The sequence below is a fragment of the Microcebus murinus genome, chromosome 19 (assembly GCF_040939455.1).
Source record: "Microcebus murinus isolate Inina chromosome 19, M.murinus_Inina_mat1.0, whole genome shotgun sequence".
Classification (NCBI taxonomy): domain Eukaryota; kingdom Metazoa; phylum Chordata; class Mammalia; order Primates; family Cheirogaleidae; genus Microcebus; species Microcebus murinus.
Window position 1 is genome coordinate 26535803 of NC_134122.1, and position 144179 is coordinate 26679981.

At 45.1% G+C, this 144179-nt stretch overlaps 2 protein-coding genes and 1 pseudogene across 3 annotated transcripts; 2 read left to right on the top strand and 1 right to left on the bottom strand.

Annotated features, from left to right (window-relative positions):
- The first annotated feature begins 17768 nt into the window (after window positions 1-17768).
- On the top strand, window positions 17769-26671 carry BRI3 (brain protein I3). Of its 2 annotated transcripts, none has more exons than XM_075995289.1 (3): window positions 17769-18065; window positions 18457-18559; window positions 22094-24839. In XM_075995289.1, the coding sequence occupies exons 1-3, from the start codon at window positions 17924-17926 to the stop codon at window positions 22221-22223; spliced, it is 375 nt and encodes a 124-aa protein (XP_075851404.1). In that variant the 5' UTR covers window positions 17769-17923; the 3' UTR covers window positions 22224-24839. The 2 variants fall into 2 exon arrangements, with proteins under 2 accessions (XP_075851404.1, XP_020137235.1); XM_020281646.2 differs by lacking the exon at window positions 22094-24839 and adding an exon at window positions 26278-26671 and having other exon boundaries at window positions 17776-18065.
- A 144-nt stretch (window positions 26672-26815) lies between these two features.
- BAIAP2L1 (BAR/IMD domain containing adaptor protein 2 like 1) lies at window positions 26816-108183 on the bottom strand. Its single transcript, XM_012759172.2, has 14 exons — window positions 107888-108183; window positions 84457-84532; window positions 80023-80109; window positions 51004-51065; window positions 50826-50897; window positions 49350-49487; window positions 48198-48350; window positions 45951-46118; window positions 43297-43444; window positions 41239-41446; window positions 40584-40661; window positions 39130-39307; window positions 28950-28987; window positions 26816-28485 (listed from the first exon to the last, which is right to left on the bottom strand). The coding sequence occupies exons 1-14, from the start codon at window positions 107936-107938 to the stop codon at window positions 28410-28412; spliced, it is 1533 nt and encodes a 510-aa protein (XP_012614626.1). The 5' UTR covers window positions 107939-108183; the 3' UTR covers window positions 26816-28409.
- On the top strand, window positions 54147-54194 carry LOC142862485 (uncharacterized; annotated as a pseudogene).
- Window positions 108184-144179: the final 35996 nt, after the last annotated feature.

A 144179-nucleotide genomic window follows, 5' to 3' on the forward strand; every position in this document is an offset into this window, starting at 1 on the left:
AAAATTGGCCTATCTCTAACAATGCAGAAAAAAGACAAGATGTGCCCTGGAGGGTACAGAGAAGGCTCTGAGGTGATGGTGACACCAGTGTTGAGGATGAGGAGAAGCTTTAGTAAAGTCATTTGCAGAAAAGTGAGAATGAAAAACATTTGCTAAAGCCAGGCAGAGTGATGTGCACCTGTAGTCCCAGCTATTCAGGAGGTGGAGACAGGAGGATGGCTTGGCCAGAAGTTCGAGGCTGTAGTACGTTGTGATCACCCCTGTTATAACCACTGCACTCCAGCCGGGGTGAGATAGTGAGACCCACTTTCTTAAAAAATTTTTTTTCTAAAGTAATATTTCATTCAAATTGTGTTTTGAAGTATGTAAATAGACATCTGTTTTATTTTCATTCTCAAAATTTGAGCCAAAGTTGACCAGATCTTTTGAGGGAGTGTCTCTTGGGGAAAGAGGAGTTCACCCCATATATGGGCAGACCCAGTAGCTGTTATCAGCCTCATCGGTCTTTGTCTACAGAGAGAGAAAGTAGTTTGCCTAAGTTCACACAGCTAGGCAGAATTCTTGGGTGGAAAAGCAAAACTTGGAAGGAAATCCATAGTAATGGGCATTGCGCACCTCATAGAATCAGCAGAAGGCTAGAGAGTCAGGTGCAGCAAACAGGAGTCAAGGGCAGCCAAGAGCCAAAACCACAGCTCAAGTCTTACTCAGCAAACGTGCTCTGGATGTGGCATTGAGGTTGTTGGCCATCACCCTGTAGCCACTGTGTTCCCTGCCCTCTGGACCCTGAATGCTGAGTTTTCAACTGTTTTTCCTTTTTGTTACTCTGTAGATCTGGTCACAGGCTCTGATAGTTGAGACTTTGATAGTTGAGACTCTGATAGTTGCGACGTCAGGTCTGCAGTGAGTAACAAAAAGTCTTTTGCCCATGTCTTAGGGACTAGAGGTTTGAGAGAGCAAGGATTTTGCCTTTTGGGATCCCTGCTCTGAGAAACCACACAAAACACTTCTGACACCAGATGTGTGTTTTTTTCCCCACACCAACCAATTTTCTGACACCTACTGAGTGTCCTACAATTCAATCCAATTCTGTCACTATCTACCTGGAGTTAGTGTCAGATCCCACAAGTTCAGGGTTCAGTCCCACAAGATTGCCCTCACTTCAGATGCCTCCCATACTTCTGACAGATTGGCTATAAATCGGGGGTTCCCACAACCCTAGCCTCGGATTTGAGAATTTCCTAAAATGACTCACGGAAGTCAGGGAAACACTTTATTTATGTTTATTATAAAGGATACAACTTGCCAGGCGCAGTGGCTCACACCTGTAATCCTAGCACTCGGGGAGGGCAAGGCGGGCGCATTGCTGGAGGTCAGGAGTTCGAAACCAGCCTGAGCAAGAGCGAGACCCTGTCTCTACTATAAATAGAAAGAAATTAATTGGCCAACTAATATATATATATAGAAAAAATTAGCCAGGCATGGTGGCACATGCCTGTAGTCCCAGCTACTCGGGAGGCTGAGGCAGAAGGATTGTTTGAGCCCAGGAGTTTGAGGTTGCTGTGAGCTAGGCTGACGCCACGGCACTCACTCTAGCCTGGGCAACAAAGTGAGACTCTGTCTCAAAAAAAAAAGGATAAAAGGATACAACTAAGGGACAACCAGAAACCAGATGGTAGAGATGCACAGGGCGAGGTATGCCGAGAGGGGTGGTGCATGGAGCTTCCATGCCTTCTCTGGGTGCCCCACCCTCCCAGCAGCTCTTCAGATCTCAGGAGTTCTTACAGAGCTTAATCTCCAGCCTCCTCCTCCATTCCAGAGGTCAATGATTGGGTCCAAAAGTTCCAACCTCTCAAATCACTTGGTTTTTCTGGCAGCCAGCCCCCATCCTGAGGCTAAGGTCACCTCATTAGCATAAACTCAGGTTTGATGAATAACAAAAGACACTCCTATTACTTGGGAAATTCCAAAGGTTTGAGGTGCTATATGCCCAGAACTGGGGACACAGATCAAATGTATTTTTTATTATACCTCACCTACCAAGACACCCAGCTTTCCCAAGCAACAGAGGGGAGTTCACATACTTGTCAATCTTAAATAATGAGATTCAGAAAACATGATTAAGTATGGAGTTTGTTCCAGTACTAAGCTTGAGGGTGACCACCTGGGAATACCAACTCCAAACAAATGGAGTCAGCATTCCAAAGTGGAGAAGTTAACATTTCACTTTCATAGGGAAAGATAGAATTTTTAGCAGGAGTATTTCTCCATGCAAGGCTAGTGCTCATGTTACAGCGATTTGATTGGTTATGGGTTGCTGCATTCCAAGAAAGATAATTTACTACTCCAGGAAAAGGGGTAGTGGTATGAGGGCATCTTATCTCTGGCACCCTTTAGTCTTCCTGGTTGTTTATTGGGAAAAAAAGGCAAAAGTTGCAGCTGCATGCCACTGTGACTCAGGCTGTATAGCCACATTCCTCTTAAAGCACAGAATAAAGTTCTAGGAGCTTTAAGTTGGAATTGTTTAATTTCCCATACCGAACAGTTGAAAATCTAGTCATTGTCCCTTAGAGGTAGTGGCAGGACTGGGACTGATGTGTGGGACCACATGGATTTCTGCTGGCCCTACTGTCTTGTTTTGTACCTGGGCTGAGATGGGTGAACACCAGACACCAGGGCAATGTTCACACCCCCCTGCACGGTTGCTGGCAGCAGATCCCTCAACTTGCTCACAGAAATCTCACCTTGTTGTGCCAGAGTGGGAGTATTAGGTAGACAGCAAGGGATCTCTCCAGTCCTTCCTGGGGACAAAGGTGGGCACCCTGAGCAATTGCCATACCTGGGGGAGGAGGCAACACCCTACCAATCTACCAATCAGAACTTAATGTGCCAAGTGCAAAAAGAATGCAGAGGATTCCCTTGCCTGCAAGCAGCACAGGTACAATAGGGTCTGGAAGGTGACCTAGATCAACCCAAGGCTAATTATCATGTCATAAGCTTAAATCCCCCAAATGGGCTTTCAGAGAGGCTCATGGGAGTTCCGCATGCATAGGAAGACTCAGGTTATATAACCCCCAACTGTCCATCAGAATGGTTCAGTGGTGATGGAACCATGAGGAGGGCCCAGCCTAGACGTTGTAAGTGAAGACGCCGGACTATAACCAAGACCCTTTTATTAAGACAGGGGGTCCATTTATTTTCTGTGATGAATGTATCTTGCTCTTACTCAGTGAACCTATATCTTGCACTTGCTCTGTAAACCTATCTTATCCTTCTTCAATAAACTTCATTTCATGCTTGTCTTGATTTTGGTGTTTGGTGTATCTGGTCATTCTTTGGCCAAGAGCACACCAAGAACCAAGAACAGACAACCACCTGACAGGAGGCTACAGGAAGGAACCTCCTGCGGTCACTTCACACAAGAATAAATCACGACAGCCTCTCTTCAGTGACTTTCGTACCAGGGCTGGTGCACAAAGAGAAATACTCTGTGAGCTCCTGTCCTAAAAGAGCTCATGGTCTAATCTGTTTAAAACAAACAAGCCCATCAGCGGTATCTGACTGCTACCTTTACTGGAATGTCCTTAGTGTAAAATTTCTGAATTTCTCTTTCTGTCCCCCAATAACACACACATTGTATTTCTAAGTATGTTTTAGGGATGAAGTGCTGCATGTGAGATATCTTTCCCCAATTGATATTTTACAGTTATTTTTACTCCTTTCTCCTCTAAATGATTGTTAATGGAAAAAAAAAAAAAACTTTGTAAAATAATTTAAAGAGGTTTATTATGCGCCAAATATGAGCGGCTGTGGCCCAAGGAAGCACAGTCTCAGAGGTCGAAAGAAAGTGGTCTCAAGGCAGTGAGGTTACAGTTTGATTGTACACATTTTAGGGAGGCAGGAATTACAGGTAAAATCATAAATCAATAACATGGAAGGTATATATTTGCTTGGCCCAAAAAGGCAGGACATCTCTAATTGGGGGCTTATAGGTTATAGGTGGATTCAGGGATTCTTTAATTTGTAATTGGTTAAAGGAGTAAAGTTTTGTCTAAAAGCTTGGGAGTCAGTAGAAAGTAATATTTTAAGATAAGTCTGCAAATCATAGAGCAAGCCACAATATACTGACTCAACATGATCTGTTAAGCAGATTGATTGATGGCCTACAGAAGTGACTTTGCCTTTGCCTTGCAGGGCCTTAGGGCCTGTTTATAATTTATTTATTTTGAGACAGAGTCTCGTTCTGTTGCCCAGGCTAGAGTGCCATGGCGTCAGCCTAGCTCATAGCAACCTCAAACTCCTGGGCTTGAGCAATCCTCCTGCCTCAGCCTCCTGAGTAGCTGGGACTACAGGTGCTCACCACCACGCCTGGCTAAGTTTTTGTTTCTATTTTTAGTCGGCTGGCTAGTTTTTTCTATTTCTAGTAGAGACAGCATGTCACTCTTGCTTAGGCTGATCTCGAACTCCTGCCCTCAAGTGATCCTCCTGCCTTGACCTCCCGAGTAGCTGGAACTACAGGCACAGGCCATCACACCTGGCTAATTTTTTCTATTTTTAGTAGAGACAGGGTCACACTCTTGCTCAGGCTGGTCTCCAACTCCTGCGCTCAAGCCATCCTCCCTCCTGAGCCTCCCAGAGTGCTAGAATTACAAGCATGAGCCACTGTACCCGGCCCTGTTTATAATTTAGTATCAGACCACAAAGAGGATGTTTTGTCACTCTTATGATCTCTAGTTTAATATTAATGCTGGTCATTTGTTGTGTCCAAACTCTAAAAGAGAAGGGCTATAATGAGTTGTGTTTGACCTCCCTGCCCTGCACAGCTGAGAACTCAGTTTTAAGGTTTTTGTGGTTTCCTGCTTGACAGTCCCTTCAGTTGGGGCTGGGGGAGTTGTTAGGATTTTACTTTTTTGTTTACATCAGGGGTCCTCAAACTTTTTAAACAGGGGGCCAGTTCACTGCCCCTCAGACCGTTGGAGGGCCAGCCTATAGTTTGTTTTTTTTTTTTTTTTTTTTTTTTTTTTTTTTTTGAGACAGAGTCTCACTTTGTTGCCCAGGCTAGAGTGAGTGCCGTGGCGTTAGCCTAGCTCACAGCAACCTCAATCTCCTGGGCTTGAGTGATCCTTCTGCCTCAGCCTCCCGAGTAGCTGGGACTACAGGCATGCGCCACCATGCCCGGCTAATTTTTTATATATATATCAGTTGGCCAATTAATTTCTTTCTATTTATAGTAGAGACGGGGTCTCGCTCTTGCTCAGGCTGGTTTTGAACTCCTGACCTTGAGCAATCCGCCCGCCTCGGCCTCCCAAGAGCTAGGATTACAGGCGTGAGCCACAGCGCCCGGCCAGTTTATTTGTTTTTGTTTTTGAGACAGAGTCTCGCTTTGTTGCCCAGGCTAGAGTGAGTGCCATAGCGTCAGCCTAGCTCACAGCAACCTCAAACTCCTGGGCTCAAACAATCCTTCTGCCTCAGCCTCCCGAGTAGCTGGGACTACAGGCATGCGCCACCATGCCTGGCTAATTTTTTCTATATATATTAGTTGGCCAATTAATTTCTTTCTATTTTTAGTAGAGACGGGGTCTCGCTCTTGCTCAGGCTGGTTTCAAACTCCTGACCTCAAGCAATCCACCTGCCTCAGCCTCCCAGAGTGCTAGGATTATAGGCGTGAGCCACTACGCCTGGTTCGGCTCGGACTATAGTTTAAAAAAAAACTATGAACAAATTCCTATGCACACTGCACATATCTTATTTTGAAGTAAAAAAACAAACGGGCAAAAACACCTGCATGTGGCTCATAGGCCGTAGTTTGAGGATGCCTGGTTTACATGATAAGGATCATCAGTTATAGGAAGCTTTAGGAATGTGAATTTTGGATAGTTGGACCAGCTACTTCATTGTCTAGCACAGTTCTTTAGGTATTGCAAGTGCTCAACAAGTGCTGGTGAATGGTCAGAGATGAGCAGGTTAGTAGTGGAAGTGATGTGGAGAAATGAGAGAGAAAGAAGAAAGATAGAATTTGACATAGGCATGGAGAGGCTTCCATAAGCAGCCAAAAATAAATATGTCTGCTGATCTAAAGGAAGTTAAATTAAGGAAAATATAGGCCAGGAATGGGGGCTCATACTTGTAATTCCAGCACTCTGGGAAGCTGAGGCCTTAGATTGCTTGAGGGCAGGAGTTGAAGACCAGCCTGAACAAGAACCAGACTCCATGTCTTTTTTTAAAAATAAATAAATACATAGAAAATTTAGCTGGGTGTTGCAGCACATGCCTGTAGCTATTTGGGAGGCCAAGGCAGGAGGATCACTTGAGCCCAGGAATTTGAAATTGCAGTAAGGTATGATGGTGCCACTGTGCTCTACATAGGATGACAGAGCAAGACTCAAAAAAAGTCAAATATAAAGAAAATTTCTCTGAAAAGCATAAAGAGCCAGGGAAGGGACCAGAGCAGTGTGGGGTCTCTGAGAGAAGCACAAAGCAGGGGGCTAGACTGCCAGGAGGGAAGATGAGCCCCCCAAAAACCACACAGGAGAGGCTTATACCTTTCATCCCACAGAGAAAGGAGGGACTTGCACAACCATGCACGAGCCAGGTGACTGTCTGAACCCAGACTGCTGTCCTCACTTGACCAAGAAGGACCCTGGGATGTAGGGAGGCACGTGGCGGGTGCAGAGGCAGCTGAGGTCTGTCCTTCAGGCAGCCAGCCCCAGAGCCTGTGCTCTTAATCCCCACTCCACTGCCTCTCTGAGCAGGCTTAGGAGTTCCCTGATGAGGTGATATTTTAGCAGAGGCCTGAATGGAGTAAAGGAGACCATAGATCTCTTGGGGAAGAGAGAAGTAGACAGAGGGAACTTGACTAGCAGGAGACCAGTGTGGCTGCAGCCTGGGGAAAATGAGGCTGAGTAAGATGAGCTCAGAGAGCCTTGAAAGGAGGCCTTTGGGGACACAGCAAAGCCATGAGTTCATCATAGAACTCCCAAGAGATGTGCCACTGTGAACTATACTCAAAGGTATTATTATAATAGTTGTAAATGCAGAAGAGTGATGAATGGTAGACTGTTTAATTTTCACTGATTTCATTAAATAAGTATGGCAGACAAACCCTAGGGTGGCCCCAGATCTCTGTCCCCTCTCCTCAAATGTGGGTTGGATGTGACTTCCTTCTAGTCCCAGACTATGGAAAAGATGAAGGGACTTTGTAGATGTAATTAACTCAGATCAGTTGATTTTGAGTTAATCCAAAGGGAGAATACCTTGGATGAGCTTGGTTGAATTCGATAAAAGCCCTTGCAAGAGGGATGTGGCCCTTTCTCAGGCTAGAGACTCTCTGCAGAAGCAAGTGGCTGTGTTGTGAGCAGCCTCTGGAGAGGGCCACAAGGACCTGAGGATGGCCTCCAGCCAACAGTCAGCAAGGAGACAGCCTCAGGAAATGAATTCTGCCAACCTGAATGGGCTTGGCGGCAGAATCTTCCCCACTCACACCTACAGATGAGAATTCAGCCTGTCCCACACCTTGACTGTGGCCTTGTGAGACCCTGAGCAGAAGACCCGGCCGAGCTGTGCCCAGACTCCTATCCCGTAGAAACCATGACATGATAAATGTGCATTGTTTTAAGCTGCTAAATTTGTGATCATTTGTTGTGCAGTATTTTAGTTTATTTGGGCTATAGCAAAATACCTTGGACTGGGTAATTTGTAAATAATAGAAATATATTCCTCGCAGTTCTGGAGGCTGGAAGTCCAATATTTAGGCACTAGCAGATGCAGTGCCTAGTGAAGGCTGGCTGTGCTTCATAGATGGCACCTCCTGCTGCGTCCTCACATGGTGGAAGGAGTGAATAGCTCCTTTGAACTTCTTTTATAAGGGCACTGATCCCATTCATGACGGCTCCATCCTTGTAACTTCGTCACCTCTTAAAGGCCCCACCTCTTGCTACTATCACCATGGTGATTAAGTTAACCTATGGAATCTGGGGGACACAGAATAGCACACAGCATAGAGAGCTAATACGGTTGGAGATTGCTAATATATGGGTATGTCGCTTTTCGTCTGCTTATAAAGTGATACTGTCTGCACATTTCTATCTGTGTAAATCAAAAGAAGAAAACACAACAGATGCAAGGAACAAATCAAATGCCACCCCCCCCCAAACGATAGGAGCTGTCAGCACTAGTGGTGAATCGAGAGAACCAGGAGGAAAAGGACTTGCAGCTAAAGGCCAGGTGAAGAGCAGGCTCGGGAGTGCATTCTAGACACTACGTCACCCACGGATCCTGAAGAGAAGACACGGGCAGAAGATTCAACGCTTCATCTCTTGGTGATGGAATTTCTAGGTGCCCTTGTGATTTTTTAACATGATACTAACGAGGCAAACAAACTTTTCATAATGCTAACAGAGCAAGTCACTCTTTCATAATGACAGGACTATGTTAATCAATCATAATAAAAATCCAAAGATGCGTTATGTAATACTAGCAAGAAAGACTTAAAAAGCATATCATTTCAGGAGGCATCACAAGATTGCAAGAAACTAAAGCCTATGTAAAGGATGTGGGCTTTAGAGAGTATGAGCTTTATTGATGCAGCGAATGAAATTTACTTATGAAAAGCAACTTGGTTGGATGACCAGTGGCCTAGTTTGAATTGCCTTGGGAAGAGCAATCTAGATTCAGCCCTGGCCTCAAATCAACTCATCTATAGGCATTTAGCTCAGCTGGTTAGAGATGTCATCTTTTTTCTTTAGGGCCTGTAACCTTGGAAAAATAGCAAAATATAACTGTAACCCTAGAAAAGCATTTTTTTTTAAGTAAAGGAAATAATGAAGATGTTAGTTAATTCCGTGATGTTGGTATGTAGAGTAAGAAATTGGTTTTGTAATCATTACATTAGTATATGCCTTGCTTGCTATCTGAGGTGTCTGCAGTAGTCATGTGAATCAGCCACACATTAATAACTGGAGGCCAAATTATTTAAGAGAATTAATTTAAACCCAAAAAGGGGTTTTAAAAATTTGGTTCATTAAACATCAGTTTAATAATAAATTGAATATTAAAGTACAGGAGAGTGGATGTCTTCTCTGTGCCAGATACTCCTGGGATAGTCAGGAACCTAAGCAGCATAGGAAAGAGGACAAAGGTCCCCAAATCTGTGCGAAGGTCCCGGCCTTCCAAGGAGCAGGGTCATAGATTGTAATAAGGTGGGAGACAGAGATCACAGGCATCTCTGTGGAGGTGCACAGGTCTCCAAGTGAAAAAGCAAACTGCAGAACACAGTGTGTGATCCTGTGTGGGGAAAAAGTCAACCTATGTAAATTACATAGACATGTAACTAATGGAAAAAGATAAAGAGGTCTACTCTAAACCTGCGGTCCCCAAGCCCCAGGCTGCAGACTGGTACTAGCCCGTGGCCTGTTAGGAACTGGGCGGCACAGCAGGAGGTGAGTGGTGGGCAAGCGAAAGAAGCTTCATCTGTATGTACAGCCGCTCCCAGTGCTCGCATCACCGCATAAGCTCCACCTCCTGTCAGATCAGCGGCGGCATTAGATTCTCACAGGAGCTTGAACCCTATCACACACTGCGCACGGCAGGGATCCAGCTGTGGCTCCTTATGAGACTAATGCCTGATGATCTGAGGTGGAGCTGAGGCGGTGATGCCAGCACTGGGGAGGGGCTGCAAATACATACACATTGTCACTAGCAGAGAGGTTGGACTGCACAATAAATGTAATGTGCTTGAATCGCCCTAAAACCATTCCCTGCCCCCAGTCCATGGAAAAAGTATCTTCCATGAAACTGGCCCCTGGTGCCAATGGGGACTGCTGCTCTAAACCATTCTCCATGATACCTGTGGGAAGGAGGGGGGAAAGAGGGTGGGGTCTGTCATGTGTCACCTTACGTGAATGTGTGGTGTGCAGGTGCCCTGTGCAAGGTCCCCAGGCAGCACCTGGCAGTCAGAGGCAATAACCACACAATGTGGATTGACGCTTGCTCAGTGCCAAGGACTGCCTCACAAGAATCCTATGAAGCAGCAGGTGCGATTATCACCCCCTTTTACAGATGAGGAAACTGAGTCACAGATGGACTCCTAGTTAGTAGGTTGAGGAAATGGGAGAATTTAACCCAGGCAACCAGACTGGGAGCCTGTGTGCTTAATCAGAAGGCTACATGAAAACCCTCCATCCCCGACTTCCCAACTCTCTGGCTGGGGAGGAGAACATGTCTGGAAACACACCGGAGAAACAGCGTTCCTGTGAAGTGGCACTTAGCAGTGTGCGCTATGGGAGTGACCCGGAATTCAGAGGAGGAAGGAGAAACCAGCTTGTGTGGCTGGTGCTCCTTGCAGGGGCGCTGCGGGACACAGTAATCACAAAAGACTCGCTGAGGGTCCAGTCTCACCCTGGGGGCTGTGGAGAGCCACCGAAGGTTTCTAAGCGGGGACAGCTGGTGGCTCGACTGAACACAGTCACTCTTCCAGGGGTGGGGTGCGAAGTGTCCAGAGACGGGAGGCTTATAGGTGACGGGCTAGGGCCAGTGGTCATGAGATGGAAATGGAAGGTTGTGCAGCCCTTAAAAGAAAGTCTGCACCGTTACACCTCAGTAAGGCTGTTTCCAAAAATACAAAATACAAAAGCCTATGGGTCCTAGTTCCTATGTGCAGGAATTTAGGAGAGTATGTTTCCACAGAAAGGCGGTTCTGAGAAACTGAAGAGGGCTATGAGTTGCGCTATTGTCGTCATTTTAGTACCAAAGACCAAAAATTATCTGACAACATCCAGTTTCCTTATTGGAATGATGGCAACTTCGGGGAACAGCTCAGACTGGAAAGCAGCCCCCCTAGGCAGTGTGGGTGTGCTGTGAAATTGGAAAGGATTCCACGGTTCACCTGTTACAGTATTTCACCCGCAGCAGCCAGGAATAAGCATTGGGTTTGTCCCCAGCTTGGGGACACTTGTCCCCAGTGGACACAGGACATGCCCTGGACAGCGTGGACCTGCTGGGCTCCTTCTAGGGGCCCCGGGCTACCTGGATCCTGACATCAGCTTCACACACAGCCTTGGGTGCACCCTTCTCCTGGCAGAGGTGTGTAAGTACATGTCCCTTTTTTCTAAATCCTGCCTTGGAAATGCAAGAAGGAATCTGTCCCAGGACACTAAGGAAAATGACCCACCAAAACAAACCAATGAACGATGGTCCTCTTTGAAGGGACTTGTTTTGTGGAGTTGAGGGGCCACTCTTGCCTGCTCACAGGTGAGGCCACCTTCCCATCTTACTGGTCCCTGCTGACATAGGGCCTCAAGGAAAAGCCTGAAACTGGGCTGTTGTCATTGGTGCCTTGTCACATTTTGTCTTCACGTGGCTTGTTCTACTCTCCACGTCTTATAAGTCATGAGTTTTTAATTTTTATTTTTTATCAAGGGTGCCCCAGCAGAGGTATTAAATGGGCTTTTCCCCAAACCATCCCAGCTCCGAGAGGTGACATTTGGCAGGCGGCACCATGAGCCCCTTCCCAGTGGTGGGACTCCAGGCTCAGAACCTGAGAACCTTGGCGGTGGGCAGGATTGTGAGGCTGCATTCTGTCCCAGTGGGGCCTGGCTCTGCCTGGTTCCTCCCGGGCCTCCCCACACCCTCGATGGCTCCTGCCTCGTGGCCTTCTCTTTGGTTGCTCCTTCATGTTGGTCACTGCCCTGTCAGTCACTGCTCGGCTTCTGCTGGAGTGTAAGGGGGCTTTCCCCAGCCCTCTTGCCAGGCTCCCTCCCACTGCTCCTCAGCGTCTCACTGAGACCAGCCATGGCCACCACGGTGCAGGAAGAAGGTAGGAGCCCCGGATGGGGTCAGGCAGGCAGGGGAATGGGCCAGGCCAGAGCCGAGCATGGAGGGCCTTGTGGGAAGGAGAAGGGATGGGGGTTGGGGCCTCCTGCAGCAGAGGCATCGGGAGGCTCCGGTGGTTTCTTGCCTCGGTCCCCTCACCACGCAGCCTGGCTGCTGCTTGCAGACCCCATCCCAATGCTGTCCCCCAAGCCCACTTGTTTCACAAAGCCAGGGCTCCATGACAACCCCATCTCAAAGCCTCAGTGTCTTCTACTTCACTCTGTGGCTTGAGGGAGAACTGCGTTCTGGGCATTGCTGGCGAAACAGAATAATGGCTAAGAGAAGGCCAAGATCATTACAGGCCCTGCAAGGCTCCCATATGAATCACCATTTGGGGCTGGTCCCAGAAGTCCATTACTGACCAAAGGAAGTCACCTCCCCATCTCAATTTGGGAGTGGTCACTTGTCTGTCTCCCCCCTACCAAAGGAGATGGATGCCCAGTTGTGGCCAAACTCAGTGCTCTGGTAACTGGTGACAAATTCGCTTCACATTCCACTTGGTTGCTCTTTACCATCATATATGAAGCAAAGGCTAAAGATTTTGAAGGGAAAGACCTTCTGTAAACCTGAGTAACTTTCGCTGTCATCTGACAGAGTAGACAAGTCGTGGAGGTGCATCACCTCCCCTGAATGATGCTCTGTAGTCAGAAAAGCCACCCATGAGATCCCAAGAGGATCATCAAAATCAGCATCTTCCCCACCATCTGGGCTCTCGTGATTTTTTAAAAACCAGAAACGGCCTTCTGGAATGATCCAGGCACATTTCTAGCCTGAAGTGAGGGGTGCACTTTATTGACAGAGCCAGGGCTCCGTTCTGGAGGTGGGAGGACCTAAGTTTGAATCCCTCCCTTTCTAGCCCAGTGATCCTGGGCACATGAGTGCACTTAAACATTTATTGAGCACCTACTATGTTCTAGGCACTGTGGAAACAGAGATAAGATACTATCCCGGCCTACATGGGGTTCAGGGGAGCCAGGTTCTTTCCTCATCTGTAAGTTGGTATGGTGACATCTGTCTATTGGGGCTCTGAGATTAAATGTGATGATAGGATATGAAAGTATGAACACCACATGGTGTCCAACACAAAACAGGAGAGAGAAATGCTACTGGCTTCTCCCTTGAAGTTCCATTTAGAAAAGGTGGCTATGTCATTTTGGAAGGTGGTGAGGTAAAAATGCCCCCATAGAAGAGACATCATTATAATTCTGAAAGGATGATTGAAGTCTGCAGTTTCTTTCTTTCTTTCTTTTTTTTTTTTTTTTTTTGAGACAGAGTCTCACTCTGTTGCCCTGGGTAGAGTGAGTGCCATGGCGTCAGCCTAGCTCAAACTCCTCAAACTCCTGGGCTCAAGCGATCCTACTGCCTTAGCCTCCTAAGTAGCTGGAACTACAGGCATGCACCACCATGCCCAGCTAATTTTTTCTATATAATTTTTAGTTGGCCAATTAATTTCTTTCTATTTTTAGTAGAGACAGGGTCTCGCTCTTGCTCAGGCTGGTTTCGAAAACTCCTGACCTTGAGTGATCCTCCCGCCTCGGCCTCCCAGAGAGCTAGGATTACAAGTGTGAGCTACCTCGCCCAGTCTGCAGTTTTAAGAAAGCCTGGCTCACAGACGTTAAGTGACTTGCTCAAGTCTCATGGGGAGTACGTAGAACAATCTGGATGAGAACCAGTCCTTCTTCCAGCCACAACCTACTTCCCTCAACACCCAAATTTGGCCAAAGTGTTCTTGGATGCCCTCTGCTGCCAATCAAAAAATCTTGGAAAAGCAACCCTGTTCTGTTCTTCTGAATGTGGCAGAAATAAAAGGTGTTCGATGAATTTTGCACATGTTGCCACAAACGTGTTGACATTCACGTCTTAGCCTAGTAGTCTAGATACAGCAGTACATCGAGTAAGACTGCAACTGCTTTTCAGGGGGTTTGAGTGCAGCAGCTTAGAAAGTTAGCCAGAAACCTGCAATTCAGAATTTGCTCTTTGTTCTTGTGAGGATTGCTTGAAAACGTGAACCACAAAGGGATGCTTTGTATGTTTCATGGTATAAGTGTGTTCTAGCTACAGTGAGGACAACCCCCCTTCAAGAATGATGGGTGTAAAATAGATTTGAATATATATTAATAGATATGTAACTTGTGATATGATTTATCATGTGACTCAGCAAGACAAAGTTTTGTCGGTGTCATGTAAGAACTTCTGTGCTTAATTTATAAAATATTTAGAAATATTTGCCTAGTAGAATTGTAAGGCTTGCCCACAGGCTTACCATAAAATGTAAACCTTAAAAGTGTTTATCTAAGGTAAACGCTTAGCAAATATTAGCAAATATTTGGCAAGGGCCTTCCCTGAGCCAGGCACTTGTAATTGGTTACAGCCTTGGATTTTGAAATTGTGTTTTCTTCCTTTTTTTTTTTTTTTTTTGTCCTTTTCTGGTCACAGTCCGAACCATGTGAGATACTGGCTTTTTGTCTGTGCCCCAGAGCTCACGTGATATGTTATCAGCACTTCTTAAGAGCATGCAAGAAAGGGCATGACCCTTGTTTTAGTTTCTTCTGGTACATCTGGGAGAGTGACTGTCACTGTCTGGGGGGCAATGGCACCTCCTGGCCCTCACGCAGGGGCCAGCACATCCGCTGTCCTACCAGATCCCCAGCTGATTGCCCCCAGCAGAAAACATTTACACACAGCAGTTAAAAGCAAAATAGTATTTATTCGTTTTTATGGAAGTGGCAATACTAAAAAAATGTTTAATGTCTGTGTGATATAAAAGTGGGTAAAGGGAAGAACTTCAGCGATCTGAAAAATATGCATATTTGTATATTCCAAGTCTTCAGCAGGAATGTGTTTCTGTTAAAACCAGCAAGCAGTGGTGTGCTTGGTGTGGAGGCAGGGTGCTGTGATCTTAGGACCACGTGGTGGATCTGGTGTAGGAAGATCTACCACTACTGACTGGGAGACCTTGGAAACATTACAGCAGCTCTCTGTGCCTTGGTTTCTCCATCAAGCAACCAGGGGATGTTAATGCCTACCTTCGCAGACAGTCCTGAGGATGAATGGAGATGCAAAGCATGTAAAGGGCTGTGCACAATGCCTGGGAGATCCGAGTGGATCAGTACATAGTAGCTGAGATTATTACTGGCCTCACTTTAAAGTTGGTGGGAGGTGGAGGCAGAGGTAGAAGGATCGCTTAAGGCCAGGAGTTCAAGACCAGCCTGGGCAGACGGTGAGACCCTGTCTCAAAAAATAAAAGGTTGGTATCACTAACCTCCAGTCCGTCCACTGAGTTGTCTGGCAATCGGATTGTGATTCTCTAAGAACCTGTTCAAGCCCCTGTTCTCCCGGGTGACTTCCACAAATGCCCTTCCCCTCCTCAACCCCCACCACCCCACCCTCTCTGCCATCCTCGGCTTAGCTGCTGACCTTGCTTCCTAGTTCATAAGGGAAAAAGCAGCTACCAGAAGAAACACCAAGGCATCCACCTGCCTACCTGCCCCACCCACTCCAGTTCCTGCAGGTGGTCCACCCGCAACCGAGCAGGGGCTGCCCCGCTGTGCACCAGCGAGACCCCACCCCCTCTCAGAGACCCCATCTACTCTCCACTGCAGTGTTCTGCCCCCTCCATTTACAGACAGGCTGATCCTTCCCCACCTCAGACAACAAGCAAGAGCTGTGCCTCCTGTCTCCCTGTGCTTCACTCTGACCTCCCTCCAGTCTCCCCTTCTCCTCGGGCCCGCCCTGAAGGCTGATGCAAGATCTTGAACCACTTTGGCTGGCCTGCCTCCTCCTCCCCATCACACTCACCACTTCTAACCCCTGTCCCGCCCCGTCAGAATACCGGCGCCACAGCAGGACGCCTTCAGTTTTGGTCCCAGCTGCATCTATGCAGGCGGAGTAGGTGCACCATGAATGCTGAGCGCGTGAGCAGCTGCCAGCCACCCAGAGGGTCTCAGACCTTTCAGTAGGAGGATGATGCTTCATGGAACACTTTCATGGATACTCCCCCCGCTTTTGTTAGGTGTCTCTTTGGGATATGCATGCAGCTCGAGTCCACGTGTGCAAACTCAACCTCCTGGTCCTTTCAGGGCGGCTTCTCCTGCTCATGCCCAGGTGTTGGCACCACTATCTGTGTCACCTGAGCCTGAAACCTGAGGTCCTACGCCTTCCAGCTCCTTATCTCCTCATCCACCAGGAGGCTGCCAAGTCTTAAGGGCTCTTACCCTCTCTCACACCTTCCTTTCCTCTCGTCTCCTCCCTGATTCGCAGCCTGCCGTCTACCCCATATGCTGCTGCCAAAGACATTTTCTACTGTGCAAATCTGATGCACACAGTCCCCTGCTCACACCCTATGCACTTCCCCAGTAAGCTCGGACAGGTGCCACGCAGGCTCCAATGTCGGCCCCATCTACCCTGGTCAGGCCTACCTTTGCCTCCTGGAGACCCGTCCAGGGCTCTGGTCACATCAAGTGACATGCCAAGTGACAAGTCCTGGCATACACCTGGCTGCCATGCACTCTTTGGGATCTTAGTTCGCTCTGCCTGGAATGCTGTAGTCCTTGAGTTCCCCTCACCACCAGCCTCCAAGCCAGGCTGTGATTGAGGAACTCTCTGAGTGCCCAGGGTCACCACCACCCCGTGTGACCCCTCTAACCCCAACTATCTGGTTGCTCCTTCTGCGTCCCTGTCATCATCATCTTTGCCTCCCCCTCAGGGCTTGCACACACTTGGAGCCTGGGATAGCAGGTCCATCCTCCGTGTGCTGCATAAATGAAGGGCTGGGACCCGCTTTGTGTCTGAAAGCAGCACTGGTCAAAGCCACATCGGGACATCCCAAAGCCACACCCCAACATTCACAGCCTTGGAGTTCCAAACAAGGGGCGCTGCTGGGGGGAAAATAGTTACTGGAAGAGAAGGTGCCAGAGGCTGTGGATTTTGTGAGGTTTATCAGGGAACTAGTAGGGCTGTGAGGAAGGGAAATCTGTCAACTTGTGTTGGGTCTGACAGGAAAGGATAACAAGGGGCAGCTGCTGCTCTCATCACTGTGCAAAGTGAGGAGAAGGTGTGGGGACGGGGACTAGTACAGAGATACAAGGTAGATGGGAAGGGGCTGGGAAGAGCTCAACTTGTAAAGAAATACGATGTTCTCTCATTAAAATTAAAATAAGGCAGGGCCTTAGAGGAGCTGCATCAAAATGCAGGTCAGAGACGTTACTGTTTTCTGGAAAAGTGCAGGGGTGCTGCACATGGAGGGGATCTAAGCGTCCCAATCTTTCAGGAGTCTGACGACCCTACTAAGCACCAGGGTGGAAACGCCGCAGAGCGCAGCGGCCTCGGGCCAGGGCAATACCCACCCGGGCCAGGCGCAGGCTCGACCCAGGGCGATAAGCACCTGGCAGAGCTGCTGCGGCGTCAGGGCCCCCAAGGACAGGCAGCAGGTGCCCACTATTTAGGGTTTTGGCCCAAACTGGGGAGTTTTTCGTAATCAGTGGCCACAGCCCTGTAAATTACCTAATTGGTCAAAAGAGAAAACGGAGGGAACGCGCCGCAGCTGAGCAGGCCCCGGGGCGCCCGGGCTCCACCTGCGGCCCTGGCCTCACCGCCTCGCCCCGCCCAGGCCCCGCCCCGTGGGTGGGTTCCGGCCCTGGAGCCCGGCCGTACAGGGGTCTCCGCCCTCCGAGGTCCGGGGATCCGCGGGCCCCAAAGGGCAGGACTCTAGGGGGCATCTTCGGGCCGCCATGGGAGTGGGGCCTCCTCGCCCGGGGTGACGCGAGGGACGCGGAGGCCAAGCTGGGACAACCGAGTGGCTGCGGGAGGGCGCGGCCCCTTTAAGACGCCCCGCCAGCCCCGCCCCCGCGCTCCGCCCCCCCGCCGCGAGCCGCCCACGTGACCCGGGTCTTGTGACTGGCGGGGGAGGGCGGGGGAGCCCGCGGCGCGTGCCCGCCCGCCCCGCCCGGCGCCGCCTCAGAGGGGCCCGAGCCGCCCGGTGCGCCGCCTCCCGCCGCCGCGTCCCCGCCGGGCCGAGCGAGCCGAGCCGGGCCGGAGCGGCGGGCGCGGCCGGGCCGCCATGGACCACAAGCCCCTGCTGCAGGAGCGGCCGCCCGCCTATAGCCTGGAGGCCGGCCAGGGCGACTACGCGTGCGGCCCGCACGGCTACGGCGCCATCCCCACCGCGCCCCCGCCGCCGCCCTACCCCTACCTCGTCACAGGTGGGCCCGGCCGCGGCCGCGGGGGGGGCGCCGTCCCGCCGTCCGCTCCGAGGGGCGGGCCCGGGCCCGGGGCCGGGCGGGGAAGCGGGGCCGGGGCTGGGCTGGGAGGCCGGCCGGGGCCCGCCCGCGAGCTGCCCGCCTGGAGCCCGCCGAGTCCGGGGCCGGCCCAGGCGGGTCTTGTGCTCCGGAGGGCCGCGCCCTTGCTCTGGGCGAACTTTGTGTTACGAAGCGCAGTTGCCACATTAGCGCCCAGCACAGCCGTGGCGGGAGCTTAGTGGAGACAGCGCTGTCCTGGTTGGGGCAGGGACCAGGGTGGGTGGGGGTGGGCAGGAGAAGTCTTCCTCACAGTCCGATCTCACTCCCTGTTCCTGTCGTGCCTTCCCGCCCACAGGTTTACCCACCCACCACCCCAGGGTCTACAACATCCACAGTCGAGCTGTCACCCGTTACCCTGCCAACTCCATCGTCGTGGTTGGAGGCTGTCCGGTCTGCAGGTGAGTCCGAAGTTGGGGGCTGGCCCTGGGAGCCACTGAGAGCACACGTATCTCGGCCTTACAGGGGCTGCTAGGGGGACTGGGGCGGTCTTGACGTGAAAGAGGTGGACACGCTGCTGGTCACCCTTGGCTCTGAACACATCTTGTGGGGCAAAAGGGGTGGGTGCCCTTTCCCGGGGAGTTGAGTGCATTTTGGGTCATTGCACCCCAAGTGGGATGTAGAAATGGTAACAGTCACAGTGCCTTTCCTCCCTTGTTCTGGGACCTGCAAGGAATCAGGTTTCTTTTTCTTGTTCCAATTTCCGCAAATTTACCCTGCAATTGATTCTTTAAGGTGGTGGAAGGTTTCGTTTTCCTGGAAGGGGCATTTCGTAGCTCACCAGCAGGAAAGACCTGAGTAGGGTGGCCTGTGTGTTTAAGAGCCGGGGCAGCGACAGCTGTAAGGGCTTCCCTATCCAAAGCAAGGCCGAAACTCCTCTCCAGGAGCTGGACCAAGACGGAAGCCCCATGGTTCTTTGTTCCGGGCAGGAGGAGTGATTTTTTCATATCCTCAAACTGGAGCCTACAGAAACTTTCTGATGACTCTTCTTATGGGGCCTCCCCGGGTGCAGCTAGATGCTGGTTTTGTGTATGTCTTGAGGATTCCAATTCAGATAAGACTTGGTTCCTGTCCCTGGCAGATGGGGGTGCTTTGTTTAGAAAGTGAGGGCAGAGTTGGCAGGGACAGGATTTTCGGCCTGTGTCTGGGAGGAGGCAGTTGGAGCCTCTGAGATGGAATTAAGAAACCCTGGTTTGGACTCGGCCTCAATTTCCAAAGTGTCACTGAGGCCCAGAGTGGAGTCATAGGGAAGTTAATGGTTTCAGAGCCATAGGGGCAACTGCCCAGGAAGGGGGAGGGCACCACAGAGGTGGGAGCAAGAGGCCAGGGCCCTAGAGCTGTCCTGGTGCCTGGCGCAGATGGCTGTGGCTGCAGGAGCCCTGGAGGCTACGTGCCTTCCTAGCGACCCCGTGGCAAACCCAAACCGGGCGTCTATTCTGATGCAGCTGGGCAGTGCCCAGTGGAAATGTGGGCCTTTGAGGGTCAGGGGTCGGCAGGGACACAGCTCTCTCCAGGAGCTGCGCTGCAGTGTCAGAGCAGTTGGGTTTGAAGGCACGTGGAGTGGACTTGGTGGAGCAGGGTGTCTGCCTGTGGTTTCAGCATTCACCATGCCCCGGTGTGGTCCCTGGCCTGCCCGAGGAGCTACAGGGACCGCTGGGCCTGTTTCCCCACGTGGGACATGGTGTGGGGTGGGAGTCCCTGAACTTGGGGGTTGGGAGTCCAGCAGCAGGGCTGTGGCGCTTCCAGGCCGTGGTCACAGTTGCTGTTGGGGTAGGGGGCACTTTCTCCAGTACTCCTTTTTTCCCTGGGTTGGGAACTGTGTCATTTGGGAGGCCAGTGGCTTCAGCTAACCAGGTCTGCGCCCCAGTCATGCGGAACCTGGCACAGGGTCAGGCTGGGTTCTGCTTTTCTGGGAGAGTCTTGGGCCTGGGGCGGGCTGGGGCGGAGGCTTCTTTCTTTTTATGCTTGGGTCACTGTCCTGTCCTTTCTGTCCCTGGGGAGTGGCAGCAGGCAGGGAGAGGCTGCACAAGTTTGAGGGGTCCTCAGTCTTTTAAGTTAGGACCAGCCAGAGAGAGCACACTCTGAGCTGGGGGTGGGAGGAATGGCAGGTAGTGAGGGGCCCTCCCAGCCCTTTGGCCCTGCCCTCTACCCGCAGTGCCCTCACGGTGCCCTGGCTGCTGGAGAGCAGCCCTGGCTCCCCGAGGCCTTTCTGTGCCTTAGCAGCAGTGTTGGGCAGGGGAGTAGGCGCTTTGCTGCCGCTGGGGTGGGGGCCGTGGTCTCCAGGCCACTTCTCTGGGGGGAGTACAGATGTTTCTCTGGACACAATCAAGTCTGGCCATGCTCTGGTGTCTTGGGGCTAGAAGACAGGATACTGCTCACGTGACCTCACTTCCTCCCTTCCCAGATCAGCCCGCCAGGCTCTGTCCCCTTCCCTCCCTGGTGGCTTGGCAGGAATTTGCCCAAGTCACACGTCTGTTATTCTCTCTGAGTAAGGCTTGGCATAAGAGGCCTGTGTCGCTTGTCACTTTGCCATCCTGTCTGAGCCTTCCCTCAAGCAGCGTGACTCCATTTTCCTTTTTTAGCCATGTACGAGAAAGCATTGCTTTCTGCCCCACAGATTCTCCCATTCCTCATTTCATGCCGGCTCTGCCCAGGGCGCTGCGTTGGCCAGTGGGGTGCCCACCCAGATCCGGGGCTTCTCTGAGGCTGGGTCCTCTCCTGCCGAGTGAGGCCGGTCACCCCTTCCCGGGTGGGGGCCGCCCCAGGTGCAGGGCGAGATGGCAGCACTGGGCGGCTCAGGTCCAAGGCGGAGTGAGCAGCGAGCGCAGGGCCTGCCTGCTGGGCTCCCTGTGAATACTGGCTGGTTGTCATCGGGCGCTTAGTTTTGGGGGTGACCAGAGAGGTAGGAAGTCCAGGCAGCAGGGGGTCTTGGAATCAGAAGAAAGTTGAAGCAACAGGTATGAAGGGCAGAGGCTGCCCAGAGGTACACAGTGTCAGGATGGAGAATTGGGGGCAGAGGCTGGCTGCTGTGGGGTGCTCAGAGTGACACGGAGTGGAGTCTGTGGAGGGCACTGGAGAAGAGGGAGCCTGTGACAGAGTCCTGGGCTTTTGGTGATGATGGCTGGTGGAGGGCTGCTCCCTCATGCCACCTGTGACTGGGAAGCCAGAGCCTAGCCTTGGTTGGGGACCTGGGTGGGGAAGTCGGCTTGGATGGACCCTGCCCTTGTCCACGGTCCCCTGGGCTCTCGCTGTCCTGAGACTGTCCTGGCATGAGGGGCTGGCTGGGCATGGTGCGTAGACTTGGGGCCCAGGGCCAAGCCTGGGGGATCTGCGCTGAGCCTCAGCAGGCCTGTGCTACCTCCCTGGCCCCTGGCTGCAGGTAGGGGTGGCACTGGCAGGGGTTGGGACAGGCCAGGTCTCTTAGAAGACCACCAGGCACCTGCCCTAGGAGGTCCTAGTGAACTCTCCCTAAATGAGGCAGCTCCCCTGCCTCCATGGGGGTCCTTTTTGGAGTGGAGACCCTGGGACAGCCAAAGGCTGGTTGGGGCTATCTCACCCTGTCCTGAGCCTTGGCTTTGGGCCTGCAGGCCTCAGAGGAAGTTCTCTGTTGTCCCTTTTCCTGAGGAGGCTTGTCTTCCCAGTGAGGGGTGGTCTGGGGGTTGCTCCTGGGGCTGGATGGTGCCTGAGGCCACCCTGGACTCAGGAGAAATGATTAATTGGGGGTGAGAGGGGAGGCTGCTGGGTGGGGTCCTGTCCCACAGCAGCGGTGCCCATGGCTGGGGCGCCCATCTGGACTCAGATCCCAGCCACTCCCAGCCGTGTGGCCCTGGACAAGGCCCTGGGCTCAGGCCTCCGTGGCACCTCAGTGAGGACAGTTCTTTGAGGACCATTCCTTTCTGGGTACCCAGGCAGCTCACAGCTCTCTCCCCTCCCAGCCTCCTCTGTCACTGGTGGGGTGGAGCCGGTGTGGCTGGGTCTGACTGTCCCAGGGCCCAGCTCCGGGCCTACGTCAGCGAGGTGAGTAGCCACTTTGACTGCAGAGCTAGAGTCTGGTTAACCAATTAGTTCCCTAATTTCGCCAGCTCCCGCCCCTTCCCCCACCATGGCCTCTTGCGCAAGAATGAGGGAGGGACTGGGCACAGGTCTGAGCCCATGGATGGAGGAGTTAGAGGGAGAGAAGGTGAGGCTGCGGTACAGCTGTTGCCAGGGCAGGGTCCCCCCTTCAGTGGGCGCCAGGGGATGGGGCCGCTCTGCAGCTTGTGGGTTTTGCCAGATTAGGACTGGCCTGGAGGGTGGCTTGTGTTTCTTGATTTAGAAGAAGTTGGGTTTTAAAAAACTAAATTATGCCAACATTCTCTATGAGGTCTGGGGCAACACGGTGGTTAAGACATTAATATTTCTGGAGCAAGGCATGAATATTCACGTTCAGCAGGTTAAATGAAGACTATAAATAGCCACACATCAGTTCAGGTCACATGTTGCCGCCAGGTGAGTTTGCTACAAACTGACAGAAAGTGCTGCTTTCAGAGCCTTTTGGCATTTGGAATTGTGGGGAGGGGGTGTGGAATCCAGGGGGTCAGACCTGAAGCTTTCTGAATCCAGAGCTGCTGGGACAGGTCTCTCCTCTCTTCCTTGGGCTCTGTGAAGCCCGTTCAGAGTATTCGGGGTCAGGTTATTCCCTGGGGCCTAGGATGCTCTTGGGTCGCAGACTTCTGTTGCTGGCAGACGCCTGAGCCTCATGGGGCAACTGGATGCCCCTGCCTCGTGGGTCTGGCTGCAGGGAAACATTCTTGCTTTTCCCAAAGACCTGGTGGCCTTGGCCCTCTTTTTGAGTGGAGCGAGGGTGGCCCTGGGTAAGGGTCAAGGGAGGCTGCCTGGGGAGGGCATCAGACCCCGGGCTGGGACTGTGGGCTCAGCAGAGGGTGTCCCGAGCTGCCCAGCTCTGCTCTGGCTAGAGGCAGCGGACAGAAAACACTGCAGGCTTGAAGGCCGAGGGTGGGAGCCTGTCTAGTGCCTGGGAGGCGAGGCCAGCCCAGCTCTGCTTGTCTTTCTAAGTTCTCAGAGGCTGGGCTGTCTGCGGCTCTGGGTCTCTGCCCAGGTAGTGTGGGGCCCTGGCCTCGTGGCAGGGAGCACCCAGAGAGTGACCAGCCTTCCTGGGCTTCCTCCACCTTGACAGTGGAGAAGGGTTTGTGGTCTGGAAGAAAAATTGAGGAGGAATGGGGAGGGGTGCTGCTGCCTTCGACGCTTGACCCCAGAGGACATCGGCACCCTGCAGATGAGACAGGTTCTGCGGGCAACACCAGGGAAGCCCTACCCCTGCCCCATGGCACCCGGATGTCTCTGGCAGGGCCCTTCCAGGTCATCTGATCGGGCCTTCTGGGCATCTCCTGAGCCTTTGAGCAGGCAGGTGGGCTCTGCTCCCAGCTCTGCCTCTCACCAGCTGTCCTGAGGGAGCAGCCTGGGCAGGCACTCATGTAGTCACTGTCTTTGGGCCCTGTTGGTCCTGGAGGCCCCTGGCTTCGTGGCAGGATGGAGGGATGTCGGTCGGGCAGGCATGCTGGGGAACCCTGCGCAGGGCAGGCTTATCCGGAACGTTTTCTCAGCTGGTTCACTTTTGCCCTTTGCTTTTTTATGGTACATTTTCTAATTGGAAATATAAACTGGTGTTATTTCTTGGGATTTCAGCTATAGGTAGAACATTAGTGCAGATGCCAGGAAGGAACAGGAAGGTGAAGCCCAAAAATGGTCGAAGGCCACCTGGCCTCCCTTCAGCTGCCCTATAAGTTCTCAGCCCAGGACAGCCTGTCATGGCCATCTGTGTGCAGGGACACAGCTGGTGGCTCAAGGCCTTCCTGAGGCTCCCCCACTTCCCACTGGGCAGCGTGGCCTTGGGTGTGCTCTCAGCTGGGTCTCCTGGCAGCCTGCACCCTGGGCAGGGAAGGCCCTGAAGCTGGGGCAGGGCATGCTGGGATGGGCACAGCAGGGTGGAAGCATCCTGCAGGAGCAGCTGTAGGTAGGGCCGAGCAGCTGCAGGGTGGTAGCCTGACGACCTTGTGCTGGTTAGGAAGGGCACACTTTGCCGGATCACCGTTCCCTTGGAGCAGGGCTTCCCTGTGTGCCCCACGGTCCAGCCAGTCAGCATTCACACAGAACTGGCAGCGGGCTGGGGAACATCACTGCAAAGGACTGCAGGACTTCTCAGAGCCTCCATGAACCAGTGTACATAGCAACTCTTCAGGAGGGGGAAGAAGTTTCCCAAAATTGACCAAAGAATCCCCCTCTTTCCTGCAGAGCTTATCAGGGGACTAGAGTCTCAGGACAAGCTCCTTGGGCAATGCTGTAGAACTCCTGGCCATCTTAGATAGGTTTAAGGCAGCTCCGTCCTGCGTGGGTTGGAGGGAGGCAGGCAGGCATCGAGTTTGACTTTTTCTTTAAGCAATTGAAAGCCAGACTTTCGAACATCCTGATTTTTTTTCCACGATCCAAGAGAAGCAGGGAGGGGTCTGGGTCTCATTTCTGGGCAGGAGCAGCTTGTGGTGCTCCACAAGGCTGTGGGCGCAGGCTGCAGTCTTGCCCAGCGGGGTGTTGGCAGCTGCTGCCCTCACATGACAGGGACACTAGCAGCTGCCACTGTGGCGATGTGGGTTTGGGGAAGCCCTCAGTATTGGGTGCATCGCTATCCTTGGTCTTTGTTTTTTTTTTTTTTTTTTCTTTTTTTTTTTTTTTTTTTTTGAGACAGAGTCTCACTTTGTTGTCCAGGCTAGAGTGAGTGCCGTGGCGTCACCCTAGCTCACAGCAACCTCAAACTCCTGGGCTCGAGTGATCCTTCTGCCTCAGCCTCCCGAGTAGCTGGGACTACAGGCATGCGCCACTATGCCCGGCTAATTTTTTATATATATATATATATATCAGTTGGCCAATCAATTTCTTTCTATTTATAGTAGAGACGGGGTCTCGCTCTTGCTCAGGCTGGTTTTGAACTCCTGACCTTGAGCAATCCACCCGCCTCGGCCTCCCAAGAGCTAGGATTACAGGCGTGAGCCACCGCGCCCGGCCTATCCTTGGTCTTTGGTAAGCTGTGTGCTTCCTCCCCACACAAGGGGGTGGAAGGAGCTGCAGTGGTGTTCAGGCCGTTGTGGGCATAAAGGGTGGTCAGCAGCACTTAAGGCGACAGGCATGGGGCAGGAGTGGGTGCTGGAGAAGGAAGCGGCTTAGAAGCATCCAGGGTGCTGGGTTGAGGGCACGAGATGGGGTCCTCGCTGAGTGCGTGTGTGGATCCTGCCTCTGCCTGCCGGCTCCACTCATTCTCCCCCTTCCCCCTCTGGACCAGCTCCCGCTGCCTCCTGGAGATACCCCACCCCATTTTGTTTCTTGCCCCTCATTTGCCCCCACCCCACTGCTGTGGCCTGGGGAGGAGTTTGCTCAAACCTGTCAGGAGTGAAGCTTGAACTTTCCAGAAGTAGCCTGCTGAGCTGAGCACATGGTGTCTGACTTCCCACCTTTGGGGCCTCTGAAAATGACCCTTGACTCCGATGACTTCAGGTCACGAAACCTGTGCTCACCGGCATAGGATTTGGGGGAGGTCTCAGACTCTACATTATGCACGTTGAAGGTGAACATACATGGAACTTTTCGGAGGAAGCAGCTTTGAGATTACATTGCTCAAGTGTCCTTCAAGACTGTGTGGATGCAGCTGATTCCAGTTGTTCACAAATTACCACCCCCCAACCACCAAAGAAACAATAGAAACTAAACAACCCCCCCCATCTCACTATATCACCTTTTCTGGAATTTTCCCCTTAGGGGACAGAAAAATCTAAAACTTTGCAGCATTGAAAAGAACCCCTAAAATTGTTTTTTTGGGTCCTGTCTTCAGAGATGTAAGACTTGATAGATTGTTCCTTTGAGAGAGAAAAACGTGTGGGAACTTCTGGCAGCGGACAGATCTTGCCTCTCAACAGAGTTTTCTTTTTCCCCCTTTTCTTTGAATTTATATGTAGTAATAACTAAGGGCTGGTGGCCGTTCCCTCCATGAACAGGGCCGAGGGAGGGCGCTCCCAGGTGGGAGAGGTCAGGGGTCTGCCCAGCCCTAACCCGCTGCCCCATCTTGCTCTCGCAGGGTCGGGGTGCTGGAGGACGGCTTCACCTTCCTGGGCATCTTCTTGGCCATCATCTTGTTTCCCTTCGGCTTCATCTGCTGTTTTGCCTTGAGGAAGCGAAGATGCCCCAACTGTGGAGCAACCTTTAGTTAAAGGGAACAACACACCGGCTTTCCTACACCCAGATGTCTTTTTCTAATGTAAATGTTGTGTACAATAGTTTTATTTGATTAAGCTTCAGGACTGTTTTGTAAAGCAAGGCGGGATAGAGGTAGCACGTGCCAGTGTGGAAGGCAGCGCTGCTGCTCCGAGGTTCATGACAACTCGGTGAAGCACTGCTTTTATTTTTTGCAGTCTTCAATTTGAGAAAGGTGAGAAATAATGTTTTCAATAAATGAGATTCATACCACTGTTTACATGGTTCTGTATTTTCCATGGTTGCAACCTGCCCCCTAAAGACCAGTGTGCCATTGCCAGTCTCCATGTGACTCAGTTCATGGCCAGCCTCCATCATCTTGTGTTTTTCTCAACAGGCAGTTACAGCTCAAGAAAATGTGCTCAGTTTTAAATTTTTATTAAAATTAAGCATAATACCTTGGCATTACAGAGCATGTGCCGGGGGGACAAGGCCAGCCTTCCCTCCCATGGGAGGTGAGCAACCCTGTGGTGGACCCCAGAGCTGGGTGACCCAGGGGTCAGCAGATGGCATCTAATAATCCCAGGCCCTGTTCTACCTCTAACAAAGCCAGAAAAATGCCCAGAAGTGGAGCTTTAAAGGCCAGGGTGTATCCCTGCCATGCTCCCCAGCCCTGCCCATCCTGAAAAGGGGAAAGGGTTGTGGGCCGAGTTCTTTCTGGCAACAGCACCTGCATGACCAGACCTGGTGGTGGGTGTTAACATGGTCCTTTGCCAGCAGCCCTTCATGGGATCACCTAGTTTGTCCTCCCGGGAGAGGCAGACTGCCACACTGCTTGACTCAGCTGGGAGAAGCCTGAAATGCTACCCACATGCACTGGTTTACCTGCATTTGACTGGGACAAATTTCAGGCAGATAAGAAAATGGTACATTTATGGTGAGACCAAAGGAGCTATGACAAGCAACCGTTCTAGCACTCCCAGCAAACGGGGTGAATTTTAACCTAGACTCCCCAGGCAGCCAGGGCAGGCCTGATGCTGTACCAGAGGCCCAGGTTCTGGGCATGTAGTAAGGCTGCTGGGTTGAAAGACCGGCCCCCGTCCAGCCACCAGAGGTCACCCTGGCTTTATAAGCACCCTTTTCGAGTCAGTACCTGATTCAGACATGGAAAAACTGGGACCCCCAGGAATCTTCCTAGTGAATTAGTGATGGATGGAGCTTTGGTCAACTAGCTTAGTGGGAGCACCTGGGGCGCCTCAAACTTGCAAGTTTCAGATGTGCCTGGCAGCGTGAGACACCACCTGGCCTGCAGCAAATCCAGTCAGTCACTCCTCACTACCAAGTTCAGTAGCTTTTGGAGATTCATGAATGCTGAATATGGCTGTGATAAGGGCAGGCGAATGTCTCAGCACTCTACGGCTCTGTCGAAATCGGGGAAGGGGTGGGAATTTCTCCATCTTGTGCAGCTCTACATTTGATTAAACAAATTTAAAATTAAGTTAAAAAATTATATATTTTCATAATTTATATTGCTTACAGTTATGATTTGCATGCTAAGATGCAAATTTATACAATGTTTCCTTTAGATAAACATCATAATGCTACTTAAGAGCACATGCTTTATAAAGTAAAACCAGTCTCATTCGAGTTCCGGTGCAGAAAACCAGCCGTGAAAGCACACTATCCCTTATTCTGGCTGTTAAGAAAAAAATTCATAGGCTAATAAAAAGGGTACAGTAAGGATTGGAACTAAATTGTTTCTTGAACAGAACAGGAAGAAAATATTTTAAATGTTTGAGTTGGTCACTAAACTATTATTTATCTTAGACAGAAATGTGTAAACCCAACTATGTTAAATTGAGAAAATACATTGATTTGCTCAAGTAGAATACATTTAAAATCAGGCACCCTCTGGTGAAGCTTTGGGAGTCACAGCACACATCAAACAATATACACCTATCATTTGCAAGTGAGAACTTAACATGAGAGGAACCAGAAGAATCCCCAGCTGTCTTCTCATCGAATGATGGGTGCTGATCGGTCATTGGTCACCGTTGGTCGGAGTTTCACAGTAGCAAAGGGGTTTTCTCCACTGTGGGGCAGAAAAGAAAATCTCTTCAGAAATACTGCTCCAAGACAAGAATTCAATTTTAGAAGTGCTAATATTCACTGGTTTTGGTAGGTAAGGTTGTACTGCTCACCACCTCCCCACTGGGCGTAAACCCTGGCTGTGTGTTCTGAACGTGAGTTGCACTCCAGCTCATTCCCTCCATGCCACTCATAGGACAATCCAGAGTTTCAGACATTGAGAGGAGAGCCCACACCTCTTCAGTCCTGTGTTAGGGAGGGGCCGTGTGGGAGCCAGCAGGGGGCAGGTTGGGGCTGTCCCTCCAGGCTCTACTCCCAGGGTGGTCTCAAAGTAAGCAGGTGGCCACAGTCTGCTTCCTCAGGATCAGCCACCTGGGCTGGGCCCTGAAGGGCCTTCTAGGGGGTGCTCCAGGTCATTCATCCAACGGAGGGCAACTCCGCTCTGAAGAGCATCAGGAAGTCACATACCTGAGGAAGGGCGGCTTCGCAGTCCCGTTGGCATCGTTCTGTGCGAGAGAGAGGAAGTTTAGGGAGGGCTCATGGAATTGGGACACTTTTAATAAGGCCTGGAGGTAAACACATCTAAGGCCTAGGGGGAACTGTTTAAAGCTACTCATGTATAGCTGGGCATGGTGGCTCATGCGTGCAATTCCATGACTTGGGAGGCTGAAGTGCTGGTATCACTTGAGGCCAGGAGTTTGAGACCAGCCTGGACAACATAGCAAGACCCTGTCTTTAAAATAGTTAATTAAAAAAAAAAAAAAAGCTACATACGTGTAAAATTGCCCAGTCATTGTGATTCATTTGAGACAGTCTCAAATTGACTTAGAAGAATAAGTAAAAATAAAGCCTTGTTGGCTTTTGGGGCCAGTGCCCGCTGCTAGAGCCAGGGATCCCATATGAAGTTCAAAAAGCAAGGAAAAGAGAAGATGGAACCCAAGTGCAAAAGCCATCTGTATTCAGGAAGCACTTAAGCCCTCCGGGTACCTGACAAGTTTATCAAGCCCTGCCTGGGTGTCCATCTCCCAGGGACTTGGGGTGAAGGCAGCCACAGGGCTTGGTTTTTTTTTTGGGGGGGGGCCACCTCCTTCCAGCACGCTGCCTCCAAGTGCTAGTTGGGGGCTGGGTGTGTGTACCTTCCCTCCCTCATTCCAAACAGCTTATAGGCTTTAAAAACCTTCCCTGCCGTTATAAGCAATCACAGCCCAAGCACATGGAGCTTGGTCAGACGGCCACCCAGGAGAGGGCAGTATGACACTGTCTGACCAGCCAGTGGCTGGATCACACTGTCCTGACATCCCCAAAGCAGCCCAGGGCTCCCAGTGGGCTCTGGGGCACGCAGATCTCTCTTCTCATTCTGGCTGCCAGCCTGGAGGGTGAAGGCCCCGCCAGGCCTCCCGTGGGACGGCCTCTGGCAGCACCCTGGATGTACAGACTGTCAAGAAAGAAGGTGGGCTAGGGGCACAGAAGCTGTGGCCTCAGACCTGTCCTGCCCTCCCCAGACCCCCTATGGCCAGCACAGTCTGAGGGCAGCTAGGCCTGATTCACGCCTCCTTTTTATCACCGGAGCAAAAAGTGACTGCCCTGCTCAGCACGTCCTAGGGCGGCTTTAAATGGCTGCAAAAGTGATTCTTTCCCACAGGGCACGCTGAGCTTCCTCAGCAGGCCTCAGGATAAGTCATCTCTGGTATAACTTTCATATGTGAGGAACAAGGGCTAATTTATTATTTTTAAAATACACCAGAATGCCTGTTGCTTGTGTGCTCAAAATGCTGGCGTTAACAGATGCCTGCCTAGAGCAGAACGCCTAGAGCCATGGCCCTGGCCCAAGGCCCAGAGGTCAGGAGGAAGTGCAGCCGCGGCCAGGCTGACACAATGCATGCCAGCAGCCTCCTCGCTGCCCCCTGCCGCCACCTCCCACTGGAAACCACCTTCCTTCTGCCTTTCCTTCTCCACCTGGAGTCGCCCCAACTGCCCACACGCAAAACCCCACCCGCCTGTTGAGGGTGCCTCTGGGCCCGACCGGACTTTGGAAGGAGCTCGGCTACCTCTCGGTGAACTGTGACACCCAGGGCTCAGCCCGCCACGCCTGACGGAAACCACCACAGTGAATCCTTGGAAAGAGGGCAAAATGACTCTTAAGACGGCAACCTGAAGCCACTCAGCGTCCCCCTGCCCTCAAGCACAGCCCGGGCCCAGCAATCCCACTCCCAGTAGGACAGGCAGGCGCATGCACGTGGGCACCAAGACGCTGTGGAGACACTCCGGGTACCCTGACACCACAGCCAGACTGGAAATACCCAAATGTCCACCAACAGGAGAACAATAGGTGGTTTCTATCCAGACAGCGGGACACTACATAGGAGCCACCTCACACGGCTGCACAGATGTCCCTAGTGGTCACCCCAGGTGGTCATCTCAGCACAGAGGTCGGGGAATCTGGCCCGGTGGTCTCCTAGGGGCTGGGAATGTTCTGTTTCTTGATCTGCTGCTGGTTATACGGAGTCACCTGGTGAAAATTCCTTGTGCACTTTTCTGTATGTGGTATTCTTTAATAAAACGTTTACTTAAAAAAGGCACAGGACGTGTTCAGGCAGATTTGTCCCTTAACATCTGCGTATTTGTCAGCCATCTGAAACCTCCATGCTCCTGCTGGATCCAAGGTCAACAGGAGCTCCTCTGCCTCCTCGCTCCCACGCATGACAATTTCTAGGCCAGGAAATGCTGTGACTTGGCACTTATGGTGCCTGTAACCTGGTGACCTCCAAAGATCTTAGCAAGACTCACCCAGTGTCCCTGCCTGTTTAAACTGCAGGGCTCCTCCTTAGCCCCCTGCTGTGGCTGCACCTGACTGCTGTCCCTGAGCCCTCCTCCATGCTCCCTCTCCTCTGTGTCCCCTTCCACCGCCAGAGCGGTGCCGGTCCCAGAGTGTACCCAACAAGACAGGACACCACCAAGGCCATGAAACCAGTCATCTGCAGGGGGCTGGGCAGGCACCCCCAAGTGTGAGTGGCCCAGGCAGCGACAGTCTTGGGCCTAGAGAGAGGGATAGCCACTCTGCCGTGACTGTGGCCACGCAGGAACAGAAGTTGGGGGGGCACACCTGTGATTCCTCCCAGCCCCCCCAATCCCCAAATGCCTTGCATGGACCTTAGCTGGCCACTCCCCCTTCCTGACCATATAGATTTTTGTTCAGTGCCCACCACATAGCCATGTGCCTTGAGGGAGACTACTTCACTCCAGCTCACAGGGTGGTCCCAATTGGCTCAGACCACCCAGCACGGCTTGTTGCCCAGCCAGGTGTGTGTGGTGCAGGGGGCAGGCAAGCCACAAGAGGACCCAGTGCAGTCTTGATGCTACCCTCCCCGCCAGGCTTCTGCTGGGCACAGAACATCCCTACAGGACATTTCCCAGCCAGCTGGTGGTTAGTCACTTGCAACAGCAGCCCTGCCCGATCCCTGCCTTCAGTGTTAACCACTCATTCCGGTCCTCATCTGGCTGTGCTTGTCTCCCAGTCACCACCTCTGATCTAGTTCAACCCCTTTATTCTCAAAATGGGGACAATGAAACCAGAACAGGGAAAAACCAACTGCTCAGAGTCACCAGCTCTTTCAGGAAACCAAAGTACCCACGTTGTGATGCTTGCAGGCCTGCACAGGGGCTGCTCTGAGGAGGAGCTCAGTCATGGCACATGCACTTAGAAGTGTGGGCTGCTTTTTAACAGGCAGGCCTGTCTTGTCATTTGGAAAGTTAGGAAGGAACCAACACTTCCTCGGTTGCAACTGTAGTAGAGAACACGTCCTGTGACAAGCACCAGCCTCAGTCCCAGCAAGTGTCCTCTGACCACTTGGGGAGAAGCTCTTCCTCCCAGACCTTCTGAGACGTGCCATCACAAGGGAACCCTGGGAATCTTCCAGGTCCGTGGGCTCGGGCGTTCTACTCTATGGAGGACGGCTCTCAGGGCTGGGTGTTCAGTATACCTATGCCTCAGCGTTCCAGCGTTAAATGACAGTAGCTGTATGTAAAACTACACATAAAAATCTTTGGACAAAAAATGTGAAGATGCTTTTTCAGCTTTCATGGATCCCAATGTTTGGCCCGAGATAGAACACTCTTCCCCAACATCACCAGCTGGTTTAAACATCTCAGTTAAGGAAAGATGATCCAGTCAAGTGTAAGATTTCTGAGATGCACAATTGCAGGACTGTGTCCCCAGCCCTCAAGGGTGCCAGGGCCCCCCGTGACCTCAGCCATGGTACAAGCTTCTTGATCACACTATGGATCAAACTTTTACATGGAACATTATTCCATTTTGTGTGATCTATACCCGACTGTCCAAATAGTAGCCACTAGCCGTATACGGCTTTTAAATTAAAATGATTAAAATTAGAAATCCAATTCCTTCATAGCACTCTCCACTTTTTAAGTGCTTGACTAGCCCCCGTGCTGAGTGGCTGCTCGACTGGGCAGGGCAGTTCCAGAGCACTTCCCTCTGATCCAGCAATTCTCTAGTTTCATTTACTGAAGCACCTCTCGTCCTTCCCTGATCCTGACACACAGATTATTAGGTCCCTGCTTCCTGCTGTAACTGCAAGAGGCTGACAAGGCCAGAAGGCCTATTAAAAAGGGCCATTTCACTGCCCCAGAGTTAGTTAATTTCTCTAGAGCAGTGCCTATTCTGCCCGCCTGCAGTGGGTGGGCTTATTTCCACAGCTGTGCCCCTGGAAGTCCTGACTTGAATCAGTGGTGATAAAATGTCTAGCTTGTCCAACAGAGGAACTGTGTCACCAAAGAATGTATGTTGGTGACACAGTTGTAGTCCCCCCCCCTTTCGCAGCTTGCATAGGATCTTAAAATGACAGCACACAGATGACAATGGTATGTGTCTTATCAAGAGTATTCTGATGAGAAACACTGATAAACTGCTAGTTGAGATTTCTGACCTGGATTTCTCTTTTTTTGAGACAGAGTCTTACTCTGTTGCACAGGCTAGAGTGCCGTGGCATCAGCCTAGCTCACAGCAACCTCAAACTCCTGGGCTCAAGCGATCCTCCTGCCTCAGCCTCCCAAGTAGCTGGGACTACAGGCATGTGCCACCATGCCTGGCTAATTTTTTCTATATATATTTTTTTTAGTTGGCCAATTCATTTCTTTCTATTTTTAATAGAGACGGGGTCTTGCTCTTGCTCAGGCTGGTTTTGAACTCCTGGCCTTCTCCTGACCTTGAGCGATCCTCCTGCCCCGGCCTCCAGAGTGCTGGGATTATAGGTGTGAGCCACCACGCCAGACCAGACCTGGATTTCTCAATCTACTTAGAAAGGTGCTGTCATTTCTCTGCACTCTCCCCTTTTCTCCATTTCACAAGGGCCCTGCAATCCATCTGCCTCCGGGGATGACTAAGTGTAGGCCAACACTCTGGGAGCATCTGAGGATGCGAGGGGCAGGTGTGAAGGCACTAGTCAGAGGGCACCCCTGCCGTTGCAGGCTGGGGCCCAGGCAGAAGCTGGGCAGCAGTGAGGGGGGGCTCGAATAAATGGCTCCCATAAATGCTTTTGATGTGATCTGAGAAAACACTGTGCTCCCGCTGTGTGTACAGGTGGTAGGGTGGGGTGGGAGGTTAAAATATCTATATACCTAAATATTTATATTAATCTATTTCAAAGGAAATAGAATGAAATGGTAACAGTAGTTATCCTGGAAGTGAAATTATAATTAAATTTTAAAAATCCTTTTCTGGCCGGGAGCGGTGGCTCACGCCTGTAATCCTAGCTCTCTGGGAGGCCGAAGCGGGCTGATTGCTCGAGGTCAGGAGTTCGAAACCAGCCTGAGCAAGAGCGAGACCCCGTCTCTACTATAAAATAGAAGGAAATTAATTGGCCAACTAATATATATACAAAAAATTAGCTGGGCATGGTGGCGAATGCCTGTAGTCCCAGCTACTTGGGAGGCTGAGGCAGGAGGATTGCTCGAGCCAGGAGTTTGAGGTTGCTGTGAGCTAGGCTGACGCCACGGCACTCACTCTAGCCTGGGCAACAAAGCGAGACTCTGTCTCAAAAAAAAAAAAATCCTTTTCTATGTTTTCCAAATTTCTACCAAAAAAGAAACCCCCCCAAACCTCTGGGTTATTTTTATAAGCAGAAAAAGTGTTATTTTTAAAAGAAGTATTTTGAATAAGGGTATAATGATTAGATATTTTATAGTTTTTACAAAAAGCCCCTGACCTGGACTTTGCTCTTCAATAAAACTTGTAGCTGTGACCACCAAGTGAATTTTAAAAGGAAACCTCATGTCAGCATTTTTAATACATCTAGCAGATGGTAACATTTGAGGTGGAAATGTAGTTGTCCTACAGTACCCTCAGGGGACTGGTTCCAAGACCTCTGCAGATACCCAAATCCACAGATGCTCAAATCCCTCATATAAAATGTCATAGTATTTGCATAATCTACACACATCCTCCCTTATACTTTAAGTCATCTCTAGATTACTTATAATACTTAATACAGTGTAAATGCTATATATATAGTTGCAATACTGTAGCATTTAGGGACTAACAAGAAGAAAAAGTCTATGTGTTCAGTACAGACTTTTTTTTTTTTTTTTTTTTAAGAGATAGGGTCTTACTCTGTCACTCAGGCTGGAGTGCAGTGGGGTAATCACAGTTCACTACAGCCTCAAATTCCTGGGCTCAAGAGATCCTCCCACCTCGGCCTTGCCAGTATCTGGGACTACAGGTGTGCGCCACCATGCCCATTTAATTAAAAACATTTTTTTTGTAGAGACAGGGTCTCACTATGTTGCCCAGGCTGGTCTTGAGTTCTTGACCTCAAGTGGTTCTCCCGCCTCAGCCTCCCGAGGAGCTGGGACTGCAAAATCACAGGCGCATGCCCCTGCTCCCAGCCAGACCTATTTTTTTCCCACAAATATTTTTCGTCTACAGTTGGTTAAACTAATAATTTAGAACACACAAATAGAAGGCTGACTATATATTAAAACTTACTTTTCTGTTTACTTAAAATGGCATGGGATTGATAAATAAATGAGGTGAATTTAAGAGTCCATCCTTATTTATGTCTGAAGAGTGGGATAATTTATCAATTTGATTATTTTATAGAAGAATTTTAGACAAAATATTCACCAGAAAGCCATTTCTTTTCATGTCTAATATAGTAGTCAAATCATAAAAAATATAAATATCCCCAAAGACAGCTCCTTTTTATGTTAATCATAATCTAAATCAAATGTAAGAAGGAGGTCTCTCAAGTGGCAAGTGCTGTAAAAAACTTGAACTTACCCCCTATGTAATGTATGTAATCATACCTATAAGGGTCATAGGCCTGGATTAGTTAATTCTTCAGAACCTCCAAAACAATTGCATGTTTTTCTAGTACTTAAGTGTATAACTTAATTTCAGGTAAGAATGTTTTTCTTCTTTTTAATGCTGGCATGTTAGAGATCTGAGCTCAAAATTACATAGATTGGAAAATGGCTGTAAAATATGTAAATATGAGTAAAGCAGACCTGCGCTCAGAGGAAAGACAGAACAGTGTGTGTCTCATGTGGCTAACCAGTCAGTCCCTAGCTCTGTCAGTTTTTACTTCTGTAGTAACTCTCGTCACCCTTCCATCCCCACTGAATGGGGACGTTCACCTCCTCTCGTATGGGACCGCACAGCCTCAAAGCCACCTGCAGATCCCACCCAGCATGATGGATACAGGACACAGGGCAGCTCGGACCCTCCAGCTTGGCAGGCTTGGGCCTGGCCTGTCTATCCCGCCATAGACCCCAAGCCCTGAGCTGCACTCAGCCCCTGCAGTGCCCAGGCCTGTGTTTCTGTTGAAGCTCACCCTTCAGGGTGTGGCTGGATACTTTCCTCCCAGCTTCCTCTGAGGCTTCCTGGGGACCCAGGTCGCCCTCCCGTCACCCTCCACTGCATGCATCTTGTTCCACAGCCCTAATACATCCTTCACTCCACTCCACTTCTAGGTTGGTCGTATTCCTACTGTGTCCTGAGGGCCTAACACAGGGCCTGGACCATATAAGTTGGCCATTAAATGCTGAATGGATGGATGCTCATGTGCCGGTCTCATCTTGATCCACAAAGATCCCTCCCACGTGGTGCAGCTGCACGTGCCATTTGCTTGTGTTTATGGCCACTGTCATCTGTTGCCATAGGAATACTGACTGCCATCGGTTATGAACATGGCCTCACTGGATATCAACTCCATACCTGCCTGAAGGGCTCAACCTGATTTCTTATCGGTTTCAGTTACTATTAAGAGTTAATCAGGCCGGGCGTGGTGGCTCACACCTGTAATCTTAGCACTCTGGGAGGCCTAGATGGGTGGATTGCTTGAGGTCAGGAGTTTGAAATCAGCCTGAGCAAGAGCGAGACCCCGTCTCTACTATAAATAGAAAGAAATTAATTGGACAACTAATATATATAGAAAAAAATTAGCCGGGCATGGTGGCGCATGCCAGTAGTCCCAGCTACTCGGGAGACTGAGGCAGGAGGATTGCTTGAGCCCAGGAGTTTGAGGTTGCTGTGAGCTAGGCTGATGCCACGGCACTCACTCTAGCCTGGGCAACAAAGCGAGACTCTGTCTCAAAAAAAAAAAAGAGTTAATCAGCATTCATTATTCTAAGACTCCCAAAATCAATGACAATTGAAATCATTAGAATCCACACAAGGAGAACATCTTCATTAGACATTTGAGGCTTTTAAATGCTCTTATATAAAACACAAAATTAAAGGCTGCTAAAGGAAAGACTGAAAGCTGCCTAGTTTGTGATATAGAAACAGGGCACGTGAGGCAGTGGCGATGGTGTGTGCATGTTTGTGTATGCGGTGGGAGGGAGCTTCGGAGTGTGCAGCTATGCCTGGAGGCAGCCAAGGGACAGGATCGCTGGGAGCCCACCTATGGAGGGGGCAGGCCGAGGGCATGAGCTGAGGCGGGAAGGGCAGTAGGGCGTCCACACGGGCCAGCCTGGTGGTGGAGGCCACAGAGCACCAGGTCACCCCTCCACCAGCCCCAGCCCAGCTCTCCAAGTTAGGGCCTTGGGAGAAGGTGGTGTGCCTAAGGCTCTGCTGCTCAAGGAAGTGGGGAGCCAGTAAGAGGGCCCAGCACTGTTCACAGTCCTCGGATCACTCCGGCCAGGTCTCAGCACTAGTCAACACAGCCTCCTAATACTGACAGACTGTCATGATTCAGCCAACAAAGAGGTATAAAAATAAAGGTAGGCCACATTTAAACTACCAAATGCTAAATAAGGAATAACATGTCATTATTGACTATACTGATATTTAAAACCAGGATGTTTCGATTTATCCAATTTGTACAGTAGGAACTACTGCATCAAGGCTTCCCTCACCAGGCTTTAGCCACAGGGGAAACACACTGAAAACAAAACATGTTTTCATTTTCTAAAACTGGTGACTATCTTGTGTTGGCCAAAGTGTCAGTGTTTTCATTTACAATTCCAGGGCTAACTATGAGGTTCAGGCAAGATTCTTTTACCTTAAAAGGCACTATACAATCTTCATGGAGCAATGGGGCTAGGCAATCACCAACAGCTGCTAATATCACAAAAAGAAAGACAATCTGACCTCCAGATGTGCCTCCAGATGAAAGCAGCCACCTCCACTGATGAAATGCTCTAGCGAAACCAGCCACATAACACAGACTCTGATCAAGGCTTGAGCCCTAACTACCCATTTACCCAAAACGTGACAGGGCAATATACAGTAATGGACACCATGTGGACGCAATCAGCAAACCCAGACTGGGGATACTCTCCAGGACAAACAGCTGGTTCTTCTACAAATAAATTACCAGGAAAGAGAGACAGAAGGGGAGATCTGTTAATAGACTCACAAGACTTATCAACCAATTACAATGCATGGAGCTGATTTGGATCCAGATTCAAACAATTATACTATAAACAATTTTTAAATGAGATAATCGGAAATTGGAATAGTGACTATCTGATGTTTGGGAATTATTATCAGTTTTTAAATATGATATTTAAAATACCATTATCACAATACCAATATCATATATTTAAAAATTGATAATGTCTTTTAGATATTTATGATTGAAATGATATTTACAGGGAAGATCACTCAAATGCAAGACCAGCCTGGGCAATGTAGCAAGACTGTATTTCTACAAAAGAATTAAAAATTAGCTGGGCATGGTGGCACATGCTTGTAGCCCCAACTACTTGGGAGGCTGAGGCAGGAGGATCTCTTGGGCCCTGGAGTTTGAGGCTGCAGTGAGCTATGATCATGCCACTATACTCCAGCCTGGGCAACAGAGGGAGACCCTGTCTCTTAAAGCAAACAAACAAACAAACAAAAACAATAAAATCCAGCAATCTATGGGCTTATTGTATATAAACTGTCATAAAGTAAAAACAAGAGACAGACTGAAGTCAAGGAGGTTAAAGGTTGTGTGACAAAGAAGGGAATTTAGAGGAACAAAGGAGAAGAAAATGCTCTTCCCCTCCTCATCCTGCCCAGACCACCCTCCTGCTAGGGCAGAGCAAGATGGTCAAGGCAGAACAGTAGCCCAGGCCTCTCTAGTTGGGGGGGTGGGGGACGGTGAGTGTGAGTCCAGTACATAGGACATTTTGTGGCATTACTCACAGGAGACGTGATTTCTGGCTTGGACACCGGTGCTTTGAAAGTAGAAATATTTCTGGCAACATCTTTTTTGTCTGCAGCTGCTCCCATGGACAAGCATTCCAAGTAATCGGGTGGGGGGATGACGACATTGCTCTTCTCAGTTAAGTCCACAGTGCTGATGCTTCTCACTGGCGCCAGGCTCAAAACCAAAAATGAGAGAATACAAGTTAGATAAGGTCCCGCCACCTGAATCCCAAACATCCTGAACGTCCCATGGACAAGGACCACAGTAATGGTAGATCACTAATCAAAAAGGGGGAGGCAGGAGAGGATTACAACACACACACTGTACATACATCTACACAAAACACCACAATGTTTCCACTGGTTTTTACGTGCATACTCATACGAAATTCTTTAATGGTACTTAGTTTTCATTTCTTGGCGCAATGACATTTTAGCCATTCTACTAGGGATGAAGATACGTAGAAGGCATCAGGACCTTGAGCACATATAATGGAGGACCTGGGAGGCATTCTTCCTGAACAGCTGTCGGGTTAGGGGCTTTCTGGGAGAGCACTGAGGACCAGGCAGTTTAGGGTAAAGATGACGAGTTCAATGTGGATGTGTCATTTCTGAGGACCCATGGGACAGCCAACTAGAGCCACCTACTACATTTACAAATATTTACATCAAAGCCTGGAAGAGATGTTCCTGGGTTCTGGTCTTGGCTCTGCCAATTCTAGCTGTGTGTCCTTGAGCAAGTTATTCAACCTTTCTATGCCTCAGTTTCACTTTTTAAAGTGGGGTCCTACCCCATAGAGCTGTTGCTGAGAATTAAATGAGCTAGTCAAGTAAAGCACTTTAGACAGTCTCAACGATAACCGTTATTATTAAAATCTGGACTAGGATATGAACTGGGGGTTATTGGTGCAGAGGTGCTAAGGGAAGCCCATGGGTGTAGTTCAAGGAGTAGAGGAGACAACCCAGCACAGACAAAAAGGATGATCCCTGAGGAATGCTGATGTTTAATGGACGGGCAGCAGAGGGGCTACAGGGGGCACTGAAGAGGGAGGCTAGTGAGGCAGAAGGAAGACAGCACTGGTCAAGAAATCAAGGCAAGAAAACATCCCCAGAAAAGGTGTACAACAGCGTTAAGGGCTGCTAAGTAAGATAGGGATAGAAAATATGCATTTTGGATTCAGCAACCAGTAGGTGGTTGGGGTGGGGTGGGAGCGAGAGGGTTCAGAGAGCTGGAGGGGTGGGGAGGAGAGGGTCTGGGTCAGTAGATGGTGAGTAAAGCTCATGGACGACAGAAACCACCATGGGGCCGTAAACTCTATTTCTGACTAGTCCACAAGATCCGAGGTTTGACAGTGGGGCTTGTTGCACATCGAGATTATAATTCTGCTATGCCTGGAAACAGGTTAAAGGTTTTCTATTGCTGAGAGACCTGAGCCAGTTTCACGCAGTACCTTGGCGTGGGCATAGTCACTGTTTCCCTTGCATTTTCTTCCAGCAACTTTGTATATGACGACGGGAACCATCCCCTCCTATAGGTGAAGAGTGAGAAAAAAAAAGACCTTTTTGTGGTATCTGCAGTAGACCAGTGAACGGTAAACACTAAAGAACGTCCTGACGGTAGCTCGGGGGCAGATGGGTCCGTTTTCACCATACAGGGCCACGTGTGGACTGAATGAAATTGTCTTCTTATAAATGAATATCTACTTTGCATATATGCACAAAACAATGTGTATTTCATATATTAAGTTGACTTGGATTCCTTTCATATTGGTTTTATATGTAATATACTTACTTGAAAAATCTACACAGAAAACTGACTCAGTTACACTAAGGCTGTGTACACCATGGTTGACACAATGAGGATGGCATTTATACTATCTATTACACGTGTTAAATCTTAACAAATTATATCTGATACACAGATTCTCCTTGAGAAATCAAAAAAGCCAATTTTTTAAAAAACAAAAGAATATTTAAAACTACTTTCAGAGAGGTGACTTCATATGACCTAATAATCTATTCATGCACTAAATTTACCTGCACATGCGCAGACATACAGAAGATAACCCGAGATTACGTTAGAACTAAAGTATAAACTTTACTTACGCCTTGGAGGCGTCGTGCTCTCCGTAGAGCCAGCCGTCCTTCTCCTCAGGGATGAGGAGCGTGATGATGTCTCCCTGTGCAAAGCTGAGTAAGGTCTTGTTGGTGCCAGCAGTATGTGGGAAAATGGTCTTTACTTTCTGCTTTTTCATCATGTTCAGTCCAGTTGCAACGGAAACTGATCGCTGTAAACTGGCATCTTCTGAAGTATCTGTCAGAGTGAGTGTACCAGTGACAGCGTTTCAAAGAAAGATAATCGATCCACACAAACAAGCAAACCGCAGAAAACCATCTGTTCCCTTCTTGCCCACACACTTCTTCCGCGGAAATTCTAATTGTGCCACAGTTCCTTGCCTCTGTCATTGCCTGGATGGGACAGGGACTGCGACAAAACATAGGCAGCCTATGGCCTGAGGGCTCTGACAGTGCAGAGGAGGGTCCCTGCAGCTGAGGACTCCTTTCCAGACCGAGAGGACAAGCCAGCATGTGCTGGCTCTAACGGTGCTGATTTGAACGGGGACGGCTCTCCTTAGAGAGGCACACTGCTCCAACACCAAAGGCAGGCTGAGGCAGCAGCTCTAACCCAACTGCCAACATCCGCGAAGAAAAGGAGAAAATTGGAAATGCAGATGTTCTTGCCAACCTGGCTGCTTTTCACCCCCACCGCCACAAGATGCAGTGAGGATGGCCTCTGCTTATGGGGCCCTCACTAAGTGCCCGACGACACTCTCAACACTTTACAGCCACCAGCTCACCCAGGCTCCTTCGAAGGAAGGCACTGCTACCATCCACACTGACAGATCACAGCCAGCCAAAGAAGAGAACCAGGAGCCAGGCGGGCACGCCAGCCCCACAGCCACTTCTCATGGAGAAGCATGAAGCTGCCAATTCATGCCTCAATTCAAACACAAGCTGATATTTCCACTCCAGGAAAAAACAAAAAGCAGAATGGAGATTTTTTTCTCTCCCCCGCCCCCCACTAAAATTTTGCCAGGCTAATAATACATCTAGCATATTTAATTTAAAACAATGCAAGATCTTTTTCTGCTTTATTATTGCAAATTCTTAATAGTTATAGTATAAACCTTGCTGTCTCCTTAAGATGCCACTCTCTAGTTACCTCAGCAGTACTGCATCCACCAGCAATTTTCATTTAGCTTTTACCAACAAGAACCAGAGTTATTTGAATGACTGGAGTGTGTACAGTATTATATATTTTAACTTTATATTTTATATAACTCACAGTACTTCCTTCAAAGGCCAATGACTACAGACTATCATCTTCCTCTGCTAAGCTATGCCCATCATTAGGAAAATCTCTCAACTTTTGCCCAACAGCTTCAAATGCTATCATCTGCAGGCTCTCTCCAGCACACAACTCAATTCCCACAACGCTCACACCAAAGGACTCCCCACACTGGCAGCTCAGGGGCCACAGCACAGGTCTTGAGGGTCCTGGGTGCCAAAGACAGTGTGTAGGAAGAGAGGGGACTAACCAATGAAGCAGCCTGAAACATCTGCAAACAATAACTGGTCCTGATCTGCTGAGATATAATCAATAAAGTTAAGAAATTGAAGTAGTTAGAACTTACACCTCCACAAAGCAGAAGGCGCTGTGTTAGAGATGACGAAAAATGCTGATGAGAATCAGACTAAGCCTCTGGGTGAGAATAATAACCATAATTTTGCCACTTGAACTTTTATAGTTTATTAAAAAAAGTTTATTACATTTGCCACAAAATATGGAACACACTGCAAAGCTGTGCACATTTTGTCCCATTTATTTTTAAATATAGTAACTCGCAGTGGCATGTTTGCTCTGTATAAACATCAATTCGTTTATAGAAGTAGTATACACCACAGAAATGTGTCACTTATCAAAATGCCCTATGGTCTAGACCTACGTGTGTTGAGCTTACGCTTCTCCAAGCTAGGGCTGAATGCACGTATTATACATGTTTGTCTTTATCTCACAATACATTTATCCAAAATATTTATTTCACAATGTATTTTTAAAAATTTAAAAAGGTATCTTCAAAGAAATCAAACTAAGTTTCTCACCTGCTGAATTATTTATCCTTTCTGAATTCTGTGCGACTGTTGCTGGGTTATTAAACATATCAATCAAAGGGCTGGTATATGCTCTGCCTGAAGGGGCTGGGGGCATCTTTGGCGAGTGTTTAGAAAAGGTGTCATATTCATTCCCGACCTGTGAAAAATTCGTCATTAGTCTAACATAACATTGAACTGGAATTATACAGATTCCCAGAGCTGGGTTTTTTTTTAATCACATGCTTTAAATTCCATTTTCTTCCCCAAATTCTCTTAGTTGCAGGGCAATGACCCATTTTGAATTATTTCAAGAGTACCACACACTCTTTTTCTTCTCATTTTTACCTTCCCTGTCTTAAAAAAAAGAAAACCAAAAAAATTATTCTCCATTTCTCTGGCAACCACTAATTTACTTTTTGTCTCTATAGGTTTTAAGATCCCTCTTCAGTGCTAACTGGCTATAGAATTCTACATTCAAAATAATTTTTCCAAAGAATTTTGAATGCCCTGCTTCATTAATTTCTAACATCTTGTTTTGCTACCATGAAAACTGCTATCAATCACTTGCTTTTGTAAATAATCTATCTTTTCCCTTTCTGGAAGTTTTTAGAATTTTCTCTTTATCCCTGATATTCTGAAACTTGACTGTCATCTCTCCAGGTGTTGCTCTTTTCCACTCATCTAGGGTCACTCTGGCTGCTGTGTTGAAGACCAGGCAGGAGGCTACTGTGCTAGTCTCTGCAAGGATGATTAGGATAGTGGAGAGGGAGAAAGGCCAGACTTGGGATATGCTTTGAAGGCATAAACGACAGGATATGCCAATGGAACACTGCAGCGTAAGACAGAGGGGGGAGCTGACGTTTCCTATCTACTGGAAAGATGGAGTTGCCACTTACTGGGTAGGGAAGCCTGCTGGGAAAAGCAGGCTTAGTGTGAGAAAACCAGGGGTTTGGTTTTGGACAAGTTGAACTAGAGATTCCCATCAGAAATCAGGTGGTGATGTTGAGTGGGCAGCTGGATCTCTCTCCCATGGTTTGATGGGCCCACCACTCATTTACCCTTTTTATGTTTTGTTTTGATTTTTAAAAATCCTTTTTCTATTTGTGCACTATGTTTTAGGAAGGTTCTTTGGCTCGCTCTTCTAAGTAGTTCCATTCTACCGATGAGCTCATCTATTGGTGTTTTTCTTGGGAGAGGGGGAAGGGAGGGAAAAAATCCAATTATAAAAAACTCTTATTTTAGAAAAATTTCAAACGTGTACAGAAGTAGAATAATATAATAAATTTCCCCGTACTCAATACCCAGCTTTGACAATTATCAATTTATGATTGATCTTGTTTCATGCATACCCTCATCCATCTTCCTGAACCATGCCTAAATTTATTGAAACAAGTCCTATACTTATAATTTTAACTATAAATAATAATCCACTTCTTGATTTGCAAGCTCTCCATCTGATTCTTTGTAGGTGTGATATCCTTTCAACTCTCTCTAGAGGTTTCTCCTCTGCCTACTGACTCTCTTGCTGCTGATATTGTATACCAGTTTTTTATTTTGGAGCCTCTTCATGATGTTGGCTTGCCTCACCTGCTCAGTGATCCCAGGCCAGCCACTTTCACACTTTATGACCGTCCCTCTTCTTACTGTATATGATGGTCTGTGTTTTGCTTGTTCTCATTACTTTTGTTGTCATTTTAAGGCAACGTGGGGAGGGTGAGATGCACTTGCAGGGGGTGCCCTACCTATTCAGTCCAATCACAGTTGTGCCTCGTAAACAAAAGTCTGCCACCTGTGGCTTAGCACAGGCGAGACAAGGGGAAGGGGCTGTCTGGCCCCCCAGCAAGCTACATAAAGAGATGGCCAGTCTCTGTCCCACTTCTTGTATCCATGGACTCTGTGTTCCCTGCTTCCAGGAGCGACTCCACCCTCCGCAGCAGCCTCACCCTGCACAAGCCTGGGGCTGAGGTTTCCTTCTGTTTTGATTCTCCAAACACTGATCCTGCCTCTCTCTCTTTTAGAGATTCCTTCAGTGTTTCTGGTCCATTGATGGCACCTTCTCTTCTTTTCCTGTGGGTAGTCAGCTCAGTTTTAGGGTCTTTACTGTTAATTCAGGGATTTTTAGATGGTCAGAAAGGGTTCCCACGTGTTCAAACTACCTGCTGGATCCAAATCTCCACGTGTGTGTATGTGTGAAGAGTCGAAAGCTCAGGTTGAAAGAACAGCAAACTGCAATGTGTGAATTCACTACCGTGAATACTTTGGTAACTGTTATTTCCTGAAGTGTCTTACATTGTGAAGAATGGCATCAGAGTGTTTCTAATCTATTCTCTGAGACAACTATACTTCCTTCACTGGGAATACACTTACAGGAATAGACTTACAAAGTTGGAATCATTACCATTAAAAACAGTAACAATAAAATTTCCAAAACAAAGATAACAGTGCTAAAAATATTGATAGTATTAAATATTTATACAGCTAATTTCAAATCCAAAGGTAAGGGGATGAAGGTGAGAAAAAGTAGGCCCTAGAAATAAGAAATAGTAAGGAAGGACTTGCGATTTCCACCAGCAAAGGCAGCCTAGGTCCTTGTCAAGTAAACTTGGCCCAAATGAAGTTTGCAAAGACACAACTGAAATCGCAAAGGGATAACCAGTTCCTACCATGTTGCTTCTCTGGATCATGGGTGATGGCTGAGGTGTTCCGGATACTGGCGTAGAAATTGGAGTCTTTATTTCTTCTATCATATTCATGATTTTCTCTGGTACTTTGGTGGCATCACCACAGGTTTCCTGCCACCTGGGCAGTTTGGAATTAAGTAATTCAGCAGACTGTAAATCCAAAAGAAACAACACTAAAGACAAAAGTGCACTGTTTGAAGAGCTGACAAAAATTATACCAAACAGTATCGTTGATAACATATTACTGGCTGACCACAAGAAGTGTGGGAGCTCTGAGTTAAATTCAGCAAGTGGTTTAAGCGTCTATGAGCATCTGCTGTGTCTCATTTGCTGAAAAGGACACAGGCTCTGTCTCTAAAGGAATCCACCTGCTCCCTCAGTGTGAATACAGAACCTAAGACCAACATGGGGATTGTAAATGAGTAAGAACAAGTCCAAAAATGAAAAGGGAAGGGTTGAGCAATCTGTACGAATCCCCACTGTTTTCCAGGCAGCCCCAGAAATGCCAATCATTGCATCCTTCCTCCCACCCTTCTAAAAGCAGCACCTCTGACACAGGTGACAGGCCCGGCAGCCCGATTCACATGTTAGAGAAGCGAATCAGATTCTGTCTTGAGAAGTCTATAGGGGACCGAGGTAGGAGAAGTGTGGTGGGTAGCACTGAGGGATGCCCCCGCCACAGGCCAACAGAGGCTTTGCGGAGCAGAGACACAGACGGGCAAAGACGAGACCCCACAGGCCTGGAAGCCAGGCTGAGGCGGCCCTCCTGCTCCCATGGGCCTGGCTTTCCTCTGGCAACTGGAATCCCACCCAAAGGCTCCCCAAAGCCTATCAGTGAACCCCCTTTCCAGGGCAGCAGTCTGGTTGGAAAAGGGAAGTCAGGGGCCTGTCTTGCAGCCATTTGCATGGCAACCACACTGTTTTTACTCAGGCTCTGTGTTTATGAGGGGTGGCTGAGTGCTGAGGTAAATCCTAGAGGAGGACAAAGTCCCTCCCCCATACCACCCTGTCCTTATCTGTCACCCTGACATGGTGGGACAGTGCCACATGGTGGGCCAATTGCTTGAAGAAACTTCCAGTGTAGAAAGAAGCAGATTTGGTTTGTGTCACTCTACAAAGCCTAATTGGGACCCAAAGTTAAGTCTAAGAAAGACTTTGACAACAACTAGAGCTCTCTGAAAATAGGCCACATTGCTTTATGACATAGTGGGGTGTCGCCATGGGAAAAGAGCCTCAAGATCACTCTGTCCTTCCCCAGCCTATGCCCCTGGTTCACAAGCTAACTTGACAATGCTGAAACCAGTACAGATGCACTGTTGACAAGAGTGATCATCTACTACAGCAATTCTTTCCTTTGCTATAACAATTTTTTAGATCTTAGGTATTTAGGTTAGGTAGCAGAATAACCTTAAAGTTGTAAAAACTTTATAGAATAGATAACATGCACACATACAAGGCCAAGGTTTTCTTCCCCATGAAAAAAAGAAGTTGACTTATATTCAAGCTCTTGCAAAAGCTCCTCATATTATGGAGCACTCCAAATTACTTTATTATGAACAACAAATATTTGACCTCAACCAGTGACAAAAGGTGACACAGGTGATGGTAACACAGGCAGGCCCAATAGAATTCATAATTTTAAAAAAAGAGGAAAGGAAATTTGTGCAATGATTTGTGTGTGGTGCCTAACACCTCACAGGCACACGTGTTGGAAGGAGGGGATGGAGCATTCAGTTGAGGAAGTCTTGGGCGAACACCCTGAAGAGGAGGAAACACTCAACAAAACCCTACTGTCCTAATGGATAGGAAGGGGGCCCTGGGGCTCCCTTCACAACCTGGAGTAGATAAAGGTGGCCTGGGGCTCTCGTGACTCTGGTAGAGAACTGATGCCGAGGACGCAGGAGAGAGAGCCAGAGAGAAGCCTACTTGCAGGTGAGGACAGGAAAAGGTGCCACTTCTCAATTATTAGCATCATTTCATTAAGGATTTAAAATACAGATGTATTACTAGTTAATTAAATATTATAAGTAGATACCTGACCATTTCATCTGCATTTCTATACATTTATATATTCAAGTTGGCCAAAAACCATTTCTTTGGAAACTTTCTCATTGGCAAAACAGGCCTGTTGCTTTCTATTGGGCTAAATGGAAGGTGAAGCGCCTCAAGGGAATTTCAATAGGAAATAAAGTTATTAATATACTCGGTGCAATCTGCCCTCATACCCACCTGTAGGTGATAATAATGGATGTGATTTGCAAAGCTACAGTGTTTGTCAACCAGGAAGCAGAAGCGCCTTTTCTCTTCAAGTAGAGCTTCTTTGCAGCCATCTGCAATGAACTTCTGGATTTCACTCTGGCGAGAAGTAACAGTCTCTATGTACTAAAAACAAACAAATAAATAAATAATTATACAAGTATAACACGGAGTGTCAGACAGCTGCACAGCATAGACATTTTCCTTCTGTCATTTTTACACTTAGTTTATTCTGATAATGGAGCAAATACTAAATGCAGAGACACAAAGACAAATGAAGTTGTAACCTGGACTGAGTAGATTTCATTCTCATTAAGATCCCTGAACCAAGTGCAGAGAGACAGTGCCAAAGGCTTTGCATTCTCACTGGGCGACCTGCACAAAATTACTTTGTACTGTAGGGATGTGACTCTGTTCTACTGGAAGGCACCATGGGCTTCAGAACCGGAAAGTCCCAAGATCAAACCCTAGTTCCAAATGCCGCCATGACTTAAGCTAAGCCTCACTTCCCCCATCTGTACAATGGGGATAGTAGCGCCAGTCACGAGTACCTTAGTCTGGAGAAAAGGCCAATATCTTTGGGAGGCCACTCATTATTAACTCTGGAAAACTCTGCAGCCTTTAGCTCTTACTAAGTCAAATGCTTACCTTTAAAAATTGATACCATAATATTTGCACATATTTATGGGGTACATGTGATATTTTGTTTACATGCATGGAATGTGTAATGATCAAGTCAGGGTACTTAAAATATCCAGCACCTTGGGTATCCTCATTTCTTTGTGTTTGGAACATTTCAAAACCTCTTTTCCAGCTATTTTGAAATAAACAGTTCACTGCAGTCACTCTAACTCTGTACTGAACGTTAGAACTCATTCCTTCCAGTCACACCCACCAGTTTGTACCCATTGACAACCTCTCCTCAGCCCCCACCCCTGCCCAGCCTCTGGTAACCACCATTCTACTCTCCATGTCTATGAGCTCAACTTAAAAATACTTACTTTTAACTTCAGCAGAAGCACAACATGGAGTAGATAAAGTACAGGCTGACTGAGGTAAGCAGGCCTCCCCTTAAACTGGATATGTTACCAACAACGAAAGAAAAAATATCACTGAAAAGTTCACCTCAATTTCTTTGTGTTCATATTTTAGCGCATTTCGTCCTCCTTGGCTTTTCCTTCGGATCTTCTTCAGCTCGGCTTGAGATTTCTCCAAAGAATCTAATTTATTCCTGTGTTCTGCTTGGTATCTTTTTAGAGTTGCCTGTAAGTTAAATGTTGTGCTTATTTTCTGGGGCACCATACAAACTCTCACTCAGTCACTTTTGCTCACACCTGCACTGTGTGTAGCTTACTGGGGCCCAGACACCCTTAAGCCACACCTTACACCATCGTCAGAGGGCCAGGACCTCATGCCCTCAGTTTACACCATCCTCAAAATGGCCAGGACCTCACACCCTTGGTTCACACCATTGTCATGCTGTTCAGGACCTCACACCCTCTATTCAACTTTAATGTCTTGGCTTTGTCTGTTCTAAAGTTTCCGGTTTACATGAGGGGATCTTGACCAGAAGGGCAGCTCTCTGAAGCCAACAATGTCTTTTCTTTCTTTTACTCTTTCTTTCCTCAAAGGTTTTTGGATACTGGGTGGTTAGTAAGTGCTTTGGTGAATAAACAGTATTAAATCACATGTTCCTGGCTGTTTTATGGTTTAGAATTTCAAGAAACAGAATTAATAAGTGCAATTGCTTACAGCTGTTTTAGGTGCTGGGGATAGCAGAGTGTTTAAGAACACAGGATCTGGAGCCTAAAAGACTTCATTGGAATTCTAATCCATGTTTTCCCTATAACCTGTAAAGTGAAGATAATATGGGTATCTATGTTTTGGAGTTTCTATAGGGATAAGAATCAGATAATATGTGTAAAGCACCTGGCATTAAATATACCTCAGCAGGTGTAGGTGGGCCTGCCAGGAGTACACAGAGTGTGTGCATGCATGGGCAGCAGGCCTCATGGGACCACAGGATAATTTCAGGGTAATGCACACCACTTACTGCCACATGGGAGTCTTGGTGAGAAGAAAGTATGTACTCTGTAGCAGCAAGTGAAGATGGCAAGAGCCCTGTGTACTGGGCCCTAGGGCCAGCCTGAAGGATAGCTGTAGAAAACTGCTAGCATGGACAAAACCAGGTGGCAGGCAAGAGACACCATGTAGGATAGGTCCCTGCAGAAAGGACCTGGCAGCCCCAGATGGTGGTCGCCCACACACCACTCACATCCTGAAGTGCTGGTTTGTGAAGCAACAGCTGCAGTAACACAGACACAGATGTCCTGTCACATTTGGGTGTTCTGGAAACAGTGTGATTTCTTGCAATATTTTTTCCTATGCTTTTTAATAAAGATACCAAGTGTTAGCAAAAACTACCCCACTCAGCCAAAGGGACCTTGTGGGTTTCATGCATCCAAGTATGGATCGACACCAAGCCAAAGCTCCACTCCTATTTGCTGCTGCTGAACAAACAGCGGGGGAAAAAAATGCTCCTTGGCCTGAGTGATGATCAGGCGCCCCAGCGCTGGGGGTTGAGGAAAACCACGTACTTACATTCATATACTTCACATCAAGTTCTGTCTTCTTCTCCAGCTCATGTATAATCTCTTTATGGAATTTTTTGAACTGTTAGCAAAAGGAAATAAAACGTTCACCTCCAATTTAAGACTTCAAGCAAAATAAATTAAGAAAAAAAATATACAGTTTGTAAATATAAAACTAGATCACGTACATTTTCATCAAGACTCTCATTGAGTTTCTTGTGGGTACTTGAAATCTCTATGAGAACGTGGCCTGTGAACAAAACCAGATATGTTAGGGGGAAAGCCACTGTACATAGTTTTGTGCCGGGGAAAGGGCAACAGCGCATGGAAACACATGCTGTCCTAGGGGTCTTTAAGCATCACGCCCAAGATACATCATGAACACAACTGGGTCCCCATGGTGGGTTCCTGAGGGACACACAACTGAGAGCAAACTTACTCTACAACATCGATAATCAAAAGAATGCCAACTCTTCAAGTGCACAATGTCCTTTCTATATTTACTTGTTCCCTAAGCCAAATTCTATGTACCTGATTTAATTTTGAAATTCTCTCACCAGAGATTACCTTGGTCATCATAGTAGCTAACCATAGGAACAAATGATTTATTTTTTATCTAATTCCCAGAGTAATCTGATTATCTGTCAGGCACAAGAGATAAAGGCTATTTTTTTTTTTTTCACATATTAGTTCTTGTATAGTTTTGGAAAATATAACCACCAGGGGAAAGTGCAGCAGTGACAGTGTTCTGCTTCTTGTCTCCTGGGGTTACACCAATCTCTGAAACAAGTATAGTCACAAGACAGAAGAGAATGTTCCAGGGCAGAGGAGCCTTACTCCGGAAAGTAGCTATAAGATCACCGTGCAATAAGCACATCTCTCTTGCAGTTAGTTGGCAGAGACAGTGTGCTGTCTCTGCCAACTTATCTGCAAGAACCAAATGGGTATCTTAGGGTCTAATACCTAAGAAATAAGAAAACATATAAGATCATTTGGATCTCCCCCCAACCATGTCAAACAACAACAAAATGTGCTGGTGGATCGTCCTACAGTTCATTGGACAGATAAAAAGGAATTCTTATGGGGAACTGAAAGGCTGTTATGGGGGAAGAATTAAGACTGTGTTAGAATATGCACAGAGAGAAAAAGGAAACAGACTAGACGTGGCCTTGGCTATGACCTCTATACAAATGACTCTATCATGCCCTGTTCTAGAAACATTTTAAGACATCTGACTCTGAAACTACCAGCCTGGGATTCCCCTCATCCCAACTCAGAAATTCAAGCCCCTTATGAAGATGTCCACCTGGATGTCCCATTAGGTACCTCCTATTCACTAACTACCCTGTATTCTCTGATCCCAGCTCCTGGCTACTAGCCAGCCAGTCACCAGCGGTCAACCTCTCACCTGCCTGTCATACTTGACAACAAAGACTCATTCCCTTGTGTGTAGGGTGCCAGCACTTGGGCCACCTAGAGGGCAGAACTCCTTCCTTATCCTGCTTCCTCCAACAACCCTGCCAGCTCCTCCTGAGCTCTGTAATCCCTTCCCTGTCTAGGAGGGAAGGCCCGGGAGATGACATGTGAAGCCAGAAAGACATGTTTACTCAATAATCTGTTCCACTGCCCAACATTCACATTCTGCTTCTATGTTCACAGATGGGCCTCTTAGGAGGTTCTTTCTCTACTCCCAACCCTAATACCTGGTTCAAGCCCTTATTCTCTCTTTTGACTCCCAGCTTGTTCTGGGTCATCTTCCTCACAGGTGCCAGGGATCTTTCCAAAATGCAAGTGTAACATGTCACACACACCCTGCACCCCTCATGAAAAACCAGCTCTTGAGCAAAACATTCAAAGCCCTCCATGAACTGTGCTGCCAAAACCATGGCAGGTCGTGGGGACTGAGAATCTCCTAGAAGTATGACCTTGTAGGGTTATATGTTGTGAGGAGACAGGCATATAGCCTAGTCCCTGAATACCATGTGATCTTGAGATGCTCCAATGGAATAACTTGCTGGATAAACACAAGAGAGAGAGGACAGACCCATCCTCAGTACTCAGGGTTCCGCCCACAAAGTTCGCAAACTTCCCACTCTACATCCTTAATGATGTTGATTTTATTTTCCTAAAACTCAACATGAAGAAACCAGAATTTTTCACAAAAGAAGCCTTCACATGACCAAGAATTTAAGTACATTAATACATCCTTTTATATCCATTTAGTCATTTCAGATAAAATAAATAATCAGAGTTACTTTCACATCTATTTTAAACCCATAAACAATTCCTTATTGGAGATGAAAAATAAAAACAAAACAAAATTAAATTATTACAAAAATCAAGCGCTTTCTTCTTGGCAAAGCAGATCTACTTAAAAAAATAAATGTCTAAAAATAATTTTGCTTAAATCATTCAGTGATTTGGGCTAGAAGCAAGGCATTCACATTTTTTCTCATACTGTTCTCTTTCATGAACTTTATTTCTACAACCTTACATAATGTGGATCCCTGAGAAGGATGCTGCCAAAACCAAAGTGTGTGCTAGGGCGGCCACTCCTGTGGATGCCAACGCCGCTGAACTTGGTGCTCTGGCCTTGCCAGCCCCAGTCCCCCAACACCCCTCGGCACGCTCCATGCTCCTGCCCGTGGTTTCCCTGCAGCAAGGTGGGGAGGCTCAGTGAAACAGCCCATTCACTCTGCGGGCGGAAGGGAACACCTGACCTTGTTATTCTTGTCCCTCACTGTTCGTGGAATTCAAATGCGGGCCTCACAGCAGCAGCCACTGAGTCCTCAGTCATAAAAAGGATTAAAAGACATCTTGGTTGGGATTATGCAAACTGCCAAAAGTGTATCTTGAAACAGAAGATGAAAACAACCTTTATGTGCAATCTGCAGAAGTTTAATCTTAAATAGAGCAAGTGTGACTTTAGGTTTAAAATATTATGCCACAGGCGTTTGTTTACTTAGTCCTATAACCAACCTCCTTTTTCATAAATTATATTTGAGAAGGGAAAAAAAACCCTGAAAGCATTTGAGGGTGGAGTCAAGAAAGCACAGCCCAGATTCAAATGGAGCAGAACTAAGTATGTGCCCTGGCAGGAATCACGCCACTGTGTGTGCACTAAGTCGATCATTTCCTTATTTTCCCCTCTTAGGTTCTGAGCCACTGTTTTGGGAAAACACTCATAGTGATTACTGTATTCTTAAATGGCAATATTGAAATAATCTAGATTAAATATATATATATATATATTTCAAAATCATGAACTCAACATCAGTAAAAGACAATGCCTATCATCAACTTTCCCCCAAAATTCATACAGATAATGGCTAAGTATTATAGATCTTTTAGAGTTTGTCTAGCAGGTTTTGGAACCCCTTCCAAATGGGTAATAGTAGTATCAATATAATTTTGGGTATTATGAACAAATACGTCCAGCATTTTGCACAGTACACTATCAAGACACGCATTTAGCCACAGGCAGTATGGAGTTAAAACAAAATGTTAAATAACAAAATTTAAGGAATATTACTGGTATAAACACATACAAAATTTTCGTTTGAAACGTGGTCATTGGATACTTTCAGCTTGGTAATTCTTCATCAATTCACAGTTTAAATTTTAGAGGAACCAGATGGAGAGCACTGGTGGACTTGAACAGCACAGAATATAGAGGCATAAAGATTCTTTCCATTTATATTTAGTCATGGATAGTAAGAACACATGAACACGGAGCAATGACTGAGTCACACATGACTTCCTACATGTTACAACGTGTGGAATCAGACAATAAAAAATGATAGCGTGGAAGCCAACCCACTACTGGCCTAAAGGTACACTGCACAGATTAAAGTAAAACCAAAAATGCCACTGGACAAAAATGATAGAATTCTGACAATTTTCCAACTATCGGATGTGATGAGGAGAAAACAATGGAAGTAAAAGCAAATGACACACATGGGATATGTTAAATAAACAACTACATACTCTGAAGACCAGAGTCGCCCACACTGAACTAGTGCGGGGGCAGATTAGTAACCATGAACTTGACCAGACTTGAAAGGCCTTGTCAGCATCTCAGAATAGACCTTGATGGCAGCCCTCCTGCAGTCCCTGGGTGCAGTCAGAAGTGAGGTGCTCCTCTGGTCACTACCAACAGTGCACAGCAAGCACTGTGCATGGCAGGGTGAGCATTTCCTTGAACATTTCTCCAAAAGTCTAGCTTCTGACTTAACAAACTAGAGTACTACATTCTAATTAATGTCTTACATGGAGAGAGTAATCATTCTACCATTATGCTAAAAAACGAGTAAATAAATAAATGAGGGGGCATGTCACAAGAGTCAGCTTGAAGGAGCCAGTACTGGCCAAATATGGGACGATTTGAGCACCAAAATTGTTAAGAGCAGTAATAGATTGTAAATCATTAAAAAATCTAGGAATCTGAGTCCATAGAAAACTGATTAGAAAAGAGAGAGAAAGAAGTGGGGTCTAGGGAGGGCTCTTGTTAGAAGCAGAATGCTGAGTACAAATTTGTAAATGAGTAGGTAGTGTCAGAGATGGAAAATCATCACAGTGAAGCCTGGTTTGGGCCAAAACCATTAAGAGATAACTGTGGTCCAAATGTTAATGAGGAACAAGATAGTTTCATAGTCCGAAAGTGTTTCCCCATAGATTGTTTATTATTGTAGCAGCACAGAAAAAAATATTCACCATATAATGTAGAAATCAGACATCTTCACTGAACAACCAAAATTAATGTCACAAAAGGGAGGAAAATGAACGCAGTGTGCACAAATTCGATACTTAGTAGACACAAAATGACTTGGATGGCATTCCAGCCAAGGATATATAACCTGAATCCAATCACGAAGATCTGGCATTTGAAAGTTAAGATTTTTGTGTCCCTGACTACTCATCTCCCTTAGCATTTCTGATACAGGTATGACCCCCACACCAAGTCTTTACTGCAGTATTAAATTTATTTACTTATTTATTTTTAGAACAGAATAAAATGGTTTAATCCTCCTCTCTGGTGGTTAATCCAGTGCTGGTTGATGGAGGTAAGGGAGAGATAAGGAGGTGTGTTGATGGGAGAGATAATATCGATGCTCTCCCTATTTAGATCTCTGGCAACCTCAATCTTAGAAAGTAATAGCCATGGTCAAAGACCTGAAAGTGAGAAGTCTTCTAAAGCCAAACAAAAGTTGCAACCACAAACCCAAACATTTTTTTGTTCTTGCAGAGTAGGGTCCCTTTTAGACACAGAATAAAACGTAATTATATATATATGTCTAGAATTCGCTATCCAAAGGACATTGGTTTTTCATACTGACAGGGCAGAAGCTACTGCTGATCTCTCAGTTACAGAATGCAAGATCTTTAGGAAGACAAACTTGGGAAGAAAATGGAAGGCTGGTATGGAGAAAGAGAAAAGATTAGAAGCATCTTCAGAAACAAGCGGGGTGCTCTGGACCATCATCCTCTGCAGAGAACTCAAGGGACATGAAGACTGGGCAAAGGTCAAAGCATCTACAAGAAGATGCAATGGTACCAGACAGGCTTCTTAGTACCTGTGTACAACTTAACCGGTTTCTGCGCAGTCTCACAGAGCCTTGCTATTCTCGTCTGTGTGGAGAGCTTACTTCACAAGCTAGGGTGTGGGGACTGCTTTCCAGTGCTCAGGAGAGAAATACTGGCTGCTAAGGTGAGTGAGTCCAGACACAAGTAACAAATTAATACAATAAGGCGGGGTGCACATCAACAGAATGGGATCACACATTTCTTGACAAGCCATTTCCTGGATTAGTATCTGTTTTCTGGAAGTAAAATGCACACACTAGGTTGGCCCAGCTTGTGATTAGTCACCATGTTGCTTTCTCCTTTTGTACTGTATACATATATATCTGTATAGTCAGCTCAGCACTCCTCTCATCTCCTTTCTTCTCCCATTCCCAGGGTCCCCAAAGGAAAAACTGTCAATCTACTATTACCTAAGAGAATACACTTACAGAGTATACTCCACTTTCTTCAACCTCATTGCCTTTTACAATATCAAACAGACTATACACCTCAGTTTTAAGTACTGACATTTCTCCTACAGTTTAAACTGTATCTATCAGGATTGATCCACTATAGAATATACACATCTGGCCACTCTGTTAGTTAAAAACCAAGCCGAGTGTGGTGGCATATGCCTGGCGTCCCAGCTATTCAGGTGGCTGAGGAAGGAGGATTGCTTGAGTCCAGGACTTTGAGACCAGCCTGGGTAACACCTTACAACAAGAAAGCTAAACAAACTGAGATGAGCTGAAATGAGAAACAACAACTGTTCCAAGATTCATCAGAGAATTAAGCTAATACGATGAAGATCTGCCCTGAAAACTGGACAGACAGGCTGACACAAAGAATCATAGTTTATTGGGAACAAAAGCCAGTGCTGGAGCCATTACTGGCAGAAACTCTCAAACTATAATGAACCAGATGTTGCAGGCTCAGGGTGGAGGAGCTTAAGAGTTAAAAACTCCAGGTGGCTCAGTCTTGGGAGGTCTCCACACTTTCATGAGTTTCATGTCTAGGAGCCCCACCAAGTTCTCACTGTGAAGATGGGAGAAAATCCCCTGGGAATTGGGGGGTTTGGGTGGGGGTGACCATTTTGAAAAATGCCCAGAGCTTTGTTTGGTTCTAGTTCTGTTCCCTGTAAGGAAGGCTGGGCCTCAGGGAAACTGCTTCAATAAAAAGTCTTATCTGACCTGGAAAAGGGCAATTAGCATACTCTAGCCCCTCAATCTTCATGTCTCAAATAAAGGGAAGAGAAAAAAAAGACTCAGAAACTCTTCTGCAGGTCATATCCCAGGTATGCTTGTCTACCAGAAAACCCTACAAGACAAAAAACAGATTTACAAGTAAGATATTAGAAAGATGCTTCCCTTCCCAATACTCTACCAACAAGTCAACCATCAACGACGCTCCAGAGTAATAATAACTGGATTATAGCCCAGTTAGAAGACACAGGCTGCATTTATTAGAGTTTCCTTGGGAAACCCAAAGACAACAGAAGAGACAAAAACAAGGACTCCAAAGGAAAACTGACGCATCTGACTCAGTTACAGCTACATCCAGCGTTAATGCATCCAAACTCTCATTTAGACAAACATAATCCTCTATTCGCCTTAGTTCCTATCACCCGATACATCATGTCCAGCTTCTAACAACAATAATAATCACAGGCATGCTAAGAAAAACCCAATCTGTACAGACAAAGCATCAGAACCAGCCTCAGATATGGTAGAGTTTTTAAGATTATCAGACTGATTAATATGCTAAGGGCTCTCATGGGAAAAGCAGACAACATGCAAGAAAGATGGGTAACGTAAGCAGAGAGATGGAAACTCTAAGAAAGAATCAAAAGGAAATGCTAGAAATCAAAAACACTGTAACAGAAAAGAAGAATACTTCTGATGGGCCCACCAGGAGATAGGACTCGACCGAGGAAAGAATCAAATCTGAAGACATGTCAGTATAAACTTCCCAAACTGAAATACAAAGATAAAAAAAGAATTTAAAAAATGGAACAGAATATCCCAGAACTGTGGGGCAGTTACAAAAGGTGTAATTACCCATAATGGGATAACCAGGGGGCAGAGAGGAGAAATGAACAGAAAAAATATTTAAAGTAATAATGTCTCCACCTTTAGAACTTAGTTGAAAAAAAGAAAAAAAGATGCTAAACCACAGATCCAGAAAGCTCAGAGAACACAAGACAGGATAAATACTAAAAAATCCATACCTCCATATATCATATGCAAACTCTGGAATACCAGACAAAAGGAAAATCTTGAAAGAAGCCAGAGGAAAAAAATACCTTGCTTACAGAGGGACAATGATAAGAATTACATCAGACTTCACAAACCATGCAAGAAGAGAGTGTAATAAAATATTTAAAGTGTTGAAAGAAAAAACTCATCCACCCAGAATTCTTTATCTAGCCAAGTTATCCTTCCAAAGTAAAAGAGAAATAAAGATGTTCTCAGACAAACAAAAAGTGAAGGAATTTGTTACCAGTAGGTATGACTTGCAAAAAGGGTTATAAGTAGTTTTTCCAAGACAAAAATCACAGGTCAGAACCTTGGATCTATTGTACATAAGGAAGAGTATACAAGAAGAAATAAAGGTAAATAAAACCTTTTATTTTTATTATTTTTAACTGATACAATAGACAACAAACAATAGACAACTGTTTGTTCAAAAAATAGCAACAATATGTAATCCTAGCACTCTGGGAGGCCGATGCGGGAGGATCGCTCGAGGTTAGGAGTTCGAGACCAGCCTGAGCAAGAGCGAGACCCCATCTCTACTATAAACAGAAAGAAATTAATTGGCCAACTAAAAATATATATAGAAAAAATTAGCTGGGAATGCTGGCGCATACCTGTAGTCCCAGCTACTCAGGAGGCTGAGGCAGGAGGATTGTTTGAGCCCAGGAGTTTAAGGTTGCTCTGAGCTAGGCTGATGCCACAGCACTCTAGCCTGGGCAACAGAGCAAGACTCTGTCTCAAAATAAAAAAAAAGAAAGAAAGAAAGTCAATTCAATGGAGAAAGGATAGTTCTTTTAACAAATGGTGAACATTTAACAAATGGTGAACTTGCAAAAAATAAATCTAGACACTGACCTTACATCTTCCACAAAAATCAACTCAAAATGGAACATAGACCTAAGATGCAAAAATATAAAACTTCTAGAATATAACATGGAGAAAATCTGTGTGATCTTTGATTTGGCAATGACACAACACCAAAAGCATAATTCATGAAAAAGAATTGGTAAATTGGACTCTGTTAAAATTAAAAACTTCTGCTCTGCAAAAGACACTATTAAAAGAATTAAAATGCAACATGCATATCTGATAAAGGACTTGTATCCAAAATATGCAAAGAACTCTTAAAACTTCACAATAAAGAAACAAACAAGACCAGGAACGGTGGCTCACGCCTGTAATCCTAGCACTCTGGGAGGCCTAGGCGGGCGGATTGCGCGAGGTTGGGAGTTCAAAACCATCCTGAGCGAGACCCTGTCTCTACTAAAAATAGAAAGAAATTAATTGACCAACTAAAAATATATATACAAAAAATTAGCCGGGCATGGTGGTGCATGCCTGTAGTCCCAGCTACTTGGGAGGCTGAGGCAGAAGGATCGCTTGAGCCCAAGAGTTTGAGGTTGCTGTGAGCTAGGCTGACGCCACGGCACTCACTCTAGCCAGGGCAACAAAAGTGAGACTCTGTCTCAAAAAAAAAGGAAACGAACAACCCAATTAAAATATTTGCAAAAGATCTGATCAGTCACCTCATCAAAAAAGATATACAAATAGCAAATAAGTATATGAAAAGATGCTCAACATCTTTTCAACATCAGATGTCATTAGGAAATTGCAAACTAAAATACCATTATGCAACTGTCAGAATGGCTAGCATCAAAAAAACTGACACCACCAAAAGCTGGTATGTGGAACAACAGGAGTACTCATTTATTGTTGGTAGGAATGCAAAATGGTACACTTTGGAAGACGGTCTGGCAATTTCTTACAAAGGTTAAACAGTCTTATCATACAATCTAGCAATTCCGCTTCTAGGTATTTACCCAAATGACTTGAAATCTTAGGTTCACAAAAAAAGCCCTGTAGATGAATGTTTATAGTAGCTTCATTCGTATTGCCAAAACCTGAGAGCAACCAAGATGCCCTTCAAAAAGTGAATGGGTGGGAGGCTGAGGCAGGAGGATCGCTTGAGCCCAAGAGTTTGAGGTTGCTGTGAGCTAGGCTGATGCCACAGCACTCTAGTCTGGGCAACAGAGCGAGACTGTGTTTCAAAAAAAAAAAAAAAAAAAGTGAATGGGTAAACAAACTGTGGTACATCCACACAATGCAATATTTGCAAAAATAATTTTTAAAAAGGGAGCTATTAAGCTACAAAAAGACATGGAGGAAACCTAAATACATGTTGCTTCTGAAGAGGCTACATCTGACATTCTGGAAAAGGCAAAACTATAGAGACAGTAAAAATATCGGTGGTTGCCAGCGGTTTTGGGGAGGTGGTGGTGGTAGATACACATCATTGTACATTTGTCAAAACTGGCAGAACACAGCAAAGTGTGAACCCAAGTATAAACTATGGACTGTAGTTAATAATAATGTATCGATATTGGTTCATCATTTGTAACAAATGTACCACGCTAATGTAAGATGTTAAAAATAGGGGAAACTGAGTGGGCGAGAGAGGAGTACATGGGAACTCTGTGTAAGATCTGCTCATTTTTCTGTAAACCTTAAAACTGCACTAAAATACAGGCTATTAATTAAAAAATAAAATAGCAACAGTGGCTGTCTGGAAGTAGCAGTGATTAGGAACAAGCGCCCTACTCAGAGGAAAACATAGGCAGTGTCTGAGGGTTCTGAAGTTACATGTGAACAGGACTTGATCCTGATTCTGTTACCTGTGTGCCTCCAGGGCCTGCCTGGCACAAAAGTCTTACACTTAATATACTGAATGAATGAATGAAAGGGTAACTGTCGTGAAAAAGAATGGAAAGAAGTACAGTGATGGCAGGAAAAGAAAACTCTAGAAAAAGCTTGACCCAGTCAAAAGCTGGCATTTGCAATATTTGATTTTATTGCAACACACACATTTATTATAGAAATTCCTACAGGAAAAATGACTTTTGTTGAACTTGAATCCCAACCCACATAGAAACAACTGTTTTTAGATAGAGAGACTCCTGTTGTCCCAGCAGAGACTCTGGGTGCTCTGGGAGTGTGGGCACCTGCCTCCATCAGCATGACCCAGAGCCCCAGCAGAGCTGGGTCTCCATCCTCAGAGTCAGCAGGAACAAATCCCTGCTAACTTTTGTTTCCTTCCTGTCACCAAGGTTTAGTAACACTGAGGGTCAGTCTCAGAGGACCCCAAGCCACAAACTAAGATATTAAAAAAAAGGAAGGGTGTGGTGGGGACATTTTTGCTTACAAAATATTCACTTTACCAAGCCAGAAGCTGTGATACCAGCCTTTCTGAGTTCAGTGCTGGACACCTGGTGACCCAGGTAACAGGGAGTAAGCATCCTAACAAGTATGATGTGCTGACACAAGGCACATGCTAGACACTCAGTGTTAAATCCCTTCCAATTTCCTGACTTCTGGTGAAGAGTGGAAAAGAAAGGGAGAGATGATGGAGAAAGAGGAAGTTGGAATAGATTCTTCATTTTCAAAGTTTGGCACTAAAAGAAAAGTGAAATAATAAGATAGCTAGAGGCCACGTGAGGTGGCTCATGCTTATAATCTCAAGCATTTTGAGAAGCTGAGGTGAGAGGATCACTTGAGGCTGAGCTCGAGAAAAGCCTATATAACTCGACCCTGTTTCTATAAAAAATTTGAAAATTATCTGGGCGTCGTGGCACGCACCTGTAGTCCCAGCTACTCAGGAGGTTGAGGCAGAAGGATCCCCTGAGCCTAGGAGTTTGAGGTTACAGTGAGCTGTGGTCATACCACCATACTCCAGCATGGGTGACAGAGTGAGACCCTGTCTCAAAAAACAAACAAAGAGAGATAGCTAGAGACAGCAACATTAAATATTTTTTTTCTTTTTAAGAAATGGGATAACTAAAAGTTTGAAGGAAAAATAAATGGAAACCAATAAACCCCACATGACTGAATTAATCCTAAATTTATACATAAGAAAATCTTAAAAATAGCAACAAAGAAAATAAAGTACCTAGGAATATATTTAACTAGGGAGGTAAAAGACCTCTACAGGGAGAACTATGGAACACTGACGAACGAAATAGCAGAGGACATAAACAGGTGGAAAAGCATACCATGCTCAATGGGTCGGCAGAGTCGACATTGTTAAAATGTCTATACCCTAAGTGATCTACAGAGTCAATGCAATCCCTATTAAAATACCAACATAATTTTTCACAGATATAAAAAGTAAAATGTTACTATCACTCTTGGCATGGGACTTTAAACCTCACTGGAAACTACTATCATTGGAAAACATTCTGAATATTTTAAAATGACATCTTTTCAGTGAGGCAGGCAGAGAGCAAACACCAGCCGATAATACCAGGAATCTAGTCTTTCAATACCTAAGGTAGTGCCTTCATAGAGATGTCTTCTCTGAAAATTACAACCAAGTATTTGTTAAATGAAGGGGTAGGGAGATTCAGGGCTTAGGTGGCAGTTCTGTCATTAGGATTAATAACTGATTCAGGAAGCAAATTAAATGTTTATTTCTCACTTTACTTTTGATTAGCAATTAAACTAATACAGTCTACGTGCTCTATACAAGTACTGTCAAGTTAAAGCACAGGACCTATAATAAAGAAAAAATATTTCCCAAGTTGGATTTTAATGTGCTATTCTTATTTTAGCTAAAAAGGACAATGTTAATTTATTCAAGTGTATCAATTATATATCACACAGAAATAATTTATCAATTTTGCCTCCGTATACAGATTACAAGTAATTGTTTTCTTTATATCTGAATGTAAAACACAACATTAAAAGATTAAGAGTTTTCTACAAGTTATTATATCAAGTGAGGTAAATTAACATTAATTATTCATCTTCCTTCTTCATCGATTAGTAGATTAAGGATAAAATACCACCATTTTGATGCTAACAATAATGCAAACAGGTGTATTATCAATAATGAATAAAGCTGAAAATTATTCCCTATGATATAACTAATAAACTATAGGCATTGTCATTCAAGGCTTAAAAAATGTTAGATCTGAAATTTTAAACATTTAAAAAATATACTAAAACAGCATTTCAAAACACAAAGATGAGGTTTTCAACTGGCATAAAACACAAGTAGAAAAAGTATTAGAAGATAGTTTTTGTTCACTGAGCAAAACCACCTTAAAAATTTTAAGTGAAGAATTTTTTCCTAAAGAACTAAGGTTTTCTTACTGTTTTATTTTAAAGCAACCACTTTTAGTTGAAAAAACTTAAAAACACAAAATAAAACAGGGCTACTACCTCCAGGTTTCAGAGGATTAGCCATTTATTCCTTTTATCTAAAATGACACCCTCCTGGGTAGATGCTGAATGGTCCTATTATGACGTGACTTTAAAGGATATTCCACAAAATCTAGAATTCATTTTACTATATCCAATACTTACTCCACAGTGACAACTGAAATAGAGAGTTAGAACAGATTAAAAACGCAAACAAACAAGAACAGACAAATTCACCTTTTCATCATTCCAATGTTGTGGCCACCTTCTTCTAGCTTAGAGGGAATGAAGATAAACACCAGCATGCAACTGCGCATGCTCTAAGAGAAAGCAGTCTGAGGTGCTGAGACTTCCCTTTGTGCCAAGCACTGTGCTAACTGCCTCATAGAGATGGTCTCACTTAGTCCTCACACCCCTATGAGGGAGGTACTATTAGCACCCATGATACAGGAGGAAACTGAGGCTTTGAAAGGTTAGATGGTTTTCCCAAGGTTACACATGTACTAAAGGTGGTGGAGGCAGGATTCAAACCCATGTCTGATTCTGAGCCTGCACTCCAACTACTCGGCATCCTCATTCAAATATGCAACGAAAATTACATAGAAATTAGATTTACTCTACTAGTTACCTAAGGCTGGAGTATTGCCCAGGATGTGTGAAACAAATGTCTACTCAACACAAGCCAGCGCATTTTAATTACCCCATGTTAGCGTTGTTTAAGAATGGAACGAGCTTCCTCTGGAGGGCTGGGCAGCATCACAGAGGTGCATGTGCTGGGTCAGGGCTGGCCCGATCCATTTCAGCTCAGAGTGCATGGTTGGTTGCATAGCAGGTAAAGCCAAACAGTGGGACTGACTCCCCAAGGCACCCCATGGAAACCAGACTCCCTACTCCCCGACATCATAGCCCAAACACACACAGAGGCCCTGACACCTGAGTCAAATGGAATGCTTGATGGCTACCTGCTAAATGCACTTGAACTTTTGAAACAAACCAAAACATGCTTTCAGGAAGGCTTACAGCATGCCTGCTGTACAACTCACACTGGACAGAGGCACTTGGAAGAGGGTGGACTGTCTGGCCTGCTTCTGCCACCAAGGGATGGGGAGAACCGGGTGAGCAGGGCCTCTCTGGGGTTCCTTTTCAGCCCTGAACTTGCCAGCTCTGAGCCTTCCTGTGTTCAGAAATGAGCTGGATAGGAAATAACCCCTTCCCAGGACCTGGTGAGAATCCAGTGAGAAAACACAAGCGAAACATCTGACTGCTGTGATCCTTAGTAATGGTCAGTTTCCGGCTGAGTGGAGCCACGGGGTGCTAAGTATTAAGTGTCAATGTTGGGCAAGGCTGCTCTCGTTCACAGGGATATAGAACTACACAGTCACACAATGAACTCCTGACTCACATTTTCAGATGGTGTAATAGGCTTCCTGAACTTTCTCCTTACTTAACATCCACGGCACCAACAAGTCCTGATGTCTTTGATCCCAGTTCAAGCCACCACCCTTCCTCACCTCGACTCACACAGCCTCCCAGCCAATCTCCTTGCTTCTACCCTTCCACATGCAGAAACAAGAAAGAGCCTTTTAAGACATACATCAGATCACATCACTCCAGAGTTTGAAACCTTCAGAGGCTCTACATGACCTGGCCCCACTCTCATGCCTTCTTGCTCTCTTCCTTTCCTCATCCTTAACCACACCTCAACTGCACTGGCTTTTGTGGGTGACAGGTGATGCAAGCCAACCACAACCTCAGGGCCTTTGCACCTGCTGGCCTCCTCTAGAATGGCCTCCCCAGACATCTGCCCCATGGCTCCTTCCCCAGGGCATGTCCCTGACCACCGACCCACACTAGCTCCATCCCAGCCGTCTTCTCCGTCCTTAGTAGCTCTCACCTGATCACCACCTGACTTGTCTGTTCACCACACACTGGAACGTTAGTTCCCTGGCAGCAGTGACTTTTGTTTCATTGATTTATCCCTAGTGACTGGAATGATGCATGCCAGATAGTAGCTGCTCATTTCAATGAGCACACCGTGATTTAAACAGGAAAGAAAAATTACTGAAATCCCCTGATTACTGGATATTTGGTTTTAGGTACTTTTCAGAATACCATTGAATGGCCCACCCAATTAATTAAAAGATAATTTTCTCCAAGAGCCGAGAAGAAACAAGCCCTGTACCCCATCCTAATACTATGGTACTTGTTTTCCTCCCTGCACAGGGCTCCACAGAGGAAAATTTCAAGGAAATGGAGAGAGGCATTGTTTATTAAATAATCAATAAGCTGATTATTTATCAATCAATAATTTATCAATTCAAAGAAAAATGTATGGAATGTTCCATTTAAAAAAGCAGTGCACAAAGTTTATAGCCACATGTTTAAATTATGTAAAAATAGACATTTTAAAATAATAAAGGTAGAAACTGAGTTTGAGGTTTATTAGGTTCATTTTTCAGTAAAGGTATAAATTTTTTAAATACATAAAGTATATTTTAATTCCCATTATAAGATGAAAGCATAATACTAAACTTCCCAGAGGACTCAGAAGCTATTTTAAAATAGTAACATAAAATGGGAAATTGGGCAGGATTGAGTAGAGAATAAAAGTGGGATAAAATTAAAATATTTAGGCCGGGCGAGGTGGCTCACGCCTGTAATCCTAGCTCTCTGGGAGGCTGAGGCGGGCGGATTGCTCAAGGTCAGGAGTTCAAAACCAGCCTGAGCAAGAGCGAGACCCCGTCTCTACTATAAATAGAAAGAAATTAATTGGCCAACTGATATATATATATATAAAAAAAAAATTAGCCGGGCATGGTGGCACATGCCTGTAGTCCCAGCTACTCGGGAGGCTGAGGCAGAAGGATCGCTGGAGCCTAGGAGTTTGAGGTTGCTGTGAGCTAGGCTGACGCCACAGCACTCACTCTAGCCTGGACAACAAAGCGAGACTCTATCTCAAAAAAAAAAAGATTAAAATATTTAATTGTGTATATGGAAGAGAAAAAAAGAGACCTTTGTATGTCACAAATTTCTACTGTTACAAAAATGGAAGGTGCTGACTAACAGCCATGCCTTTTGGTTATAAATGCCTGAGTCATATGTATCAGCTTCAGTGCACTCAGTTATAGGAACAGACTTATCCGGGACTCTAAAAGTCCAGCTTAGTTGTACAGAGCTTGTCATTTAATTTGCCTCTTTAGTCACCTAGTAATTTTTATTTTATCTTTGAACCCATGCTCCTAAAACATTAGTCAGCTTTTAATAACTCAAAACCTTTTAGCCCTAATAATACCGATTCTTATTTTAATTTGAAAGGAGACATACAAACACAGAGTCTGTAGCCTGGCAGACAAAATAACAAGGCTCTATTAAAAAAATTATCTCCTGTAATTCTCTTCATGAGCCCTAAATCTCAGGTGAACAGGTAAAAATTACCCCATTCCCCTCCATCTGTTCCGCCCACCAGAAAATACTGTCCTTTCCATCTGTAGCACTGACCATCCGGATATTACGCATCTCCACAATTTCCTCCCCAACCTCCATATAGATGGGATCATCTCTTCCCATGGTATCCTGTAGCCTTTGCACCCTTTTACTCTTACATTCAGTCCTGTGTTAAAACTGTATGTATGTATTTTCATAATCTCCCTTACTATATTGTATGTGGGGACCAAGTCTTACTAGTACTATAAATGATAGCCATGGTTTCAAGAAAGCCTAGAGAAATCTGACTCATAGGGTTAGAGCCCAATACCCTTATCTGACACACTCATTTAGTCAATCAATACACATTTCTATTGCTCTTCCTTAACTAGTATATATTCACTTCTCACATACTTGATTCACTAAAAGTTTATCACCGAGGTGGGCACGGATGGCACATTTGTGATAACTGCTGCCCCCTCCCCCTCCAGTACCTCCCTACAGCAGACACCTTCCCCCAGCCTCAGAATTATTCTTGAAACATCGTTGCAACACAGCTGTTCCTTTCTAGGTTTTACAGAACTTGTCCTAAGGCCATTTTTTATACTGAACTAAATTCTGGCTTCCTGTATCCTCCCCTCCTTCCCCTGGACTGAAGGAACAATACACAGGAGGTCTAAATCCTTCCCTCACATGCCCCAGCTTCTAGTTTGTAAGGAATATTTTAATGATTTGTTCCCTGCATAGACATTCAACTTTTATGGGGTCTTCCTCAAGAAAAATACAAAATTGCAAATTCAAAGGTAAGTGCCCTCCAAAGTTTTAGAAATGGACTGGAGTACAGATGTCCTAAAGTTGAACACTGTGAGTTCTGTGGTAAATCCACTACCGCAGAATTTGAACTAAACCCCAACTTCACTTCTGACTAATTATATGAACTTAGATAAGATACTTAACCTAAGTTTCCATTGTCTTGTCCATGAAATGAGAATAATACTTCTTACTTCACAGGACTGTTGTGAGAACTAAGTGAGATTCCTGAATTTTGCTTCCATTAGTGCTAACAGAATTTTTTTTTTTCCCCTAGAGACAAGGTCTCACTCTGTCACTTGGGTTAGAGTTCAGCAGCACAATCAATCATAGCTCATCACAACCTCTAACTCCTAGGCTCAAATGATCCTCCTGGCTCAGCTTCCCAAGTTGCTGGGGCTAGATGTGTACCACCACACCCCATTAATTTTTTAAAAATTTTAATTTTTGTAGAGATGGGGTCTATGTTGCCCAGGCTGGTCTCAAACTCCTGGCCACAAGTGATCCTCCTGTTTTGGTCTTCCAAAGTGCTAGGATTATAGGTGTGAGCCACCACACCTGGCCCTAACAAAATTTTTACTGTGTTATGTGTACTGACTGAGTCAGGGCCAGCTAAAGCTCTTTACGGGGTCATGGTGAGGTTATGAGGCGGCACATGTGGGAAGTGCTGTAAGGTACATAGCACACTGTCTAAAAGATCTCTGACCAACCTGGACCCTAATTTAGGTTTTCATATTTCTTCTTATAGGAAAAGTTGGGGAGAATAAGGTAACAGTCAGATAGATGTTCATGGTATAGCTGTTGGGCTGCCTAAGTTTTCCAAAGGGCTAGAAAACATTTGTAAAATAGCTGCAAACCCTACAGGATTCAAAGTAAGGTGTATACAGCTAGTCTTTTGAATTATTATACTGTTTTTAGTATGAACTTATTAGGATATCCTATGTTGGGAACTTTTCTGAAGTGCCATACTTCATTTTTTTTTTGTGGGAGAATACACATAAGTTTGCCAAGTTTAATACATTCACAATGTTATGCAACCATGACCACTATCCAGTATCTCACCACCTGAAAAGAAACCCTGTATCCATTAATCTACCACTCCCCATTCCTGTCCCCCTCTAAATATCAAAATCTGCTTTTGGTATCTGCGGATTTGCTGACTCTGGATACCTCATATAAATGGAATCATACAATAAATGGTCTCTATCTGGCTTCTTTCACTTAGCACGTTTTCAAGGTTTATGCAGGTTGCAGTATGTACTTCATTCTTTCTTATGGCTAAATAATATTCCATTATATGGCCAGGCCACATTTTGTTTTTCCACTTAGTTGCTAGACATTGGGTTGTTTCTACCTTCTGGCTATTATGAATAGTGCTACTCAGAACATACGTGTTCAGGATTGTGTGAGGGCACATGTTTCATTTCTCTTGGGTAGGTATGTAAGGAGTGGAATTGTTGAGTCACATGGTAACTCTACACTTGAATTTTAAGGAACTGGCAGACCTGCTTTCCAATGTGGCTGCTCTGTTTCACATTCCCACCAGCAAAGCATGAGGGTTCCAACTTTACATCTTTGCCAACACTTGTTATTGCCTGTCTTTTTAATTATGGCTGCTCTGTTGGGTGTGATAAGGTTATCTTGTGGTTTTGATTTGTATTTCCCTAATGGCTAATGATGTTGAGCCATCTTTTCTTGTGCTTGTTGGCATCCTTTTAATAATTTTGTTAAGTCATCTGGAACAGGAAAGAGCACCTGAGGAACTACATTTACTCCCAAATGGGTGCAGACCAAAAAACTTACCCCCCCCCCCCCCCCCCCCGCCAGAACTGCCCAGCCTCCACCACGGCACCAGTGTGCACTTGTTGGGAATGTGTCTGGTGTGGTCAAGCCAGGCCCCCCTCACTTCATGACTCTAACTATATCTGTCTTTGGTTTGTCCCTCTCATCTTCTCTCAGTTCTCTCTCAACATGTCACGGGGACTATGCCCTTTCTGTGCATGGTCTTGTGCATCTGTTTCCTGTGCATCTGACTAGAGCTGCTCTTTCTTGGCATATTCAAACACCCTCTCCTCTATTTGTATGTGTGTGATAACTTAGTGTTTTTGTTCCTGACCCAGCACAATGCTGTGAACAGAGTAAGAACTCTACACCTGTTTGTGAGAGAATGAGGATGGCAGTGGTGGCTGAGGCAGAACCCCCAGGTCCTTGGCACCACCCCCTTCACTGGGACAGGCCAGTTGATCTGGCCCGTTGGTATGGCCCTCTGGCCAGCTGTTCTGTGGCTGAGAGTCTGAAAGCAAAAGACACCCACACCTTCCCCATCTTGAGTTGCTAGGACACACAATACTCTTCAAGGAGAAAAATACCAATTTGAATAACTGTGAAAACTGGATTTACACAAGTCTCAGCTACTCGAAAGGCTGAGGCAGTAGGATCATTTGAGCCTAGGAGTTTGAGGTTGCAGTGAGCTATGATTATATATGGACTTGTCTAGGCTGGGCATGGTGGCTCAAGCCTGTAATCCTAGCACTCTGGGAGGCCAAGGCGGGAGGATTGCTCGATCGAGGTCAGGAGTTCGAAACCAGCCTGAATGAGACCTCGTCTCTACTAAAAATAGAAATAAATTAATTGACCAACTAAAAAAATATATACAAAAAGTTAGCTGGGCATGGTGGCGCATGCCTGTAGTCCCAGCTACTCAGGAGGCTGAGGCAGTAGGATCGCTTGAGCCCAAGAGATTGAGGTTGCTGTGAGCTAGGCTGATGCCATGGCACTCACTCTAGCCTGGGCAACAAAGTGAGACTCTGTTTAAAAAAAAAAAAGAAAGAAAAAAGAAAAGAAAAGTCACTTGCAAGGTCTAATTTATCATGTGCATGATTCCAGGAAAAACAATTTTCTCCCAAATCACAAACTGAAATTACACAAGAAAAAAGTTGGAATGGTCATGTTACAAATGCTCCTAAGTAAGTAAAAACTATGGAACTCTGATTATAGCTGAAGAAAACATAACAAAATACAGACTCATACTCACATGTTGTGTCAGTTTGGGACTATATAATGGTTTATTATTTAACACGAGCTTTTATTTTGCTAAGTTGTAATGGGCAGGAAAATCTGGCTGCCATAAAGCAAAGCACATCAGAAAAGCATGTCTTTTGACACACAGAAAATTAAATTGGCAGGCTGGGCCATAAGGCTGGTAGGCTGTGTGGGCTCAAATTAGTCAGCTCAGTGATCTTGGCAAGTTACTGACTTTCTGAACCCCCGTTTCCTCCTCTGTAAGATGGAGATGGTAACAACAGCACTCACCTCATGCTGTCATGGAGATTACTGGAGTTAGTATCTGTAAATGTGCTTAGAATAGTGCCTAGCATACAGCAGATACTGTGTTAAGTAAATAAAATCTCCTATTGGTTCTTTCCAATCGTTGTGGGAAGAATTTTAACCTCTTTCAAGTTAGCCTAACCTATAACTGAAAGATCAAGTGATTTTGGTCAGTAATAACTGCTTTGGCTCAGCTCTGCTTTCTCACCAGCTCTCGTATGAATTCTCTTATTTTATCTAGATCTTAGGAACATATTTGTAGTATTTTTATGAATTAGTAACATTTAAAAAAAATTTCAAGGCCGGGCACGGTGGCTCACGCCTGTAATCCTAGCACTCTAGGAGGCCGAGGCAGGAGGATTGCTCAAGGTTAGGAGTTCAAAACCAGCCTGAGCGAGACCCGGTCTCTACTAAAAATAGAAAGAAATTGGCTAACTAAAAAAATATATATAGAAAAATTAGCCAGGCATGGTGGCGCATGCCGATAGTCCCAGCTACTTGGGAGGCTGAGGCAGGAGGATCACTTGAGCCCAGGAGATTGAAGTTGCTGTGAGCTAGGCTGATGCCACAGAACTCTAAGCCCAGGCAACACAGTGAGACTCTGTGTCAAAAAAAAAAAAACAATTTCAGAATTTGTTTTCTGTTCTCATTTTTAAAACCAAAAACTGTCAGGTTGGATTTTGAGTATCAACAAGACAAATCTATAATAAATACATTTATAAAAAAATTACATGACCTAGAAACAAAACCTATCAATAACAAAAAACCTATGATTTTCTAAGGTTCTCTGATGGTGAGGAGATAAAATCTTCTGTTTTGAGCCAGATTTAAGAAACTGGCCCAAACAATTTAATAAATGATTCAAAATACTGTAATAGTTGACTAAACTGGAACAAAATAACATAACCTAGATTTATGTAATGGGTGAGCTGTAAGGATCTCAAAGTAAATTTATAAACTCCCCAAAGAAAGTCTGTTATTTCTTGAGAAATGAGAACAACCTTTATTTTTCTCCACTTAAAGATGAAAAAACTGATTCATAGGTTCTTTTAAATATTTTGCCAAAACATTTTTCCCTGGCCATTCCTGTTTTCCCTTTGAACCTTCTCAATATTTTCTAAGTTCTAAAAATAAACATTGCTTGATTTAGGAACAAAACTGGAAATTCACTCAAATTTCAGCTTCCTCTTTTAAATGAGTACTGCTGCGTCAGTATACTGCCTTGAACTGAACTGTGTACATGCAATAAAGATTTATGTGTGTGACTACAGGTACACACACTGAGAACCTGTAGAGTGACACAAATTTGACCCTATGACTTATTATTTAATGATTAAACAGTGGAATTAAAACATTTTACCTGCCAAATCCTGACTACAGAGCTCTGGATTTGGTTTTGGTTTGTTTGCTCTTCCCAACAAGACTAAGTGGTTAAGGACTTGAGCTTCTTACACAACTGTGGTTGTTAGGATCATGTTATTAGTGTATGTTAAACCCAGACACTTAGACAGCAGGTGGTGCTTTCTCTTTGGAGAAAAGGAGATCAGATCCCTCACAGGATCACTCACAGTTAAGCAAATGCATGACACTAAAGACCTTCCATGGCCTGTAAAAAGCTAAATTATAAATTTTAAGCCTTGTAGGCCAAACTTCTTGGTTGCAACCACTCAGCTCTGGCACTGCAGCCTGAAAGTAATGTAGATGTAAACAAATGAGCACGGCTGTGTTCCCATAAAACTTTCTTTACAACAGGCACTGATCAGCCCTGAGTAGCTCGCTCATATCTACAATTAAGGTACAACTGTTAAAAGGTGACACTTTAGCAAAATGAATTGGAAAGAAGCTTCAAAATATATGCAATTACTTGAAGATAACTTCAAGTGATTGAGAGCATCTAATATGCTCTCATAGTCATAAAAATGACTAGAATTTGGCATATCCTCAAATCATTAATATTTTTTCTGTTTTAAATATAGTTGAAAAAAAGCAATGACATTTCCCTAATACTCTCTATTACAGGAGAACAGATTCTATTCATAAAGGACCTTTTATTTTCAAGATAAAACTCAAGGAATGAGTTCTTTGATGGAGGTGAAATGTAGGTCTGGCAGATTTATAGATAATTTAAATCTGCCATTATTTCTTAAATGTTACACAATTAGAATAACTTGCAAATTTTACACATGTACATTAAAGTGTTCCTTCCTTATAGGAAGTAAACTATATTTATTTATCAGAGAATCAGAGAGGCTCCACCACCACACCATTGCCTGGCATTTCTCCTTTAATCATTTCTTAGTGACTTAACAATGGCAAAAGTTTTTCACCCTCCATGGATGGAAGAGAGCAATAAACCCAACACGGAAGAGAACAAGAAGAGGACTTAATAAAACCCTTACAGAAAGAATCCTTCATTAGTGACAATCAAGAGACTTCTACAATGAAAAATACAAAGTAGGGATGATAGAAATTAAAGACGTCTCAAATAAATGAAAGGAGATACCATCTTCACAGATTAGAAGACCCAATATTATTAAGATGTCAATTCTCTCTAAATCCATCTATAAACTCAATGTATTCCTAGTCAAAATCAAGAGGTTTTCTTTAGTGAAAATTGACAAGCCGATTCTAAAATATATGTAAGTGCAAAGGTCCCAGAATAGCCAAGGTAATACTGAATAAGAACAAAGTTAGAAGTCAAGATTATATAGTTACGATAATTAAAGCGTGGTATTAGTTCAAGGACAGCGAATAGAGCACCACAGACCAGCAGAGTGTGTACTTGTGGGGCCTCCTTTTCTTCCAGTGATAACGCAGGTGACATGTTACAAAAATGAATAACTGAGCCGGGCGCGGTGGCTCACGCCTGTAATCCTAGCACTCTGGGAGGCTGAGGCGGGCGGATTGCTCAAGGTCAGGAGTTCGAAACCAGCCTGAGCAAGAGCGAGACCCCGTTTCTACTATAAATAGAAAGAAATTAATTGGCCAACTAATATATATATAAAATTAGCCGGGCATGGTGGCGCATGCCTGTAGTCCCAGCTACTCAGGAGGCTGAGGCAGCAGGATTGCTTGAGCCCAGGAGTTTGAGGTTGCTGTGAGCTAGGCTGACGCCACGGCACTCACTCTAGCCTGGGCAACAAGCGAGACTCTGTCTCAAAAAAAAAAAAAAAAAAAAAAAAAAATGAATAACTGAAAGAGCAACTGGCTAACAAAGTAGAAAACGCAACAAAGAAATGAAACGTGATAACACTGAGTCAAACATAAATGGAGTTATGGAAGAAACAGCTGACAGAGATCCTTGACACTGTTGCCCTTTGAAAGATGGATGTACAGCCACAGGAACTGAATGAAGCCAAAACTCAGCATAAAGTGACTGTGATGAAAAGGATGAAGATGTTTCAGAGAAAGTGATGCCAGCAAAAGATATTTCACATTAAAGTAACTCTTGATATTTCACAACATTGAAATCACAAAGGCTAAAACGTTGGAAGCTGATCCCAAACTTAGCAAGGAGTACGACAATTCACTAAAGCTTAGAAAAGATGCTCACTCTGTACTGCAAGTCACACGATAAGGCAGCAAGCAAGCATTGTTGAAATCACTCTTTGTAAGACTTATCCAAATAAAAATGCTTTAATTCTCAATGTTTCTAATGCTTTAAATTACAGTGTACTAATTAAATATTAGTTTTACTATTTTTCCATTTTCCAAAACATTTATAACTGACAATGAGAGAATTTTTAATGTTTTTTGACAAACTTTTTTCTCTTTTTGAGACAAGGTCTCACTCTATCACCTGGGCTAGTGTGGCCTGACATCAGCCTAGCTCACTGCAACCTCAAACTTCTGGGCTCAAGTGATCCTCCCGCCTCAGCCTCCTGAGTAGCTGAGACTACAGGCGTATACTAACACGCCCAGCTAATTTTTCTATTTTTTGTAGAGACAGGGTCTTGCTCTTTCTCAGGCTGGTCTTTTTTTTTTTTTTTTTTTTTTTTTTTAGGCATTCCCAAACATTCTGTAATCAGGCTGGTCTTGAATTCCTGGCCTCAAGCAATTCTCCCACATTGGCCTCCCAGACTATAGGCAGCAGCCACTGCCTCTTGATGTTTTTGACAAACATTTTTAAAAGTAATAGAACAATCATAATTTTCTCTCATTGAGTAAGAACATGATTTTGCATGGTTTCAACTTGCACATTTTTGTGGTTCCATTATTATGCAAAGCAGGAATGCCTATATTTAAAATTAATGCGTTAAATGTACCATTTAAGAAATTATAGAAAAATGTCAATGAAAAAAGCTGGTATTGTTTTTAAGTTCTCAAATATTTGTAAATATGTGAAGTGGCAATAGAAAGGTATATTTCTAGTCACTGATACTTCAAAAGCCACAAGGCACATCATTGCACTTCATCTTCAACCTGCAAGGTGAAGCTATCATCCACTTTAGGTATGACTAATCCACTTATAAAGGTAAGTATTGCCCAAGGTCACACAATAAGTTGACAAAAGCAATGTAATAACAGTAACCTTTACCAAGCAACTCTTAGGTGCCGGGCAGCATACTAGCTGGCAGAGTCTTAGAGGAAAGTAAAATCTGGCCTGACCTCATCGTCCTGGATCATAGGATCTTTTCTGAGCTCCAGCTGGGTGCAGTGAGCCCTGAAGCCCAGGTAGCATTGACGTCTCTACCATCCTTGGAAGGTGACTGCCTCCATAACCCTTGTTCAGTATTGCTTGGCTGCAAAACACGTTACTAGGGACATGTGACCCAATGTGGTCACCTATGGAGGTTATCTCTTACCCGCATGCAGAAAGAGGTGATGGCCAAGTTTACCCTTAGGGCCTACAGCCACCCCAAGGGAACACTGCACCCTGCAACCACCCAGGAAGAAGTCATCCAACAGGCTCCTGAGAATGAAGTGAGGTGACAGATGAAGTACCTGGCACAGTGGACACTTAACAAGATCCGAGTTTCTGTTTGGAAGCACAGCAACACAGAAATTAAGCAATACTTCTAAGAAAACTCCCATATGTTAATTCTCTTTAAGCCTATGATCCTTAACCAATAATGCCTGGTGTTTATGGTCAGAATCCTAGTGAAGCGTCCATTTCCAAGGGACTGGTGACTGCTAATCCCTACACCTGCCAGCCCACTCTGCTGCTAATGATAACTTCTCATCCCCTTCTTGAAAAGATCCCCATTGAGGGGGTCCCATGTTCTTTAGTGACCCCTTCCCAGCTGGCTCTTTCCTGTTCCCTTTGCCTCAGTGAAGAGCAGCACAGTGCAGAGGTGAAGAGCTCAGATTCCAAAGTCAGACCACTCACTAGTTGTGTGACCTAGAGCAAGTACCTTCACCGTGCTGGCCTTATCATAAGAGAGAGAGTACAGGCACCTACAGCCGACTCCCAGGGCTGCATGAGAACTCAGTGAGAAAATGCACACAGTGCTGTGCCCTGGGCCTGCATGTAGCCCTTATGTTTGCTGTTACTGCTACTGTGTAAACATGGGCATCTCAAACCGCTTATGGGGAAAAAGCAGTTTAGGCAATTGTAGGCACACTGTGTAAGAACATACTCATTGCAAGAAAAGACTGAAAAGAAATACAGCAATGATCAAGTGGTCATATGAGGGCGCTGGTTTTCATTTTCTCTGTTCCCCCAACTTTCAACATGAGGCTGTGGGGATTGTGGGTGAGAACAGCCGCTGAGCAGAAGATGCAGGGAGGAAGAAGGGGGAGGAAATAGAGGAGAGAGGCAGAGGCAGGGGAAATGCACGATTTAATGGTTATAAGATACCTAAAGACTTAAAAATTAAACAACAAAAACATAAGGGCAGGGGGAAAAACCAACTACCCTAATGCCCTACTCTTTGTCAGTGTTTAAATTTCTGCTTTCCAAATAGGAACAGACTGGGAAGGATGATTGTGGTCTTTTGGAGAACTAAGTGAAAAAGGACTCAGGAAAAACAACAGTTACACCCACAACCTGGCCTATGTGGCAGAAAAACATTATTCCAATCAGAGACATGCACAAAACTCAGAAGCACCATGTACATCTAAAGCATGGCTAAAGCAAGAAAATTTCTTTAAGTCCTTCCCTTTTATTGAAGGTTTTTTGAAAACAGACCTTTAATACTAGAGATACCTGATGTCAGGACTGTCATCAGGCGATCTCCTAACAGTGATGTCCTTTCCTTCTCTGTATTTCTTGGCTACCATACTGGAGAAGGCTTTCTGGCAGCTGGGTAATAGGAGTGTGATCTAAATTGGGCCATGGGAATTGAGGTGCTGTGTGCTGGGGCTGCTGGGCAAAGGTCATCTCCTTTGTAAAAGAGCACACCTGAGAAGAAATTCCCCTCCCTGCCTTTGGAGACACTGGGAAGAGAGAGGATGTGATGGCTGGACTAACAATGGCAGCTGTCTTGGCACCATGAGGAACTGAGCATGAGGATGAGAAGAGAGAGAGAAGGAACCCGAGTCCTTAGTAATGATTAACTAACTGGGAACCTACTTCTCCTGGCCTTACATGGAATAATAAAACATGCTTACTGATTAAATCACTATTAGTTGGGTATTTTGTTACTTTTGGGCTAAAGCATCCTAAATTATTCACACAGCGATGTGTGAGCCAATATTAGAAGATGTCTAAATGGAATTATCTACTGCTAGAATTCAGAAATGGTGTGCTGTAGCTCTTACTGATAGAGTCCAATCCAAAAATGATTCATGATCTCCACATATGTAATAATACCTCAAGTTTTCTCATATGAAATTTATAAGTTTCATAATGAGGTTATGAATACCAATATCAAAAGGCAGTAACTAGACAAAAAAAAAATCTTAGAAAATGAGAAAAACAAAACAATCTACTTTTGGTCCTTCTTTTTGTCTATGAATTGTCCACTACTCTTCCATATAGGAAATTTAAACAGATAGAGGGTGGTATTTTAGTCTAAACTTTATCAACAACAAAATAAAAGCTAAGTGAGTCAAAGAAGTTAACTTTAGACTTCCAAAAGCATCTCTTCCTGAGATAGTATTTTATCATGAAATTGCTATAAATGAGTAGAAAATCAGTAACTACATGGGATAGTGAATGTGAGTGAAAGGACAACTTGAAACAAAGGTTATAAAATAAAACTTGAAGCAAAAGTTATTTCCTGCTCCCTCTGAATAAAATACATATCCAAATGAAAGAAACTTTACCATCGCAACATATTTTCCTCACTGAAACTGAAGTTCTAAGCCCAAGTGTTTATAACAACATTGTTGCTGTGGAAATAGTTGATTCAACACCATGAACTCACAGCTGAATAAAGTAAGGTGTGGAACAGAAGTCTTATTTAAACAGTGGCAGGACCTATAAAACATTAAAAAGGCAAGCTGCATGCTGGTGAATCAGAGCACCATATGTTTTAATGTGAGGGTCACATATGTTTTTTTTTTCTTTCTGATGCATGACACAAATAGGATGTTTCTTTTTAATTTAGTTCTATTTTTGGAAGCCTATAATCATCTCAACTACTCCCCCCAATAACCTAAGGTTTGCTATCTGCTTCTGTCCACATACGGCAGCCTGTATTTTATTAAATTGATTGACCAGAGTTACTACAGTTCAGTCCTTGCCAGAACACTCAGACGTTATGGCACCCAGCAAGGGCACAAGTCAGGATTTTACTTCTCCATGTAGTCAAGTCTCTTAATTATGGCACACTGACTTATTCATCATAGGGCGTAACTTCTGGTGTATAGTTTCCTTTGTGTCTGCAGCTTTATAAATTCGAGCACAAAGTTGCCAGAGAACATGAGTGAGAATTCAGACCCAGTCTGAGTCAGTTAAGAGTTTCCAACAATCCTGAAAACCCTAGAGATAACCCAGTGTGAAACGGGGTGAACTGTCTGCACCTTCCTGAGATGCTGGCTCCTCCTCTGCTCTCCACTTCCCACTTTTTAACTGGAGACGGCTGCACTTTTCTTTAAATGCACACATACTTTTACTGCTCTTTTCCTTGGGTTTTCTGAACCTTTCAAATTATGATAAACGTTTTTAAGCCAGAAATTTACTCTTTGTACAATAAAACATATTCAAGTTTTTAAAATGAGGGTGACACGTGGGACTATTTAAAAAGCGACCTTTTCTCCTTAGGAGTGAAGTGTCTCTGTAAATAGAAACCCAGGTCCCCTGCCCAGGGCGTGGCTGCCCTCTGCGTCTGCACAGGAGATCGATTCATACCAGCAAAACCGGAAAAATCACAACTGAAGGCAACCGTGGAAGCTGCAAGAGCCAAGAGCAGGACGTAAAGGAGTCGGGTTTTCTACTAGGTGAGTCACAGGAAACACTCCTGCCACAGTCTGGAGGCCCAGCTCCCCCATCGAGAGGGAATGTAGGTCAAACTCCTCTCCTAGGGACTCGACGCAGAAGCCGAAGTTCCTAGGAGAGCAGAGAGGCTGGCACAGAAATTATTCAGCCACAGTCCTTCCCCTTAGCCCTCAGGCACCAGCCTGGCCTGCCTCAGTTTCCACAGACTATGGTCTAGCTCCCTTTCTATTCTGGATTGGGGCACCTCATGTATTCTTATCAGGGTTCATGGGGATGAAGTTGGGTTTACATATTAGGAACCATCAGCTCACCCAGCTCAGTTGACACCGGGGACCCAGTAGCAATCTCACCAATCTTGGCCACTCCATCGTAGTAGGCTTTTCCTGCCAGGATCATAGCTAGACATGGAAGGTGAAACACAAAATCATCACTTAGACAAGGAAAGGAGGAAGCAGGGTTAGGGGGGAGGACCCATCCATGGGAGAGCCTCATAGGATCCTCACCTCAGGCCAGCCCCAAGGAACCGTCAGCAGCTGGTGCAAAAACATCCAGAGAAAGTCCTGCCTATTCCTAAAGCCAGTTTCAGAATGGATGTGTTCCTGACACTGAGGGCTGGGAACACATGCTCTCCAGCAAAAAAATCTTTTCCAAAGTGGTTATTCTATAGCACTACAAGTTTGTAACACATTAGTTAGGAGGACTTGTGTGAGGTAAGGCCTAGGAACCTGGTCCTTCAATGGTATGTTCACTTTTTCTATTGAAAAAGACATTCTGAATCACAGCCAACCAACTTATTATATTTTTTGCTGGGGCGAAAATATATGAATTATCATTCTGAAAACAATAGAATTGCCTGAAAAATAACTGAATGCTTTTCTTTTTTTTTTTTTTCCTTTTTGGCAAAGACAGGAAAATTTTTATTACTATATAAGCTGGGTTCTAATTATCTTAAAAATATTTCTCCCTTCAAACTGATTCTGAAGACTAAATTATAACTACATGCCCTTGACAAATTACTTATCCTTTCTGAAACAAAGGTTGCTCGTCCATGAAATATCCTGAAATGTGAGCAGTGGATAAAAAATAGTAGCTTCTAGTGCCAACTGCTTCTTTCTCTTTGCAAGCTGGGTCTGAGAGGCTTGAAGGTGTACCATAAGCAAACTTTTCAAAAGACCTATTTAGTATGGTTTTGGAGAAAATCATTTATTTTATTTTACTCAAAGATTAATTTCATACATAGGAATCTGTTTCTCCTGGAACTTTGGAGACCAGAGGATTTTGGAGCTAAAAGAACCCTCAGGAATCCCCTCATCCAGTTGCTTCCTTTCGCCTATGGAAAAACCAGAGGCAGCAATGGCTTCTGAAGTGCTGTGTCCCAGTGTATAATGGGTACTGTTCTAACAGGGTGGATTTTAAAAGGCAAGCATAAAAAAAGGTGTGTGTATATGGGGGGTACAGAATTAATTTATGTACAGGTCCAAATAAAGGTACTGGAAGTCAAAAGAGTGGTATTTTTCTGGAAAATTAATCTATTATAGCATTTATTATAGAATTAAAAAATTACAGAAGTTATGGCTTTTACTATATATAGTATGTATATAAGTTTAGGGAATGTAATGCTATACTATACTATTATTTTATAAGGCAAGGAGTAACCTTAAAGTGTAATTATAAAAAGAACGATAGCAATTGGCATTTACATGGACTTTTCAAGCCATTACTTAATCTGGTGACAAGGTTAAGACATGGGTTGGTAATGTTATCGGCTGGGTTCACTAAAGGGTTGGAGATATTATGGGGGCGTGGCCAAGGTCATTGGTGAGTCAGTGGCAGTATACACAGCTCCAGCTAGGGCACTTCACTTCCTTGGTTCTAAATTATGGTGCTTTTTGACTCTTTCCTCTCAGAACTGAAGAAAAAGGGACACCACCTAAAAACAAGGTATATAGCCAATAAACTGTCAAGTTAATATATGTAATATCTTAGTATTAAGATTTTAAATTGTAAAGTTCTGTCTGATAAGCTGAAAAGCAAACTAGTGGGAGAACAGCATGCAGGATTACACAATATTTAAACAAAATTTTTGGTTTGCATCAACACATTAAACTGAAATTTTTCACTAACTGTTGTTGACTTATGTTTAAAACCATGTAACGTTCTCAGTCTTGTAAAATCTTTGCTATTATGATAAATATTTTCATAATTTTACTTCCCTTTGTGAACACATTAAGGTATTTTCTACTGCTTAGTGTTTTAAGAAATGAAGCATTTTAGTTCTATTTCAGTTGTTGGCCAACTACTTCATCAACCTAGGTTAATCTACATACTCCACCTGAAAATTTTTCCTTAAAATATGGTTTCACTGAGTTACTTTTATGCTGAAAAGCCTTCAGGGGCCTCCTGCTGCCCACGTTATAAGCCCTCGAGCTCATAGTAAGTTTTTACAGTAATGGCCTTCTGTGAATCATTCCTCCCAGAATTCCCAGCCTATGGGGTCCCCTACTACACTGACAGGTGGCTTGGCCTTGTGACTTGCTTTGGCCAATGGGCTAACAGCAAGTATGTCTCCCACGGGCTTGTTCTCTTAGGACATCACTGATACGGTGTGAGGATCCAGTCTGGCCTCCTTGAAGGGGAAAGACCCCATAGGGAGATAGTGCACCCAGCCCCCAACCCAGGTCCCAGTTGATCGAAGCTTCAGGAGTGAGCCCCAGGGGTGCAGAGAACTGCTTGCTTTTACAGGAGAAATAATAAGCTATGTTGTCCTAAACCACCAAGTTTGCTATGCAGCAGGAGATGACTGACATTGCATTCCAATGCACATGCTTTCTGACCCCATCCCACCTGTTCCCCACCAGCATCTTACCTGGGCCAGTGTGGACCCCAGGTCTTGGCTTAGTTGCAATAGCAACTAAGCCAAGGCAGGCAGTCTCTGCCTCAGTTTTCTGCCTGAGGCAGAGACTGCCTGCAGAAGCCCAGCATCTGTCAGCTAGCCAGCGCCTGCAGGCTTTCTGCCTGCTCTAGTCCGCACTGACCCCTACTACTCAAATTCCCATAACACTGGTCTATACTTCACTCTCAGCCATTCACATGCTGCCCAGTGTTCTAACCTAACTGTCAACTGCACATCTGGCAGCCTCACTATCCTCCAAATTCTTACCAAGGACTTTACAAATTTATCTGAATTTCTCAATGGCTTCAGCAAAGTACAACCAGATGGCCTGCAGAAACTCCGGGAATACTTTGTAAAGTACAGAATACTCCCCTGGAGGTGTTAAAGTGATAAGAGCCCTTTGGGGAGGAGCCTTGCTGGCAGGAGGGTGAGCTGTGGGCGGCTCACTGACTCACCTTGTAAAACTCTGCCTCAGAGAGGCAGCTCATGCTAGAAAGAAAAGAAAAAGACTGCAGGTCACAGTGATTTACTTCACAAGGACGTCTAAAGCAATGACTTTGTGGCCTTGTGACTAAGTAATCACTGAGGCAGTTAGCAGTGCAAGGCTCTGGCTCTCTGGATGAAGGGGACACAGATGTCACTGATACTGTTGGAGGGGAGAGAGGGAAATCCCAGACCTCTGCGCTTCCTGACACTGAAGCACAGAAAGCATCTGGCAAGAAAGCACAGAGATGCGGAAGAAAGTAAATGAGCAGTTTACTTTTCCAGCGACTACAACAACAGTGCTCCTAATCACCCAAAGTCCACGGTCTGGCCAGCACTCCCTTTCCTGGCGTGTGCTCATGCTGAGGGTGAGGACACAAGTTTGTCTCCAAATATCAACAGGGAGGAACCAAAGGTAGGGTGTGGCAAAAGAGAGACAGAGAGATAAGTAAAAGACACGAAACTTGATCCAAAGCTGCCTTCAAATCTGAAACTGTGGGAAACTAACTTTTCTACTTAAGTTAGTTGGCGGTCTTAGTGAGCCAAGGTAGAGGGTGAAACTGGAGTCTGAGTATTTTGGGGGTGACACCTGCTATACAGGGAGAATTGTCCTGACCATGTTAGAATCTGGTGATTATTAGCAGTTTAAGTTTTTGAGGTGATCGCTAATGCATTATAACAACATTCACTCTTTAATAGGGAAGGAAACACATGTGTAGAGGCATATCAGCTTCCTCCATAGAAACTTCTTCAAACTAGCAACAAAAACCTGAGGCAAACACTAATACTCAAATTCATTTTAAATGAAGCACTTATTTTGAAATGAGAATCTAAGTCCAACCTTTAATTTAGATGCTTTCACATTTAGGCTAAAAACATTATTTCTCATGTTACTATTAAAAGTGATACACCCCCCCAAAAAAAAAAGATTTTAAAAAAGTGATACATCTAAAGAAATTCTTATATATAAATAAAAGGAGACTAATTCCTGTGCTGCAGAATGTTAACATATATGTATTTTAAGTACACATTTTATACATATTTGTTACTGGTTTATAAAGAATTTGGTTAAAAAATAGAAAAAAATGTTTATGGCAATGATATAAAAGAATGAGCTATGTCAAAGTAAAGATGGTTTGATAGTTAAAATACATTACATATATTAGTCTATCATTCAATTGACTCATTGGACATACACTAATATTGTGTACTATCACTGCAAAGTTCTGTGGATTAACTGTAAGTCACTTTGACCATTTAAAGATTTTTAAAAATTCAATATTAAACATTTAAAAATAATTAAAATATTTACTGAATGGCTTTTGTGTGTACTTTATATTTATCAACTTAGAAATGCAGGAAGACTTACCATTAACAGCTTTTTCATAATTTTTTCCTAGGTTTATTAAATTTCGTAGCCCAGGATTGAACTGTTCCATAACATTCTGACAAACAAACAAAATACACAAATTAATAAAATAAGCAGTAGACCAAGTAATCTTTAGATTTTGTCACTGTGTGAGGTAGGATACCTACATATGCTGAACAGTACAGTTCACAGGTAATGAATGCTGATTTAAAAATCACGAAGAACACGTTTCCTTACCTTACCTGGAACAGGAGTGCTTGCTTGTGGCAAGGTGTATGTAACCCTGCCAGTTCTCCAATTGCCCAAGGGACTGCCTAGAACCTACTATAAATGGAACAAGCAAGCAGCAGACATTCAGGTCTCACTACACCACATGGGGACTGTGGGCCCAGAGGCTAACCACACTCTCTTGGGTTTAAGTAGATTGTTAATGGTTGTCATGCTACTATTGAGAAACAGGTGTGCATAATCAGCTATCTGAACTTAATTATACGGGCAATGTTTTGGCTGTTTCAAGAGATTTTGTTTTTACTCTGCCTAATTACTGGGTGGGGCGGGGGGAGATGGGGTGGTTGGTGGCAGCCTAGGACACAGGCCCGCCTGGAACCTCCTTTCTAGGTGGCCACTGGCACTTGTTTCTAGTGATTGGTTTACTCACTAAGGACTCATGGAATAGCTACTGTGTGCCAGGTCTTGTGCACATAGCTAGGATGAGAAGACATGGCTCCCTCTTGGGTTTCATGATGCAGTATCCATGGTTTTCATTTTAAAACGTGTCATTCCTCTATCATTATATCATAAATGTAGAGACAGATGCTATGACATGTATAAGATGTGCAATTAATTAGAATGTTGGTCTAAATGTAAAATACCCTGATATGAAGTACAGACAACACATTACTCCTATAATGCTCTGACTTCATGGCTCAGAACACATGCTGATCATATGCATTTGTTCCACTGATGAAAAATGAGCTTCATGATATTAATCATTCCAAACAGACCAAGTCCCATCCCCTCTCTCCAAATATGTACTGTTTACAGACGACTAGATGATAACAATGGAAAACTACCCAACATTCAAAGGGGCAGCTACTGTACACACGTACCCTTCAGAATAAAAAGGCTCTCCTTTATGAATTATGAGAGAGAACATGATAACTTTTGTTTCTATCAAACAGTGATGAAGGCTTTGACGAACACTTTGATAAAAGCTTACAGTGACAAATAACCCATACCTCAACCTTTCCACACCTGGGGTCTTGCTCCCACGAGCACTTTCAACTAAGCTGTTATTCTTGTATTTACTGCCATAGTTTTGAATATTCTTGATTTCCCAGTTTTAGACAGTAGCTCCAGGCTTCCTACTACCATAGATAAGGACTGAGCTCTCCACACCACCCACTTTCCCTTTCCAATCCTTCCTACATGATTAAATGGCAATTTCCTGATAAATCAGCAGTCAGGGTTTGCTATGGCTTTCTAAATATTTGTCGCTACAATGCAAGCAGTGTACTAAGGATTACGTTTCCTTTCTTGGTAAAGCCTTTTTGTTTTTCCTGGGATTAATAATTGTCTCATCCACCCTTGCTTAGTTTTCTATGTATCTACCTTCAATTTTCCACATGCTTCATCAGATCTAGCAGAGGACTATGAATATTATTTTTCAAGTGAATAAAACTGTCAGCTTATTTTCCACTCCATTTTTTTCTCCAGAATGTCCTCCAAGGACTCTCCGTCCTCTTGCTCAGTCTGGCCTGACTGTTCCCAGTCTGCCACACTGTTGCCCTAGGATGGCCTTTCTGGTGGCCTGTGTCAGAGCTCTCATTAGCTGGATCCACATCTTCCTCTCTCTTCTTTCTCTCTTCCTCCCTCTCCCCCTTCTTTTCTTTCTTTCTTTCTTCTCTCTCTCTTCTTTCTCCTCCCACCCTCCCTCCCTCCCTTTTTCTGAAAGAGTCTCACTCTGTTGCCCTGAGAAGAGTGCCATGGCGTCAGCCTAGCTCACTGTAACCTCCAACATCTGGGCTCAAGCGATCCTCCTGCCTCAGCCTCCTGAGTAGCTGGGAATACAGGTGCACGCCACTGTGCCCGGCTAATTTTTTTCTATTTTTAGTAGAGATGGCGTCTCGCTCTTATGCTGGTCTCGAACTCCTGACCTCAAGTGATCCTCCCACCTCGGCCTCCCAGAGTGCTAAGATTACAGGGGTAAGCCACCATGCCCAGCCACCTTTCTTCCTTTCTTCTTTTGCTGGAGAGCATTCTGCAAAAACATTGTAAGAAATGATGCATGAGAGGTAAATCAGAGTCCTCTTGTGTCTGAAATTACCTTTACCTTGACGTTTGTTATTTTGTTATATTGACAATTGATATTTTACTGCGTAGAGCATAATAGATTGAAACTATTTTCCTTAGAATTTTTAAGATACTGTTCCACTGTCACTGGCATCTAGTTGAGTTGTTGAGAAGTCAGCTATCAGTTCCTGTTTGTGTTTTCTTTTCATAATTATTTCTGGAAGCCTCTTTATCCCTGTGTTCCAAAGTTGCATGTCCCAGTATGAGTATTTTTTCATTTATTTTACTGCACACTCAGTGGGGCCCTATTCATGTGAAAAATTATGTCTTTCAAGTCTGAAAAACATTCCTGTTTTATCTCTCTTCATTCTTTCTGGAACTCTGAGGATTTTACACACCCTGAATTTATTCTCTAATCCTCGTATCTTTTTTCTTTGATATTCCACTTTCTTTTTGTTCCGCATCTCTGACAGATATCTTCAACTTTATGTTCCAATTCTTCTTTTTAAAAATTTTTTTGATATAATTTTTTAAAAAAATTTATTTGTATAAATTTACAGGGTGCATGGGTAATTTTGTCATATTGCTATACTGCACAGTGGTGAAGTTAGAGCTTTTAGTATATCTATTGCTGGAGAAGTATACATTGTACCCATCATATTTAAAATTTTCTTTTTTAAGAGACAGGGTCTTGCTTTGTCACAGAGGCAGTGGTGCAATCACAGCTCACTGTAGCCTTGAACTCCTGAGCTCAAGTGATCCTCCTGCCTCAGCCTTGTGAGTAGCTAGGACTATAGGCATGATGCACCACCACATCTCGCTAATTTTTAAAATTTTTGATACAGATGGGCTCTTGCTATGTTGCCCAGGCTGGTCTTGAACTTCTGGCCTTAAATGATACTCCTGCCTCAGCCTCCCAAAGGTCTGGGATTACAGACGTGAACCACCAAGCATGGCCCCCATTATATTTTTAATTTTTATGAGTGCTTTCAAGTTTCTTGATCACTTATTATTATAAAAGCTTCTTCCTAATCTTGTTTTATGGATGCAATATCTCCTATCTGAATAAATTAATTGTAGTTTTTTGGTGCTTCATTCTAGTTCCCATATTATCTCTGGATTACTTCTCATTGTTTGATATCCCTGTCTTTCATGTTGGAGGCTCTCCTCAAATGTCCCTGATGGTCAGTTCATATCTAGAGCCCTGTGTGCTGGCTGGAAGCTGTGGGTGTGTATACAGGGTAGCTGCTGACTAGGAGGCTTTATTCAGAGTGGCCACAGGACAGCACGGCAGTAACCAGATGCCCCTGAGTTTCTCCAGAGAAGTTTCTAATTTTCTACCACTGGGTGGAGGGGAGAGATGACCATTAGGTGGGCAGCTTCCCCCTTCAAGAAAGGAGCTGGGAATCTACACTTCAGAGATAATTTTCACTGAATTCTTCTGTTTTCAGCTCTGACTTTTACCCCCTCCATGCCTGGCCACTGTTTCCCAGTCCAGAGCTCCCCAGATTCAACATACCCTCAGGCTGAATCTCTGGTCTGCCAAGCAGAGGGAAGTACTGGTAGTGGTGGCTGGGGCTGGAAAGGGAACCCAGGAGTCCAACTGTCTGGCACACTAGACTCCTATTCCAGCTCTGTGTGCCTCCCCCTGTCCCTACCTTCTGTGGACCTGCTCCTCAGCCTTTGGGGCACTACAGATTTACAGTTTTTGTTTTTAATTACTTTGTCATCATTTTAATGTGTTCTCAAAAGGAAGAAAAAAAAAACCACACGAGGTAAATCTGCCATGTCCAACTGGAAGTCTGCTCACTGTGTATGACTGCAGGCAGTCAGCTGCTTTGAGCCTATTCACAACCAGTAGCCAAGAAGCTCCAAAGCCAGCTGACTCCCCCATCGTCCTCTCTGCAAGATGGCAAAGCCTCAGTGCCTGACTACCAGGTACCTGCAGCCACAGCTGCTACTTCTGTCATCTCTTCTCAATTCCTTTGTCTTGGAGTTTAATTTTTTAAGCTTTTTATTTACAAATAGTTTAAGACTCATAAGAAGTTATAAAAATAATACTGGGAGTTCCCATGTATGCCTCATCCAATGGTATCTTCTATAACCATGCAACCTCCTTAGAGCCACACCCTCTCCCACCAGTCCTAACCTCTGAGCTCAATCTATAATTCTGCCATTGCGAGAATGTTATATAAATGGAATCACATAGTATATGACTTTTTGAGATTGGCTTTTTCACTCAACACAATGCCCTTAAACGATATATCCAAGTTATTGGGTGTATCAATAATTGATTCCATGGTATGGATGTATCACAGTTTGTTTATACACTTACTTAAGGAAGAACATTTGGGTTGTTTCCAGTTTTTTGGCTACTCTAAATAAAGCTGATATGAGCAATCACGTTCAGGTTGCTGTGTGAACATAAGTTTTCCTATCTTTAGGATAAATATGTAGGAGATCACCTGCAGTGTCACATGGTAGGTATATGTTTAACTTTACAAGAAACTGCCAGACTTTTTTCCAGAGTGGCTGTACCATTTTACATTCCCATCAGCAACCTAGGAGATTTCAATAATTTTAAAACTCTAATAATTTCATTAGAAAATGGCTGCTTTCTAATAAAGATAGATCTGAAAGATGTCTTTTTATAAATTCTTATAATATTCTTATGAGGCTGAGTGTAGACAGTAAAAACATATAACAGAACTAATATAGAGGTAACCCTGCTCCAAAGCATATAAGCAGTCCCAGAAAGAAGTCCAAATCTGTTCTTTAACATATTCCTTATCCAAATAAGGGGAAAGTATAATTTTATTTCCTGATATAATCCTTGAAATGTACAATATAATTCTCACATTTAAAAATACCAAGAATAAGGAACTAATGAGAACTTTCAAAGTTAACACCAAATACAAATCACCATCCAAATGAGTCTACTAGGGGAAAAAAAAGTTTAAGTAAAACTTGAGACTATAATCAGCTTCAGAGACAACAATACAAGAGTTTTTAAGCTTGAAAAGTTAAATATATATACTTCAATTCTTTATTACTGTATTTAGGTTCCATTACAGAAAATTTTCCCCTAGAAATTTTGACTTCTTTAAACAGTGGAAAATATATTTCTATATTGGCTGTTGGCCATTAATCTAGTTATTTTAGCTGAAGTACATGTTATTTTTAAACCCAGGAACAAAAAAGCAAAGCTGTCTGTATTCTGAAATCTGTGAAATCTGATAGTAGTAGCGGATGCACTTGTGAATTGAACGGGTCCCATGTTTTTGAGTCAAAGTTCAGTGCAGTGGTATGGCTTGTGAAGATGAATTGTTAAACAGCCTATAATTTGAGAGTCATCAGCAGTAATGCACTAATCTGTTTTAAGTTTGGCACTAAGAATTAAGGCTTAAGATACCAAGTGTATCTTAACAAAGTGAATAGGAAAGATATAAATGGGCCAAGAAGCACTATCTTGTTAAAAAAAACAAAAAACAAAAACTTAGTATATATTGACTACTTACTGCCTGGCAAGTGGGATAATTTGCCAAACCGGTTTCTACCAGAATGAGTTTCATTTCCATCCAGAGAGGAATATGAATATCTATAGAAACAAAATAAATTCTAGGCCGATGGACTGGCAATATCACTGTTCTATCTGTGCTGAGTTGTGTATAATGAGGATTGGTTCCACTGCAAAAGCTTAGTAGTGTTGGAAAATTAGTGGTTAGCTATTCTAAATAAAATGTTGGGGAGCAGGCCCCCCGGAACTGTGTATAAATTAACTGTTTATAATTAATAAAGCATGACTTAATTATGACTAGCCAAATAAACTGAGCTGACTTTAAATTTATAAGAATTTATTTCTCTTTAAGTTTGCTTTTCCACTTCTCTACATGACCAAGAACAAATTGTTGATATTTCAGTGACTTGTTTTTCTCAGTTCAAATGTAATTACAGCAGATAAGTTTTAAAAGTGATGCAAACATCTCTAAGTAGATATGGAGTTCTATAACTTGATTTAGGTAATATATGTATCCTTTACATTTTATATATTATTTTATTCTGCACAATCTCATACAATTTAACCCAGCAATGCTACAAATGTTCAAACTAATCAAGGCACATCCTAATGCCATGTGGCAAGAATATCTGTAACAAGGGTTAACTGAGGATACTTCTAGATAGATTTTATTTGTAGAAAATCTTGCTTCCTCCTTCCTTGTTGGAAGCTGCTGTTCCTGGACTAATATCACTGATACTTGATTACCTCCTCTCCCTTTAGGGAAAGTATTAGTAAGCAAATTTGGCAAAGGCACAGCTGCCTGTGGGCTAACAGATGGTCGCAAGAGTTATGCTGTTCACACCCACCATGAATGTGGAGCACAAGCCAAGGAAAATTAGAAAACTGAAATGTTCTTGCATGAAGTATTAAGTTAGATCAGAAATACTCATTCACATATGTAAATATAAACACACAAAAATGCTTCCTGTCAGTCAAATATGAATAATGTTTTGGTTCCCTATGAGTCTGTACTAATCCATCATATTAGCTATCAACTTGCATTATCTATAATTTGTAACATGCCATCACAGTAGCACTGGGCCTGTGATGTGTGGAGAATGTGGCATAAAAAACTCTGGCCTTGATCCTTGGGCAAATCACATCACTGCCTCTCTGAGCCTCTATGATCTCGTCATCTCTGGAATGAGAATAATGATCATTTTGAACTCACAAGGGGTATAAGGGTTAAATGAGATAACCTAACGTCATGGAGCACTTACTATGTGCTCTTCAAATCATCTGACACTCAACACACACTGAACCAATCGTAGTACTTGATGTTGTAACAGAAAAGCTCTAAAATATTGGTTAAGTCTTCAAGGAGATGAACATTCCTGTTTACACAGACACCTCCAGGAACCCCTGCTACCTCTTTGTAATATGAAATAAACGAAAATAACATGAAAATAAATGGCAGCTTTCCTAACTCAGAGCTGCAGTATCAGGATGACAGAGATCATGAATAAAAAAACCTCTAGAGAAGGATGCAGTACAAAGGAAATTTAGGAGATGTTATTATCTGCTTTATTCAGTTGAGAACATTTATTTTACTAATTTTTTTTCCCATTTGAGATACATTTTAACATTTATGGAGTGCCACTATGTTTCTTGCTCTAAGATTTTACCCAGATAGTCTCATTTGATCCTAATGTCTTAGTTTTTATTATCCCCATTTTACAGATAAGACACTGAAGCTTTGAGATGTTAAATTTTAAAACCTTGCTGAAGGGGCCGGTGCGGAGGCTCACGCCTATAATCCTAGCTCTCTGGGAGGCTGGAGCAGATCGTCTGAGCTCAGGAGTTCGAAATCAACCTGAGCAAGAGCGAGACCCCATCTCTACTATAAATAGAAAGAAATTAATTGGCCAACTAATATATATAGAAAAAAAATTAGCCAGGCATGGTGGCACACGCGTGTAGTCCCAGCTACTCGGGAGGCTGAGGCAGGAGGATTGCTTGAGCCCAGGAGTTTGAGGTTGCTGTGAGCTAGGCTGACACCACAGCACTCACTCTAGCCTGGGCAACAAAGTGAGACTCTGTCTCAAAAAAAATAAAACCTTGCTGAAGGTCTCACAGGCAGCAAGGAGTTACTCCCCTCCCCCCCACTCCCACCCTCAACCAGGCCTCAGCAGTTCCTTCAAAGGTATGGTGAAATAAAGCGAGATGAAATACTTTTATGATGTCAGAGCACTATTTTAGTGTGAGAAATGATGGGATTCTCTGCAGTATTTTCCTGTTTAGAGGCTTTCTTGTAATCTTACTCCTGATTTTTGGTGAATGTAATTAATCTTCTAATAGCATTACAATACAGACCAATTCTACCTGGGCAAAGAAATATTTCTGACTCTCCTCCTTTCTTTTCCTTAGGCAAAAAAAAGGAGAAAGAAAAAATCCACAACAACCTGTAATTCCACAAGAATTACTAACAGCTAACACTGTCATATGGCTTCCTTTGCTGAAAAGGCACTAACATACTACAGATAAAACCACAGGATGTCTTAACCACCCCATCTAAGTCTCACATATGCTTTTTTTTTTTTTTTTCCTGAGGAGGAGCCAAAGTTTAAGGCTGCTGTTAACTTTCTGATCCATGTTTTATACTTTTATACATACATATATTTAGTAATGATTGATACAGAATTTTGCTTTGTGATTGGAAATTACATCTTACTCTCTTTTTCTTCAGTGCTATGCTTGTGAGACCTGCCCACCCTGATACAAACTGGCTGAGTTTCTTCCTATTTATAATAACTTCTACATGGTATCCCATTGTGATGGTTAGTTTTAGGTGTCCATGTGGCTAGTTACAGTTCCCAGTTAGTCAATTAAACACTAGGTGTTGCTATGAAGGTATTCCGGAGATATAGTCAACATTTACAATCAGCTGACCTCAAGTAAAAGGGATTATCCTCAAAAAGCTGGGTGGGTGCCATCTAATCAGTTGAAAGGCCTTAATTAAGAACAAACTGAAGTTGCCCTGAGGAAGAAGATATTCCACTTAAGGGCTGCAGCGCAAGCCCCTACATTCACGCAGACAATTTCTTGAAATACATATACATATATATATGTACATATATATCTGTCTATATGTATAGGTATACATGTATACATTTATACCCATTATATAAATAGATTGCATTTTTACCCATCTATTCCCAACTGAATGGCACTTTGATGGCTTACAAGCTTCTGCTACTATCAACTACATGTAAAGGAACTGTATATGCAGGTAAGAATTTACCCAGAAACAGAATTGCTGGGACACAAGGTATGTGACAGATTTTTCAATTTTATTAGACATTGCAAATTTGAAGAAAGTGGCTGTGGCAATTTATACTCCCACAACTACTGCATGAAAGTACTGTTTTACCACATCTTCACTAATACTTAGTATTGTCTTACTTTTTGCCTGTATGATAGGAGAAAAAACAATACCTTTTTAAAAGTACCATAAATTGTTTCCCTTGTCAGCATTAAAAAAGTATTTATGACTGAAAATATCTAAGCAGGGGGAAATAAACAATTAAAGGTAGTTTCCTGGTAGGTTATAATCTAATGGTTTTATCCTCTGTTCTCATGTCTATCAGTGACTTTTGTCCTTTTAACAACAGGGTAGGAAGGGGCACCCAGAGAGTTGAGCTGTAGACTCAACTGGATTTGGGCTGTGGCCACCCTCCCCTGCCCCCAGGCACTGTGCTCCAGGCACACTGGCCTGCAGGCTGCTCTCTGAACAGTCCAAACCCATTCTCACCAGGAACTTTGCACTTGCTCCTCCTCCTACCTGAAGGCTCTAGTTCTGAATACCCTTCCCACAAACCTCTCCTTCCTCCACTTGAATGAATGGTGGCAATTCCAGTCCTCCTCTCCAGGTTTCTCTTTCTATAATGTGCTTATCACTGACTCACATGATATTACCTATCTGTTTATCCTCTGCCTCCTTAGTAGAAACTACATGTAATTAAGGCTAAGGACCTAAATTTAACCATCGCCATACTTCCAGCACCAAGAGCCTTCTGAACCATCCAGTGCCTCACAGCAAACTCAGTAGCAGCAGCTTTTGAAATCTGTACCACATAAGAGATGTCTGTGTTCATGGATGAACCAGCTGCATGCAGTACCCTCAGCTCCATCAGCGCATATGAACACACTGCTACAGACACAATGGCTCAGTGGGCCAGACAGCCACAAAAATCGAGCAGTAGGTAATAGTGCCACTGCTTGCAACTTCATTAGTTCAAGTTATAGCTCTGAGGGTCACAAAAGCCACAGAGCTCTGTCCTCTACCTACTGAGTCATACCAGGCTTACAAAATCTGAAAATGCCAGGGCTTTCCTTGTGAATTTTACTTCTCAATCCTGTGTTTTTCCAAATTGTCATTTAAATTACCTTTTAAATACTAGGCATTAATGTGGCCCCTTAAAAAAACTGGTGAATGGATAAACAAAATGTGGTGTAGCCATGCAATGGACTATTATTCAGCCATAAAAAGAAATAAAGTACTGATACACTCTACAACCTGGATAAACCCCATTAGGATAAATAAAGAAGCCAGTCACAAAAGACCATATATAGTATGACTCCATTTATATGAAATGTCCAGAAAAGACAACTCTATAGAGACAGAAAATATATTAATGTTGCCTGGGGCTGGAAGTGAGAATGAGGAATGACAGCAAGTAGGCACAAAGGATCTTTCTGAGGTGACAGAAATGTTATAAAATTGGATCGTGGTGATGGATGTACAACTCTATAAATTTACTAAAAAATTATTAAATTGCATGCTTAAAATGAGTGAATTTTATAGCATATATATCTTGATAATGCTATTTAGAAAAAAACAACACGGACAACGATGACAACAAAAACCTTTGACTCTTCCTGCATTCTAGGCTACTAAGGATTCAGGGACTCTAAATCCTCAGTGCTATGGAACAGCCACAAAGTTGTGTGTGCTGCTTGTTCCTTGGTTGTTTCTAACTAGGCTGCCCACAGAAGAGCCAGATGTGCTGAGACACAGGTCATCTCCTGTCCTTATAAACACTGGTCCAGGACCAGCTGAGAAAGTGCTACCGGTCTGCAAGCATCTCTGCCACGTAGCTGTCTGCAGCAATTTTCCTTCCTAGGGTGAAAATCAATTCGACCCATTAGTAGAAAATGATAACCCAGCTATTTTGAGACAGATCTCCTGCTGGATTAGCAGTTGTCTTTCCAGATACGATGGTGGAATGAGTTTGGCAAATGTTTTTCCAGGCAAAAATCTTTCCTGTGTCCTTCTAAAAGGGGAGTTTCCTAGGAAATCTTCAGCCCACAGAGAAAATGCTCCATGAAACTTTCATTATGACGAAAGACTGTTTTGTCTTCATTCTTCCTTTCCCTTCTTCACCCACAATCCAGATTTGGGTTTATACAGAATTATTTCTGCAAAAATGGTCCTTCAGGGTGCAAAGGGGCATGCTAGAAAGGAAGCTCTGAGGCCCACGAAGGCTTTTATTCTATGGCTCCTTCCCAGCAACCCGGCCTGAGTAGGAGAAGCCACAGGGCCAGTGGTCAGCAAAGCACAGAACAGCCCTTGGGCTCAGCCTCTTATAGAATATTCTGAGAGTCCTGGGAGTACCTATTAAATCCTGAGCTCCCTAAGAACCAACCAAGCGATCAGAACCATTGTGACCATCTAGAAAGATATGTACTGCTACCTCTTATTACTGGACACAATCACATTCCCATGACCTTCTGTTTCATTGTTTAAAGAGAGGGATTTCTGTGACAGCCTCTGTGTTCCCTATTTCCTACTCACTTAGGCAGCAAGAATTGTTCTGAAGCTAAAGCACAATTAAGCCAGAAGAAGAAAAAAGGCCCCAACACATTGCTGTGAATACGAAGGATGTTCTACAACTATGCACACCTTTTGGACAAAATTATCAAGCCTGTTAAAAGAATTCCCAGAGCTATCCCACCAGTAAATTAGTGTAAAAACCTAGGCTTTTCCATTATTATTTTTAAAAATGTGGAAGGGGAACTACATACAGGTAATCTGAGTTCATGATCATCTGGGAAAGCAGCTTGAAGAAAAAAATAATGATCTGAATCCAGTTCAAGACTAGAAAAAAATTTCATTCCATTTTAAATACTGGACAAAAGTTTTACCTTTGTCTATGAATGGAATTGTTCAAAATCACTTTTCCTTGAAGTTTAAGTGCAGATGAGTACACTGGGCTTAAGATCCAGCAGATACTATAACTCTTTAGAGTTATATATATTTCTTGGCAATGCCAGAAAAGCCTTCAGGGTTGAAAGCAGGCATCCCTAGCCCTGGCAATTAGCAAGCTATCAGACACTGGGACAAGGTCAGGCTGATGCTGGCTTTCATCAAAGAGGGGATTTGGGGCCCCTACCCCAGAATGCAACCAACTTTTAGATGCTGAATTTCAGAAGGAATAATATCTATATACCTATAAGTTTGAAGTAGAAACCACTTCTTGAAATTCCAACTATGATAATATCAAGTATCCATTTTTGCTTGGTTCATAGAGGCACATGTTCTTATTTGAAAGAATAGAAAACACAATCCTTCCAATTCTAAGTTACAGTACCAGGATGACTACCATGCAACATAACTTCAGAGTAACATTTAGGGTAATTTTAAAAGTAATATTGCAACCAGAATCTGAAAATGTCCTTCTTTTCTGGTGTTTTCTTATTTGTGTATATGTGTGTGTGAGAGAACCATGACAAGCACTAGATAACATGTGAACATGTGTACTCAAGTTTCATCCCACTAACCCTGTCTTTCTCATATTTGGATCTTTGAAACAACATAAAAAATACACATTTCTGCAATCTCTATTTTATATATTCCTACATTGAGCCCATCCCTAGGCTGAACCCAGGAAACACAAAGATAAACGAGGAAAGAGTTCCAGCCCTTGGAAATGCTTGGTCTAACAGGGAGACAGGTGTGAAAAAATACCAAGGCAATCCACAGTGACATGGCAAAAGAAATGCAAACATCTTTACTATTACAAACATCTTGAATATCATTTAAAAATATGTACCTATCACAGATAAAGGGAATATATTAAGGAAACAATAATTGATTAGTTACTGGGTTTAAAATAGCTGTCGAAAGATACACACTTTGAAGGGCACAGAAAACACTAGACTGTCTGGTTAAATGTTCTTGCCTGCCTCTTTATTGTTTTCAAAAGGTGTGTCCTGGAATAAAAAGTGAGCAATGAATTTACGGGAAAGAACATCTCATGCGCTCGGTCTCATTTGTTTAGAAAGCCTCAAAGCACTTAACAGGTAACAGGAACTTTACCAGATCAAAGTACAATGACTTAGTATAACAAATGACATTTTTTTTTTAAGTTCACTAATTCTTTCCAAATGCCACTCTTATAGTAGTATCTGAAATAATTCTAGTGAACTTCCTTCAAGCAGACCCTGTGAGATGGGTCATTCTATTCTGTATTAAAATCATAGCCCTTGCCATCTGAGAAATATTGTTCAAAAACTTCAAATAACTTTAAAACAGCTCAAGTTCTTATATTTCTCAGATACCAGTAAGGGGAGTCAAAAATTTTAAAATATTTTTTTTTTGTCTCTCAGCTACTTCTTATATAACCAACTTTCCAAAGACTTCGTACAAATTGCCTTAAAAACTCCTCTTAAATGTAACCTGCACATATATCAATCTTTTCCTCCTTTCTTCCATACTAAGAAAAAACAAGATCCAAAGAACTGAAGTGGCAAAGGCAGGGCCCCTCCGGGGCAGGGGATTGGGGGGGAAGGAGCAAGGAAACATCACTTATGACATGGGCAGGCCCAGGCAGAAGGAGAGCCTGCGGTGCTAGGACTTTGGCACTGCTGTCCTGGCATAAGCTATAACCTCCAGAGAGGCACAGGCCCTCTTTGTCTTTTCTCCAGTGTGGTTCCTGGTGGTGACCACAGTGCTTGGCACAGCTATGCTGCTCAAGAAAATGGGTGCAGAATGAATGAATATCGTTGGTAAGCTTGACACACATATAACAGGTGCTCAAAACACATTAGCTATCTCAGTCCCACTGGCAAAGGAGGAGGTGATGACTTTAGTCACAACTGTGTGAGCTGCACAGATATTCAGCATTTATTTCACAAATATTTTTGAGTTCTTACCATGCACCAGCACAATGAAGGGTTAAAAAAAAAAAACCCTCAAGGAGTGTACAGCTCATTGAGGGAGAGGAAAATGTGTGCTGATAATTTCAACACCATTTTTTTTTATCAAATATTTATTCAGCTCCACCTACGAGTCAGTCACTTTTCTAGATACCAGGATAGCAGTAAACAAAACAGATGAAATCAAGGCTCCTGCGGTAGTTACAGCCTAGTAAACACATGCCGCTATGACAATCATCTAACACTAATCGAACACCTACAATGTGCCAGACACCGTTCTAAGAACTTTCATGTATTATCAGGTTTAATCCTCATAGCAACCTTATGAGGTAGCTACTATTATTATCCTTATTTACAAATGAGAAAAGGAAAGCACAACATCAGATGGAGACTAGACCATTACCAAGTACATACAAAAATGCAGGATAACACAAAGGATGGCTAGGTTAGCTGAAGAAGTCTTCTCAAAGGGCAGGGCAGCTGGACTGAGTCTCTGATAAGAACAATGTTTTTGCATGTTTACAGCATGCTTACAAGTTTAGAAACAGATTGTATTGTCAGATATAGTTGATGTCCTGAATCTCAAGCTGCTCAAAGTATAAAAGGAAGCCCATGCTATGATAAAATATACAATTTGATCCATTAATCAAAGTTTTATTTAAGAAAAACCCCATCATCGCACTGAAGTATCATTGTGATTTTCCTGCTTTGTCACTTGAGGTTTTCTGGTCAGAAATGGATTGGTCTATTAACTAAGTCTCCGGCATCTGTATCTTAGAGACATATGGAGGTGACAGGCTGTCTGTTCCCTATACTCTCTCCCCTCCCCTATATGCAGGGGCTTCCCTCCTCCTAACTCTGGGGCCACTCTGCTCTCAGGGTGGCTGGTGGTCGGATTTATCATCTGAGACCTATTCCAACCTGCATGCCAATCTTCTGCGTGTTTATTCTAGGCCGTATGTTTTAATCATCTTGAACTTTGTCCCCCTACTTTTGACAGGTTGTCATTACTGCTTTTGTACCTTTCAAGGACATGGCTGCACCTTGAAGGGGATCAGCTGCTTGCAACAGCAGGAACGACTTTTAAAAGAGTCTTAAGAGCTGGAATTTGAGTGTTTTTAATTTTGTTCAGTTAATTTTCCATTGCATTTGTAGTCTCAGGTTGCTAAATGTTAAAAATGTACTCCCTCCCGTATGTAAAATTTAAGATAAAAATGTTAAGATTTAAAATTAGGTAAAAAGGTTAATTTGCAAACAAATGGCAAATGTTAGATTAGTTTTTAAAACTTTTTGCCCATTAAAATGGACTATAGCCGGGCGCGGTGGCTCACACCTGTAATCCTAGCACTTTGGGAGGCTGAGGCGGGCGGATTGCTCAAGGTCAGGAGTTCGAAACCAGCCTCAGCAAGAGCGAGATCCTGTCTCTACTATAAATAGAAAGAAATTAATTGGCCAACTAATATATATAGAAAAAATTAGCCGGGCATGGTGGTGCATGCCTGTAGTCCCAGCTACTCGGGAGGCTGAGGCAGTAGGATCGCTTGAGCCCAGGAGTTTGAGGTTGCTGTGAGCTAGGCTGACGCCACGGCACTCACTCTAGCTTGGGCAACAAAGGGAGACTCTGTCTCAAAAAAAAAAAAAAATGGACTATATATATATATATTTCTGCTTCATTTAGGTTAAACACTATAAAAGTAAACCATTCACATAAAAAATGTAAGCACTCAAGAAGGTAGAGTGTAAGTGATAAATCCAAGTTCTCCTCCTCCTGCTCTAGAGTTAACTAGAGCTCTTGTTTGATATTGTGAGTGAAGGAATTGCTGTTATTTAGGAACTTTTTAACCTCCAAAGTACCATAAAAATAAAAACACTTTAAGCAACAAACCCAAGGGCATCTTCACTTATCTGCTCTTCTCTCTAAAGCACACATAGCTCTAGGAGGCTGGGAATGATCAATTAGATCCCTGAGTAGGGCTCACCTATTTTGCTTCCTGGTTTAAGAACACATATTGGTAATATGTTTCTTTTATTTTTAAAAGAGAGAAAACATAGCCACATTTTCTTTCACTTACATGTGCCTCACCTTTATCCATAAAGACTTCAGGCAGCTGTTACACCAGGACAGTCATTATAATCATGATAAACCACAAAGACTCAAGGTCAGGAAAACATAAGTAGAAGTATAAAATTAAGGCTGAGAAAAATAAGAACAGAAGTATACAGGTATGAAAGCTCAGAGAGCTGAAATTACTCAGCATAAAGCCACAAGTTCTAAGTTTTGGGGGGAAAGTATGCCCAATCATAGTAGATAACAATTCTCAGGTGCTTTAGCCAATGTCCATATTCTACATGTTATAGGTATACATGCTATACCACTGCAAAAACACACACATACATACACTTTCTGTGAGTTATAAAAAAGGAAATGGTTTTAAAAGATCTACCTAATTCAGGGGTCCTCAAACTTTTTAAACAGGGGGCCAGTTCATTGTCCCTCAGACCGTTGAAGAGTGCACACTGTGGGCCCGGGACTAGTCGGCTGCTAAACAGGACAGGCAGCCATGGCAAAAACACCCGGAGGGCCAGATAAATGTGCTAGGCAGCCCGCATGGCCAAACTTTGAGGACGCCTGACCTAATTAATTGAACCAGGCACAGCTGTGTGCACCTGCAGTCCCAGCTACTCAGGAGGCTAAGGTGGGATGATCGCCTGAGCCTGGGAGTTTAAGCCCAGCTTGGGCAACAAACATACTGTGACCCAGGCTCAAAAATAAATTAATAAATATCTACTTCATTGGTGGGAGTTCAGGGAAAGGAGCACTCTCCACAATGCAGATTACAGCATAATTGGGTGCACGTTTTCTGGAGGGCATTTTGCAATGTGGAACAAATATGCTTTAAAAGGTACCTGCCCTTTGGCCCGAAGCTCCCTTATGGGAATTTGGCTTAAGGAAAACATCACGGGTCTGTGCAAAGCTTTACCTGCAATGATGTCCACTGAAGTGCTGTAACAGCAGGGTACTGGCAATGATCTATGCCCAACAACAGGGCTGGATCAATAAATTATGATGAAGAATGGAGTTCTGTGGAGTCATCAAAACGATAAATCACAGAGTCCTGACAGACATGGGAGTATGTACCGAAAAACATAAGGAAGAGTAACAATAAGAGGTAGTGTTACCTCTGGGTTGCGGGATTCTGGGTGACTTATTTTCAGTGTAAAATTTCATAGAAACTTTGGAAATACTCTAGTATCAGAGAAAAATAGTTTCAAAAAGCTGCCAAGATTAAATACACATACATACAAATGCATATGAATGATTGTGGGAGATAATGAAAAGTATAATTTGGGGGACTTGTTCTCAAGCATGTACAATTACAATTTAACTGGGGAGAAGACTCAAAAATAACATTTCCTTTAGCAAGTACTAGTCTTAGAATCTTGAGTAAACTTTAACTCGCTGAAATTCTCTTTAAAAACTAGCCTATTGTGCTTTTTATGTAACTTTTCAAGAATAAGTTACACAAAAAGAAAAGGAAAGGTACTTTCAATAATACTCAATTAACAAAGAAATTCAATTAACCATAACTCTGCACCCCACCCCAAGTAATCCAGTTCGTTTGAAAAAGCTCATCTTTTGCCCTCAACATCTCTTACATAATAAAACCCTTTGATGTGTTCAGCTATGATAGCTTTAGAGTCTAAAAACTTATATTTTATTGTAGTAAATACCACAACTGTATGGCCTTTCTTAGACCCATGTTCCCTAGGTCCTCTATCTTCTGACATTAAGTATCCCCCACGGGGCTTTTACTCAGGCTGCAGACATCCTACAGAGAAACAGGAGATGACCAGTGGGCCTGAAACAAACTGTTTTGTTTGTTTTGTTTTTAATTTTAAAACTTTATCTGCACGTACCCATGAGAATGGCAAAAATTAAAAGGATGGAAAGTATCAACTGCTGGCAAGGATGAAGAACAACTATGAGTCTCTTGCACTACTAGTGGGAATGGAAACTGGTACAACCGCTTTGGAAAATGCTTGGTGGTTTCTACTAAAACTAAATACTTGAATGCCTAACACCTAGCAAATCTGTTCCTGTGCATGTACTCAAAAGAAATGAGGGACTATGCCCATCAGCCTTGTACCAGAATGTTCTTCAAGCACTATTCATAATATCCTGAAGTAGTTTAAAAATAATCAAAATGACTTGCCAAGAATAAATTATGATATATATATATATATTCACACAGCAGAATATCACAAAGAAAAGAACTAACTACAATTACTCCCAACAACACAGAGTATCTGACAAACACAATGAGTAAAAGCAGACAGACAAAATAGGCCAAACTAATGAATGCAGCTAGATATCAGGAGAGTGGCTACCATCAAAGGGTGCTGTGACTGGGGACTTCAGGGAGTGCTCCTGGTCTGCTTGTTGAGCTGGTGTTAGCTACTCAGGTGGGTTCAGTTTGTGACAGTTAGTGAGCTATGTACATTTAAGCACACCATTCTCTATGTATACTGCAGTTCAATAAAAAGTTTTGAAAATAAATTAAAAAATATATTTACGTGTCAACAGATAAAAATTAATATTTGCGTAGCTTTTATAATAATTTTTTTTTTGAGACAGGGTCTCACTGTTGCCCAGGCTGGAGTACAATGGTGTGACCATAGCTCACTGTAGTCTCAAACTCCTGGGCTCAAACAATCCTCCTGCCTCAGCCTCCCCAATAGCTGGGATTATAGGTGTGCACCACCACGCCTGGCTAATTAAAAAAAAAAAAATTTCTGTAGAGACGGGGGTCTTGCTGTATCACCTAGTCTGGTCTTGAACTCCTGTCCTCAAGTGTTCCTCTGGCCTCAGCCTCCCAAAAGTGCTGGGATTACAGGTGTGAGCCACCATGCCCAGCCAGCTTTTATAATAATTTTTACTTTTAAACTGCAGAATAAATAGCTGTGTGGAACACTAAAGAAAACAAAAATCCAATTTGTTGTAATTCCATGCTCATTAGGTTTCCCTTGCAGGTCTGTACAAGGCAAGAATGCCCAATTCCAAAACAATGTCATGAATATAAACCCAAAAGCTACATGAAACTTGTGAATGGTGTCATCTGACCAACTGGTCCCCCTCCTCCAGGCTTCGTAATAAAGGCAGCTGCATAGCAGTGTTATCATGGTTCTAAAATCTCTTTCTTATCAAGAAAAAAATGTTTATGACCAAAAAAATCTCATTTGACTTTATATTTTTGTCAGACAAAAGCTAAAGTATTGGGCTGTTCACTTTAATATTCGATACCTGACAACCCTTTTTTCTACCTGGCACCTGATTTTACTGTCCCCTTTTTTAGTCATCCTGGAGCCAAGAGCAAGTTGTCTAGGCTTCTGTAAATCCCCTTTTATCTTCAGTACATCTTAAGAGAGTGGTGTTAAGGGAAAAGATTAATATCAAATAGATAGCTACAGCAATAAACATACCTTAGAGAGGGTGCTTTAAAAAGGCATTTTGAAGTGTCACATGCTAGCTCTGCAAACCAACCAGGCCGGGACTTTCACTTACACATTCCCATTAAACCCAAGAACATTAAAAACCATTAAACAAACCCTAGTATGTATGCCAAGATTGCTTACTTTGCCCAATTAAAGAACAAAAGCATCTCACTGTCTTATTAAAAGGTTTGAAACATGTCAGTCAGTGATAATGAATTAACAGAATGATAGAAAATTTTGGTGACATCTTACATCATGAAAATTATGAAAATGCATCTGGTCTGTACATTTTTTGGTCATCAGAAGCTGTATGACTATACAGAGACTGGCATGGTCAATAGGATGTGGAAGCTGGTTACTCAGACTCTAGGCCTGAGTTCTTCAGTTTAAAAATGGTTAAAAAGCAAACAAAATCCACTTCCACCTCGAGGGCTAATATGTACTTAACAAAATGCTCTATGGAAAGTCTCAAGGTAAGGATGGGGAACCTAGCACAGGATAGGTGCTTATAAATTGTTTATTCATTCAACAAATATCCACGCCTACTATGTGCCAGAAGCTGTTCTAACTGCTTAGGGTACAGCAAAACAAAGCTTGTCTCCTTGGTTCGAGCTCACATTCTAGTTGGGGTGGGAAGAGAGAGAGAAAGAAAAATAAATATATTACATAGTATATCCTAAGGTAGTAAGTGTTATGAGGGGGAAGGTAAAGTAACCTAAGGTGGGGTTGGAAGATGGAGTTGTCCACAATTTTAAAGAGTTGTTTGAACAGGCCTCCTTGAGGTGATCTTTAAAGACTTCTATCATTTCCCCACTGCGCTCGCTGTTTAGCAAGATTCATGTAGGTAGGACATCCTTGGATGACACCACATCCATCCTTCTTCAACCCCTAAGTCTTTAACAGTTCTAGGAAGGTGGTTGCTACTCTTAATTAAGGGTTTTTCGAACTTTACTTCTTCCCCTACCACTAAAGCATATACTCACCGGAAAACCATTCGAAATCACAATCAAGCTTTTGACGGCAAGTTACAGGCATATGATAGACCAAAGTGTGGAGAGGGGGAGGGATCTTTGCCTGAACTCTAATTAGCAACAGTAATATTACTTGACATTTTGGGGATTATCAGGACATTTGTTTCATGAAGTGGTAAAACACACATCCTCCTGGGAGTTAGCGTGGATCTCCAGTAATCTCTTGTCTAAGTATATATTTTATATAACTCAGCAAATGTGCAAATAGTATATATTTAAGGATACTTGATATTACATACAAGGGATCACGCTACTTTATAATTCCCTCTTTTCTCTAAAGAATTTATTCCTTTATTTCAAAGTCAGAGAAATTTGAGTATTTTAAAAAAAACTAAAACCTAGCAAGTCATAAAATCTTGTTTGCAGGTGGCTTTTGTAAACACACCTGGTCAGGTTGTGTTTCTATTAGTAAAATATTGTAGACTGCTATGTAACAAAGGATATATCTTTTTAAAATAACTCAATTCACCAACACTGCCAGATTTTTGCCATATTAACCATAAATTGTTTTCAGCTTTGACCATTGTGGGACGGGATGACAGAGGGAAGAATGCAACTTGGAGGTGGTGAAAGGCTTTTCAGGCTTCCATTCAGATGAGAATGTAAAATTTCACTATGCATTTCCAACATAGTCAAAGCATGGGCTAGTAGCTTTCACTTTACCTTATAGATTACATAAACTTGTCTGGTGCCGTAAATTCCTTTTTTTTTTTTTTTAAGACATAGTCTTGCTCTGTTGCCCAGGCTAGAATGCCATAGTATCAGCCGAGCACAGAGCAACCTCAAACTCCTCGGCTCAAGCAATCCTCCTGCCTCAGCCTCCCGAGTAGCTGGGACTACAGGTGTAAGCCACCACGCCCAGCTAATTTTTTCTATTTTTAGTTGCCTGGTGAATGCTTCTCTATTTTCAGTGGGGACAGGTCTCACTCTTGCTCAGGCTGATTTCAAACTCCTGACCTCAAGCTATTTTCAGTGGGGACGGGTCTCAAGCTATTATTCTCCTGCGTTGGCTTCCCAGAGTGCTAGGATTACATGTGTGAACCGTCACACCTGGCCAGGTGCTATAAATTCTTGTCCTACCACCTTGACATAAAAAAGCGATCCTAAAACATTAACAAGGAAATTGTCATTGAAATCAATTAACATTTAGTGAGCTTTTAGTATGCTTTCAGACACCTGGGAATGGAAAACTAGGTTCAGGACTCTGATCTTCAGTGTATTGCAACCTTTTAAAAACTGAAAATGATTTACACTGCTTTATGTATAACCAAAATGATGAAATCCACACTTTTTTTCCTCCTGCTCCAGTTTCTTGGGTAATATGACATGATCAAGTGGTTGGCATTTGTGGCACTGTAATTCGCTTGAGTCAGCCCCTGCAACAAGTCAACACTAAAGTATAAGTCAGGAAAAGTGGGAGAAAGAGCAAAGAGAAGACTTTAATCATCTGAATGCGGACTCAAGTTGTTATCCCATCTCAGGGAAGACAAATATGCCCATGTTCTTGGAAGCAGGGTGAAGGAACTTCTGTGTTCCTGTGTTTTTGTATCCCAACAGATACTTAGACTCCGCTTCAAATTGGTAATGATCTGCATTCCTCAATTACAGTTTTTCCTTAACTGACAGTCATCAGAATAGCTACTAAGAGTCTAGTAGTAAGAATGTTTTATTTATATACTTTGTCAGTATCCCACACCCCCTGCCCCACCATCTTCAGGATTAAACTGTAACAATCTCAATACAAATGTAAGACTTTAACAAATTTCTGAAATCTCTAAAAATTGCCCTCTGTTAAGGGAACATATGAATAAGGAATAGTTTCCGGTCACAGTTGCTGAGTCTGAAAATGCTGTGTCGATTGTGTCCACTGTATCTTCCTACAAAGTATAATTCATAGGTTACAGTATACACTTTCCCTAATAAGATGAAGGGAATTGATAATCTTTTGGACTTGCAGGGATTATGAAATTTCCATGCTCTTTTATTATTCTCTACCAACAAAAGTCAATAAACTCCTCTGAGTTTGGGAACTCAGATCTTGCAAACCTAGAAACTAAGTTTTAAGGTTTAAAAAAACTATAAAAACGACCAAACGGTGGGCCTTAAACATGGCTACGAATGAATTTAGAGAACTTTAAAAGTTTCAGGGGTTCAATGACCCTAAGCTGAATTCAAACAAAAGTTGTTTTGTATTCTATTAATAGCAGATGATTAAACACATATCTTATTTCAACTGGAATTCATTTATAAGTACTTAAACTTACTAAACTGGCCACTAATCCTAAATCTATGTCTGTTTCTGGAAAAATTCTCTGCTAATACATGCAAAGTTAGGTGACTGGCCATCAACGCATTCCTTAAGGTTAGGTCCATTTTATTAAAATCTCGGGTGCTCTTTCACTCCAGTAACCTCACAAAATAACCGATGTATACAAACCAAGTTCAACTTAAAGCGGTGCGAGGAAAGGTCTGGGGTGAGGTGGGGGTCGGTTCAAGCCTTCCCCAGAGCAAACCGGCCACCCCAGGACTCCCGGGGCCGAGCGCCCCCACCGCGGCTCGGCGGCCCGGCCCTGCCTAATTACAGGGGAGTCCCCCCCCAACATTCCTGGGCGCTTTATTTGCTCAGAGGACAGTCGAGCTCTCCCCTGGTCTCTCAGGGCTTACGCCCGGCAGCCAGGCCAGCGCGGCCACCGATTGCGAGAAGCTGGGAGGAGGACGCGGGCCCCGACGGCGGGACCCTGCTGCTCCGCCCCCGCGCCCGGGGAAGGTGCGGCGGGTCGGCGGGAAGGGGAAGGGGAAGGGGAGGACGTTCCCGCCTCAAGACCCGTCCTCGCCCCAAGGTGAGCGACCCCGACCTTCCCGCGGCGCGGACCGCGAGCCGCCGCGGGCCCCGGCTTACCCTGTAGGTGGTCTCCGTGAGCCGGCTCACCTCCTCCGGCCCCCGCGACATGGCTGCGGCCGCCGGGCGGGCGAGCGCGGCAGGGCGCGGCGGGGCCTCGTGGCAGCCCGACTGCGGGCGGCGGGAGCGCCGGGGCGCGGCTGAGGGGCCCTGGAGGGTCGGCCGGAGAGTGCCGGCGCGCGCCTCCGCCGCGAAAACGCCAAAACTTGTGGCGCCGCTGCCGCGGTCTGAAAGACGCTGAGGAGAAGCGGCCCGACGCGGCCGGGCGAGCGGGGCGGGCCGGGCGGACCCACCTGAGGCGGGCGGGCGAGTGGGCGGGGCAGCCCCACCTGAGGCAGCCTGGTGGGCGGGGCCGGGGCGGGCCGGGGCGGGGCGGCTCCTGCGGAGCGGCCGAGGTTGGCGGGGCGGGGGGGCGGGGCGGCGCGGGACGAGTCTCAGTGGGCGGGGTCACCCACCTGAGGCGGACAGGGCGGGGCGGACTCTGAGCGCCCTCTCGCGGCCCGCCCAGAACTCCCCGAGAGGCCGAGACCCCCGGCGTTTAGGCCTCTGTGGTCCTTGAGCCCTCGTGTGTCCCGCACGCTGCTGACCCCAGAGGCCCTGAGGACTATGCCCTCGGTGGTCTCTCCCCGCAAGCCCTGCCTTTTGGGGCCACAAGAAGGGGGACCCACATTCTCCAGTTGTATTGATTTCCTGATTGTCTCCTCCCCACTAACCCCCTCGCTGACCCCAAAGGTCTGAGGGACCCCAGCGCATGGGCTCTCATAGGTGGAGGAAGGGGGCTGCCACTTGCAGTTTTGGAAGCTCCTGATACATCAAAAAAATTAATAAATGCCAAGATCTGGTTACTGAAATGGCACTGCATTTTTAAAGCTTATATTAAGAATGACCTTTAACTCAATGCAATATAACTGTACTGTTCACAAGCTCGTTCTAGGATTTAGAAAACCCTGGTGAGCTGAGGTGTTGGGGAAGTCTCTCTTTCTTTCATCACTCAGTCTGTGCAGGTGTGTGGCCCCGGGAGCCCCCTGTTTTGTCTCTACCCTACCCACAGCCCTGCCCAGGGATGAGGCAGCTGCCTTCTCTGGGCCTCTCTTAGATTGTGACCCAGACCTTGCAGGGCCAGAACAGCTTTCTCCCACCTGGAACCCCCTGCTTAGCATCTGAGACCTCCAGCCAACAAGGGTGGGAGGTCTTATTCTGATTTTTTAAAAATTCCATCTGGGTGCAGTTGTATCTTTTATGAGCTGTTAGGATATACGCTTCTGAACTGCTCCTGTGATAAAGTTCACTAGGAAATGCACACAAAGAAGGCACTATGTGGCCCAGATGGGAATATCAAGAGTATGAGATGCCACTGGACTTAGAACAGAAGCAACCACTTGGACTCTGGGGCAGTCTTATTGGGTTTTGCAAGCCATAAAACATATCATGCTTGGGAACCAAGGATAGTTGTTGGGGGAAATAACACATTTGGCTCCAGGTTTCAGACAATGGAAGCAGCTGCCTTCTTCCTTAACAGACTTACAGTATTTGACTCAAATGATTTGGCAACTGGGTTTTCTTTGCCTTATGTGAGATGCATTCATGACTTTATTATGACCATGTATTAGGCTCTTCAACTATGTCTGTTGGTCTTTTATTTCAACTTGAAAATATCTGCCTTAACTTTGCAGATCTCCTTTTGTCTTAGAACTTCTCTCTGTGCTTTCTGATGAATGAGGTCATTTCACCCTCTGCTGCCAGGCAGTCATCCGAGGAGCTGGAAAGAGAGCAGAGGCTTAACCTTTAACACTTAACAGCTCGGTGTGTGTGGTTTAGAGCCAGAAAAGACAGAGATTAACAAACCACTATAAAACCAGCAATTAGCTCAGATAGCCCAAATCAATTACTGAGGTTGGAGTTTGATCATGGGAGCAGGCTCATACTTATATGCAAATCTTCAAACATTTGGTCATAGTTAACTCTACTTTATGGGAATGATGTCCTTGTTATGACCATTCTGCTCCTCTAGAAGTCTTTGAGAATGGTTAGCTCTTGATCTGCACTGACATTAATATTGCAGTCCCCAGCTCATTGCTTGACACATAGATGCCTGGAAGGTCTTTACTGAACAAAAGAACAAGTGAGTATCGATTATCTGCTCTGTGCCAGGCACTCTGCTGGGGGCTGTGGGTGTGCAGAATTAACTGTGCTTGAACCATTCCTTTAATACCACACAGAAGGTAGAATTTAAGGGAGATCACAACAACAGCTATACGGGAGGTATAGTCAGTCAGTCATGCCATAGGTAAAAAGGTGAGCATGAACCCAAAATGCCATTTGTATTAGACTCCTCAAGTATGTTTGTTGGTTGCATGTAAATTTGGAAATCCACAGACTTAGTTGTTCTGAGACTTCCTGATGCTCAGAGTGAAGGAAAGTGAATCAATAGAAAGGAATGACTTAGGGAAAGGTGAGAGCAGCCCATGCTTTGCTCAATAGCTCTTTGCTTGCTGAGAAAACCCTGCAGCAGCTTTCCAACGGCACAGAAAGCAAAGGCTGAAGAAGAGCTGATCTGGCCTTTCTGTAAATCAGTACAACACCTCCCCAGGGGCAGGCAACCAAGGTCTCTTCTTTTAGCTCCTGCTTCAGTTTAAATAGGGACAGCCCTGCTTTACAACCGTTCAGCTCACAATGTTTCAAGTTTACGATGGTATGCATTTAGTAGCAATTGTACTTTGGATTTTAAATTTTGATCTTTTCCTGGGCTGGCCATGTGCAGTATGATACTCTCTTGCAATGCCAGTCAGCATTAGCCAGCTGGAGTCCCTGGTCAGCCATGCTAGGGTTAAACAACCAAACTCTACAGTGTACCGTGTTGCCAGATGATATTGCCCAAGTGTAGGCCAAGGTAAGGGTTCTGAGCACATTTATGGTAGGCTAGCCTAAGCTAGGATGCTTAGATATATTATGTGCATTTTTTATTTAATGACATTTTCATTTTAGAATGGGTTTATTGGGATGTAACCCCATCATAAATCACAGAGCATCTATAATCAAAAATCCTGTTTATGTTAACAAAGTTTGTAAGCTGTAATTGCAGGTGACAATGTCAATAAGATTTTGAAAGCCATGATCAAAACAAGCTCTTCTTTGGGGTGTTCTTTCTTCTTTTGAACTTACTGTGTAGCCTGCTGATGGGTCCTCTGGCCTTGTGGGTGCTCTAGGGGTATCCATGAGAATGCTGTGTTTTGTGCTCTGCTGATAACAGTAGTTTTGGGCAAATTCCCATAGAAAATAGCAGGAGAGAGGATGGAGCTTTAAGTTTTCTTATTCTGAAAAAGCAAATATGAATTGAAAACTCATTTACCTTTCTGTAACTTTTCTTCCAATCCAGACAGCATTAACTTCTCCAATGCTAAGCTTATTTCTGCTGTAGAGTTTTCCACTAGCTGTTCCCTCTGCCTAGAGTGTTCTCCTCCTTGACCTCACAGCTCTTTGCTGTCATTGCATTTCAGCCTACATGCAGCCTCAGAGAGGCCTTCCCTGACCACTCAGACTGAAGTAGTAGTTCAGGCCCTTTCTATCACAGCATTCTATTTTAATTCTAATAGTGCTTAGCACTAGTTATGGTAGACTGAATCACTGCTCCACAAAGATGTCTAAGTCGTAATCCTCAGAACCTGCAAATATTACCTTATGTGGCAAAAGGAGCTAGGCAAATATGATCTATTAATATTAATAGTTAAGATTTTCAGAAGAAGAAATTATCCCCGATTATTTTAGTAAGCCTGATATAATCCCAACTGTCCTTATAAGAACGATACAGGAGGATCCAGAGTTGATATGCTAACAGAAGCGGAGACTGGAGTGATGCATTTTGAAGAAGGAGGAAGAGGCCACAAGCCAATGAATACAGGCAGCCTCTGGAAACAGAAAAAGGCAAGGAAATGGATTCTCCCCCCAGAGCCTCCAGAAGGAACCAGCCCTGCTGACACCTTGATTTCAGCCCTGTAAGACTCATCTCAGACTTCTGACCCAGAACTGGAAGAGGATAAATGTGTGCTGCTTTAAGCCACTAAGTAATTTGTTACAGCCACATAGGAAACGGATACACTAGCTAATCTTTTTTCTTGTTCATTTCTTTCCTGTTTCTCTCTCCCACTCCCATCCCAATATTAGATTGCAAACACTGTGAGGACAGGAATGATATCTGTCTTATTCATTGCAGGTTTGTTTAGTGCCTAGCACATAGTAGGTGCTCAAGAACTATTAAGATAATTAATTTATGAGGTAGTTAAGATCTCCTCATTTCATAAGGAATAGCTCCATCAGGGATTTGTTTTCTCCAGTGTTTGAAAAGGAAATAGCATAGACCACTGCAAAACAGATTGTGAGTCTGAAGTTCTTGAAGGGAATGTATAGATTATCAAAATATCAAAAGATAACAAAGCACTGGCATAAACAGGTTTTAAGAAAAAGCTGTGAAATTTCCAGAACAGTGCATTGCAGAACAAACACCTGTCATTATTACATGAATATACTGAAGATATTAGTCCTCAAAAAAGGTAAATACTTATCAAACTTACAAAAACACTAAATGATAGATTTAAACTATGCACATATGGATGTGATAGCTTATTAAACTCTGGAATATAAAGGCTTCTGAGAATAAGAGTTAAGTGAAACATGTATTAATATACTACAAATGTTGTATGGCCATGAAACATTCAAGATTCCACAAGATACATGAAAACTAATCTTGTTACTTCAGTGGTATTTAAACCACTTCTGCTTTTCAACTTTCTTCTGTTTTAGAAAGCTCAAATTTTAATCCATCTTTTCTGTTGCTCATGAAATTATTTACAAGTACTCTGAAAATGTGATTTTGTTTATTTGTATAACTGACATTTCATCTAGCAACACTTTAATAGTTGTGTCTTGTGTCAATGAACATTTAAGTTTGTAATGGTGAAATCAGAGCTAGAGATGTTGAAAGAGCTCTTACTACTGAAGGATAATTTAGCTGGGTATGGAGATCCTACCTCTCTTTTACATTTTTCACATCTCAATCTTTCTGTGCTGCATTCTGGATAATTTCTTCAGAATCATCCTCCAAATCGTGAATTCCTTTTTATTGTCAAATAATATTCTATTGTATGGATATACCAATTTGGTTTATCTATCCATCCATTGGTGGACATTTGGGTTGTTTCCACTTTTTGGCTGTTAGGAATAATACTGCTGTGAATACTTGTGTATAAGTTTGTGTGTGGACATATGTTTTCATTTTTCTTGGATATAAACCTAGGAGTATATTTGCTGGGTCGTATAGTCATTCTATCTTTAACATTTTTAAAAATTGCCAAACAGCTTTTCCTCATTTTCTATTTGTTGGAAGAGTTTATGAAGAATCAGTATTTCTTTCCTTTAAATGTTTGATAGAATTCACTGGTGAAAGCATCTTAGCCTAAGATTTGCTTTGTGAGAAGTTTTAAAATTGCTAATTCAATCTTTTCACTTATAGGCCTTTCAATTTCTTTTTCACAGTGTTATTTCCCTATTGCTTTTATTCCCTCATCTCTTTAATCATTTAAAATATTGTTTTATAGTCTCTACCAGCTAGTTCTATGTGGTTTTTGTTTTATTTTGTTTGGTTTGGTTGTTTTTATTACCATTCAGCCATAGTTGTGTCTGTGTCTTGGTAGATCATTTCCTTATTTGTTTTGGTAATTTTTAAATTATGAGATCATCTTCAATGGGGATCCATTTTGTCCATAAGGATCTCATGTACCTTGGGTTGTAAAGTATTCCTCTAGAAAAGTTGCGCATTTGTTCCTGCCAGGTACTCCAAGAAGTTCACCACCAGATGGTTTAAAATTCAGACTTTGCACTTGCCTCATGTCACAGGCTTGGTGGGTTAATTTCTCTTAGGACATTGTTTTTTCCTACTCAAAACCCTGATTAAGTCAAGCTCTGCTGTCCTCCCCCAGGCCAATAAGTATTTTCTAGTGCTCCTTTTCTATGTAGTCTTCTGAAGGTCTCACCATGTGAAGGAGTCTTAGTGTCATTGTCCATCTTGCACAGGCCACCAGGTGAAACATACATTTGAGACCCCTGAATATTGGGCCAATTTCTAGCTCCGGTTCTCCCACCCCACCCCAAGGAGCTCCTACATCATCTGTTCGTGTGCTTGGCTTCCTTCCCTTTGTATTTTTGTTTTCTGGGATGTCTCCTTTTTTCCTTGCAAACTCAACTATGTGTTAAAACGTTTTGTTACATTTTATCCACAATTTTAAATATTTTAATTCCGGGTTGTACCATCTACCATAAACCTGAAAGGGCCTTTGAAGTTTCCATCTGAGACTGTACGCAGTGATAAGGACTGGATGGCCAGGTGGCCAAGGATCATGTTACAGAGTCTCTATCAGGGTGGAATCAGATAAGGCATTTTTCACTTCCTGGTCTCCGTTTTTTTCACCTCTGAAATAGGGTAGTTGGTCTTTAAGTTACTTTGAGTTCTAAAATACTATATATATATATATATATATATATATATATATATATATATATATATATATATATAAACTTCTGTCCACAGGTCTGATTCTGAAATCTCTTTTTTCTCTAGGTGCAGGTTGTTAGAAGAGGCTATTTGCCCGTGGCCAAGATAACCTGAACATTCTTTACTTTTCCAAGGGTAGAAAGGGAGAGACACTGGTCTGTTGTCCTGAAAACTCCTGAGTGATTTGGCCTCGTGGAAATGGCCTAGCCAAATTTGTGGAAGTTGATCTGCCTGGCCTATCTTTATTTGCCTTGTCTTGATTTTTTTTCCATGGGAAAACATCAGCAGAGAGAGTTCTAAACTTGCCTTTCCTAAGCAAATTTGTTTGCTGTATCGACCAAACTCCAAATATCGACCACTTCTGCAAATTTCTTCTTAGGTAGGACTCAAATCCTTGCACGATATGCCTGGTATTTTTCCTCAATCAACAAATGCAGTATGTTCTGGAACAATTTTACCTTCAATTGGGGCTTTTTCTGAGAGGGAAGACTTGGGAAAAGATGCCCTGGAGTACTTTTATAGAAGTCTATGACACCAGATAAATAATTCTCACTTCTTTCCATACTGCTGTCACCATAGGGAAGCCAGAAGGAAAACACCTGGATTGCCAAGCAGTTCCTCAAAGTGAACAGCAGGGGATGCCAAGGGGATGGAATATAATGGAATATTCCTTTCCAAGAGGACTATTTCTCTTTTAACACTTTCTCTTTCAGGGAGAGCAACGTTTGGTGACACAAGGATGCCCCTGATAACCCTTTTATGTCCACACCCCACCTTATTACACACTTTTGGTGGTTGTATTCGTGTGCCTGGTGCCACCTAACCACACGAGCACCTTTAACACTGGGCCCAGGCATTGATAACAAATCTGTTTCCAGAACAGCTCGGCCCTTCTAGAACCTTTCACTCTCTCCATCATCATGCTCAGCTCAGATCTTGCATTTCCACGGATCTATCAGTGCAACAAATGTGGAGAGAATGCAACTGTTTTGCTAAAAGGGCACGTCTTACCCCCACGGATCTTGAAATTCAGCATAAACCAAAAAATTTCCATTAGGTAAATGCATGCAATTATAAATAATTTAGCAAAACCTTGAGTTAGTAATTTATATGTTTCCTTAAAAATGTCCCCAACATATTGACTGGGAAGTACAAGAATGCTTAAGAATCAATGGAGACTCTGCTGAGTACGAAAGGCAGACTTCCCCAATTAAGCCCATTGTAATGTCCCATCAGTATCTGATCACTATAAAAGTTTTAGCATGAATTTGGCCATAATGTTAGGAAGAAACATTATGGGCCCAGAAATAGGAGTTACAAATTCATGATGGAAGGAGCTTTACTATTTTAGTAATAATCACTAAGATGCACTCACCACCTGAAAAGTACATATTCTATGTATCAGTTGTTTATTTAGCGATCTTAAAAATCTATAGTTGCTATGACTTCAGCAAGGCAATGAGCAGGCACATAAGGGCAGATACTCAATCCCTTTTGTCTACTATAGAGACTGGTGAGCTAAAACGGATTTTTCTGGTCTCCTTGCAGTTAGAAGGAGCAAAATAGACATATTCTGTCTAGAGACAAAGTAAAGATCTGCTAAGAGAGTGAAAAAGTGAAATATTTGGAGTTCAGGTAGCCTTTTCTTTGGCCTCCTAATAACGTCCTCCCTCCCCCCCCACCCCAGAGCTAGGGTCTTGCTCTGTTGCACAGGCTGGTCCAAATGACTTCCTAGAAAGCAGATGTGATGTCTATGCAAGAAGCAGCTGCCGTCTTGCGAGCTGAGAGAAACCAGTAAGTCTGAATGTCACCAAGCTGAGACTGGCTGAGTGGTGAGGCAGAGCCTGGAACTCCCACAACATCCGTGAATGCTGACTTTTCTGTTCTTTGCTGCTAACGCATTCCTATGTGACGTATATTGTTCTTAAAACTTGGGATGATTTGATATTGTGTTGAATTCAACATATGCAAACATAATGAATCATCAAATGAAAAAATCCAAATGGTGAGAAAGGACTTCCTGAAACTTTTCATACATTTACATATTTTCATTTTGAGGATGACCATATTTTAGAGATAAAAACCAAAGACCGTGGACTGACAAATTCAAGTATGATTACAGAGATGAAAGTGGGAAATGTCCTGAAAAGTCCCCTATTGTCTGTGAGTTTGTAGCCTTAGGCCACTTTCCAAAAGCACTTTCATTTCTGTTTAATCAAAGAGCATCATCTTACACCCACTTTTCCAAGAAATAAATTTCAGAATCATTTTCCAGAGTTAGCAAAATGTGAACCTTGTGAATAGAAATCATCCACGTTGCTTTTGAGTCAGTCATTGTTCCTGCAAGACTTCCCCCCAAACAACAGCAATGGCAATACTCTCAGAAGTCTTTGGATGGTATTCACACGTTATCATTAGCTAAAATGATGACATATCTCTGGGCTCGTAATTGAGTTAATAATTCTTGGATCATTTCTCTCATAGAAGCAGCTTTCTTCAGAACACAAACAGAGATGAGATTTTGGCTGTTTATTCATGGCACAAAATGTCATTTAGAGTGTAGGTTTTGTAACATTTGGATAATTGACACTAAACAGGCAAGGTATTTGGATGTCTGCATTTCCGCCAGCTCTAACTGAGTGAGCTGTTTGCTTATCGTGTAGACTTCTGAGTCTAGAGTCAATGGATTCTTCTCGCAGGCACAGGAACTGGGACCAAGGAGCAGCATGTTTGCCTTGAATTGTTTCCAGGCCGTTGTGAGTCTGACACGAGCAACCATCTTCCTGATCCAGAGCAGCCTTATGTTGCTGGGCCTGTCCTGATTGTGACTTGGTGACAGAGGACTCCTGCTGCCATTGGGACAGGATAGGGCTCCGGATGTGGTGGGAAAACAGTAGGTCTGGCAAATTCAGTTCCTGTCGTCAGGGAGAATGTCCTCTGTGACTTGGAGCAAGTTGCATGTGTCCTCCGCCCCTTGTGCCCTATTTAGCAGGCGTGGGGTGGGTAGTATCCCAGATGGACCCTGAGGGGGTGCTGAGAGGCCATGCTTTTCCTGGGGGCTTTTCTCCAGAGACGCGGCTGCCACCCTGGGCCACCAGATGTGACTCCAGGATGCTTGGGAAAGAGAAGCAGAAGCCTAAGCCAGGTGGGCAGTCGCCCCTGCTCCTGGGGGGCTGGCCAGGAGGAGGCCCCAGAGTGGCCAGGGCTGCCTGAGTGGTGGCTGAGGGAAGGTCACTGGTCCTGCAGCCACTGCCCCTCCCTCCCCTTGCAGGCTGCCTTTGATCCCGCTGTCAACAGAGATTGCAGTGCATGTGGGGGTTTGCTGGCCTGCTCTGTCACCCCACCTCCAGGCCAACTGGTTGAGTCACATGGAATTCCCACACCCCTCACAGGTTGTGCAACTACTGCACTGATGCATTTCAAGTTTAATTAATGTTTTTCATGGAATGAAACTTCTCAATTTATTTTTGCCGGCCCATCCATCTACCTGGAGCAGTCACATGGTGGGGAAGGGCACAGATGGGCCAGGTGGCCAGGGAAGGCTGAAAGGAACTGCCCTGGGACCACCAGTGGCTCCCAGGCCACAGCGTTTGAGGAGGGCTGCTTTGGCAGAAGCCCCAAGACATGCTGTTGGAATTTGGGCCCACACTGAGAGATCTCAGGAACCTGATAGGCTCTTTACAACCTGGCTTTGCCTACCTCTCCCATGGAATTCCCCTTCCAGCTCTGTGTTTTGAAATCATTGCTCCTGGCCTGATTTGCAGGCTCTGCTACCAGACAGTAGGCAAACCCTCCTGCCATTTGCTTGCTGTGAGTCCTTGGCAAGATACTTCTTTGCGTTGAGCCTTTTCTCCCTGTCGTTTGCAAAATGGGAATTAGATACTGTGAGTTTTACCCACATGGCATTGATGGAGGCTGCTGCTAGGTGCTGAGTGAGGGTCGGGGTCGGGGGGGTCCTGAGACACCTCTTCCTCAGCAGCCTTCACATCCACAGCCATGTCTCCTCTGTAGGATTTCACCCCAGCTTAGTTCTCCAGTGACTGGGTCACTCCTGGAGCCACGTTCTTGCCTGTCCAGGTGGATCAAGGCATGACTCACCTTGACAGCAACTCACCCTTGAGTCACATCCATCAGGAAGCCCAGGATGCTGTGACATCATCAGCAAATACAGCCAGTCATAGATATGGGGGCAGCTCTGTTTGCCTTGCAGATAAACGCCAGCACCAGGCTGGGCTGTGCGGACAGGGTGAAGGACACCAGGCCCATGGGTGTTAACTTTGTACAATGACCTGTTTGTGAAGGCACCACGGGATCCTGGAGTGGGAAACTTCCCAGAGACCATCCTGTGACTCTACTACAGTCACTGTGAGGGGGAAGGTATGTCCTTGGCTCTCGCAGGGAAAGGACGCCTAGACAGGCTAGTTTGCTGCTCTGAAGTTGCATCCTCCTCTACCAGGCTCTGCCTTTCAGAGTCCAACCAGAGAATCCCCTGATACTCTGCTTCCTGCCCATTTATGTCTCAGTTCAAGGAGGGTGGACCCAGGGGGGAGGGCCAGCTGCTCAGCTTGGGGGCTGCTCCTGCCCTAGCTGTGTACCTGCTTCCGTCACCACCTGGAGGACTTAAACCACTCTTCTCCCCTGTGTAAGCCTGAGAGTCCCCACTGGCACTAGATTTTGCCATTTTCTCCAGGGTCATGGAATCCTTGGTTATACAGCAGGGGAGGGTATGGGATTTCCTTTGGGGTGATGAAAAGGTTTGGAACTAGTCAGAACACACGACATTGAGAATATACTAGATTCCACTGAATTGTACATTTTAAAATGGTTAATTTTATATTATGTGAATTTCACCTCCATTTCAAAAACAAAGAAAAAGGAACAAGGCAGGGCTACATACCAGCAAGGGTCCCTTCCTGTGGGCAGCATGGTAGGAGCTCATTAGCTATATGCAATGACCAAGCTGGGGATCCTGAGCCTTGTAGACATGGGCTGTCATGGGACAGGCCTAGTTCGGCATGCGGGATGCAGGGACAGAGCCACGCAAGTACCAGCTCCCTGTGATCTGAGTCAAGGAGCAACCCAGGGGCCTGTCCCTGTGTTGCTGCTACTGTGTCACTGGTGTGCAGTGGGGCTGGTGGTATTCACATGCCCAGCAGAATGGGCCTTTGGTGGTGCTTGGCCCCAGGCTCTGGCCCAGCCCAGCCATCCCGGCTGGTGCAGCAGGTGCCCCCTCATCCCTCCAGGACCAGGCTGGTGAGGCATAGGACCAGTGACATGCTATGTGAGCCCTACTGAAGCCTCAGGCAGATGGAAACACCAGGCTTGCAGATCTAGCTTGGTCTAAAAATGTGATATTTTGTTCATTGTGAATTTTTTTGGCATTAATTTTGATTTTTAAAAAATATTGCAGGAAGATCTCTGGGTTACTGAGGTGGTGCTCAGTTCAACTATGTGCTGAGTCAACTGCTCCCTGGTCGAACTTGTTCAGTCCTGTTTGTCCTGAGCGTGTTCCAGTTGTGGTGAGTGCATCAGAGAATTGTGGATGGACAGATGATTGCCCCAGGAAGCAGCCCTGGAGTCCCACCCTGCCCTGCAGGGAAGGCTACAGGACCTGCTTTGTTCTACAGTTCTCATAACTTGGGAGTCCCTTAAATTTGCCTGTAAGTCAGCTGCAGCCTGGGACCCTTGAGGGCTGTGTGGGTGCCCAGCTGCGCTTATTGTCTGCTGTGTCCACTAGATGGCGCGCTGGCTGCACAGGGGAGGGGGACTTACCTCCCTGGGGAGATCCCAGCTTGGGGGAGTCACTTGCCAGTGTGGAGAGCACCTGTAGCACCTGTTCAGTGGATCCCCACCACAAGCTCATTGCAAAAATGAGGAGACTGAGGCACAGAGAGGTGAAGTGACTTATCTGTTAGCCTTGAGTAACTAATTGATACTGGTTGTGGGTTCTGGCATCAATGTTCAATGTACCTGGACTGCCTTTCTTCCTGGATCAGTTGTTCTTGATCTGTTTTACAGGTGCCTTTGAGAGCCTGGCAAAGGCTATAGGACCCCTCCTTGGAAAAATTTTTGGAACTAATTTTATGGGCTTCAAGAACACCAAAGGAATAGATTAAGAACCTCTGTCCTGTGTGTTTGCAGTGTCCACGTGTAATTTGGGGTTTATATTTAACTCATAACTTTCTGTTCCAGATGTGGAACCATCTGGAACATGTAATTTATCCATTCACTCAAAGCACATATTATGTGCTAGGTACTGTCGTAAGTGCTGGAGACACTTGCCTAGAAGGTGAGAAGGAGCTCACCTTCTAGAGGGGGCTGGCAAGTGATAAAAATGGACAAATTGTAGTGGTCATTAGGGCTGTCCCTAAATATTCCCAGTTCTCCCTCTTCTGGGTACATGGTAGGACTTTATTTCCTGGTTCTCTCGTGGTTGGCTGAAACTATGGCCAGTAAATTGTGAGGAGTGGCAATGTGTTACTTCAGGTCAGAACATTTGATTGTTGGTGCGTGGCCCTTCAGAACATTCCCTCCGCTTCCCGATATGGAAACTGAAAACATTTCAGATAGAGCATGTTTTATCACCCTAGGTCTGTGAGATATACAGCATGAGTGAGAAATAAATAGTTTATTTTTAAGTCATTGAGATGTTGGGGGTGTTTGTTATCACAGCATAACCTGGCCTATTCTGACTGTTACAATAATAAGTAAGTAAATCATATAATTATATATTAATAGATTTCTATAAGGAGATTAGAGCAATGGAAAAAATAAAAAGTTGGACAGAGATAAGTGGCTTTAGAGGGGCAGGGGAGGCCAGGCATGGTGGCTCATGCCTGTAATCCTAGCACTCTGGGAGGCTGAGGTGGATCATTTGAGCTCAGGAGTTTGAGACCAGCCTGAGTAAGAGTAAGACCCCATCTCTAATAAAAATAGAAAGAAATTAGTTGGACAACTAAAAATATATAGAAAAAATTAGCCAGGCATGGTGGCACATGCCTGTAGTCCCAGCTACTTGGGAGGCTGAGGCAGGAGGATTGCTTGAGCTCAGGAGTTCGAGGTTGCTGTGATCCATGGTGACGACAAACAGGGCACTCTAGCCCAGGCAACAGAGGGAGACTCTGTCTAAAAAAAAGAGACTCTGTCTAAAAAAAAGAAGGGCAGGAGAGGAGGGGTGGATGAAGGAGAGGGAAGATGGAAATTTAAACAGGTGATCAAGGTAGGCTTTGTTGAGGAAGTGATATTCGAAAAGGAAGCAAGCCATGCAGGTATCTGGGGAAAGTTTCCCAGGCAGGGGAACAGCCAGGGAAAAGGTTGGAGGTGTGTCTGATATGGTCAAAGAACAAGAAAGGGGGTGATGTGACCAGCAAAATGAAGGGAGCCTCGTGGCCACAGAAGGACTTTGCCGTGTTCTCTGAGTGAACCGGGGTGCCACGGTAGGGATTTGAGCCCAAACATGACATGATATAATTTACGTTTTCAAAGGATCACTCTGGCACCTGGATTGAGACCAGAGAGTGGGTGGAGACAGGGGCAGGATGGAAGTGGAGAAGCCTGTCGAGAGGCCATGGCATGCTCCAGGTGGCATCTCTCCGTGGCCCACACTGGTGGAGGCAGCAGGGGTGGGGAAAAGTGCCCAGATGGGCGGATCCTGGATATATTTTAAAGGTGGAAGCAAGAGTTTTCTTGACAGATCGGATGAAGGATGGGAGAGATTCAAGGCTTTTGGCCTCATGCAGGATGGAGTTGCCATCCACAGAAGGTGGGGGAGGTTGCAGACAGCAGGTTTTAGGGGGCATATCAGGCAATGGTTTCAGTCATGTTGAGTTAGACCCCACGTGGAGACATGTGGGTGATTGTTGAAAATATAAGTCTAGAGTTGGGAGAATATAAATTTGGGAGTCATTGAAGGAAAGATGGTATCAACAGTTTAATGTCCTAAAACACGGTTCTCTATAGGCCAGAACAGAAAGTTAAACTCATACGTGGAAGCTAAAAAATGTTGATCTCGTAGAAGTAAAAAGTAGAACAGAGGATACTAGAGTCTAGGAAGTGGTAGGGGAAGGGAGGGAGAGGGAGAGATTTGTTAAAAGATACAGAACTGCTAGGTAGGAGGAGCAAGTTCTAGTGTTCTATGCTACTGTAGGGTGACTGTATTTCAAATAGCTAGAAGGAGAATATTGAATGTTCCCAACATAAAGAAAGGGTACATGTTTGAGATGACGGATACGCTAATTACCCTGATCTGATCACTATACTTTATATGTATCAAAACATCACTATGCTTCCCATGAATATGCACAATTATTATTTGTCAATTAAGAAAAATGTTTAAAAGACTGAGATTTAAAAAGATAAAATATAATTTAAAATAAAACACTATCTCTTTATAAAGAGAAACTCTTAAGTGTAGCATTATAAGCAGGGTGGTTTCTAAGAATGATCTGGTCACCTATTGGTACCTTTGATGGTGTCAGGGAAACTCTTCTGTTCCTTTCGCATTGGGAATGTCAAGGACATTGTCCATTACGTCATGCAATGATCCCTCTGTCCTGAGTAAGAAATTTTCTTTTTTTGCTAAGTCCTAGGACAAGTTCTGCTTCCTTTTTCCTGAAAATGAAAATTGTGAAAAGATTGTGTGTCTCTTTTCTCTTCTGCTGCCAGAGAACTCAGGGCCAAATTTAAAACTATAACATATTATCCGCTGGGGTCTGTAGAGTTGGCGTATTTGATTTTACTTTCCCTCACTTTGATTTCCTACTCTTAACTTCCAGTTTTATAGTTTTGTAATTTTTATTTTATCATATGTGTTCTCACTATAAGTCGTCTCAAATCGATTTGAAATGAAGCGGAGTCTAAAATAAATAAACATAATTGAATAAGGTTGCTTTTAAATAACAACACAACTCATTTATAAGTAAAAAGATACTGAAAATTTGTCTCTAAAGTAATTTTCTATGTGCAGACTCTTATATTCAGGCTGGCTTTCATTATAAAATTGAAAATGTGTTCCTCAAGGAAAAAGAATTCTAGTCACAAAATGTTATAAACATTACACTTAAAAATTGCAGCATCTACGTAAACTCACATATTTCAAAGGCAATAAGGGTGCCATTGTAAGATATTGAGAATAATACGCAAAATAAGTCACAAAATACAAATGCAAAATACATAGAATTGTTTTTATGTCTTGGTGAAATGACTTCAAGCTTGCAGGAAAAATAATGCTAGTTTTTCTAACAGGACACATTGCTTGTTGAATCTCCATGGCTCACTTTTCCTGGAAGCCACAAAAGCAGGGATTCTCAGAACTCAGGCACATTCATGGGCTTTCACTTTGCTACAACCCTATAAGCTCCTGTTTTATAAGTCTGTCAATATTGGTCTTTCAAATCAGTTTCTTTTTTAAACTTAAGTTTATTTGGAGAGAAAACAGTTTAAATAATATATGGTATGTGTGAATTCATGGGTTTGCTATTTTCCTAGCAAAATCAATTTGTAAGTATTTTAAAAATGGTACGATGTGTTACCCTAAAATTATCTATTTCACTCCGTGTTGCTCATAGAGCCTTGGGTGAGGGTGGGAGGTGGGGGGCTGGGGGGCTCTGTCCTGGGGGGTAACTCTGCAGGGCATCAGTGAGATTTACATGTCAGCAAGTAGCAGAGAGAGGAACACTCCCCCCAGTTGACAAGAAAATGAGATGACGTGGGGATACTTTTGCTGCAACACACACAAGGAAGTCTTGTAGAATGACTGCTATCAGGGAGTAGGGATCTTAAGAAAGATCTTAAAGAAGTCAGTTTGGGCAGAGGACACCTTGCTGTCATGTGGTCACATTAGCAGAGAGCTCACCTGCAGTTCTTACCTGCTAAGGTGCTGACCCATCTTGGCTGGCTGTGGACATGGCAGGGAAAGGTCAGTTTCCAATGTCAATTCCAACCAGTTCTTAGAGTGATGGTTCTCAACTGCAGGCCCTAGACCTGCAGCATCGGTATCACCTGGGAACTTGTTGGAAAGGCACGTTTTTGGGCCCCATCCCAGGCCTATGGTCCTCCAGAGATTCTGATAGATGCTAAAGTTCGGGAATCATTTTTTCTAGAGGGGGAAACCCTGTTGTTGTACAGTAAACAGAGGGCTGACGGCAAGACCTACATTCTAGCCACTGGTCTGTAGGCAATTAGCTGTGGCCTCTGGCAAATGCCAAATTGCCGTCATCTGGAATGTGGGAAAAGCCTGGACCACAGCAGATAAGAATCACCTGGGCAGCTTTTCCAGTTCTGATGCTGCTGCAGCAGAGTCCATGCTCAATGATTCTCTTACATTCTAGAATAGGGCAGAACAAGTCTCTGCTGGGAACAATCAGAACAGTGGTTGCCTGGTGGGGAGGGGGCAGATCAACTGCGAAGGTGCAAGAGGGGACTTTCTGGGCTGATGATGATGCTCTGTCTTGCTGGGAATATTGGTTGCATAGGTGTGTGCATTTGTCAGAACTTATCGAATGGTACATGTGATATTTGTGCATTTTAGTATATGCATATTCTACCTAAAACGGACTATAAATAAATATTAGAGTCTAGTTAATACTATGTGTGCTGAAGTGTTTAGGGGGGAAGTGTACTGATTTTGCAACACTTTGAAATGCATCAAAAATATGGCGGGTTCCTGGATGGATAGAGGGATGGATAGTTGAATAGACAGGTGATAAAGTGAGTAGAATCAAATGTTAATTGCAGAAACCACGTTGCTGTGTCTATGGGTGTTCACTGCAAAATTCTTTTGACTTTTTATTTTTAAAAATATTTTACAATAAAATGTTGAGGGGAAATTCTGATGCTGGAACCCTACACCCACATCTGTTAATGGGATCTTTCCTAAATTAAAAATTCTACCATTAGAGGGAGATACATTTCTTTATCAAGGGTAACATTTTGTTTTGTGGGTTTTTGAGACAGGATCTCGCTCTTTTGACTGGGCTAGAGTGCAGTGGTGTCATCATAGCTCACTGCAGCCTCAAACTTCTGGACTGTAGCGATCCTCCCACCTCAGCCTCCTGAGTAGCTAGGACTTTAGGTGCAAGATACCACGCCTGGCTAATTTTTCTATTTTTTGTAGAGACAGGATCTTGCTCTTGCTCAGGCTGGTCTTGAACTCCTGGCCTCAAGGGACCCCCCCCACCCACCCACCCAAAAGTGCTAGGATTACAGGCATGAGCCAAGGGTAACAATTTTTAAACCATTCACATACAGGTATTCCTCAAAGAATGACACATTGAGAGAGTGTTGGTTTTTTACCCCTGATAATGAACTTACTGGGCTAGAATCTCTCCACAGGTTCCAATAATGGGGAAGACCTGAGTTCTCTCCCAGGGCTTTATTGTGGCTCCTGTTGCTATTCAGCTACAGGCAGGCAGCACCTGGTTGTGCAGTCGCACCTGTTCTCCAGGTGTGAGTCTGGGGTTCACCTCTGGAGAACTTCTACATGTTTCAGCCACACATGGCCACTAGGGGGAGCAGTCACCCCACGGGTGCCTGGAGTGCCACTCTTCAAAGCCACAGCTTGCAGTGATTGTCTGTGTCCTTTGGAGGGTCATCCCCCTCCTCACCTGATCCTTCCATGGCTCTTCTGATGGCACCGTTAGCCCTGCAGCCAGCGAACTCAGCCTCTTCCAGGAGGCTGAACTCACCTCCCCAACCCCAGCTGGCCTCTCAGGACCCCATGTCCCCTGGTACCTTCTGGTGCAATGACTCTTCTTGTCTCCAGAACCTGATACCCACCCTGTTTCCTGTGGTTGCTCTAAGACATGTCCCTTCCTTTCTCCTTCAAAACCCAGCTCTGTCACTTGCTGTCCCTCTTGGTGATGGTCGTCTGCTGGTCTTTTGGCTGTGCCTCTTCCTTCACTGGAGACTTTGGCTTCTGGTTTGCTATTTTTTCCATCCTCCTGAGGACTGTGTCACCGCTGTGGCTGGGCCATTCTTGGTACCTGGACAGCTGCACCTCCAGGGAGCTTTTCCAACACTGCAACCCAGCCACCCCTTCCTGTGGTCACACCTGGGACCCTGCCACCATCTGGACAGGAGACTTCAGACAGCCCCCTCTGACCCATCCTCACTTGTTCTAGCACTTTCTGCCTGACTTATCTCTTCACAGAGACACCACCTCCTGTTGTCACTGTCTTGCTTACTGGTGGTTCCCTATTGAAACGCCCTTGTCTCCCTCTCCTAATGTTGTCCCCCCAGTGTGGATGACTCAACCTGGCCAGCCCTTTTGCACGTGCACCTGGGCAGCCAAGTGTCTCGGGGGAGGAGCACACCCTTGCTGAACTTTCGCTTTCAATGCACCGTCACAGCGCTGCTCTTCCCCAATAGCTTTGCTCTCCCACTCTCTGCAACAACAATGTCACACCTCTCTCTCCCCAAACTTCCTGTGCCTCCCCCCACTTCTGCTCACGTCTCTTAACTTCATAGAGGGTGTCGGAAACCATGAGAGTAAACTCTCTCCTCTTCCTGCCGCCCACTCACAGTGTCGCTCTCTAATCCTGCTGTCACCTGTGAGATCTGCCCCTCTCTTTATGAAGCAGCCGCCCCACCCGAGCTCTGGTCCCTCTTCCTTCCCACTTGCCCAAGCTTCTCTCGTCAACTGGGAGCACTCACTAGAGGGCAGAGGATTGGCTCTTTAGTTGGGGACCCAAATGTCATTCTGTTTTCTGCCAAGAGGAACTTTTCAAATTGCCACCTAGCAGGGAGCCCGGCTAGGGCTGGAGTCTAGGGGCCTTACCATTGTGCATTGAAGACCTCTTGTCCTCAGTCTGCACATATCCTCCTTGGGGTGACAAGCTGAGGTGATCTCAAACATGTCACAGCACCTCGAAGCTCCCCCAGCCATGTCCTTGTCCAGCACACTCCATCCGATCATTACCTAGGGACACCCACACACAGGTCCACAGGGGAGCACATTGGAGTATGCTCATCTCAACATCATTTGGTGCTGGGGAGTCGGAGGTTCCCGAGTGCCCCTCCCTAGGAGAGTGGCCGGGGAGCTGGGTGGCAACAGGCGGCAGAGGCTGTGTAGCGGTGGGAAGTCACAGGTTCGATGTGCACACAGCAGAGCCTAGCACTGCCTGAAAACAGAAGAAACACTGAGAGGTTCATAGCACATTGCCGTTTGCATGCATTAAAATACCTGTACGCAAAACAACACAGGTGTTTAGATAGACGTGTATGCATGGAACCCAACAGAACGGTTATCTGTAGCAGGGAAAGGGGAATAATTGGGGACCAGGCAATCAGACAGACAGATAGACAGGCAGGCAGGAGTGGGGCTCTGCACAGGGCAATGAGGCTGAGGCCCATCCCTCCTGTCTAACCAGGCGTCCTTACCTGTGACCCCGGTCAGTGCACCCTATATAGACCCACACGGTCCTGGGCCTCACAGCTCCTGTGGAAATAAGAGTCTGTTGGCAAAAGCCAAGAGGCCAGCCTTTACTGGGACCATGCCTGAGGTGCCAACCATTAAAAAGAAAATAAACAGGCTCCAGCTCTCCACTCTCCAGCCCACCCCTCCTGTTAGCTGTTGGTAGACTCCCCTATTTCCAGTGACATTTGTGACCACCCACCCACAGATACAGATACCCTGGCCTGGTCCGTGGATTTCTGGTGGGCTCAGTGGGGTGGGAACAAGAAGGGCATTGGCCCACCTGCCTGCAACATGGGGCGACAAGAGGGTGGATTTTTTAAGGCCCAGAGCCCTCAGATAGCAGGCTGGGACTGTCAGGTCTGGACACAGCCTGATCCCTCTTGCATGGGGTCCTTGTGGTCTGCATCAGTGAGCATCCCTGGAACAGCAGTGTGCTGGAGAAGCAGGGACCCCGTCCCCACTCCCCATATCCCAGTTTATAGCCTGCCACTGACTCTGTGATGTGACTGCCCCTATGGTGGCTGACTCCAAGCCACCAACATGGTGCCAATGACTGTGGGGCTGGGAAGAGGTGCAAACAACTGGCTCTTTGGGGCCCAGGGGCCACCTGCCCATGACCTGCTGATGGTGGCAGGAGGGGACAAGCCAGCAGGAAGAGTAAGGGGTGGGTTGTGCCTTTCAGCAGCAGAGGACCCAGTGGCTGTTTGTGGCAGAGGGACTCTCACTGAAGTTAGACCTGAGGAAAATGCTTAAAGAGAAAGCTGTGTTCTCAGGGCCTCACGAGGAAAGTTGTTTTGTCTACTTTTATGCAGAAATCCACCTGGACGTGACATTCTCATTAGACTGCAGTTTAAACAGGACAGACTTCAGTTTGCAGGTGAGAACTTGAGTTTTCACAGCCATGGGACAAATGTCAGACCTTTTCACAGAATGAATTTGAAATTTGGAAAATTGCTGTCATTTTTATACAAATGAAGCTCACATGGTTTTCTCTGCAGAACCTTCTAGTTAAAGAAGAGGGCAAAAGTCTAATCTCCAAATAGGAATTCCCTGTTTCTTGCAGGTGAATTAATTGCCTTCCGCCTTGTACTATTTACAGAATACTGATGATAAGCTGAGGGGAAGAAGAAAAAAAATCTCTTAAAAAGGAGGAATTTTTAGTCACAGAAAGGAAACCAGGCCTGCTAAGTGAGACAAGATGTGATTTGGCCTTAAAATGGAGCAGACACAGATGATAAGTGGTTGTCTTGTGCTGAGGCTGGGCAAGTAGCCTTGAGTTGCCAAAGACCACTGAGTGTGGATGAAATGGGTCCTTCTAGAACCTTCTAGAACCTCTGGTTTTTCTCAATTTATAGTCTAGCATGCCTTTGCATTGGGAAACGCACTCTGTGCCTTGCCAGGATTCCATGGATTCTAATAGAATTAGCAAGCCAAAATGGGTGATTTTCTTTAAACTGAGATTTAAAAATGTTTCCCATGGCTCATGTACAAAGTGGATCATTGAATAATAATAACTTTTTACAGCTATGATTGCGCCACTGCACTCAGCCTGGGTGACAGAGCAGAGACCCTGTTTCAAAAAACATAATAATAATTACTTTTTGCCACATGGGAGAGGCCCTGAACAAGAACTGCCTGGCTAAGCCCAGACAACCCCCGCATTGGTGAACAAAATAAATGATGGTTATTGTTTTAATCCACTTTTTGGTGTGGTTTGTTATGCAGAAATAGATAATTAGAATATCATAGAACCAGTTCTCCCATATAAGGGGAAATGAGGTGGGCCATTTCCAGATCAGAGTGGATAAGAAGGAAGGAGATCGTATGTTTGCCCAGGAGAGACTCAGATTACATCTATTGTCTCGCCACAATTCTTGACAACACCCCCTTTCACTCTAAGGTGTTTGGGGGATGCAGAGCAGGCTCACTCTGTCTGAGGTTACCCCCTTGTCTGAGGCCGGTGAGACAGAACACGCTCATGTGCAACATGAGACGTAAGTGGATTTACTGCTTACAGATCAGCAGCAAGGAACCACTGAAGCCTTGGATTCAACCACATCTGGTCCCTCAAAGCTCAGGAAAGCTGCCCATGGTGGATGGACTTTTGAATACACGTGCCTGACTTACACTGCAGCTGAGGGACCCCGGAAAGCAGCCCACCCTGGGTATTCTAGCCCAGGGAGCATGAATCGCTGGGCTGAAGCATTGAGAACATACTGTTTCTAGGAGGGGGAATTGGAACAGTGCCTGGGCTGTTCTGGCAAGTTCCTCCTTATCTCAGGATATTGTATTCCCAGCATATTCCACAGTTATTCTTTTTTCTTCTTCTTCTTCTTTTTTGAGACAGAGTCTCATTCTGTTGCCTGGCTAGAGTGCAGTGGCATCAGCCTAGCTCACAGCAACCTCAAACTCCTTCTGGCTCAAGTGATCCTTCTGCCTCAGCCTCCTGAATAGCTGGGACTACAGGCATGCGCCACCATGCCCGGCTAATTTTTTCTCTATATATATATTTTTAGTTGTCCGTATAATTTCTTTCTATTTTTTTTAGTAGAGATGGGGTCTTGCTCTTGCTCAGGCTGGTCTCGAACTCCTGAGCTCAAACGATCCTCCCACCTCGGCCTCCCAGAGTGCTAGGATTACAGATGTGAGCCACCATGCCTGGCCTCCACAGTTATTCTTGAGAATGACAAATGAGAGCGGGTAGGAAGAACTGGTTTGTCTAAGGCCACCCAGAGAGCTGTCCTGCAGGATGTACATTATATGGTCACCCTATCCAGAACCAGGTGTGCCTTCTCAATGCTCTCCTTCCCTTGGGTTGGTGCAGACAAAAGCTGTGATCTTGGAGGAGCCACAAGATGGAAGGCACCTGGGTCCCTGAGTCACCACTTGGAGGAGAGCCCCAGACCTCCATTCAGGACTCTAAGTAAACAAGAAATTAACTACTAAGATAGTTTGAAGCCTGGGATTTGGGGTTTGTTTGTTACAGCAGCTGGCATTACCCTCAAATGGGTTATGAGCAAAAATTAGAGATCTCCATTTCTGGTTTCAAAAGGGAGAGTACATGATACCAGTGTTAGGAATCTGCCTCTGTTCATTTTATACCTTTAACACCTTAAATCATGTGAATCCTGAGATGCTGCCATCTTGATGCAGGGCCTTCCCAGTGGCCGTGGGTGGGGAAGAGAGAGGGTGAGAGGTTGAGTGGGGGTTTGTGGTCAGGCATGGACATGGCACACAGATTCCTGTGCACATTCTGGGGTCCAGAACCCAGGCATGGGGTCCCAACCCACTGCAAGGGAGCCTGGGAAATGACCTCATGTGCCCAGGAAGGGAAGACAGGATTAGGGAACATCTAGTCTGCTTCTGCCAGACTCGCACCCTGAAACCACCATTGCCTTGTCTGTAGGATGGGATTCACACTCAATCTGCAGTTTGAGCCCCAGCTCTGAGTTAGAGGAGCCCAGGGCAACCATGGGTGATGGGGAGGCCCTGGTGCGGGTTTGCACTGTGGCAGGCTGTTGGTCACAGTGTCAGCTGCCCCTTCCTGGGGCCTAGCCCTGAGGGAGGACTCTACTTCCCAGCCACTGATGTCAGGCTCGGCTGTGAGGCCGTGTGAGAAGGGACGCACACCTCATTGGAGCAGATGCTTTAGGAGCCATTTTCTCATTCTGCCATGACCCTTTCCCTCTGCCGTGAGATCAACACACTCCTGATTGGGGCTGCTCCTTAAGTCCTGGTCCTACAATGCAGAGGATGGAGAAAGACCATGGCTGACCTGCAGTCGACAGCAAAGGCAATGAGAAGCCAGCCTCCCTCCCTCCCTTCCTGCCTGCCCCACTGAGGTTTTTGGGGTTATTTGTTACTGCCGCATAACCTCACCTTCTCCTGACTGATACATCAAGAAACCCAGCAATGCCCTCCTCTGGTCTTGTCAATCTCCCTTCCCTCACACAGCCCTGAAGTGAGAAAGTGTCTCTGGACTCCAAGTCCCAGGGTGCTGAAACTTTGTGATCTGGGCTGGACGCTATGCAGCCCCCCTTTTTCCTTAGGTCCAGGAACTGGGGACAAATGCCAGTCATTCATATGCCAGCACCAGAGACTGTGACCAGAGAGAGGTGGAGGACAAGACAGAGCATCCTGGCCCCCAGTGGCTAAGACCCGATGGCCTAGACCAGAGGCCTGGCTGCCCCTTGAGACAAGAGAGCAGAGAGGAGGGGCTGGCCCAGCCCTCGCCCCTTACCTCGCACAGGGGGGACAGGCCTGCAAGGAGGGTTGGCCAGGCCTGTGTGTCACCACTGCCTGCGCTGCCCCCGCCTGCTGTTTAAGTATAGTGGATATTGACCTCAAAGGAGAAAGGAACGTACTAGAAATATGCAAGCCCTTTGAGGCAGGGGAACCTACCCACTAGCAAACAGGCTCCAAACTGGCCCTGGCATTGGACCAACTCCACACAGCAACCCCTCCCTTTGTGCAAGAGATAGGGGCTGGGGTCCCATTAGGGAGATTGAGGAGTGAGTTTTCACCCCAGGAGACCGCCGTGCAAGCCAAGTTTGCAAAACTGCTTTATAAGTAGCAAAGCACATACTGTGGATATAATTCTAAAAGAGACAGAAGTGCCCTCATTCTAACACCAGGGAGCTTTCCTCAGTCAGCCCTTGCTTCCCGCATACCGATTTCCTGGGGAGGGTGCTAATTACCAGGTATGAGAAAGACCTTCTTTCACACCTAGAACAAGCTGGGAGAGATTTCTCTAGTCCGTTGTTTCTCTGGGCCAGGCAGATGGAGTAATTTATCCAAAAGTTCCTGCTACATCTGATGCCTCGGGAGACAGAGGCTGCTCGTGGCCCTAAAGCTCACCTTCCACGCTACCTAGCAACACACAGGAAACACAATCTCCTAAGGCTTTAAGGAGAAACCCAGTTGCAGCTATAAACTCTGTTTACAGCATGCTAGGGGCTTAGAGAACCGCTGAGGAAGGGAGGTTGCCAAAGAAACCAAAGAGTTATTCTTTTTATTTTTTTCCACTTGAAAATAGAAAATCACCCACCAATGTATGAATCATGAGCCTGCACTGACCGCAAGGCCTTTGGCTTGGATGACAGACAGGGGGACGCGGAGGCAGCCGGCCGGGTCCTTGGGGGCAGTTTCCCTTCCGGGCCAGGGCTCCGGCTCCCTTGGTGGGAAAGGTTCGTTTTCTCTTCCTTGCTCATTTCCAACCCTGGCCGCCTCTGATTTCTTCCCGGGCACTGCTCGTGGTCTCGTTTCTGAGTCTGGTTCACTATCATCACTCCCTTTCCTTTTTGGAAAGTTTATTTCTTGATCCACCCACTTAATTTCTGCATCTTGGGATTGTTTACTAATGCAAGGAAATGCTAATGTTATAGAGAACATGCCAGAAAATAGAGAAAAAGACCTCCCCCGCCCCCGCCACCCACACACAGCAGCGCTGGGAGCTGTGGCTGCAGGAGCCCAGGGCCAGCACCAGAGGGCCCTGTGGGTACCTGGGTGTCACGGGCAGCTCGGGACCTGCGGGGCTGGTTCGGCAGAGGCGAACAAGGAGCTTGGGGAGGGCGCAGGGCCCAGGTGGGCTGAGAGATGAGCAGGCATGGTTGTCTCTTGCGAAGGTATGTGGGTGGAGGAAGACAGAGAAGAGCCGGACACCCTGGGAGGCGGGCCCATACCTGGGGCGCGTGGAGCTATTCTAGAACCCTCCGCAGTGCTGCTCTGGTTGCTCTGTTGCTCTCTCCTCCCTCCCTCATCCCCCAAGTCTCAGTGGGAAGCAGGGGTGGCTTGGTGGGTGAGGTGTGGATGTAGGAGAAACTTGGGGTCCTTTCCCTCCCACGCTATGGCTCCCCTGTGGGAGGTCAGTGCTCACACTTCAAGAGAATTCATTCATTCACAGACTTTTACTGCCACCCCTCTGTGTCTGGTCGAGCAGAGTGTTTGAAACCACCAACTGCCAACTCCTGGGTGGACAGACAGCCCGGGTTGCAATCCTGACTCTACCACTTACAAGCTGTGTGACTTCGGGCCAGTTACTCAAACTCTCTGTGCCACAGTTTTTTCTTTGAAGTGAGAATAATAATACATCTTGTTCGTGGAGATTAAATGAGGTAATATTGTAAAGCACTCAGTGGAGCCTGATAAACATAATACGGGTTTCTGTTCAACAAAAATAAGCTGTTCTAGGTGCTGAGAAAACAGGAATGTCCCTGACCCCATGGAGCCACCATGTGGGGGGCAGAGATAAACAGTAAACACATAAACAAAGAAATGATGTAAGTGCAGTGTCTCGAGGAAAATTAAACCAGCCGCAGGACAGAGGGTAAGTGGCAGGGAGGGGCTGGAGTAGGGAGTGTTATTTTAACCAAGGAAGTCAAGGAAGGTATTACAGAGCTGGGGGGATCTGCACAGAGACGTAAACGATGACAAGGATCAGCCGTAGAAAGATCAGAGGGAACAGCAGGGGGAACAGCACATGCAAAGGACTGGTGTTGAAGGACGGGACAGGTGGGTATGGCTGGGACCTGGCAGGGTGGAACAGAGGACAGAATGAAGCTGCCCAGGTCCCATGGGGTGCAGTGATCCTAGCAAGCAATGGAGATTCTTTTCTAATTATATTAAGAGACAGTTTTCTAGGGTTGTAGCAACCACAAACTGGTGACTCTACAGAGCCAGGAGCTGTGAGAAATGTATTCTCTCATTGTCCTGGAGGCCAGAAGTCTAAAATCACAATATTAGTAGGACTATGGTCCCCTTTCTCTCTGTGTGTCTCTGTGTCATCTTCCCTTCTTAAAAAGACACCAGTCATTAGATTTAGGGCCGAAATCCAATGTGATATTATCTCAAGATCCTTAACTTAATTATGTCTGCAAAGACCCTATTTCCAAATAAGGTCACATTTGCAGATACCAGAGGTTAGGACTTGGACATATCTTTTTAGGGGACACCATGGGACCTGCGACAGAGGGCCCTGGGATTTTAAGCAGAGGACTGGGCGGGTCTGATTTCTGAGTTAACAAATCATGCCGGCTGTTGTATGGAGAACCTCCCCAGAGTGGGGAGGTAAGTTAGGGGGCTGGGCAGGGCAGCTGGGCCAGGATAAAGGTGAGAAGGAGAAAAGTGTCATAAACACTCACAGCTGGGCCTGGGCGTCCTCCTGTTGGACGTGAAGAATTGCACAGATCACCAGTGTCAGGCAAGGCCACTCTGTGATCATGATAGATCAAGACGACAACAAGACAAAACTCGGACATCATCCACACCATGGCATTAACAAAACATCCCCCATCCTGGCTGACATGAGTGACTCCTCTTTTTTTTTTTTTGAGACAGAATTTTGCTCTGCTGCCCCAGGTAGAGTGCGGTGGTGTCATCGTAGCTCAGTGCAACCTGCAGCTCCTGGGTTCAAGTGATCCTCCTGCCGCAGCTTCCCAAGTAGCTAGGACTACAGGCGCATACCACCATGCCTGGATAATTTTTCTATTTTTAGTAGAGATGAAGTCTCACGATTGCTCAGGCTGGTCTAGAATTCCTCAGCTCAAGCAATCAAAATTTTGAACAAGAGGCTCCCTGCCTCACCTCTGCCTCAGTTTTTCCTAGATTGCTAGGATTACAGGTGTGAGCCACCGAGACTGGTCCTGCTCCTTTGAATTAAAAAAAAAAAAAATCACGCTGGGCAGGGTGGCTTATGCCTATAGTCCCAGTACTTTGGGAGGGGAGGTGGGGGTGAGAGGATTGCTAGAGGTGGGAGGATTGCTTGAGGCCACGAGTTCGAGACCAGCCTAGGCAACATAATGGCACCCTGTCTCTACAAAAACCAGAAAGATTAGCCAGGTGTAGTGGCACTTGCCTGTAGTCCCAGCTACTAGGGAGGCAGAGACAGGAGGATCACTCGAGCCCAGGAGTTTGAGGCTGCAGTGAGCTATGATGATGCTACTGCATTCCAGCCCCTGGGCAACAGAAAGAGACCCTGTTTCTTAAATAAAAAAACTACCAATCACAGTTCTAACCTTGCTCTTTCTCACCTTCTAGATAAGAATGATTGAGATGCCCACTTGTAGAATTATTGGTTCAGCATGCAATTCACAGCAAAGTCTTGCTTCCTTGAGTTTTTCCCCAAGACATATCATACAACACGAGCCCAGTCCTAAATAAGTCCTTACTGAGATGCCCTAGGTATCCCCATGGTCTGTGCTCACCCTGATTGCATCCAATCAATAAACACAATTGAGTTCAGCTGGAAGACCTGGTGGTCTTTGGCCAAGGGGCGGGGTGGCTTCATGCAATCCACAAGGTCCTACACTTAGAAATCCCTGTACCTGCTTAATACTTTGCCACTGCCATATTAACATTGTTTTGAACAAGGGGCTCCCTAGGTTCATCTTTCACTGGGCCCCACAAATTACACTGCTGTTTCTGCTGAAGGGTGTTGATGGTGGGTAATGCCGGGGTCATTGTGGAAGACGACATGAGAAGTGGGTGGATTCGGGACTTTTTGGCTGGGATCTGCAGGACTGGCTGGTATTTTGGATTTGGGTGGGAGAATGAAGGGAAGGGAAGGCTAAGTCCTGAATCTGGGGAGACAGTGCCCTTTACCAAGACAGGAAACATCAGGTGAGCAAGCCAAGCAGATTCGGGAGTGGGCAGGCGGGAGTCGAGAGCCTCAGTGGGTGAAAATGTGCTTCCTCTCATACATTATGGAGTAAGGATGGGATGGCACATTTTTAAAAGTTGGTGATCCAATGTTGTACTGTAGTTTTGCAAGATGGTACCATTGGGGGTAGAGGGTACACGAGATCCCTCTGTATTATTTCTTACAACTGCATGTGAATCTACAATCATCTCGAAATGAAATGTTTAATTAAAAAAAATCGGTGACCCAGAAAATCAGGACGTGAATGGAGTGACAGGCGGCTCAGGGCAGGTGGTGCTCATTTGTATTCAGCAGTTCTTGAATCTACAAGGAGTTTGGGGGCAGCTCCCACATGTGGACTCGGCACAGTGAAGGGGCTGTTGGTGGCATCTGAGGGGACAGCGGCAGCAGCCATGGCACCTGAGTGTCCTTCCTGGTGGTCTCGTGTTGAGGGCTGATGACCAGGACAGGGGCTCATCTCTCTGGGGCCCTGCCAAGTGAGGGGGGTGGACTTGGCTCACTTTCTCTGGGGAAAGTGACTTTAGCACCTGCCTCCTCTAGCAATTTCAGGTCACTTCAGCAGTGGGATGGACGCAGGGGCACTTTGGGCCTCAAAACCCTAAGTAGGAGATGAGGCCAGGATGAGTCCTGTTGGTGTCCACTTTCATGCTAGAGTCGGGCTCACGGGGGGTGGGAGGGGAAGAGTTCACGTTGATATTTGCAGATTTATTCATGGAACTCCCCACACATCTGGATGAGAATATATGACTTGCCCCCGAGAGGAAATAGTTAAATGAATCGCTAAAGCACAAAATGTTCCTGTAAAATTGCTTCCATATTTTATTAGACGCAGATGAGCATGAAATATTGCAAAGCCAACAGGAGAGTTTGCAAATTTGGTTCTTGCCTTGTTCCATAAACAACTCTTCCTCACCTAGATGGTTATGGAAAGACTTCTACGGATGCTGGTTTGGGCGGAACCATTCGGTAGCTCACTGACTTATTCCTTCATCCAGCCATCAAACATTTATTAGGCACCGACTGTATGCCAGGTAATGCAAGCTTAATTGCAGCCGCAGGTATTGTTCTCGTCAACCAACCTTCAAATGACACCACGTATGTACAAAGTCCTTCTGAGATGCACCATTTTTGTCTTAGTGCTGTGGGGGACATTGTTATCTCAGAGCACCACCGTCTCATCTCTACCACGCAAAAGTCACATTTTCACCTACCCCTCCACGTCTGCAGATGCTAATTAACATTAAATCCCTCTTTCCTGCAATCTCCCCATTTGTGTCAAGGTATGAAACTTCTTAGTGGGGAAATGGACACAGTTGTGCAAAACTGGCTTTCGAGTTGAACAGATCTTGGTAGTTCCTCACACTCTGGGTGGCTCTGCCAAGCAGATCTAGGCTGACGTCTGAGGGGTCCAGCTTCCACGAGGCGTCCCCAGCCTAGGGAAGGACAGCTGGGATGAGAGCAGTCACATCCTGCGTTTCTCATCTTCCCCTTGTGGGGATCTTTCTCACGCTACCACTGCCACCATGGAGAGGAGGTGAGTGGGGGCTGTCGGGAGTTTGTCACCACTAGAGTTGGTTCTGGCACCTGTTGGCCACGTGACTTCAGGGTAGTCACCGTGTGCTGAGCTACCATTCTTTCCTCTGTAACAGTGCAAGAGAGTCGCGTTTGCTTTATTGATCACTCGGGGCTGTTGTAGAGCTCACAGTAAATGAGATGATCTGTCTTCTCACTGTGACTTTCAGACCACCGTGCAAACGTGAATTGCTGTTATCAACCAGGGGGTAAGGTGTTGGAGGAGGCAGGACCAAAATGTCTTCTTAGATCTAAGTTAGGATTAGAAAGTCTCTTGTTTTCACTTGTGAGTTAGAGGCACAGTCTTTGGTAGTTCAGATTATTTCCCAGGGAGTGGAAGAAATATTGGGCATTCCTGGGGCCCAGGTTAGGGCAGAATTCTTGCAGGAGTTGGGAGTAAAGGGTGGAGAGAGGCATCCGGGCAGCTGTCAGGGATGAGGGATTCAAAATGCCAAAGGACAGGAAAAGGAATATTAAGAAGCATTAATGTGTAATATTATATGAGAGCCATAAGCACAGATCAGATATCTTTTGATAGTTTTTATCTGATGGGTATATTTTTTTGAAGGTGATGCCACTTTGGGACTGGGCCAGGTGGGGCCCTGGGATTAGTTTGTTTTACATTTAGGGAGTGACCACCAGCATTTTGGAACTCAGGTGTTGTGTTTAGTTGCACCACTTATTAAAATCATCACCCAAGATCTGAGCTATTGAATGATAAAAAATTTGTTGTGTCATAAAAAAATCTCGTGGTTCCTGGAAGGGAACTTCTAAATCCTTGGAATTGTCTGAGCAGGCCACACCTGAGTGTATGCTAATATGATGACTCTGGCCGTGAGCTGGCTGCGCCAGAAAGTCCACCCGTGTGATTGGAGGGTTGGGGCTGTGAGCCAGGTGATATCAGCCCCACCTGTGAGGTGGCATGGGGGGCTGGAAATCGTATTCAGTCACATGGCCAATGATTCAATCAATCGTGTCTATGAAGAAACCCCAATAAAAACTCTGGATGCTGGGGCTCAGTGGAGCTTCCTGGTTGGTGAACACACAGGTATGCTAGATTCTGTGGGGAGAGGACAAGGAAACTGTGCGACCAGAAACTCCCAGGCCTCACCCTTTGTTTTGCTGTTTATATCTTTTATAATAAAACTATAAGTATAGAACTTATCTGGGTTTTCTGAGTCATTCTAGCAAATTATTGTCCTTGGGATGGGTCATGAACCCCCGTCCTCTGGTTTGTGGCCAGTTGGTCAGAAGAGCAGGTGGCCTGGCAACCCCTGCACCAGCATCCGAAGTGGGGGGCGATCTTGCTGGGAACCGTGCCATTCAACCTGTGGAATCTGATGCTAACTGTGAGTGATTAGCGCCGGGATTGCACCGCGGTGACTGCAGAGCCAAGAGCACACCACACCTTATTTCATTTTGTCAGCCAAGAAATCTCTCTCGAGCGCTTATTTGCGTCAGGCCTGGTGGTGGGTGCCGCATGTACCACCTAGCTGTTGAGCGTTATGTTCCTGAGGGAATTTGCGGAGTTTAGAATACCGCCAGTGTCAAAGGGACGGCACTGTGAAAAACACACCAAGATCGGAATTACTATTTTGGGGAGGATGCACAGATTTGCAGGACCAGATTTTCACATAAATTCATTAAACCAAGGAAGTCTAAAAGCTTCATGAAGTTAAAGGCTGCAAAGTAATTTTTAGCATTACCTTAAGAGGTGCCCCATTTCTTAGGATCTTGGAGTCATTTCTTGATGGAGAAAGGATGTTGGTGGCAGATGCTATTGTCCTGTCCTGAATATGGCCTTGGGATGTGCCAGTTGTGGCGAGTTTTCTATGAGGGAAGGTTGGAGGCTGCTGTCAGAAGTGCACGGGGCATCGTCCACCAAGAGTAGCAGGAAGGGTGTGAGGTCGAGCTGAGTCCTCACAGGGACAGGTGGGCCCATGGCAGAGAAGCACGGGCAGGGGACAGTCTACAAGAACCCGCAGCACTAGGGGTCTTCCTGGCTTGGGGGCCAGCATCCCCGTTTCTGAGGTGGTGGGCCAGGCACTTGTAAGAACTCCCTGGAAGCAAGAATTGCTGAGCAAACCAGGATTTTGTTACCAAATGCAGTGGCTCCTGAATTCTCACTGTTAGACTCACCAGCTGGGGAAGGATCAATGAACAGAACGCAGTGGGCAGGCTTGGGGACCCGGAGTGATGCGGCTGTGCCCAAGCTCCAAAGGCGACCCCCACAAGCCAGCCCTGTGGGTGTGGGCAATCAGAGGAGGAGGATTCCCAGAGTCACAGTCGAGGCTGGAGGGAGATGCCATGTCCCCAGCATGCTACCAGGGTGGCTGGGCGTCTGGAGCAGCAAGGCTGAATGGCCTGGCCCCTATCTCCTGGCATTTCACACACCTGCCACAAATAGGACAAATTTCATGAGCACTCAGGGGCTTTGCAGAAATGTGGGAGTGGGGATGGCCCTGCATAGGCTTCAGATCTGGCAGCAAGAAACATCCAGTGGCCAACACCCCCACAAGAGAAAGGGCAGCTAGATGCACCATCCTCCTCCTCATGGCAGACGCAGACCCTGGGGCTGGAGGAGGAATGCTGACACCAAGGCAGCTGGCACCCCGCTGAGATGTCAAACTCTTCCCAGATCCAAAGAGACCTTCTGGGAGGAAATGTGACAGGCCATCCTGATGGAGTCTGGCAGCATCACCAGAAGCCCCGAAAAGAAAGGACAATGTGCGTGTGACCACATGTCTGAGTGCGAGTAAGGATACATGTGACTGTGTGTGTCTTAGTCTGGTGCGGCTGCCTTAATGGAATGCCACAGACTGGGTGGCTTCCAAACAACAGGAACTTATCACTCTTGGTTCTGGAAGCTGAAAGTACAAGATCAAGGCACTGGCAGACTTGTCAAGGGCCCACCTTCTGGTTCACAAATGCTCGACTTCTCGCTGTGTCCTCACCTGGCAGAAGAGGTAAGGGTTTCTCCAGGGCCTCCTTTCAAGAGCACTAATCCTATTTGTAAGCACTCTTCCCTCATGACCCGTGCACCCACCAAAGCCCCCACCTCCTGATACCATCCCATCGGGGGTTAGGATTTCAACATATGCATCTTGGGGAGACACACACATTCAGTCTACAGCAATGGGTAAGTGCGTGTGAATTTGAGTGTGGATAAAGAGTTGTGTGGATGTATCAGTGTATACCTGTGTATGTATATAAGTCCATGTGTGCAGGCCTCAGTGTTTGAGTGTGACTGTGTGAGAGTGTAGGTGCCCCTGCGTATGAGTGAGGATGACTGTCTTGTGAGTGTGGGTGTGTACGTGCATGTTTGAACATCTGCATTGTGTTTGTGTGTGTATTTGTGGACATGCGTGTGAGTGCATGAGTGAAGAGTGGAACATATGAATGTGTGTGTCTGTGAGTTTGTGAGTGTGTATGTGTGAGTGTGCATTTGTGTGTGTGTGAGGTAGTGTGTTTGGTTGTGAGAGTGTGTGTGCACTTGGGGGAGCCAGGATGAGTGGAGACCCTGCTTTCCTATTCCTTACGAAAGGCCTAGTTCTCAAGACAACAAATTGTGAAAGGATATATAGATTGGAGGGAGGTCACAGGGCAGAAATGCAGGGTGGATCGAGGGGCCCAGAGAGGAGGTAGAAGAAATAAATGGTATCAAGGGAGCCATGTGAATGAGCTATAGAGATGTCTGAGCAGCTGCCAACAGTGGGAAGCTTTGGGGAGAGGAAGAGATGTCTAATGAGGATTTTCAGGAAATTTCCATGAGATATTTTGTATAAAAGCCCTGGGCCTCCCCTTTGATGAAGCTGACACTAAAGCTCTCTATGAGTACACGCTGTAAAGACTGACCCATGAGGACAGCCAGGTATATTTGGGTTACACGAGGGAATAAAGGCTTAGTGACCATTTCTCAGGGACGTCCTGCTGTTTAAATTCCAAAGGACACTCAGAGAAGTGGGTTATGGGTTTGTAAAAAGATAAAGCTTTCCATATGTATCAGGATATGGAGAGCTTCCAAGGAAGAAACCCAGGGAGAGGGACAGCTGTTCCCCTAGGACCACTGGCCCCAATCTCCCCGGGGAGCATGGAGGTGCAGGGGAATGACACTGGATGGGGCGTGCAGAGCCACAGTGACATGAATCAGGTTGGGTGCCGCTGTTTGCACTAGAAAAAAACAAACTCAAACTGGCTCAGATATGGACAGAGATTTCCTGCCGTATATGGCTGGGAGACAAGAGGCAGGTGGATGTCAGCATGGGTTTGACTTGAAGACTCCAGGGTGTCATCAGGGGTTCCTTCCAGCTCTCTGCTTTGCTCTCTGTGATGAAGGTGGTATCCCCAGGCTCCTCATCATCATGCCACGTTGTCTGGATGAAGAGGCAGAGGCTCTGCCCCAGCACTGAAGATCCGCCCAACAGACAGTGATGACTGTGGACAACGGAATGGGACCGACATTCCGTGCTGATGGCCGACAAAGGCTCAGCGGCCAGCTGTGTCCTCCCCTCCCCAAATTCACGTGTTGAAGCCCTGGCCCCCTGTGACTGTATTTGGAGTCAGGGTCTTTAAAGAGGTGATTAAGTTAAAATGAGGTCATTGGAGTGGGCCCTAATCCAATCTGACTGGGGTCCTTACAAGAAGAGGAGATTAGGACACAGACAGTCACAGAGGGAAGACTGCGTGTGAGGATACGGAGAAGACGGTGGTCCACAAGCCAAGGAGAGAGGCCTCAGGAGGAGCCAACCCTCCCGACACCTTTGCCTCAGACTTCCAGCCTCCAGGACTGCCGGGCGATGTTCCGAGAGGCCGATCCTGCCTCGCATGCCCTCTGGCTGGAAGAGGGGGAGGCAGGAGGGACTGTCCCTTCCTCCAGATCCCGGAGGCCCCTGTGCAGGGGAGACCAAGTGGAGCTGTCTGTGGTCTCCTGGTAGTAGCAGGCCTTGCTAGTGTACAATCACGTGACCATTCACTGGCCGTGACAGGAACGGAGAAGTGTGGGGTGGATCTCCCGGAGAGGCAGAGGCTCCCATTTCATGAACTAAGAAGGGAACAGAGGAGGGGAGCTTAGCTTCTTCCTGGGGTGGCTGGGGGTGGGGTTCCCATGGGGACCAGTGAGGGTCAGACACCTGCTGAGCATGGGTCTCTGGCCTTTGGCACCCAGAGGACTTGGCCTCAAGAGAAGTGGTGCTTGGGGCAGCTCATTCCTGGCTCTGCCCCACCAAACTCCCCAGGGGCTCCGGGGATGCCAGCTGACCCTCTGCAGCCACACGTGCTGGGCTGGGGACTTGGAAAAGGACATCAGCGACGGCCAGCTTCTTCCCAAGAAGGCCCCGATGCAGAGAGATGATGGCGAAGCTCCTGAGCTGTGGCTGGGAGGGCTGGAGACACAGAATGAACAGGGAGTGGGACCTCGCGTGTGTGTGGGTGGCCTGGCCTTTGAATTCCGAGCTGGGAGGACACAGGTCATTTGATTTTGCTGCCTGACATCTGACACCCTGTCTGTGTGCTCCTATAGCGCCTCCTGAAACATCTTGGCAGGAGGGGGGGCCGCCTCCCACTCCAGGAACTGGAAACACCCGGCCCTCCTTTCTCAGCATGCCTTGTGGCCTAAGCATGTGACCTGAGCTTGGCCAATCAGAGACACTTGCTGTGGCTGGCACTCCTTCTCGTGACCGTGTGGCCGTGCTGTCTCAAGGGTAGCCTTGGCTTCCCCAAGTGCCAGTGTGTGAACTCCCCAATACGCTGCCCATCAATTCCCTCTGATCAAATTAACTGGAGTCCATTTCTGTTGCTTGCAGCTCATAAGCTGGCTGACACAAACGGGAATGGAGCACGCCAAAGTCAGGCTGGCCTGGATGCAAAAGGGGTACAGGGAGCAGGGTCAGGCACCCCCAGGAGAGGGCAGCTGGGGTGGGGGCTCAGGTCAGCGTGGGGGGATCCTGAAGTCAGGGAGGACAGTGATGGACCCACTGCACAGAGGGTGGCCAGCTACCCCAGGGCTGCCCCCCGGCCAGTGAAAGCAAAGCTGACACCAGCCCCCAACATACTCACCCCGCCCTGACCACCCAGCCCATCCAGCCAGCTGTGACCTTGGACCATTGCC

Coding starts and splice junctions, on each gene's coding strand:
- BRI3 (XM_020281646.2), top strand. CDS start 17,924: ATGGACCACAAGCCCCTGCTGCAGGAGCGGCCGCCCGCCTATAGCCTG. Junction 18,066..18,456: donor CTACCCCTACCTCGTCACAG/GTGGGCCCGGCC, acceptor TCCCGCCCACAG/GTTTACCCACCCACCACCCC. Junction 18,560..26,277: donor GGAGGCTGTCCGGTCTGCAG/GTGAGTCCGAAG, acceptor TTGCTCTCGCAG/GGTCGGGGTGCTGGAGGACG.
- BAIAP2L1 (XM_012759172.2), bottom strand. CDS start 107,938: ATGTCGCGGGGGCCGGAGGAGGTGAGCCGGCTCACGGAGACCACCTAC. Junction 43,445..45,950: donor TGATCCAGAGAAGCAACATG/GTAGGAACTGGT, acceptor AATTTTTCACAG/GTCGGGAATGAATATGACAC. Junction 40,662..41,238: donor GAGCACGACGCCTCCAAGGC/GTAAGTAAAGTT, acceptor CTTCACCTATAG/GAGGGGATGGTTCCCGTCGT.